Below are 141,315 nucleotides of genomic sequence, written 5' to 3'. Positions count from 1 at the left end.
GCAAAACAGCCAAAATCGAAAGGAACTTACAACATAAACATCCTGTGAGACAGGAACTTACGCAGGCTGTTATACAAACATCCTGCTCCCTTTAAGGTGGAACGGAAATATCCTAACAGTTTCATGTGGTTCGGTAACCGGAGTCTGAAAGCCACTGGGTTGACCTGTTGGATGACCTCAAATGGTCCCAATCTTTTGGGTCTCAATTTCTTGCAACCCCCCTTGAACGGCAACCCTTGGGTTGATAGCCAGACCTGACTCCCCACCCTAATGGTTTCACCTTCCCTTCTGCTCTTGTCTGCCTGCCTCTTATATTCTTCTTTGGCCCTTTCTAAGTTGAGTTGGAGTTGACGATGGATCGCTTCCATTTCTTCTACAAAATGTTCAGCGGCCGGGACACTCCATCTCTCCCCTCCTCACCCTGGAAACGCCCTGGGGTGGCACCCATAATTAGCCAAAAAGGGGCTCATCCCGGTGGACACATTCTCCGCATTATTGTAAGCAAATTCCGCTAGCGCCAACTTTTCGACCCAATCGTTCTCTCTGTCATTGACATAACACCTCAGGTATTGTTGAAGGATACCGTTTGCCCTCTCCGCCTGCCCATTGGTCTCAGGGTGCCTGGCAGTCGAAAAGTTGACCTCTACGTGCAACAAGCTCATAAGTTTCCTCCAGAATCTGGACGTGAACTGTTTCCCTCTGTCGGAGACCACCCTCAAGGGGGCGCCATGCAGCCTAAAAATATGTTCTACAAACCATTTCGCTGTCTCTTCCGCCGTGACTGCATGTGAGCAAGCTACAAAGTGACCCATCTTAGTTAACAGGTCTACTACGACTAGTATGGCGGTTTTCCCCTGGGATTTAGGCAGATCAGTCATAAAATCTATCGATACCGCCTCCCACGGTCGTTCTGGTGTGGGTAACGGTTCTAATAACCCCGCTGGCGCCCGCCTTTCTCCTTTGGCTCTCTGGCATTGGTCACACCCTCTCACATACTCCCGTACATCCTCCCTCACCTTGGGCCACCAAAACTCCCTGGTCACCAACCACATGGTCTTGTGTTGCCCAAAATGCCCCGCTGTGGGGTTGTCGTGCAGCTGTTTGAGTACTCTCCCCCTCAATTCCCCTTCGGGTATATATAGTGCCCCTTTGTAATACAATGCCCCGTTTCTTTCTTCAAAACCTCCGGGGTCTTCTCCCTTTCTCCTTAAACCTCTGAGCTTATTCTGGGCGTATTCATCATTTACCGTTCCCTCTACCAGTTCCCTTTGCCCCACCCAGGCCGCCCCACACACCCAGCGGTCCTCTGGGATAATATGTCTCTCTTCAGGCGCTCCCTCCCCCTCCAAATATTCAGGTTTGCGGGAGAGAGCGTCCGCTCTGATGTTTTCTGGACCTGGCACATAGCAAATTTCAAAATGGAATTTGGAGAACTCCTGGGCCCACCTCACTTGTCGTTGGTTGAGCACTCGTGCCGTTCTCCAATACTCCAAATTCTTGTGGTCCGTACACACTTGCACCTTATGCTGTGCGCCAATTAGTAAATGTCTCCATCTCCGGAACGCTTCGTGAATGGCGAGTAGTTCTCGGTCATATACGGTGTAGTTCCTCTCGGATTTGTTCAGCTTACGCGAAAAGAAGGCACACGGTCTCCATTCCGACTTATTGCTCCCCGGCTGAAGCAGCACCGCCCCCACCGCCCGGTCTGAGGCATCAGTTTCCACTCTCATGGGTTTTTGTAAATCCACATGCAGGAGCTGTTCTTCCGAAGCGAATGCCCTTTTCAATTCCTCAAATGCTTGCTCCGCCTCTGCCGTCCAAACGAATTTCTTCTTGCTGCTTAGACAGTCCGTGATGGGAGCCGTTAAGTGGGCAAAGTTCTTGATGAATTTACGGTAAAAGTTCCCAAACCCTAAGAACCTTTGCACATCCTTTTTCGTTTTCGGTGTCTTCCATTCCAGCACCGCCTGGACCTCGCCTGGATCCATGGCTAATCCCTTGTCTGATAAGCGGTACCCCAGGAATTCCACCTCCTTGGTGTGAAACTGACACTTCTCCAATTTCACCCACAGCTGGTTTGCTTGCAGTTGGCTCAGCACTTCCCTGACATCCTTTACATGCTGCTCCTCATTCTCTGAATATATCAGCACGTCATCGAGGAAGGCCACGCAATTCTTGTAGAGCAGAGGTCCCAGGACATGGTTCATGAACGATTGAAAACATGCGGAGCCTGATTGTAATCCGAATGGCATAACTAAATATTCAAAAGCCCCCAAAGGGGTGAACATGGTGGTTTTCCATTCATCCCCTTTCCTTATTCGTATCAGGTTGTATGCCCCTCTCAGGTCCAGTTTCGTGAATATCTTTCCCTTCCTCACCCTGGTCAAAATGTCATCAATTCTGGGCATGGGGAAAGCCACTGGTTCTGACACTGCATTTAAGGCTCTAAAGTCCACTACAAGCCTGGGTTTATCCGTGTTTTTTTTGTCCACAAAAAACACTGGGCTCCCCCCCCACCGCTCTGGACTCTCTGATGAAGCCCCTCTTCAGGTTTTTATCAATAAACTCCCTTAACTCCTGCATTTCCCTGTCTGACATGGCGTACAGCTTGCCCACGGGGAGCTGGGCCCCAGGGACCAGGTTAATTTGGCAGTCAAAGGCTCTATGCGGTGGTAGTTTATCTGCTTCCCTTTCGCTGAAGACCTTGCTCAGGTCAGCGTATTGTTTGGGCACCTTCCCTTTGTCCGCCACTTCCGTCCCTGCTAGAAAGGCTTTTGCCCCTTCTGGCACCTTTCCCTCTCTGCAGTGTTCCAGGCAATGTGCTGACCCAAAGGAAACCACTCTCTGATGCCAGCCCACTAGCGGATCATGCAACGCTAGCCAGCTCATTCCCAAAATAATGGGAGCCCCTCCCAGGGTGGCCACATTGAACGCTATCCTTTCGGTGTGCCTGGCCACCCTCATAACCATTGGGACGGTCTGTAGGCTAACTTCTCCTCCCAACAGCTCCCTCCCATCGATCGTGGTCACCTGCAGGGGGTTGCTTAAAGGGAGTATCTGTATCTGGTGTTCAGCTGCAAACTCCTTACTCATAAAATTACAGGAGCTGCCTGAGTCCAACAGCGCCTTTGTCTTTAGTGGGTATCCGTTTGCCAGCTCTAGCAACACCTCTATTACCAGGGCTGGTCTTGGAGGTTCCGGAGTGGGCACTTTTACTGCTCCTTGGCCTGGCTGCAGTGCCCTGACGGTGGCAGCCAGGCATTGGCTTTTACTGGCTCCTGGACTCCCTCCTCCTTCCCCCCAACAGCTCCCGCCATCCCTTGCCATTCCTTTCTTTGCGGGCAGACTCTGGCAAAGTGACCTGGCTGCTGGCAGAGATAACATTTCTTGATGCTCTTTCCCTCCTTCTTCCTCCCTTCACTGGGATTTGAAACTGCGCGCGCGCGCGCTGTTCCAACTTCCATCGGCTCTCCTGGCGGGAAATTTGGCTCCGGAATCTCTGGAATGCGGAAATCCCTCCAACGCTCTCCTTTCCCCTCCCGCTTCTCCAAGGCTCTTGCCTCCTGGCGTGCTCCAATGGTCAGCGCTGATTTGGTCAGCTGGTCCATAGACTCCGCCCTGGGCGCCCGGGAAAGTTCGTCTTTCACCGCCGAAGAAAGCCCCTCTTCAAAAAGCATTTGAATGGGTTCCGCCGATAGGTCCCACCCCAATTTATGTATCAACATTGTAAACTCAGTCCAGTACTCACGAACCGATCGGCTACCCTGTTTACAAGCCATCAATTGTCTGCGCACCAGTCCCTGTTCAATCTCGCTGGAAAACATCAAATCCATGGCGCGAAAAAACTTCCTTGTGTCCTTCAGCATTTCACTATTCCCTGCCATCAGGGGTCTAACCCAGTCTCTCGCCCCCCCTTCGAGATGGCCAATCACAAACGCCACTCGCGATGCCTCGTCGGGAAAGTCGTCAAACTGCAGCTCGAGAGCATACTGCATCTCTGTCCTAAAGGCTTGATAGTTCCTGGGGTCCCCCCCAAACTTCTGCACCAATCCTGGCATCTTTCTTGCTAGTGTAGCGCCTTTTGCCTTTTCTGCATCCTGCGCCCTCCTTTCCTCTAGCCTCGCCGTTTGCAGCGCTAGCTGGACTTCCAACACCCTGTACCTTTCTTCCAGGCTTGGACCCTCTCCAGCTCCTCCTGCTCCCCCGGCTCCGGCTGGGTTGCTCATGATGCCTCTCTGCACAAGCTGCTTTCAGGGACTGTCCGATTGCTGTGATGGGATGGTGAGCTGCTTGTGCGTAAAATCCTAGTCCCTCAGAGTTTGGCTAAGTCCACAAACCTCTGTCTGTGACGGAGCTCCTTAAGCATGGCTCCATCAGTCGCTCGTAGAATCGGACAGTGGGCGTTTACGGAACTTCTTCCAGCATAAAAGCTCCTTAACGGAAACGCGTCTTCTGGACTCTCGGCGTGACAGTTTCCGGCGAGGAGTAGGTGTCCCTATGGGAGGTCCTGAAACCTCTCCACTGTTCTCGCTTGAAGTGTCTCTGAGCCCTCCCTCCGACTCACTTTCCCTTGGAACTCCACTTCTCCCCCTGCTGGTTCCCTCCTCAGCTGAATGGTCTCTCTCACCCTCTGTGAGCCCTTTCACCTCCTGCTCCTCAGATGGCAGTTCCCTGACACAGACCTTTGTTGGCAAGGTGATGTCTCTGCTATTTAAGATGCTGTCTAGGTTTGTCATTGCTTTTCTCCCAAGAAGCAGGCATCTTTTAATTTCGTGACTGCTGTCACCATCTGCAGTGATCATGGAGCCCAAAAAAGTAAAATCTCTCACTGCCTCCATTTCTTCCCCTTCTATTTGCCAGAAGGTGTTGGCCCAGTGGCCATGATCTTCGTTTTTTTGATGTTGAGCTTCAGACCATATTTTGTGCTCTCCTCTTTCACCCTCATTAAAAGGTTCTTTAATTCCTCCTCACTTTCTGCCATCAAGGTTGTGTCATCTGCTTATCTGAGGTTGTTGATATTTCTTCTGGCAATCTTAATTCCGGTTTGGGATTCATCCAGCCCAGCCTTTCACATGATGAATTCTGCATATAAGTTAAATAAGCAGGGGGACAATATACAGCCTTGTCGTACTCCTTTCCCAGTTTAGAACCAATCAGTTGTTCCATATCCAGTTCTAACTGTAGCTTCTTGTCCCACATAGAGATTTCTCAGGAGACAGATGAGGTGATCAGGCACTCCCATTTCTTTAAGAACTTGCCATAGTTTGCTGTGGTCGACACAGTCAAAGGCTTTTGCATAGTCAATGAAGCAGAAGTAGATGTATTTCTGGAACTCTCTAGCTTTCTCCATAATCCAGCGCATGTTTGCAATTTGGTCTCTGGTTCCTCTGCCTCTTCTAAATCCAGCTTGCACTTCTGGGAGTTCTCGGTCCACATACTGCTTGAGCCTTCCTTGTAGAATTTTAAGCATAACCTTGCTACCGTGTGAAATGAGTGCAATTGTGCGGTAGTTGGAGCATTCTTTGGCACTTCCCTTCTTTGGGATTGGGATGTAGACTGATCTTCTCCAATCCTCTGGCCACTGCTGAGTTTTCCAAATTTGCTGGCATATTGAGTGTGGCACCTTAACAGCATCATCTTTTAAAATTTTAAATAGTTCAGATGGAATATCATCACTTCCACTAGCCTTGTTATTATCTTAGCATATGAAACCCCTATACCAAACATTTCACCCTCTCCCATCCCAGCTGGCTGTTTTCTCCTTGCTCGTTTTATCAGCCAGTAGGGGCAAGGGGCAAATATAAATGGAACACAAAACTCACTGTTAGAGGTAAATGTAACTGCTCTTGGAAAACGCAACTGTGTAAAGTGTAACTGGATAAAGCATGAAACTACTGAAAGGGCAACTGCAATAACTAGACTGGAAAATGTAAAAACAGTAATAACCAGAATGTATCCTTTCTGCAACAGGATTGCAATCTGTCAGCTTTGACAAATTTGGCAGATACGCAGTGCCACCTACTGGGTCTACAGCAAAAGCCACCAATTCAACTGCTTCATTGAATGGTTCATTCAGAAAACAGTGCAGTCCATTCATAAAAATCGGCAGTTCATTCATAAATATGTCTGCTGTATTATGGCAGCTACAGGAACTAGCAGGGAATGCCTGGCTCCTTGGTTTTTCTTACTTGTCTGAAAGAAGCGCCACATGCACATCCATCAGGTCTGTCCCTGCAACCACAGCACAACACAACACATCACAAAACCCACCATTCCTCTGGGAGCCAGCTTTCTGTTCTTCATGGAGCTGGGAAGGTTCATAAGAACCCAGGTTAGGAACCCTTGCTTAGGAGCCACATTGAGAAGAGCTGGAGAGAACTTCTAACACCTTGCCAACCTTTCGTCCCCCAGTAGAGCCTTTCCCTTGGCTGCTTCCATCACCAGGGACATCTTACTGTCTGCAAGCCCAAGAATGTTTGACCACGCAAAAATGGAACTGCTCCAAGAATGCTCACATGGAACCCAAACCTCACACTGCTGGGTAACCGTGAAAGCCCAAGAAAGATCTGGTATATTATGTCCCCTTGCCCCATAAACAGGTAATAATTAGAACTTAAACCTTCAGATTGTCTCTGTCACTCACTTTCTAAACTGCATGATCTCACTGGCTTTTCCATTCTCACCTGCCACAACCACGTCTCTTATGTTTCAAGTTGCACCACTGCATTTAGGCCTTCATTGTCACCTGCTGGGTCCCTCACGTCGCTCTCCTACTTTAAATGGCAGAATGAATTTCTCCATATGCATTTCTCTACATCTTTGCATACAACTAGTCAAATTAAGCTGTTGGTTCATGCAAGAAGGATTTCCTGAAGTGTCCAGAAAGACTGCTCACCTGGTATAGGCATGGAGTATTTTTGGTCGGCTCCGTGGCTTCTCCCAGAGGTTGTGGTTTCCAATTTATTTCCGGCTCATTTTCCTTTCTTCTCCCTTTTTACCATCTTAATTTAATTTGTTGCCTTGCCCTCTGGGAGATACGTGAAATTAATACCCAGAAGGTATCTGCTTCATAAGGTATGTTGGGAGTTTAATCAGGGTCAATGCCAGAGGTCGAATTGCTAATTCCCACATGAGTGTGAGAAGTCTTTGGGATCACACCTTGAATATCATGCAACAGGGGGGAGCCCTTTCAGGGGGCTGGGGGTTCAGTTAGCATAACTTGTGGAACCCCCAGATTATTCCCCAATCAGGCAGCAGCAGGCAACCGTAAGCAATAGCTGTAACTCCCTGGCTACCCCCCATTATAGTCCCTTCCCTGAAGCTCCTCCTGGATAAATAGTCAAATATGAAGGCAGCTAAGGACCTTTGGGAGGGCTTCACCCAGGGGTTTAGGATAGGTAAAGGTAAAGGTACCCCTGCCCGTACGGGCCAGTCTTGACAGACTCTAGGGTTGTGTGCCCATCTCACTTAAGAGGCCAGGGGCCAGCGCTGTCCGGAGACACTTCCAGGTCACGAGGCCAGTGTGACAAAGCTGCATCTGGCGAGCCAGCGCAGCACACGGAAACGCCGTTTACCTTCCCGCCAGTAAGCGGTCCCTATTTATCTACTTGCACCTGGGGGTGCTTTCGAACTGCTAGGTTGGCAGGTGCTGGGACCGAGCAACGGGAGCACACCCCGCTGCGGGGATTCGAACCGCCAACCTTTCAATCGGCAAGCCCTAGGCACTGAGGCTTTTACCCACAGCGCCACCTGCGTCCCCGGGTTTAGGATACCAGTCTCCTACTCCCCTAATTCCAAGGATCCCCCCAATCAGAAGTCAGTTAGGGAAATGCTGGAAGTGTCTAGGAAGAAAATTGCAAAAGAGATAGCGGCAGGGCATGTGGTGGGACCATTTTCTTCCCCGCCCACTCCCAACTTGTACATCTTCCTGATAGGCATCATTCCCAAAAAAGCTCCAGAGGAATTTCATTTGATACACAATTTGTCATACCCCAAAGGAGGATCAGTGAACGATGCCATCCCACCAGAATTGCGCTCCATTAAATACGCTTCCTTTGATCACGGCATTAAACCCATTAGGAGCTTTGGCCGTGGGGCTTTGCTGGCAAAATGTGACATCAAATCCGCTTTTTGCTACTTCTGGTGCACCTTCATGATTTCTGTTGGTTGGGATTCAAGTTTGAAGGGGGTTGGTATGTGGACAAGGCCATGCCTATGGGTTGCTCCATTGCATGTGCAGCCTTTGAATCTTTTAGTACATTCATTGACTGGGCTCTTCGTTTTCGAACTGGTTTAACATGGGTCATACATTACCTTGATGATTTTCTTTTGGCCAGGACAGGAAACGACCCTTCCTGCATTACTCTGTTAAAGGGCTTAGTTCCTCTGTCGGCAGAACTGGGGTTCCCTTGGCTGTGGATAAAACAGAGGGTCCCTTAACAGCTATCACTTATCTGGGCATCAAGCTGGACACGGTGGCCCAGTCTTCCCTTCCTTAGCTTCCCTTAAGGATATCATCAACCAGCTGCTTCCTCTGAAAAAAGTTATTCTTTGGCAGATCCAATCACTCCTAGGGCATCAGAACTTTGCTTGCCTTGTGGTTGCCCCCCAGTCGGGCCTTCTGTGCCCATTTAGCCAGACTCACAGCAAGACTGCAGTCTCCCCATCATTGGGTATGCCTTTCCAAATAAGTCAAAGCAGATCTGCCTGTCTGGCTCAGGTTCCTAGCCAATTATAATGGGGTCTTCCTTTGGCGTGATAATCTGAAGGTTTTAAATTATTTCCAGGTTCATTCTGACGTGGCAGGATCCCTGGGCTTCAGGGTCTACTTCAAAGGTCGTTGGTGCGCACAACGGTGGCAAATCAACTGGCGTGGAACTTCAATCACACGCAATTTAACTTTTCTGGAGTTTCCCCCCATAGTGGTTGCAGTTCACCTCTAGATTTATGCCTTCAAGAACTGGCAGGTTTGCTTCTGGACTGACAATCAAGCTGTGGTCAATGTCCTTACCAGGCAATCTTCACACTCTGATAGGTTGTTACGTCTGCTCCACTCCTTTGTCCTTTTGTGTCTAGAATCTAATATTGTTTTTTCAGCCAGATTTATCCCGGGGGTTAACAGCAACATTGCTGATGCATTATCCAAGTTCCAGATGGATCATTTTCGATGGTTGGCACTGGAGGCCCGGCAGTTACCGGAGCCATTCCCGGAGCATCTCTGGAAATTTGGAAGCTTGATGTGATGCACAGAGTATTAACCTCGATAGCACCATCCACACTTAAATCTTACACAAAGGCATGATCCGATTTCATTGTTTTTTCATGCAAAATCTCTTTCCATTGGCTAACCACCCTCCCATAGAGGATCAAGTGTTGCAACACCTTGTACACCTCTGGAGGTTGGGTCGCATGCCCAAAACCTTATCCATTCAAACAGCCTTTTTTTAGCAAATGCATTTATTCTGTTGATCCTTACACAGCATTCATGGTGTGTAGGGTGATTGAAGGTTGGTGTAGACTTCAAACACCTAACATGGACGGTAGGAAGCCAGTCACATTTGACCTCCTGTGTCGTATCCACAGAATATTAAGAACCATCTGCTGGTGAAAATATGAAGGCCACTTGTTCTCTGCTGCATTCTCCATTGCATTTTTGGGGACCCTTAGGGTGGGCGAATTCATCAATGAGAGTGAGCCTGGTGCCCTCTCCAGAGGGCTTCTACTTGAGAACATAAACCTTTGCCCTGATGAATTGGTTGTCTGTATTTGTCACTCAAAAACTGATCAGTCAAGTAAAGGAACCCTCATCAGGCTCCTGTCGTTGGAGGACAAGGACCCCTGTCCAGTGAAAGACACCAGGAGATATCTTTACCTCAGGCCTCCTGGCCTGGGCCCCTTCCTTACTCACCAAGACCATTCTTGCCTGGCCAGACATCAATCTACTCGCATTATGCACAGGGCCATACAGGCTTGGAGCCTACCAGCCATGGATTTTGTGGCCCATTCCTTCAGGTTGGCCGCCGATTGGGGTCTGCCTCCGGATAGGATTAAAAGGTGGGTCATTGGACTTCTAATGCATTTAGGAGATATAAGAACCCACAATAACAACACAGTGTCACTCCTTCATTTTCAAGCACTTCTGAGATTAACATCTGGATTGTTGGGCACATCATCCCCCACTGGGCCTGCATGCGCACCAACCCTACTGGCATGGGAAGCAGCTTGGGGCTTCCTCTGAATGGCAGAGTCTCCTGGTTGTATGGAGTGGTATGAGTCCATGCCCATTATGACATCTACTGCTGTGCAACATGGTCCCCTGGTGTGTTGTTCATTCAGCTGGGCGAAAATGACTTGGTTCTAAGGAAGGGCATTGACCTGAACTGGAACATCAAGGAGGACTTTGATAGCCTTTGGCCCAGTACCTGGATTTAACCATAATTCAGTCTCAGCCAATGGAGAGGCGTTGCTGGCATGATGGCCCTGACCCGGTGGCCATCAATAGAACCAGAAAGAAGGCTAACTATTGAATGGCTGTGTGATACGGCATTCCACCATCATTTTCAACCAGGAGGTCTTGTTCCGTAACAACTGTGTACATCTTTCTGACATGGGAAATGATATTTGGCTGAAAAGCATCACAGAGGACATTGGAGGTTGGTTGCACATGTGAGGGTGTTGGCGGTGAGCTCTTTGGGCTTGAGTGGCAGCTGGCCATTGGGCAAGCATTTGTTTAAGGGAGGGAAGGCTGTAGCCTCCGCATGCCCCTCCTCAATAAGGCTATCCTGTTAAAGGGATCTGGGGTGTGGATCCTGTCCCAGGCGTTGGCCAGGGCCATGCCACGACCCCAACAGGGACTCCTTGGGGTGCCCCTATTTGATGTAAGGCCTAGGGCTCCCCCTTGTGGTGGTTTACCCATAGTTCAACTCGCTGCAACAGGCAGGAGTCAATATATAGCTTGGTCCAACCCAATGCCTAAGCCAAACTACTCACATTTGGAACCAATAAAGTTGTGGCCTGTTTTATCACATACTCGGGTTGTGGTGTTTATTATTCATTGGGAACTGGGGCATGTGGGACCTTGGCATGCAACACAAATGTCAGACAAATATTAACCATTACTCTTTTTTGTGAGGAAATCTAACACCCTCTATTGCACTTGCAACTGGAGTCTGCACTATTTTAACTTTTTCTGCCTCCCCTTAACTGGTGTACAAGGATACACCAGTTGCTGCTGCTGCTCTTGTTGGTACACCCCTGAGGTCCAAAATCCTGAAAATCACGTCTCCATTGGTGACACACATATACTTGAGGGAAATGGTGCATGTTTCATTGAGGAAAAGATTTGGAAAAACTATTGAGCTCCCTTCAGATTACCAGTTTGCAGATGGGCTGCTTGCTTTCCTGTGACTCGCCATTCCCAGAGCACCACTCAACAATAACTATGTATGATTATTTTGCTCTTATTATTTTGTCTCACAGAACACAATGCTCAAAGGAGATAACTTTGGAACCTGTAATTATCTCAAACTGATGGGTTTCATCATCCATCTTGCCAAATCCCATGTCAGACCAAGAACATAGTCAGAGGGTAAAAGCTTATATTAAATAAACCCTGTGATATTCAGAGCCCCAATGAGAAATTCTGAACACACAGGCACTTTCCCTTAATCAAAGTAATCCAGGGCTATTAAATTAAAGTTCTCGTAATGCAATTTATAATGGATGAGAGAGAAATCTGCCTTTCTGCATAAGTGTTGGACAAGATGAGAGGAGCATTTCTGCTGCTGCTCCTTCTCTTCCTGTGGCTCCAGATGCCTCCAACTGAGTGCAAGGAAGACTCTGAGAGATGCACCATGACGGACCCTTTCCAGTTTCCATACCAGTATTATCAGAAAGGGGACCTAACCATTGGAGGAATTATTAATACTTTTGGCTATGCATCTGAAGAAAAGAATTTCCAGGACCATCCAAACACACAATTCACAGATGACCTTTTGTAAGGAAATAACTCATATCTGTTCTAGAGTACACTTCTATCTGCTACTATAAGCTACAACTACACCATTTACCCTTTCTTTACACCATACAAACCTTGGCATGCTCAGAAAACATTTGACTTTTTTCCATGTATGAAGGTTAAAAATACAGTTTATTTTCTCTATATTGTGATAATAGCATCTTCTCCTATGTTGCTTTATTCCTCATCTGGAGGTTTCTGTCTTCTGCCTCTTCTGCTTTCTCCTCACCTGATCTCATGCTTGATCCTCATCCTTCCTCTGTGTTTCCCTTCACACCAAGGATGGATGGTTTTACTTTGCAGCAAAACTTGGTCCCCACATTCACAATCAGTATCATTCCATCTGTCAGTCACAGATGCTGTGAGACAGGAATATCATAGATTCTGGATTATATTCCCAGCTGTACCGTTTAAACAATATTGAGTAAAGATAACTGAAGTATTGCAAACATATTTTTTTACAAGACAAAGTATCTAACTGAGGTATTTGCAAAGTAGACCAACTGAAATTAATACCTCTAAGTTTGTCTGATCTATTAATCATAAGAGATAAGCAAATAACTTTTATATGTGTGTGTTGCAGGATGTGAATGTTCTGCACAAAATTAAATGCTTTTTACTGTTCATACTTTTTTAATTGATTTTCTTCCACAATAAAAAATATAAATACAAAATCCAAATTAGAAACCAAAATAAACATAAAAATACAAAAATCCTTAAACTAAAAGTAAGTTATATTACTTATGTTTCTTCTTAATTCGCAGTACCTTAATTTTCTCCCTTAGACTTCCCTCCTCCTCATTGATGGTCTGTCTTTATTTTTCTTTTAGTACCACTGCTTCAAAACTCATTATCTTTATTATCTACAACCTGTATTCTTTTTTAGCTTATATTTTGCGAGGTTTAATCAAAGCAAGTCCAGGTTTTTACTTGCGGACAATGATTAATTAAATATTCCTTATAAATAGTCCTTATAAATTCTCCATTCTTTTTGTAGCTTTGCATTGATTGTCTCTGTCATTTTTGCTAGTTCTAAGTATTCAAACAATACTTCCATCTTCTGGCAGCTGCCATAGCATATAAGAATAATCTTTTTTCCTTAGAAATTTCTGGACCCAGTATTCCCAGGAGGAAGACTTCTGACTCTTTTGTAAAAGTTTGTTTGAACATTTTTTAAAATTTCATTGTAAATCATATCCCTTTTTCCCCCCTTACAACCCCACCACATGTGAATCATTGTCCCTTCAGCCTGTTTACACCTCCAGCATGTCTTGGAACCCATTCTATAGTCTTACTTTGTATTAGAATCTTAGCCAGTTTTTATTCTTCTATTGCGAATCATTTTTTCTTATCAACCTTAAACACCTCATTTCATTGATGGAATTGCAACCAATCCATTGCTCAATTTCTGATATCCTCAATTTTTTTTATTCTTAATTAATTATCTCCCTTTTTTAATAATTCTTTGTAAGTAGCCCAATTTGTCTTCATATTCTTTCTTTTTACTGATATAACCTCCAGGGGGAGATCCGCCATGGTGTTTTTGGCTGTAGTAGATCTTTGAATATGGGTTTCCTTAGGATATGATTTAAGAAGCCCCTATGGACTTTAACCTTTTCATATCCCAAGTAAGCTTCTTCTTCTTTGACGATCACTCATAGCCAAGTAAGATTGTCATCCATATACCCAGTTTTAAAAATGAGCCCATAAGTGACTGCGGGGGCCAGTTCTGGATCCACACATCCTTCCACAGTGGGGACATTGGTTTCTGGGCAGGAGTTGATCACAGTGTGGATTTGCTAAATGTGCCTTCCTCTTAGCACGTTTCTCCCTTGCATCGTGAGTTCGAGTGTCTTCAAAGCCCAGGACACCTTTGGTAAAGGCTGCACTCCAACTGGAGCACTTGCAGGCAAGTGTTCCCAATTATTGGTTTTTATACTACATTTTTAAACCTCTTTTGTTGCCCACCAGCATTACGCTTTCCATTTTGAAGTACGGAATAGAACAGTTGCTTTGGAAGACGATTATCAGGCATCCGCACAACATGACCAGTCCAACAAAGTTGATGTTAAGGAATCATTGCTTCAACACTGGTGATCTTTGCTTCTTCCAGTACACTGGTATTAGTTTGCTTGTCTTCCCAAGTCATGTGTAAAAAATTTCAGAGAAACCGTTGATGGAATCTTTCAAGGAGTTGGAGATGGCCTTTATAAGTGGCCCATGTTTCACAAGCATACAGTAAGGTTGGTAGTACAATAGCTTTGTAAACAAGCATTTTGGTTTCCCTGCCAATGTCCCGATCCTCAAACACTCTGCACTTCAATTGGGAGAAAGCCGCACTCGCAGAGCTCAGGCAATGCTGGATTTCCAGATCTTTTTAAATTTCCTTCCAAGTTTTAGAGCATTTGGCATTAAATAAATTGGTGTTTTTGTTTGTAATTCAAATTCCTAAATATTTAATCTTATTTACTATCGTTAATCCTGAAATTTGTTGAGGTTCTCTTTCTCTTGGATTCGCATGTTTTTTGCCAACAGCTTCGTTTTATTTATATTTAATTTAAATCCCACCACTTTCGCAAAGTCATATATTCTTTCCAGAGTTTGTTTTAGGCTCTCTGCCGGATTCTCTATTGTTTTAATAAGATCGCCTGCAAATGCCTTTATTTTAAAAGATTTACATCCCACTACTTTTCCTTTTATTTCTTGATCTTTCCTTATTGTGATTGCTAGTGTTTCTACTTCCATAATAAACAAGAGTGGTGACAGTGGGCAGCCTTGCCTTGTCCTTTTACTTCTTCTAAAGCCTTCAGTTATTTCATTATTTATACTGAATCTCGCACTCTGATTCTGGTATATTGTCTCTATACCCCAACTGAATAGCTTTCCAAATCCCATAATTTCTCTATATATTTTCATATAACTCCACGATATGTTGTCAAAGGCTTTTTCTGCATCCACACACATCAAAACTGCCCCCTTATCTGTTCTTGTGTCCGAATATTCTAAGATGTCAATTATATTTCTTACGTTGCTGCACATCTGTCTTCCTGTTAGGAAGCCTGTCTGATCTTTGTTTATTGTGTCATTGAGAACTCTTCTTGCCATGTTTCTAGAATTTTCCTTTATTCAATATCTCATCGATTGTTGTTTTCAATATGTTTGAAAGTACCTCTTCTAGTTTCTTGTAGTAAACCGCACTCAAACCCTCTGGACCCGGTGACTTTCCTAGTTTTGCTTTGGAAATTGATTGCTGTACTTCCATCATTGTTATAGGGAAGTTTAGTTCTTCAAAATTTTCCTTTGCGATCTTTGGGAGTCTGTTTTGCATAATATAATTTTAAATTTCCTTCTGGTTCCCAAATTCTTTCTTATATAAATTCTTGTAGTAGTTTGTAGATTTTTGACTTAATTCCTTTGGGTCATCTAAGACTTTTCCTCCCTCTATTAGTTTTTCTATCACCTTTTCCTTTTGTTTTTTCTTTAGTTGCCATGCTAGCATTCTTCCTGGCTTGTTAGCAAATTCAAAGCTCTTTTGTTTGAATGTCTTTATCTTTTATTCAATTTCATAATTTAAAATCATGGAAAGTTGGGTTTGAAGTATTCTTATATTTTGTTTTTGTATTTTTTTTATTTTTTGGCTAACTTTTTCATTCAGGCTTATCTCTTTCCTAATTAATTCCATTTTTCTTTCTTTCTCTCTTCTTTGAAATGCATTTTGTTGGATAAGGAAACCTTGCATGACCGCATTGCTAGCATCCCATACACTATAATCTAATTTTTCCTCCTCTAATTTATGGTAAAATTCATCTTTCACAGTTGGATTTCTGCTTTTTTATATTTCATAACAAACTAATTGATGCCCAAATCGCATCAATACCTCCCCCTGAATTTTTTTTTACTCCAAATAATGAGAAAATTATTTCCCATTCTGGTGTTTAGCTCTCCACATATCCTTTAGATTAAAATTTTCTTCCATTTGGAAGAAGGTATACAGTAATCTTCCTCCTTTATTTTCCCTTTCTCTTGCTGTTCTCCTCTAATTTATTGTAAAATTCAGCTTTCCTTTCATTCGGTCCGTAGATTCCTATGATTACAATTTTTTCTAGTGATGTTAATTGCTTACAGTAATCTTTCAAATACCATATATATTTCCTCCAGTCTTTTTGGAATACTTGATCTTGCTGCTTCCAGATTTTCCCTGTCAGCTTCATCAGTTCAGCAAAGTCCATCACTTTTGTCTGCCACTCTTCTTTCATCGGTACTTCTCGTTGTTTCCATTTGGGGGCTAAAGGAATTCTTGCTGCAGTTGTTGCATACATCAAAAGTCTCTTATCTTCCCTCAGTTTCTTTTACCTACTATACCTAATAAAAAGGCTTCTGGTTTTTTAACAAAAGTACTTTTAAACATTTTCTTTAACTCATTATATATCATTTCCCAGAAAGCCTTTACCACTATACAAGTCCACCACATGTGGTGAAAAGTACCTTCATTCTCTGTACATTTACAGCATCTATACATCATTTTCATAAAAACTGAATGCTTTTTAGATGCTATATTCCTAAAGCTGAATTAATACTGACCACGGATTTCCATTATCAAGTGTTAGGAAGCACAATGCATTTGAGTTTTTTTGCTTATTTGTGGAATAAGCCAGGAAATCACCAACAACTCTTTTAATAGTTCAACACTGAAGGACTACCAGAATACTCTCTCCCTGGTGTTTGCTGTGAAAGAAATCAATGAGAATCCTAACATCGTACCAAATATGAGCTTTGGGTTCAACCTCTTTGATAGCTTCGTAAATACAAGGATGACTTATCAGAACACCCTGAAACTTCTGTCCGCCACAGAAAGGATTGTCCCCAACTTCAAATGTGACAAGAAAAGAAATATGATGGCTGTTATTGGAGCACTTGACTCTGACATCTCCCTTCACATGACTACGATCTTAGGCATCTACAAGATTCCACAGGTATGATAATGATGATGATGATGATGATGATGATGATGATGATGATAAAAATAATAATATGCCATCCATCTGCCTGCATTGATCCAGCCACTCTGGGTAGCTTCAACCAAGTTATAAAAACCACAGTAAAGCATCAAACATTAGAAACTTCCCGATAAAGGGCTGCCTTCAGATGCCTTCTAAAAGTCAGATGGTTGTTTATTTGCTTGACAACTGATGGGAGGGCGTTTCACAGGGAGGGCGCCACCACTGAGAAGGCCCTCTGCCTGCTTTCCTGTAACATCACTTTTTGCAGGGAGGGAACTGCCAGAAGGCCCTTGGATCTGGACCTCAGTGTCTGGTCTGAATGATGGGGGAGGAGACATCCCTTCAGGTCTACTGGGCCGAGGCTGTTTAGGGCTTTAAAGGTCAGCAACAACACTTGGAATTGTGCTCAGAAATGTACTAGGAGCCAGTGAAGAGGTCTGGTTTTATATGATCTTGGCGGCCACTCCCTGTCACCAGTTTAGCTGCCGCATTCTGGATTAGTTGAAGTTTCCACACCACCTTCAAAGGTAGCCCCATGTAGAGTGTGTTGCAGTAGTGAGATACTGAGTGTGTGAGCTGTGAAGTTTTCCTGCCTCTGGTACAATAATTATCTTCTGGTTCTTCATACTACTTTTTACCTTGGTTCATTTTTCTGGGAAAGGAACTGGAAAAAAAATAATATAACATATACAAAAGTGTCTGGCTTTCGTCATTCCTTTGGGCGGGGGGAATCATACTTGGAAAATAAAGAGTTCCCTCACTGGTATTGATGGTCTCCATTTGGGGCAGGGAGATCTGAAGTCATGTTTGGAAGGGTTAGGGTTGCACAACACCAGTTGCGAGAGGGCAGAGAAAGGATGCTAGCCAACTACTGCTGGAGATACGCACTAGGTTATGGTGAGATTGACATACATCCATAAATGGATCCCCCCCCCTTTGCCTTTTTCTGTTCCACAAGGATGTTGAAGGAATGACCGTGATGGTCCCTCCACACCAGCCGGTTTGAGCTATACAGGCATTGATTAATCTATGTAATTAATCTGTGAATGTCTGTTTCCCTCAGTTCCTCCTGTTTCCAGTCTCAAGGGATGACCACAAAAATGTGTCCATTTCTCCCATTTTTGCCTAATCCACATATTTTCCAGCAATTTATTCAAGGTAGTATATTTTTGGATTCTATTTTCACTAAGAATTGCACTTTTATGACAAGTGTCGCGTAATAAAACCATTTATTTTTGGTTGGAGAAGGGAAATGCAAAATACAGAAAAGGACAAAGGTCAAGGGACAGTTGAATTTTGGTTCACAAATTCGTTTCTGGAATTCTGAGTTACGTAAATTTGCATTAAAATGTGAACCCAACTGAATTTCTCTCCTGCTGCTTGTTGTGTCTCATCAGAAAGGGATGTTGCTTGTCCATATATTGCCCACTAGCCCCAGCCTCTATAAGTCAATGGTCAGGGATGACCACTTGGGGTCCAGGAAGTTCAGGAGGGCCATAGCTTCCTCACTCAGGAAGTGAACCATGATGTCCAGGTACAAAGTGTTTCTGGACAGACAATCCAAACAAAGTTTCATTGAGCTGTACTTCCTTTCTTCCAAAGCAGTAGAACTTGTAGGAAAATGTCCAGAGCTTGCACAAGTTTAGTGGTGTATTTCACCACAAAGTGTAGGAAAATGTGAAGTCTTTATTTTGTTACCTTTCCAAGTGGTTGCAATCAAGCTAAACAAAATACTCTGTGGGGAGGGGGGGTGCAAAATAATCAACCAATGAAGAAGAAAAATAAGAAAATGAATATCTACTACCTTACTGCAAAACCGAAGTAGTTAATCAAAAGCGTAATTCAGGGAAGAAAATGACAATATTGTTGGCATTAGAGAACTAAAGATTTGAGCATTTCATCCTCATAGATCTAATATCACTTAAGAACTATTTCACTTTCTAGATACTTCATTATAAATGATAAACCTGACCAAGATGTTGTGATTGATGAGTAATGGATTCAGGGTTTTATGTCCTAACACTTGATGCTTAGAGGACATCTGAGGAAGATTTTAATGTTTGATGTTTTATCATGTTCTTAATATTCTGTTGGGAGACACCCAGAGTGGGTAGGGTATAAATAATCAATAATTAATATTATTATTACTAATATTAATTCCCCCAATATATAAAACTAAAGAATATATCTTTACATTCAATGAATTCTCATGGGTTCCACTTCAGGCAGTTGCGTGGGATGAATCCTAACCGTTTGCTATAACTCTCCCATTTTTGTGAGATTGATTTCTTCCTTAGATTGCTTATTGTGCATTAGTTCCAGTGAGGACCGAGTTGCAGCTCCAAACCTTCTTCCGGACGGTGCCCAATGAGAAATATCAATATGCAGGGATTGTCAAGCTACTTCTTCATTTCCAATGGACGTGGGTTGGACTTGTTGCATCAAATGATGAAAATGGAGATAAGTTTATACAAATCTTAGGGCCAATGCTTTCCCAGAATGGAGTCTGCACAGCCTTCATTAAAAAATTACGAGGCTTGTCTCAAGGGTTGGGTGAGTTCAGACCAATGGAATTCAGTCGGATTAAGGCCACTATAAAAATGGTCTCAGAAGTCAATATATTAGTTCTATATGCAGAACCTCAGACCATTTCAGGTGTGAAATGGTTGGTTTATTTTGCTTTATTTTATGAAGATACTGCAAAGATTTCTATAGGCAAAGTGTGGATTTTGACAGCCCAATGGGCCTTCTCAGCAGAAATATTGCAAAGGTATAGTGATATTCAAGTCTTTGATGGTGCCCTGTCTTTAGCAATTCACACAGAAGAAGTCCAGGGATTTAAAGAATTCCTTCAGATGCTAAACCCCAACTCTCCAAATGGAGATGGGTTCCTCCAGGCTTTTTGGGAAAAGGCATTCAACTGCTTATTTTCTGTTCCCAATAACCCCAATGAAAGCAGAGACACATGCACTGGCAAAGAGAGTCTGGAGAGCCTTCCTGGGCCCATTTTTGAAATGTCCATGACTGGTCAAAGTTACAGTACCTATAATGCGGTTTATGCCATTGCATATACTTTGCACAAGGTTCTCTCATCCAGGCCAAAACACAGAATGATGGCAGGCAGAGGTGGACTCCATCCTCCCAAACTGCAACCTTGGCAGGTAAGATTTCATATTAGGAATAAATCTTTGCTTGGGCTAATCTGATGGGTGATGACAGACAGTCCATAGACTGAATACACACAGAAGGAAAACACCTCCTACAACATTTACCTCTCCTGCACAAAACAAATGTTCTTTTCAGTGCTTCCCTGTCTTCCCTTGCCTTCAAGTTGGAGCCAGAATAAACATATTCCCTTTACTTCCCCTTCAAGTTGCAGAGGTGGAAGTATCTCCTCCTGCTCTTCCTCACACAGAAATGTCACCTCTTTGTAGAACTCAACAATGTTGTGGAAGGAGCTGCATGTTCTGCTGTCCTATGTGTTTGTGATGCTGATATGTCAGGAGTGGTGAAGAAGGAGGCATCTTAAACTTAGACTCATGATGTGTTAATATCTGAAAGATGGTGTGTTTTTATCCAGGAAGAACCTCTCCAGTACTTTCCTTGGGCAGCATTTAGGTTTGCTTCTACCACTGACTGCCAAACTGTTAAGTCCAACAACAACAACGATCTTCTAGAGCCAGCAGTTGTTTCTGCACCAATTAACTTATCTGCTACCTTCAAATGTCTGGTCAATTTCTTAACATGCTCCTAGAATGTTCCTTTTTTACAGGAGGCCCACAATTTACGCTCACTTTACATATGAGATTGCAACCTCATGATGGTAGGGAAAAGTAAATAAACAATGGACAGCAGGGAAAACTCACCATTACCTGCTCTCTATTTCTTTCCCCCCTCCCCCTGCCCTCCCAGAAGGTCTTCCTTTCTTACCAGGCTCTCAGCAGGTCCAGGGAGGGTCCTGGGTGTGCAGCCCTCCCCCTTGCTTGCTGGGCTCTGGGAAGGAGGCATGAGGGCGCTTCCCTCCCAAGGCCAGGTGAGCAAGGTGGTGCACTCCATACCAGCTTCGGGGAAGGAGACACAAGGCCACCGGGTGCATCTGACAGACCAGCAAAGAAGGTGCCCCCTTGCTTCCCAGGCTGTGGGGAGGTCCTGACAGGGCTCTGGGAGCATTCCAGGGTCCTCCTGCAACCTTCCCAGAGGCCAGGAAGCCCCCCTCTGCCTTGTGGAGGGAAGTTCCAGGGGTTCCTGACTTTGCACGATTCTACCATTGCTCATGGACCCCCAGAGCTGAAACCTCAAATACTTAAGTGTCAGACCAACTGTACTTCCTAGAAATCCATATGTGCTCCAATGTTAGACCACACCATTTTTTCAGTCCTTTCCAATATGTGACATATATGGATTGATACTTTTTCCTTTCTAAAAGCAATAAAGCTTTTCCCTTCTTTACTTTTTGAACTTTGCCTTGTTTTCTTCTGTCTAGCTTTCCTCTTTCCTGAGGAGCATCTCCTTCAACAACAGTGCTGGGGACTTTGTGTCTTTTGATGAGAATGGGGAATTGGCAGCTGGATTTGATGTTCTGAACTGGGTTACTTTCCCCAACCAAAGCTTCCTGCGAGTGAAAGTAGGAAAGACAGAACTTCAGGAATTGCACTATGTGGACTTCAGCATGGATGAAGAAGCCATCACATGGCACAAAGCATTCAATCAGGTGGGAGTGGACTCTTTTTTTTTTAAAGGGAGCATTTTTATTAATATTAAGACTAAAAATACAAGAATAAGGTCCAATATTCATAACATTCATAAGCCCAGTTAATGCATGAAGTTCTCCTGTCATGCTTAGCTAGGTCACATTAATGTTGGAGTAAAGGGAAAGGGAAGGTCAAGGACACCTGGGCGGTTAGGTCCAGCCAAAGGTGACTATGGGGTGCAGCGCTCATCTCGCTTTTCAGGCTGAGGGAGCCACATTTATTCACAGACAGCTTTCCAGGTCATGTGGCCAACAGGACTAAACTGCTACTGGCACAAAGGAACACCGTAACAGAAACTAGAGTGCACGAAACACCATTTACCATCCCGCCACAGCGGTACCTAATTATCGACTTGCACTGGGATGCTTCCGATCTGCTAAGTTGGCAGAATCTGGGAGCTCACCCCATTGAGCCAAATCAAACCGCCACCCCAATTTCTCAGAAGACAGGAGGAAGATCAGTTACCCATTGGTGCTGAAGGAAGAGTTTTTGTCTTGTAGTGTTTCTCTGAGCCTAATGTATATGTTTCCTATTCTGCCTGCTCTGCCAACTCCCGTTATTTCAAAATCGGTGGTTTTTCACTTTCCTCTTTCTATTCAATTTCCCTTCCCCTTGACTCCCAATATTTATAAGGCAATTTATTCACGCATACACCACCTTTCTGGAATAACATGAATCTGCCAAGTTATCTCATCTCTTTGGTTCAAACTGTGTTCTTTACAATGCAAAAGGGGGCTTCCTCTTCTCCTCTCTTTCTGGCTAGGTGCTGCCCCTTGGTTTGTGCAATGATCGGTGCCAGCCAGGCTACAGCCGGAAAAAGAAGGAGGGGCTGCCATTTTGTTGCTATAACTGTGCTTCATGTCCGGATGGGATGATTTCAAATCAAACGGGTAGGAGACATCATCTGCTCTTTTATAAAATGCTTACTAAACTATTTCAACAGATGCCCTTTAATAACAATTCAGTACTCCCAAACAGGACAGCAGTTGCACTCATATCTGGAAGAAGACAGACACAGAGAGTTGGGCAAACGAGAGCCACAACTTTAACCTTTCCAAAGTAGACCTGTTGAAATTGGCATGTTCTCTGCCTGCTCTCCACCTGCCACAGCTTGTGAAGTCAGGGAAGACTTTCCTAACCCCCCATCCCCATAGTTTTAGGGCTGAGAGCCAGAAACACAAAATCAAATTCTGCTGCTCTAAGATATCACAGCGGACTTCTCACTTTTCAGAAGAGACGACTCTTTGCTCTTACAATGGCACCATTTTAACAGTTTTCAATACTTTGCTTCCTAAATTCCTGGTGATTTGATTGATACCACCTATATGGTTTATGGTTTATTTGATTGATACCACCTATATGGTTTACAGTTTGTTCTTTCAATGGCACCATATTGACAGTCGTCAATATTTTGCATCTGAGATTCCTGGTGATTTGACTGATACCACCTATATGGTTTATGAAGAAAAAATACCCGTTGCATTTTACTGGTTTCCACCTATCTCTGATACTTGTTTCCAAATAATTAATGTCTCAGAATTGTGTTTTGGGGACAGAAGCAATATTTCTTTCAAAGGAAATTTGAACTGCCATTGGAGATGGAGGAATCCATTCCATTACAAAGAATGAAACAGGCCAGAAGAAAAAGGTTGCCTTGTTTGATGGAACTCATATATCATTCATTTGATTTTTTTAGATGCGGATTATTGTTTTAAATGCCAAGAAGGTCAATTTCCAAACCACAACAGAGATCATTGCATTCCCAAGAGCCAACATTTTCTTTCCTACGCAGAGCCTTTGGGATTCACATTAGCTGCCTTAGCTCTGCTCTTCGCTCTGGTCACAGCCTTGGTCCTTGGCGTCTTCTCTAAGAACGGGGACACTCCCATTGTCAAAGCCAACAACCGGGACCTCACCTACACTCTGCTCCTTGCCCTCTTGCTCTGCTTCCTCTGCTCCTTGCTCTTCATTGGCCAGCCTCACCCAGTGAGCTGCTCTTTACGACAAACGGCCTTTGGCATCATCTTCTCCATTGCGGTGTCTTGTGTCTTGGCCAAAACCATCACGGTGGTTCTGGCCTTCATGGCCACCAAACCAGGATCCAGGGTGAGGAAATGGGTGGGGAAATCTCTGGCCAACTCTGTTCTTCTGGGTTGCTGCTCACTTCAAGCCAGTATTTGTGCTGTTTGGCTCTGTACGGCTCCTCCCTTCCCAGATGTGGACATGAACTCTCTGGCGGAGGAAATCATCCTGGAATGCAATGAAGGCTCTGCCCCCATGTTTTATTGTGTCCTGGGGTACCTGGGATTCCTGGCCAGTGTCAGCTTCACCATGGCTTTCCTGGCCAGGAAGTTACCAGACAGTTTCAACGAAGCCAAGTTCATCACTTTCAGCATGTTGGTGTTCTGCAGCGTTTGGCTGTCCTTTGTTCCCTCTTATCTGAGCACCAAAGGAAAGCAGATGGTGGCTGTGGAGATCTTCTGCATCTTGGCCTCCAGTGCAGGCTTGCTCGCTTGCATCTTCTTCCCCAAATTGTACATAATCCTTCTGAGGCCCGACTTGAACAGCAAAGACCACTTGATTCTGAGGAGCAAATAGGAGTCAACTTGCGCTGATGCCTTTAATTGTTGCATTATTAGAACAAGCAGACATTTATTGGAATAAAACTAGCCAAGGAAATCCCTTGTGTGTCCCAATTCTTATCTTTTCCATACTCCATTTTTTCACCCCCCTCTCGTCATTGTCTATTTATATACAGCATTTTTCACAATCTCTGCTGAAAGTTGTTGACACAAGATCTATGACTAAACACAGTAATACATGAGAACATTGGGAGAACTTGCTAGATCCGGCATAACAAGATCAACTAGATGCAGCAATGGAAAACCCACAAGCCCTCTCCCCTCCTGTGTTTTCAGGCATTGCTGCCTCCAATTCTGGCAACACAGCAGAGACATCATTTTTTGAAATATTTATATTTTATTAAGGTGATTTCAGTTAAATGAAATAAAGAGATACAGAAAAAAAGAAGGAAAAGTGAGAGGAAGAGGGAGAGAAACAACAACAACAACGATACATATAAAAGCAAGAATTTGCAAAATAAAAATTAAAAATACGATGCTCCCATCCATTCTTCTATAAATCGGTATAGTGTTACTGTCCTAGTGCTTATGTAATTGTTAATTTACATAGCCTACTACATTTTATATAAACTCATTCCAAATGTTATCATATTCATCCATACAGAGTCTGCGCCTGTAAGCAGTCCGCTCATAAATTGCCACTGATGTCATGTCATCAGTCCTTGGATTGAAGGTATCATACCTTTATTTTTCCGATTCCTCAATGTCAATCTCTTGGCCACCTTTCGGGCACAGAAAATCCATTTCCGTTGTCCCGTCAATGGTTTCCATACTGCAAGTATATAGTTCAATGAAATATTCTCCACTGAAAGATTTAACTTTTCCTGCACAGTCATAGTTACACAGCCCAGGACTTTCTCCCAGAACTTCTTCAGTGCAGAAGACTGTACAGACATATGTTTCAGAGAAGCATTGTCCTCGCCACATCTCCAGCACTGAGCTGTCTTAGCTAGCTCTTCTTAATACAACCGTAAAGGACTCCAATAAACTCTCCATTTTCTTTTCTGTTGTATTAGTTTTAATTTTAAATCTAATGACACCTTGGGTATTGAAGCTGAAACATTTCCCCACTGTCTGGGCAATATTGAAAGTTCCCATTCTTTATTCCAATCATCTCTTACAGTCTGCATATTGAACTTGTGTATTGTTAATAGATATCTATAAAAAGTAATTGCTTAATTTTTGAATAAGTTGTCCAATTGTTCCAGTATCTCAGCTGTCTCAGAAGCTGAAAGGCCTGACGGCTCAAACACACTTGTTAGGAGATGTTGCAATTGAAGATATTGCCATTGGGCTGCATCTGATAGATGATATTTTTGTCTTAAAACAGCAAAAGTATGAAATTCATCTTCCTCATCTATCAGTTGGTCCATTGTCAATGCACCTACTTCCATCCAATTTTTCCATATCGCCATTTTGTTTGCAATTCTTAGTGTGGGGTTTCCCCACAAAATAAGTTTAGCATGTGAAAATTGATAAAATTTGGGTTTTTTTAGTCAATATATTCCATATTCTTCTAAGTGATTTGTTTCCAGAGTCACCTGAGATTTCAAATATTTCAAACCTTGTATTGTCCAATCAACCAAAGGTGCTATGTACATATATTCCAGGGTTGCCCACATCGGCCAACAGTGGGATTCCAATATTTAATACTTGACAGTAGCCAAGCATAATGATATAATTCCAAATTTGGGATTTTGAAACCGCCTTCTTTAATTTGTAGCTGCATTTTCTGCAATAATATTCTTGGTGTTGCAGAGCCCCAAAGGCATTTCCTAAACAATGAGTTTTATCTTTTGAAAATATGATCCAGATATAAAAACTGGAAGCCCTTTCGGGATATAATCTGGGAATAATATTCATTCTGAGAGCATTCACCCTTCTCCAAAGGATAAGGTTTAATGGCTCCCACCTATCGATATCTGAGGAAACCTCTTTTATTAATTTATTCATATTAACTGTAACTAACTGTGTTATATATCTTGGTATTAACATGCCTACATATTTAATAGATTCAGAACAAACTCCAAATTTATATTCCATGAATGAGTGTGTAAACCAATTTTGACCTATTGGCATCAATTATGGTTTGGACCAAATATCACAATAGCCTGATATTTTACCAAAAGTGTCTATCATTTGCATCAAGATGGGTATACTAGTCTGAGGTTCCAAAATAAACAAAAGTATTGTTAGGCGCGTCCTACACAGGAGTAGGACCTTGGTAAAGACACATGCCTGCCTAGCATGCTCTCTCCTTCCTGGTCGATCATTTAGGAGCTTCAAAAGCTTTCTCCAGCCCAAACATCACAGCGACTGATGCCAAGAAGCATCAGCACACTTACGGAACAGCAGAGTTTTAGCGGTTCGCATAACAGAACTCAGTAGCTCAGCATTTTGGCTAATCTACTTTATTTACATATAACACACTCGGAGCATTCTGCCTAGCTCCCTCCTCTTTCTCATCAGACAGCAAAGAGAAAGAACAAAGGACAATAGTCCCACTTCATGGAACACAGTAACACAAGACATCCTGTCTCCATCACTTCCCACACTGTGGAATGAAAACATACACTGTCATGTGATAGACAACAATCTCGTGACTGCAGACACGGAGCAGGAATCCGAACAAGTATATCGTCTGCAAATAAAACTAACTTATGTTCAACTGAATTATGAACTGCTCTGTGAATCTAGTCAGGTGCTCTTAAATATTTAAATAACAAAGGTGAAAGTAGACATCCATGTCTGGCAGCAGACATACCATTCACTTTGACTCTAGATGTGGGTGTCTCATACACTACTTTGATCCATTTCATAAACTCCAAGGGAAATCCAAATTTAATCCAAAGCTAACTCCATATAGTTTTTATAATTGTTATCAAAGGCCTTTTCGGCATCTAATGATATGATTACAAACTGATCTTTATTTTTATTTCAGGCAGCCAAATCTACCACTAATCTAATGTTATCTGCAGCCTGCCTTGTTTCTGGAAAGCCAGTCTGATCCCTCATGATTACTGCCGCAATTAGCTGTTAGATTCTGTTTCCTGGTGTCTTTGGGGTGGCTGAAACTGCAAGGGTCCCAAGGGAAGAGACCTACCCCTAGGATCAGGGTGGGGGTTGCGGGAGAGGAGGACCACCTCCCACCTCTGCATTGGGCCATTGAAGTGAGACAAGCTGGATCCCACGCTAGGCCATGGGGCCAGCGGAGAGGGCAGCTGCTGATGCAGAAGTCCTTTGGGTCTGGTCCAGACAGCTGCTTCCCCTAGTGGGAACAGTGCCATCATGGGGGGCGGGCAAGAACATCTGAGGCCAAGCTGTGCCAAGCCAGGACATGGGGGGGTCAACCATGTGGGAGGGGAGAGAGCAGAATGGGAAGGAACTACCCCAGCACTGTGGCGACCAGGCATCGAAGGTTTGGTCCAGCTGGTCTGCTTTAGCAAGATGTTTCCTGCAGGACTGAACTACCTACTCTCTGCAGCAAGCTCAGGAGAAGGAGGGAAGGAGTTGCTGTATTCCTCACACCTTCCCAGCAATAGGTAAAGGTAAAGGACCCCTGGATGGTTAAGTCCAGTCAAAGGCGACTCTGGGGTTGCAGCGCTCATCTCGCTTTCAGGCCGGCGTTTGTCCACAGACAGCTTACCGGGTCATGTGGGCAGCATGACTAACCCGCTACTGGCACACAGAGGACAGTGACGAGTGCCAGAGTGCATGTAAACACTGTTTACCTTCCCGCCACAGCCGTATCTATTTATCTACTTGCACTGGTGTGCTTTCGAACTGCTAGGTTGGCAGAAGCTAGGACAGAGCAATGGGAGCTCACCCCCAGATTCAAATCACCGACCTTCTGATTGGCAAGCCCAAGAGGCTCAGTGGTTTAGACCACAGCAATAAAAAAGTTTTAAAAACCTCGAGTTAAACATTGGCTCCACACCCCAAATAGATTTTGGAGAAGATCCGGATCCGGTGTTCCCCAGGTAGTAGGCAAACTAGAGCAGTTATTTTAAAAAATTGTACTTGGAAAGGAACAGTGGTGTTATAAGAAAAAACTGCTCCTTTTCCCCTTGTGGGGTATCCAAGAGCCCATATAGAGTCCTTATGCAGGTTCCCTATCGGTAGGAGAAAATAACAGAGGCCAACCAGAGAAGAAGGGTAAAGGACCCCTGACAGTTAAGTCCAGTCACGAACGACTCTGGGGTTGCGGCGCTCATCTCACTTTACTGGCCGAGGGAGCCGACGTTTGTCCGCAGACAGTTCTTTTGGTTCATGTGGCCAGCAGGACTAAGCCGCTTCTGGCAAACCAAAGCAGCGCACGGAAACACAGTTTACCTTCCCGCCGGAGTGGTACCTATTTATCTACTTGCACTTTGACGTGCTTTTGAACTGCTAGGTGGGCAGGAGCAGGGACCGAACAACCAAGAGCCTCAGTGGTTTAGACCACAGCGCCACCTGTGTCCTGCCAACCAGAGAATATTGAGAAGCAAAGCAGCTAGTAAGCCTGATCTTTATTAAACTGTTGCAACAGGGTCCTCACTCACCCCACACAGGAGGGAGGGGAGGAACCCAGAACATTGGTGTGCAAGCTCCTATATAGACTTTTGAAATTGCCCCCCCCCCCCGTAGCCCAAGACCACCCCCCAAAACATCATACATACATCACAGAAGGGGGCATCTGCAGCAGAAATCCTGTTGGCCAGGATCTGATAACGGCCACTTTTAGGAGACATCTGAAGGCAGCCCTGTTTACGGAAGTTTAAAATGTTTGATAGTTTATTGTGCTCATGTAAAAACATGTAAAAACATGCTGATTCCCAGACTGCTGGATTTAGAAGGCAATTGGGCCGTATCCGGCCCCCGAGCCTTAGGTTGCCTACCCATGCATATGTATTTCTGATGTAGCACAGGAGAGCAATCCTGAAGCCCTTTTGACTCTTTCAGTCTTTCAGTGACCTCAAATATTTCTGTGCAGTAAGGGAGGCAAATGGGGAAATCCTCCCCATTGTCTCTTTGCACACAACTCCGAGTAGAGAAGCTTTTAATGTTTAATAGATTACTGTATTTTAAGATTCTGTTGGAAGCCGCCCAGAGTGGCCGGGGAAACCCAGTTAGATGGGCGGGGTATAAATAAATTATTATTATTATTATTATTATTATTATTATTATTATTATTATTATTACTATTTCGTGACAGCGGCCACGAAATTAAAAGACGCCTGCTTCTTGGGAGAAAAGCAATGGCAAACCTAGACAGCATCTTAAAAAGCAGAGACATCACCTTGCCAACAAAGGTCCGTATAGTAAAAGCTATGGTTTTCCCAGTAGTGATGTATGGAAGTGAGAGCTGGTCCATAAGGAAGGCTGATCGCCAAAGAATTGATGCTTTTGAATTATGGTGCTGGAGGAGACTCTTGAGAGTCCCATGGACTGCGAGAAGATCAAACCTGTCCATTCTGAAGGAAATCAGCCCTGAGTGCTCACTGGAAGGACAGATCCTGAAGCTGAGGCTCCAATCCTCTGGCCACCTCATGAGAAGACTCCCTGGAAAAGACCCTGATGTTGGGAAAGACTGAGGGCACAAGGAGAAGGGGACGACAGAGGACGAGATGGTTGGACAGTGTTCTCGAAGCTACCAGCATGAGTTTGACCAAACTGTGGGAGGCAGTGGAAGACAGAAGTGCCTGGCGTGCTCTGGTCCAGGGGGTCATGAAGAGTCGGACATGACTAAACGACTAAACAACAACAACAACATTACTATAACACTTCCATCGGGAGGAGCGCCACATAAGAACCTCAGGCGAGCCCAGTAGGATCAGGCCACAGGGGGGCCCCTACTGAACACAGCCTCCTCTTCTCATGGGGGTGGGGGCCACCAGGGGCCTCTTCTGGGAAGGCCCCTAGCAGGACTGGAACCCAGAGCACCTCTCTCCACCTGCGATTGGAAGCCACTGGGATTGTGAAGCGAGGCTGCCTCTGGATGGGGGGAAAGAGCCTGACCAGGGCGGCCATGAGCCCCCCAGAGCCCTCTCCTCCTGCAGGCATTGGCCTCATCCTCTCCTTAGCACCATTGCTGCTTCCTGTGGGAGGGAGTTCCACAGGCTTAGCGCTTCTTCCAACAGTCTTTCTTTCCCTTATTGCCAGGGCTGGATTTAGGTTTGATGAGGCCCTAAGCTGCTGAAGGTAATGAGGCCCTTGATATGTCCAGCTGTCCTTTGTCCACAATTTGTCCAATTGTCGCTGTGTTTTGTGTTGAATATATGCTATATGGTCACTGATGGATCTGATAGGTATCTAAAGCCATTTGCACATAACAAAATGTGTATTTTATCAAAATAGTTGCTGAAGTGAAATACAGTTAAGAAGAAGTATGCTAATAACATTACGTACATCATAGGAGCCTACACAACACAAAACACTGTTGCTGTATGTAGGTTTTATTTTATTTGTTTTTTATCTATATATTCTTTGAAAAACTTGGGGGGGGCAAGAGAGAGGGGGCCTAAGCTATAGCGTGTCTAGCTTATACGTAAATCCAACACTGCGTTATTGCCTAGGTCAGGCTTTGGTTTTGGGTATACAGTATTTTATAGCAAAAGGGCTACAACCTCCGTTAACCAACATGACTTATTCATCAATCTGAAGCGGGTTCCTTTGCGTGTCCCTTTTCCCTCCCCATAAGCCAGGCCTAGGCAAACTCAGCCCTCCAGATGGTTTTTGGGACTACAACTCCCATGATCCCTAGCTAACAGGACCAGTGGTCAGGGATGATGGGAATTGTAGTCCGAAAACATCTGGAGGGCCGAGTTGGCAGCTGGAGCCGTGAGCTGCAGCTCGCCTGCAGATAAAAAGGGGTGGGAGACCCTCTGCGTTCTGATTTGGGGGTCCCCCGTGAGGAAACCGAGCAGCCCCCTGCAGCCCTGGGACTCCCCCTTCTCCCCTCTGGCACCCGGATCCCGGGACATAGCTGTCAACGTTTCCCTTTAAAAGGGAAATTCCCTTATTCCGAATAGGATTCCTCGCAGGAAAAGGGGAAAGTTGACAGCTGTGTCCCGGGAGGCGCCGCCCAGGCAGCACTTGCAGAGGAGAGAGAGCAAGGCCGCCCCGCCCTGGCAGAAAGGGGCGGGGAGGAGGGCGGGGCTTTGGCTCTGGAGGACCCGCCCCTCCCCGCCTTTCTTCCCCGTCCCCTCTAGGAGTCCAGCCCGGCTCATGTTAACCCTTGGCAAGCCAGGCGCGCCCAGTTCACCACCTCGGAGGCTCCCAAGCAGCCGGAGTCACGTGTCTCGCACCCCCCCCCGAGAAGGTTCATGGGGGGGGACCCTCCCTTGGAGTGGCAAAGGGAAGCCCCGTCCTGGAATCCCAGCAGATGAGAGAGGGAAGAGTTCCCCCGGGGCCATCTAGTCCAGCCCCCTCCTGGAAAGCATCCCAGGCAACCTTCCTCTGAGCACACGCAGAGCGCGCCTCGAGCCGCCGCCTCCTCCTCCTCCTTCTGGGCCGGAGGATGGCAGGCAGGGAGCCCCGCAGCCAGTCCCCCGCCCCAAGAGCGCGCCAGCGCGACTCCTCCGCTCGCCGAGATGCGCGTGTACGGCGGGGATCGGCGCGCTCCCGACTCCGCCGCGGGCACAGCAGGAGCGCCCCTCGCCGCAGGGGGGGGAGAGACGGTCACTCCCACGCACGCCCCCCCCCCGTGGGAAGGGCGCCCCTTCGCCCCCAGGACGTGCCCGAGAGCCGAATTAGAACTCAGCGCCGGATCAAAACTCCGAAGGCATCCCGGTGGCCCCTCGCCGGCTACAGCCTTCGCCTCGGCCAGGAATTGGTCTGCTGGGTCTGGCCAGCGGGGGCCCATCGAGTCCAGCATGCTGTTCCCACAGGGGTCTGCAGCACACACACCCGCCTCACTAGTGGGGGGGAGCTGAAAAGAAGGCCCCTCTGTTTCACATCTGGCAACCCATGTGCCCCTTTGGCTTCACAAATGTTCACGGTCCTCTATTGCAGACATGTCCAAAGTCAGTTTTGGGGGCCTAATGCAGCCCGCCGGTCGGTTTAATCTGGCCCCTGTGGCAGTTTCTTTCCTGGGGTAAAATCCTAAAAAAAAACTAAGCAACTTCAATCCTAAAAAAGGCTCAACAACTTTGGTCGGCCCCCATGGCCCTTCACTTCATCAAATATGGCCCTCTTTGGACACCACTGCTCTAGCGGCTCTGGTGGCTCATTGACCAGAAGGAATGTATTTAGCGATAACCCTGGAAGTGTGGACTCCATTCTGGCCACAGCCTCCTGGTGCATATTGTGCTCACAAGGGAGCCTGTTTCAGGCAGGAGTCAAAGAAAGTGCCTGGAGAAGCTGGGTCAGTGTGCACGGCTTGCGCTGGAGGCTCTACTGGGCGGGGGTGGCCTCTGGTTGTGGGAACAATCATAGAATGGTGGCGTTGGAAGGAACCCAAAGGCCATCTAGTCCGACCCCCTTGCAAGCCAAGCATCCATGGCCGTATCTATGAATAAGTATACACATAATATTCTGATGTTTATTGCGTGCTTATTTGAAAATTTAATTTAAAATATCCTTAAATAGTGCATAAGAAAACATTCAACAAAGGCCGTCCAGCATTCAGTCATTAATCCTTGGTCTAAAAGATTAGTTACTTGTAACGGGTGCGAAGAAGACAATAAACAGCAGATCCATCGCCCAACATCTTCAGAGGAGGGAGAGAATTTGGATGTTCTGAATTTGGCTGGGGGCGCCTGCGAGGGGCTCATTCTTCCTCCTCCTCCTCCTCCTCCTCTTGCTCTCCCACCTCCAGCTCCCTGGGGGGCACCTGAATGCCCAGGATGGCCTCCACCCGCCAGAGTCTGCTCCGCACTTTCTGCAGCTGCGCCCTCAGCTCCCGGAGGGACCTCAGGCACTCCTGGCATGTCCGAATGTCCCTTTTCCCTGCAGGGGGAAATTAAAAAAATTAAGGTCTTAGATATATAAGAAATGTTCATAAATGTACCAAGCAAACACGTACATAAATATATAAACCACATGTCTGAAGCAGCACAGGAAAACAGCCCTGAAACCATTTTGACTCCCAAACTGACCAAATGTTTTCTCTGCAAGGGGGGGGGGGCTTCCCATTGTCTCAGGAATTGGGAAATCACCATCTCAAAGGGTGACAGACTACCAGGAAAGGCAATCAGATAAGGCATTATCAGATAACCTGGCAGACAGGAAAAACAACGTTCAAATTTCTGTTGTAGACCACCTTTTCTGTGATATAGGTATGATGTATGGAGGGGTGGTCTTGAGCTCCAGGGCAGGGAATTTAAAATGTCTATATAAGGGCAGTCACACCTGGGTTCAGGGTCCTCCTCCTTTCCTGCGTGTGAGGGGAGCACCCTGTTGCAACAGATCAATAAAGATCAGGCTTACGAGCTGCTTTGCTTCTCAATATTCTCTGGTTGGCCTCTGTTCTTTTCTCCGACTGATGGAGAACCTACAAAGGGCTCTATAAGGGCTCTTGTGTCCCCCATAAGGGAATAAGGGCAGGTTTTTGTTTATTACAAGGGGAAGAGAGAAGGTGATGGGCTGGTGGATGAGGGCCCCTCCTTGTCCCGGGTGCTCCTGGCCCCTTCCCAGGTTGGGAGGCCAGTTGCTGTGGGTCACTGTGATTTCAATGGGTTTTAGGGAATCCGTGGGCGTTGAACTTTGAATAACGGAATGTCTGGGACGAGATGGGTTTCTGGCGGCTGCACCTCTGGCTGAAGGGTGTCTGCATGCTCGAGGGAGGAAATCAGGCAGTTTGGGGACTGGCTCTGGAAAAGACACGGAGGCTGGACTTGCTCTCTGTGCAAATCCAAAACGGATCATTTTGGTGATGCACCTGGAACCCTAAAGGGAGGAAGGGGAATCCGTTACAGCAAGGGTAGGCAAAGTAAGGCCCAGGGGCGAGATGCGGCCCAATCGCCTTCTCAATCCGGCCCGCAGACAGTCCGGGAATCAGCATGTTTTTACATGAGTTGAATGTGTCCTTTTATTTAAAATGCATCTCTGGGTTATTTGTGGGGCATAGGAATTGGTTCTTCTTTTTTTCCAAAATATAGTCCAGCCCCCCACAAGGTCTGAGGGACAGTGGAGTGGCCCCCTGCTGAAAAAGTTTCCTGACCCCTGTGGAGTGTTAATGCTGGGAGTCCCGCCCCCCCCCTTCTTCTCAGCCTGAATATACATGCAAAATAAGACAGAACACACTGCCAGTTTCCAGTAGAACTTCATCCCAAGCAGGGCTGGACTTAGGTTTGATGAGGCCCTAAGCTACTGAAGGTAATGGGGCCCTTTATATGTCCAGGTGTCCTTGGTCAACAACAAATTGTCACTGTTTTTTTGTGTTGAATATATGCTATATGGTAATTTATGGACCTAATAGGTATCTAAAACCATTTTCACATAACAAAATATGTACATCATAGGAGCCTACACAACACAAAACACTGTTGCTGTATGTAGGTTTTATTTTATTTCTTTTTTATCTTACATTTTGGAAATGTACAGTCAGGTGTTTTTTCCCTTTAAATGTTTTTAGGGCCCCCAAGAGAGTGGGGCCCTAAGCTATAGCTTGTTTATCTTATACATAAATCTGGCACTGATCCCAAGGAAGCCAAGCCCAAGAAACGCCCTGCTCAGAGACTGGGGTATTGGCAATGACAGGATAGTTAGAAAAACGAGCTATGACAAAGCTATTAATGATAAATTAACATGTGCCATTAAGGTAAGGCGGGGAATATGCAGGAGAAATGATTTTCAGGCAATATGGAGGGTGTTTGTAGAATTGGTGTTATGTACTGAAGTTCTCACCCTGGGCCAGCAGGGGGATACTGTAGATAGTTATGCAAATAAGGGATCGAAAGTGACGTTCAGTGATTGGATAGTTTTAGAAAGTTGTTACAGTAACGTACTGGAGCTCTATATAAGCAGGCTGACTGAACCCTTCAGTTCGGTTCTGTTCTGGCCTCTGAATAAACAAGAGCTGTTTGAAGAATCGCTGTGTCGTCTGATATGTTCACCCACAACTTAACAATTTGTACTGTTAAAATGGAAAGGCAGTGCGGTGCACATTTTTATTCTTATTTATGTATGATTATTACTTTGTCAAAGTAAAGAAAAATGTGCTATCGGGACTATGAGTCTAGTGAGAAAGCTTGCCAAGGAAGGTGTCAATGATCTGAAAGACCATCTCCATTGCTAGGACCTCCTCAGGAGCAAAGTTCTGCAGGCGTGAGGCCATCTTCCATGGTAGTTCCACTGACCCTCAGAAGTATGGGGGACTGTGGCCCGGAGGGCAAGAGAGAGTGGGGAGACAGGGCCTTCTCTGTGCAGCCCCCACATTGTGGAGCTCCCTCCCTATGGAGATGCACCTGGCACCTTCATTGTGGGAGGTTTAATCACTTTCGCCTTAGCCTTTGCCATTTCTGTGGGACTCTTTGGCTGAAATGTATACTGTTCTCCACTGGGAACAATTTTATCTGCATGGCAGGAGCTGGACTGGATGAGCCTCTGAGTTCCTTTCTGATTCTATACCTGTTTTTTTATAACTTTATATTATAGGATTGTCACCAACCCTGGGGCTTATTTATAAGGAATCTTGTAAACAGGACCAAAAGGAAGAGCCACGGGGGGAGGTTCTGTCTGGTACTTACGCTCCTGCAGCTGGTGGGCCTCAATTTCGAGCAAGGTCTCCAATGCTTCTTGCAGGACCCTGAGATCTGGCTGGAGGAGGGGCGGGGAGGGGGGAGGCGGGGAAAGCGGGTGGGGCGGGAGGGAGAAGCTGGAGGTGGTGGGGGTAATGGAGACCACCTCCCCAGAGCTGGAGGCCGAAGTCGACTCCAAAGTGGGCTTCGAAGAAGACAGGCTTGGACCTGGGGGGCTTTGGCAGACACCTGCAAGAAACAGGAGGGTGGGGTGGTGGAAAGCATAAATTTGGCAGACATGGAAGGCCAGCAGCCCCCAGCATCCACCCTCTAGACCCCCCTCCCCTGTTTACCATTTTAAGCTGATTTCACGCCACAAGAGGAACTTGGAGGCCAGCAAGACAGAAAAGGATGGGGGGCTTTGGTCAGAGCCTGACCAAGGATGTGTTAAGTATTATTTAATTGTACATTGAAATGGAAAATGGCTCTGTATGTGTATTGCTAAAGGTTTAACATTGGAAAATTCCATTGAGGTCAACTAGAGCTCTCAGAATGCATAACAGGTTAATGGTTAGCTGCTGATGTATCTCTGCTGCTCTGACATGAGGTGTTTAACAAAGATCACCTGAGAAAGGTATTCAGTTACAAATCTCCATTTCAGGTGTGTGAGTTAGTCTTTGTTCTTAGGCCACCGGAGAAAAAGTGTGTGCATCATCTCTCTCCAGGAACACAGCCTCCTGCTAAAGTAGTCCGTTTTGTTGGAAACACAGAGCATTGTTTTCAGTTCCAGGTGAAGTAATTTCCTATTTCTAAGATGTTGTTCCTATGCTTGGACAAGCACATTATATTATGCAACTATCTGATGTAACATTATTTGCTTTTTTGTCTGTTTTGAACAAGTTTTGTTAGTAAAGCTTTGGAACCATATTTTTGGACTGGACAGTTTTTATTTCAATAAGATTCTGTTTTTGTTCATCCTATTTATTTTAGGCGAGGGACGTGGGTGGCGCTGTGGGTTTGCCGATCAGAAAGTCGGCGGTTCGAATCCCCACGACGGGGTGAGCTCCCGTTGCTCGGTCCCTGCTCCTACCAACCTAGCAGCTCGAAAGCACATCAAAGTGCAAGTAGATAAATAGGCACCACTCCGGCGGGAAGGTAAATGGCATTTCTGTGCACTGCTCTGGTTTGCCAGAAGCTGCTTAGTCATGCTGGCCACATGACCCGGAAGCTGTACGCCAGCTCCCTCGGCCAATAAAGTGAGATGAGCACCGCAACCCCAGAGTCGGCCACAACTGGACCTAATGGTCAGGGGTACTTTTACCCTTTACCTTTATTTATTTGAGTGTTAAAACGTGTGCACCACTTGGTTTGAAATAAACCACCTAAGTGATTTGCAAAAAACAAAACACCAAAAAATCAAGCTGCAATGTTAACATTGTAAATCAAGAAGGTTAAAATCCATTTGGCAGAAAATTGAAACCCGCAGCAACTTCCGAAGAGGCGCACCAGGGCTGCTGGCTTGACGCTGCAGGCGGACCTCCGTGCGGATGAGCCTCCGCCGGGTGCGGCAGATCTGGAGACTGGCGGCCCGCAGGGAGCGCGGGAACTGATGGCAAGCGCTGCGGATCTTCACTTCTGAAATTGGGAAGCGGGAAGGAGAGGAAAGGGATCAGGCCCCTGGCAAGAGGGTTCCCCGGCTGGGGGCTGGGGGCCAGGAGGTGCCCCTCTCCAAGACTTACCTGTCTGAAGGTACTGGCTCTGCATCTCCTTGAGGACTTGCAGATGCTTCTGCAGAAGCAACAGGGAGCCCCTGGTGGGGTCCAGGAGGGTCTCCGCAGGGGGGCTGGCCAGGAGTGGCTTGACCTCCTGCTGTTGGGGCTCTGGATCTGGGGCAGGAGGAGTCGCAGGAGCAGCAGGGAGGGTTTCTGCAGGAGGCAAGAAAGGTGCCTAGCAAGAATGAGCAGGTGACAGCTGGCCCAGTTGGCTCAGGCCCTGACCTGCCTCCTCTGCAGCAGGGGTCAGGCTGGTGAGGGACAGGGGGCAACCCCCCGTGGGGCAAACATGGGCTCAGGTGGGGTCCCCAAGCAGAGTCCAGCATGTTGTTGGTGGGGTGGGGTATGAATTTGGGTAGTGATCTGGATTGCTGGACTAGACACCCCCAGATCCCCACTCACCCCCTTCCTGTGGCTCCTCTTTCGTCTTAGGCAGCCTGGAAAGAGAGAGAAGCAAGGAATGCTCTTTGCAGCAGGAGGGCCCCAGGAATGCCCCCCAGGATGCCAAGGGGAACAAGGCACCCCCTTCCCAATTTCTTCTGGCTGTGGGACATGCACAGCACCCTCCCCAAATGACCCCAGCGGCCCTGGCTAGCTGTGGGTGCCTGCCAGTCTGCCCTTGACCTTCCAAGCGTGGGCAAGATGAGAAGGTTCTCCCTGCTGAAGAAACATCCACCACTTCCGTCCGTGGTCAAACCGTCCTAAACTGGAAGCTGATACTTTCTTATCAAAGGTACATTCAAGGGCACGAAAGAGCCACTCACTTTGTATTGTTTTCAGATCTGCTCCTGTGGAAGGAGAAAGAGGAGGAAAACATGGAGGCGAATTTCTTGGAAGTAACCGTAGGAAATTTAATGTAGACAGGCTAGCCAAAATAGCCAAACTAACAGCAAAAATTCGACATCAGGGTGACGAAACATATCAAAAGGAATGGGGAAAATTTATGTTATATATAGAGAAGACGATGTGAAATAGGGAAACCAGTAGAACTGAAATAAACCTCATAACGGGAAAACACAAGAAATTGATTGGATAATAATATCAAAATGAATTAAAAATGTATATTAGGACTATTATTGAACAATATCTGTAAATGAATATAGACAGACAATAAGAATTGTATACATAGAAAGATGTGTTTACAGACATTTTATGGAAAAAATTGAAGAACAATTATATATAAAATGGAAAAAGACCATGCAAAAAGTTAAAGACAACATAAAAAACCTGGAAGAAGGAAGGAGGGAAGTCAGCTCGGGAGAGCAAGAACAAATGTGAAATATAATGTATGTGTATGTATAGTATGTAACTAAAAATTCAATAAAGATCATCTAAAAAAAAAACAACAACGGAAATTTAATGCAGACAAATGCAACTGTGCATTGGAGTCAGGGCTGGATTTAGGTTTGATGAGGCCCTCAGGTACCAAAGGTAAAGGGGCACTTTATATGTCCAGCTGTCCTTTGTCAGCAACAAATTGTCACTATTTTTTGTGTTGAATATATGCTTAATAATAATAATAATTTATTATTTATACCCTGCCGATCTGGCTGGGTTTTCCCAGCCACTCTGGGTGGCTTCCAACAAAAGATTAAAAATACATCAAATCATCGATCATTAAAAACTTCCCTAAACAGGGCTGCCTTCAGATGCCTTCTAAATGTCAGATAGTTCATTTCTTTGACATCTGGTGGGAGGCTGTTCCACAGGGCGGGCGCCACTACCGAGAAGGCCCTCTGCCTGGTAATTGATGGACCTAATAGGTACCTAAAGCCATTTGCACATCTTGCCATGCAACCAGTCCACGCAGAGTGTAGGCACCCTATATATAGAAACGAGCAAACCAGTGATATTTTAGGGAGCAGGATAGTAGGCGGGGCCCATGACTTACATCATGGGTAGGCAAACTAAGGCCCGGGTGCCGAATCTGGCCCAATCACCTTCTAAATCTGGCCTGCAGACAGTCTGGGAATCAGCGTGTTTTTACATGAGTAGAATGTGTCCTTTTATTTAAAATGCATCTCTAGGTTATTTGTGGGGCCTGCCTGGTGTTTTTACATGAGTAGAATGTGTCCTTTTATTTAAAATGCATCTCTGGTTTATTTGTGGGGCATAGGAATTCGTTCATTATTTTTTTCAAAATATAGTCCGGCCCCCCACAAGGTCTAAGGGACAGTGGACTGGCCCACGGCTGAAAAGGTTTGCTGCCCTTACCAACGATGGAAGAATGGAGGATGAAATTAATGGACTATGCAGAATTGGACAAACTAACAGGAAGGATCCGAAACCGGCGAGACCAGAAGTTTACCGAAGACTGGAGTAAATTTATGGACTATTTGAAAAGTATTTGTGATGATCAGACGACATTTGTAGGTTTGCAAGCAGTTCTGTGAAGAGAAATATTAGAAATATTGTAAAAATGGAAAAAGACAGATGATATGTTAAAAGATTTAATGGCAATATTAAGTTAAGAAAGGCATAAGAAGTGATTAAGGCAGAGGATTATCAGAGGTGCTGATGGAAGTCCAAATAAGAATGTATCTGTGATAAACTGTGAGCTATGTTTTATAATTTTGTAAGCTAAAAACCAATAAATATATATATATATATATATGTATAAAGGAAAAAGTTTGCTGCCCCCTGACTTACATCAAAGGAGCCTACACAACACAAAACACTGTTGCTGTAAGTAGGTTTTATTTTGTTTGTTTTTTATCTTGCATTTTGGAAATGCACATCCATTTATTGTTTTTCCTTTAATTTTGGGGGGCGCCCCAAGAGAGCGGGGCCCGAAGCTATAGCTAGTTTAGCTTATAGGTAAATCCAGCACGGGAGAACAACCGGAGTCTTTAAATCCTCGAGAAAGCTGCCGGGATCCGTGTGGTCGTGATCCCGCATCTCTCCAGCAGGAGAAGGAAAGGGCCTTTTGCAAGCAGTGTCATTTCTCTCTCGCTGAGCTCTGGAACCGAAGGGATGTCTGGCGGCTGCAGACGCACGCAAAGGACCTTCCTGCTAACACCTGTATTTGTTGCTCCAAGTCGATCTCCTGTGCCTCTGCCTAGATCCATACTGCACCGAAGGGCGCAAGTTCCCTGTAAGTAAACCTTTCCATTCTTACTTAAAAGGCTGGTCTGATTGTTGGGGAGCAAATCCCAAGCGCCCGGAGAAGATTCCCAAAAGAGGCTTCGCCGCCTGGTCGCTGCTGGATCGCTGGCAAACGAGGAAACTCCGCGGCGAGAGGCTTTCAGGCGAGAGCCAAGTCTCGTGGATTTGAACGCAGGTCCCGGGGTTGTTGCAAATGCACGTGGGGGGCAGCCGAGGTAGATTTAGGGGAGTGTGAGGGGCTCGGTCCCGCGGGGCGCGGAGCCGGGGAGGGGGCGCTGCTGGGCGCGCCCCAACTATGCCTTAGAGAAGAAGGCAGCGCGAGAGGTGAAGGTGCAGAAATTGGAGACCCTGAGACCCGCCGCTGGTAGCAGGGATCACTAGGAAAGCTCTGTAACGTCGGTCCATTAGCCACGTTGAGGAAGGTCTGCCACGCAGTGGGGCGAGCGTCTGCTTTGCGTGCAGAAGGTCCCAGGATCAGGCCCCCTAGGAAAGATGCCTCCTGGCCTGAACCCCTGGACAGCGCCTGCCAGTCTGGCAGAAAGGGCTGAGCCAGGGTCAAGTTTATCCTCGATCTTTCAACATTTTTATTAAATGCAGTGGACACTCGGGTTGCGAACGTGATCCGTGCAGGACATGCAGGTTGCGATTTGGCGCTTCTGCGCATGCGCAAAGCGTGATTTAGTGTTTCTGCACATGCATGAGCGCCGAAACCCAAAAGTAACCCGTTCCGGTACTTCTGGGTTTCTGCACGTCCGTAACCCCAAAGCACGCAACCTGAAGTGTCTGTAACCCGAGGTATGACTGTACATTGTGATATTTATTTATATCTTAGAATACGTAGTTGAGGATCAATTTATTCTTGTTCTTTGTAAATTTTGAAAGAGAAAGAAAGAAAGAAAGAAAGAAAGAAAGAAAGAAAGAGGGGGGGGGCTGAGCTAGAGGAGCCTGACTGCACCAGGAGGCCCTGTCCTGTTTCCATCAGCCTGTACTCAGAACCATGGAGGGGGGGGGAAGGAGGGAGGCCCCAACCAAAGAAGAATGGCAACTGAAGTTGACAGAATATGCACAGTTTGCAGGCTTAACATAGAATAAGAAAACAAGAAGAAGATACGTTTAGAGAAGGCTGGAAAACGCTTCTGGAATATATGGGGAATAATTGTGTACAGCTGGAAGCACTGGCAGCATTAAGGTAAATTCAACGGCGTAAATAAGCTTTGATGGATGCAATAATGGAATACGGAATGGTATAGTTTTTGTAAAATAAGCTGGGACTTATGAAAATGAACCATGGAAAGAGAAGCAGGGAGGGGAGGGCCTTCTCAGTAGTGGCGCCCACCCTGTGGAACGCCCTCCCATCAGATGTCAAAGAAATAAATAACTATCAGAAATTTAGAAGACATCTGAAGGCAGCCCTGTATCGGGAAGTTTTTAATGACTGATGTTTTGATGTATTTATAAGCTTTTGTTGGAAGCCGCCCAGAGTGGCTGGGGAAACCCAGCCAGATGGGCAGGGTAGAAATAAAAAATTATTGGTATTGGTATTGGTATCTTAAGGATGTATAAATGAGCATTTCAAATTGTAAAACAGAAAATTTAATTTCAGAAGTTATATATAGAACCATGGAGGGGGAGGGGGGAGCAGAAAATAATTCTAATGCATTTCATGTCTGGCAACCAATGCGCCCCTTTGGTTTCGGACAGTACATGGGTAGACAAGGTGAAAAATCCCAGGGTACAGATTTTCTGGGGGCTCATTTACCCAAAGTATTTAGCATGAACTCTGGCAGTGTCTACTCGACTCTGACAATATGCACCAGGATGCTTAGCTTGGCCAGAATCAAGTAGACACTTCCAGGGTTTGTGCCAAATCCGTTCCTTCTGGCCAGGGGTGTGGTGCTATTTGCCAGCGCCTGGGAAGGCTGCATGCCCACACGTACCAGGCAGGGGCAGAGCGTACTTGCCCAGCCCTCGCCACCCACTTCTACAGGTGGGTGTTTACGCACCAGTGGCAGCAAGGACTGGGGAGGGCGGAGGGTGATCTTCACCCCCCCCGGCCCCCGCCCAGTGCCTGAGCGCCCGCTTGGCGGCAGTGAGGGCTGGCCGAGTGCAGAGGGTGAAGATAATGTCTGCACTCACCCAGCCCTCACTACTGGAGCCTGGCAGGGTGGACACAACAGCAATCTCTGAAGGGGGTGCCTGGTTCGCGCCCCGATTGTGCGCCCAGGGACCCCCACGCTAGGCCACTGCTTCTGGCAAATAAGCCACCCTACCCACGAGAGAGCTGTGAAAATTTGTGCCCCAGGCTTTTGAGACTCGTCTACGGTAGACGAGTGACAGATTTACCTATAAGCTAAACAAGCTGTAGCTTAGGGCCCCACTTTCTTGGGGGCCCCCAAAAAAATTAAAGGGGGAAAACTGGGTGTACATTTCCAAAATATAAGATAAAAAACAAATAAAATAAAACTGACCTACAGCAACAGTGTTTTGTGTTGTGTAGGCTACGATGTACTTGTTCGCCTGCTCCCTAAAATATCCCTGGTTTGCTCCTTTCTATATATAGGGTGCCTACATTCTGCATGGACTGGTTGAAGGGCAACATGGGCAAATGGCTTGAGATACCTATTAGGTCCATAAATTACCGTATAGCATATATTCTCTTCCCATCTTGGATCAAATCTATGCTTCCAGGTGTCATAAGAAAGCTGCAGAGATAGTGCAGTATAGTAAACCCCCCCTCCCCGGAAATGATCTCTTTCAGCTTCTGCCTTCTGGAAGAAGGTACAGGGTTATAAAGACTAGGACTAGCCGCCTGAGAAACAGCTTTTATCCAAATGCGATTTTGGTTTTAAACGCAGTGTGAGGAGTCTCTGTACAAAATCTCTGTACAATTAATAATTAATAATTAAATCTCTGTACAAAATCTTGTACAGTATTTAATTATGGGGTATCAGAGTTTTTAGGGGGTTAACCAGGCTTGTTGGTTTTTGAATGTCTGATGTAGATTTTTTCAATTTCGTTGTTCTGTATGGGACAATGACAATAAAGATTATCGTATCGTATCATATATTCAACACAAAAACCAGCGACAATTTGTTGTTGACAAAGGACAGCTGGACATATATAGGGCCCCATTACCTTCAGTAGCTGAGGGCCTCATCAAACCTAAATGTGGCCCTGCGTCTACCCATGTGCTATCTGAAACCAAAGGGGGGCATTGGTTCACGGATGTGAATTCCCCCCCCCCCACCTCTCCACCCCACTACTGAGGTCAGGAATCTTTCTTTTTAGGGAAGGACCATGGCTGGGTTCAGAATGCCCCAGGCTGCACCCAAGGCATTGCCAGGTCGACTTGAGAAGGTCCTTCGCCTGACACTCCTGCCAGTCAGAATAATTGACAATACTGAGCTTGACGGATCTGAAAGGCTTGACTCCCCACCAGGCAACTTCCAGGGAACCAGTCTGGAGGGGGTGAGCCAGAGAGCAGGCGGATGTCAAGAGCCAAAACCGAAACCGCCTGAGCCCCTGAGCCCAGAAAGAGGGGGCGTGGGCGGGGCTGCCCCAGGTGCCATCTTGGAGGGAGGTGACAAATTATCAAGGAACAATTACTGCCCTACCAGGGCAGTTCATAAAAAACTTTTTTTAAAAAATGCCTGCTCCAAAGGTCTTATCTTACCACACTAGGGATTATATAGCTACATATGAAATTTCACGCATATCAGTTAATATGACCCTCCTCCACGAAAATAGCTGTTTACTTGGCCGTTTTCCTATGTCGCGAAGGCTGAAATTTCAACAAAGCACGTGCCTTTGCTAGACTCTTTTCAGGCACCTGCTAGAAGCATTCTTCTTCAGGCAAGCATACCTAGATGCTTAGGAAATTGAAGTAATTTTAATCTTAATATTTTAGCTTTTGTATGTTTTAAAGTAGGATTGTTAATTTTTCTTGATTTTACTGCTGTGGTGTTTTTTGTTTTGTTTTTTTGTTGTTGTTTTGGTAAATCACTTTGCAGGTTTTTAAAATAAATTTTATTAAATAAATAAGCAGTCAATATAAATAAAATAACATAAGCCAAAACACAATCCATCCTGTAGATTTAAGTATCTGTCCATAGTCGCCTACTTGTTATCAGAGGCTCAGAATCCATGTTCCTTTGTAAGAAAACCATTACGTAAAACCATTTTTGCAGGCAAAAAAAATAATCAATGTGGGGGGGGGGGTGACAAGAAATTTTCTGCACCAGGTACTACCTGACCTTCCTACGCCTCTCCCAGGGGGTGGCAGGTTCAAGCCATCAATTTGGCGTATTATTATTATTATTATTATTATTACCAAAGATTGTCTTTAATATCTGGCCATGGGGGGTGGGGGACAAGGCTTCAGGATGTCTCCCCTCTCCCCCCTGACTTTACCTTCTGTGGCAGCAGGTGAAACAGCCAGCCATGGTGCCACCACAGGGGAGGCAGAAACCCGTTCCCTCGGCTTTCAATGGATCCAAAGAAGGCAGTTCTCCAAAGGAGACAGGTGTCTGCGATGTCAGCTGATCTAAGGCTCCTTTCAAGCAACCCTCCTGGTCTCCTGGGAAACAGGGTTCCGCAGCCTATTGTAAGGTCAGAGCCTGGCCAGGGATTGGCCCCAAGGGACACTGGGCTCCCGGCCCGGGTCACCACTTGGTACCTTCAGGCCGGTGGACCTGGGCTCCCCTTTTAGCCACCCCCCAAACGCCCCCAGCCTTGCGTCCCTCTGGGGCATCAAAGGAAATAAAGCAGACCTCAGCTGTTATCCACTTCCCAGCACCTCCTTCAAACTCACCTGTTCACCCAGGAGTTGCCCAACTCATCATTCTACCCAGACACTGAGGTCCAGATCCGAGGGCCTTCTGGTGGTTCCCTCCCTGCGAGAAGTGAGGTTGCAGGGAGCCAGGCAGAGGGCCTTCTCAGTAGTGGCGCCATCCCTGTGGAACGCCCTCCCTTCAGATGTGAAGGAAATAAACAACTATCTGACTTTTAGAAGACATCTGAAGGCAGTCCTGTTTAGGGAAGTTTTTAATGTTTGATGCATTACTGTATATTAATATTTTGTTGGAAGCCGCCCAGAGTGGCTGGGGAAACCCAGCCAGATGGGCAGGGTATGAATAATATATTATTATTATTATTATTATTATTATTATTATTATTATTATTATTATGTCAAAAACATGCCTCCCTTCATTGAGGGCATCGCACAAAAGGAGCTGCTGCTGAAAATCCTTCCCGTTTCAGTGGCAGAGTGGACTGACTTGTCTTACGGAGCCATCTTCTCTCTCCACCTGCAGTCACCACCTCGACGGGAAAGCTTGTTTTTGCTGGACAGGTTGAGTCCCCAGGTGTTTTCTTTTTCTTTTTTCCCTGCCAGCAAATGGTTAATGTACGGCAGCCTCTGATTGGCCGAGGTTCCAGGAGGGGGACTTGAAAAGGAGAGGATTTTGAGAGACAGAGTTAGTTGAAGCAGTAGGGGGGGATTGAGGTTGGGAGGATAGGGTAGGCCAGGGGTCAGCAAACCTTTTCAGCAGGTGGCTGGTCCACTGTCCCTCCAACCTTGTGGGGGGCCGGACTGTATTTTGGAAACAAAAATAAATGAACAAATTCCTATGCCCCACAAATAACCCAGAGATGCATTTCCAATAAAAGCACACATTCGACTCATGTAAAAACATGCTGATTCCCGGACCGTCCGCGGGCCGGATTGAGAAGGCAATTGGGTCGGATCCGGCCCCCGGGCCTTAGTTTGCCTCCCCATGGTTTAGGAGATAGATTGGGAGATAGGGAGTGAGTGGAGAGAGAGTTGGCTCTAGGTAGAAACATCCACTCTGAGGAAAATATCACAAGCTAGAGCAGGGGCCAGCAAACTCTTGAGAGTCCCATGGACTTCAAGAAGATCAAACCTCTCCATTCTGAAGGAAATCAGCCCTGAGTGCTCACTGGAAGGACAGATCCTGAAGCTGAGGCTCCAAGACTTTGGCCACCTCATGAGAAGAGAAGACTCCCTGGAAAAGACTCTGATGTTGGGAAAGACGGAGGGTACAAGGAGGAGGGGACGACAGACGACCAGATGGTTGGACAGTGTTCTGGAAGCTACCAGCATGAGTTTGACCAAATTGCAGGAGGCAGTAGAAGACAGGAGTGCCTGGCGTGCTCTGGTCCAGGGGGTCACAAAGAGCTGGACACGACTAAATGACTAAACAACAACAACAAATGTTGCACTAAGGCTCAAAGGAAAAGGAGTGTGTGTGTGTTTTAAACTGAAATTTGTTATTACATGTTATAAACCGCATGATGGTAAGAAAGCTTCTAAACAGTTTACAAAAATATACAACAGAGCATTAAAATGATTGATAAAACACAGTTAAAAGCAGATATCTAAGGTGATTAAAGTCAGCAGTGGTTAAAAGGAAGCAAATCGCATGCAGCTTCTACCTTTTCAAATGGGCTGCCCTAATGAAAATGTTTTGAGCAGATGCCGGAAAGTGTACAATGAGAGCACCTGCCTGGGAGCTCCAAAGTGGGGGTGTTAGAAGGCCGGGGGGTGGAAAAATTGGGGGGAACAGGATTTTCCCCCCTGTTTTTTTCTAAAGCCATTTTTATCAGAAAAAAATGGGAGGGGGGAGTGTGTGGAATATTCAAACTATATCAAACTATTTTTTTTCAATTTTTCTGGGGAAAAACGACTGTGGGGGAAAAACCTGGTTCCCCCCCCCCAATTTTTCCGGGTTTTCTCCAGGCCTTCCCATCTCTATTTGGGGGGTAAACTCCCATCCCTTGCGGGGGCTCAATTAGTGCCAGCACCTTCTGTCAAGAGTCTGGGTGTAACCCTTGACGCCTCTCTCTCTATGGAGGCGCAGGTTACAGCTACAGCAAAGGTGGCATTTATCCATCTCCACCGTGTTAAGCAGTTGGTTCCTTATCTTTCTTGCCCTGATTTCGCCACTGTGATCCATGCAATGGTCACCTCCAGGCTCAATTTTTGTAATTTGCTCTACGCGGGGCTGCCCTTGAAGCTGACCCAGAAACTCCAGTGGGTGCAGAACGCCACGGCGAGACTCCTTATGGGGTCATCGCTGCGGGATCACATTCATCCAGGGCTATATGAGCTGCACTGGCTCCTGGTGGAGTACAGGGTCAGGTTTAAGGTGCTGGTTCTAACCTTTAAAGCCCTATACCAAGGGTAGGCAAACTAAGGCCCAAGGGCTGGATCCGACCCAATCGCCTTCTCAATTCGGCCCGCGGACAGTCCAGGAATCAGCGTGTTTTTACATGAGCAGAATGTGTGCTTTTATTGGAAATGAATCTCTGGGTTATTTGTGGGGCATAGGAATTCATTCACTTCCCTCCTAAAATATAGTCTGGCCCCCCACAAGGTTTGAAGGACAGTGGACCGGCCCCCTGCTGAAAAAGTTTGCTGACCCCTGCCCTATACGACCTGGGACCCTCGTACGTATGGGACCACCTCTCCTGGTCTGCCCTGTGGAGGACCTTATGGTCCGCAAACAATAACATATTGGAGGTCTGGGGCCTGAAGGAGGTTAGACTGGCCTTGACCAGTGCCAGGGCCTTTTCGGCAGTGGCCCCAGCCTGGTGGAACGCTCTGTCAAAAGAGACTGGACTTGGCATCTTTCTGCAGGGCCTGCAAGACGGAGCTATTCCACCAGGTCTTTGGCCAAGGCAGAGTCTGACACCTCTCCTTTTACAAGACCCTGCATATAAGGGGCCTCTCTAACTCTTCTCACCAGCTCATACAAATAGCTGAGCCTGGTGAGTACTTAAGGTTCCCAACAGGGGTCTGTAACCTAAGGCCCATGGGCCAGAAGCAGCCCACTGAGGTTGTTTGACCGGCCCCCAAGCCGCCCCCAAACTGAGTCACCCGCTCGCTCGCTCACTCGCTGCGCTAAACCGGCACAGCGCAGCGTGGTGGCTCGCTTCCGCGGCGCCGAAAATCACGGGCGTGTGTGTGTGTGTGCCCATTGAGGTGTTATGTACTGAAGTTCTCACCCTGGGCCAGCAGGGGGATACTGTAGATAGTTATGCAAATGAAGGATTGAAAAGTGACGTTCAGTGATTGGATAGTTTTAGAAAATGGCAACAGTTACATTGTTCTGGAGCTCTATATAAGCAGGCTGACTGAGCCCCTCAGTTTAGTTCTGTTCTGGGATCTGAATAAAGTAGAGCTGTTTGAAGAATCGCTGTGTCGTCTGATATGTTTGCCCACAACTTAACAGGAGGGATCTCCGTGGGACCAATCCGGCCCAGGCAACATAAACCTTGCTGACCCCTGCCCTATAGTTATAGTTATAATTTGCAGGTAGCCATCTGATCTTGTTTTGATTTAATCTGATTTTAAGCTGTATTTCAGTTGATTGCAGAATTTTATATTTTGATGTTAGCCGCCCTGAGCCTGGTTCTGGCTGGGGGGGGCAGGATATAAATAAATTATTATTATTATTATTATTATTATTATTATTATTATTATTATCATCATCATTATTAAACCTCAAGGGTTTGGGGATCTTGGGGAGAGGCTATTCTCTCAGTCCTGCCACCCTTAAAGGCACACTTGGTGGGGAGGCAGGAGAAGGCCTTCTCGGTGGTGGCTCCTCCCAGACAACTTTGGAACTCCCTGCCTAGGGAAGCCAAACTGGCTCCCTCCTTGCTGTCCTTGCAATGGCAGACAAAGACCTTCTTGTTCCAACAGGCTTTGGGGGACTGACTGCTTTTAATGATCTCTTGGTCTCTTGATCCCTGGTCTCTTGAGACAGAGCGTTCCACCAGCCTGGGGCCACAGCCAAAAAGGCCCTGGCTTTGGTCGAGGCCAGCCTAACCTTTTAATGCTGCTTTTATTGTAATGATTGGTATGGGTTTAATAGATTTTAGATGTTTATATAGTTTTAATTCTATCAACCTTTAATTGCTTTATGTCAGTGCTGGCAGGGCTGCCACACACCCGGTACTTATCTCCACATGTGGTGGGAATGTACAAAAATCCAGCCTTTCTAGAATTCGATATTCCAATAAATTAATAAAATGAGAAAACTACCATTGGAAGCCAAACCAAATTTAGCTTTATAAAGTATATTTCAAGACAACAATCTGGATTTATATAATAAAGCATTAATAAGCTATTCATTGCAAGCGGTGAGAAATAACATAACTAGATTGGAAAGACGTTTCAGGGACAATGATAGACAATTGGTACAAAACAGCTTGGGAAACAGCCCTTCTTGAGAGATTAGCAAATAGCCTATGATTGACACACGGACAGATAAAGAAATATGGCTTTATTTTATTATTAAATTTCACAACATGCCAATATTCCAGAAAATGAACAATCGCCCTTCAGCATTTGGTCAATCTAGTGAATCTAAATTTAAATGTCAACATAAATTATTATCTTTTTTTTATAAAAAATTTTATTGGTTTTTCAACATATATTATATTATATAAAATATAATAAACATAAATTATTATCTTCCCTTTGAACCCTGCTCCCACATTCATCAATATGCCTTCATATTGATTCATTGGTAGCTTAAGAGGAAAAATGACTATTACTCACACTTAATCTAAGCACAACCGCAAGGGTTCCTGACTAGGCATTTAGCTATGAAATGCTGCATGTTATCTGTTACTTCTGTTCTATCCTGTTTCCCCTTTGGTTTTGTTTAAACCAATTCACAAACCAAGAACTCACACATTGACCACTAAGAATGAGCCCTGTGTTGCAGACGTTGCTGCAAATTTATCGCGCTGTTTTTGTGATACACAAACGACACAAGTAGACTTGGTCTATTAATTTGTGTCCTTTCTTATTCCTATGATCCTTGTTTATAAAACCCGACAAAAAGTTATTCAAAAAGGGGGGGAAACAAGAGGTCTTCAGGGCGACCCTTTTCCGTGTGGAATTCTCCATGTACCAGTTTGATTTTTTAATTCCCTGCTTCTCTTGAGGATGATGAGATTTGCTCCTTGGTTGTTCATTTTGCTGGAAATATTGCTCTGCAGAGCTCGGAGGGGGCTGGGGACAGAAAGAGATTGCTGAATCCCCCCCCCCAAATGCTGCGATGAAGTGCGGCTCTTTCCAATGCCCTTTTTGGAGAGGGGTTTGCAAAGAGAATGTTCGGCTATTGGAATGTAGTCTATTTCTTATTTACCGTATTTTTCACTCCATAAGACACACTTTTTCTCCTCCTAAAAAGTAAAGGGAAATGTCTGTGCATCTTATGGAGCGAATGCATGGTCCCTGGAGCCGAATTGCCCAGGGGCAAAAAACAGATCATGCTTTTCTTTGTTTGTTTCTTTTTAGAAAGAGGGAAGGGGATGTTGAAAAAAAGCCGCTGAGCAGCTGATCGGCAAGCGATCGGGAGGGAGATAAGGGACACTAGCGATAAAGGAGGCTGCCTGGGAGGGGGGAGGTAAAGGCAGCGAACTTGCAAGGAGAGGAGACAGGAATACTAAAGCAAGCAACGAGGAGAGAAACTCACCGTCAAATCACATATCATGTCTGTGGCAACAGCATGAACCACAAAAATCATACATCCACTGTTTTATTCAGAATATTTTTTTTCTTGTTTTTCTCCTCTAAAAACTAGGTGCGTCTTATGGTCAGGTGCGTCTTATGGGGCAGAAAATGCAGGATATTCTTTTGTGTTGAAATAATAAGCAGAAGAGCCTGCCGGACAGTGGAGCAGCTTGCAGGACAGCCGGGGTACTGTGACCAAGAGTGGGGTAGAACAGAGCAGTCTTGGAGTGTGAGGTTCGGAGGTCAAGATCAAGGACCCCTGGACAGTTAAGTCCAGTCAAAGGTGACTATTTATCTACTTGCACTGGCGTGCTTTCGAACTGCTAGGTCGGCAGGTGCTGGGACAGCAACAGGAGCTCACCCCGTCGCAGGGATTCAAACAGACCTTTGGATTGGCTGTTATTGGAGGGGGGGCTGAGGGGTTTGGGCTCTACAAATGCACAAACTTTATCCCACCCTTCACCAATGGTCGGGTGAAAATAGCTGGAAGACATACAAAAGACAGTCCATAGCTGAACTAAGTGCCTAAACTATGACAGTCACACAGTCCCATAAGAGCCATCAATTTGGATGGTTCTGGAAAAAGATTTGTCACAATTGTGGAGGATGAGGAAGCTGTCAGGGTTACCAGCCAGAGCCACGTTCTGCTTGGAGGCAGCAATGATTCTGAGTCCCAGTTGTCAGAAACCGAAGGAGGGGAAAATTTGGGTCTCAGGTAGGAACAAAATTGACCAGGGGCTTCTGCAGAACAGCAAGAGCTTCAAACTGCAAATTCAGGTCACTGGCCTGATTGCTTCTCCTGAAAGTCCTTGAGCCATTTGCACACAGGGCCGTCTTTAGCATATGCATTACCAGGGTGCAAAGATCCGCCCAGAGCCCCCAGAGCTTTTTGGGGGGGAGGAAAATTGCTCACCTATAACAACGATGCAGCGGAAAAAACCTGCTTTTGTTTCCTGACTTGTCGGGAATATTTGACGCTACAGAGTAACAGAGTGACATAGGAGTGGGGACTTCTGCTCCATTGCTTTTCACTGCCGCCGATCGAGAGGGTATACAGTAGGTATACATTTTATGCCCCCCAGAATTCAGCGCCTGGGTGCCCTGCACCCCTTGAACCCCTGGGTAAAGACGGCCCTGTTTGCACAAGGTTCAAGCCCACTGCTTCCCTTAAAAAAACAAACACCTGCATTTTCTTCCGCCTAGAGCTCACCCCCTTGTCTGCTGACCTTCGGCAGCCCACGGCATCAAAGCGCATCCAAGTGGTCCCTGCCTGCCCCCTTGCCCAACAAAGTCACGGGGGGGGGAGGGTGCCTTGCTGGCTACTTTCTGCTTCCCCTGGGAATCTGCTCAGCCACCAGGAGCTCAAGAGGTCTGGCCACATGGCAGACTCCCCTGTTGTTCTTAACCTCCATGCCTCTGGCCGCCCCACAGCTTCCACCCAATAACCACAACCATCATCTCTCTTTCCTCCTTCGAGGCCCCAGCCTTTGCCTGTTGCCTGGGTGGGCCTTGCGATGGATGGACTGACTCTCTCAAGGCAAATCTGAAAAAAATGTAGCATAAACACCAACAACTGGGAAACACTGGCCTGCGAGCGCTCCAGCTGGAGAACAGCCTTGACCAAAGGTGCCATGGGCTTTGAAGATGCTCAAATTCAGGACGAAAGGGAGAAACAGTGCTAAGAGGAAGGGTGTTTGCAAACCCTCACCAGGATCAACTCCCGCCCGGAAACCAACGTTCCCACTGTGGAAGGACGTGTGGATCCAGAATTGGCCTCCAGTCACTTACGGTCTCACTGTTAAAACCGTGTTCACGGAAGACCATCTCACTCAGCTACGAGGGATCGCCAAAGAGAATTGATAATGGGGTGGAGGCAATGGGGGCCCTTTATATGTCCAGCTGTCCTTTGCCAACAACAAATTGTCGCTGTTTTTTGTGTTGAATATATGCTATCCAGTAATTTATGGACCTAATAGGTATCTCAAGCCATTTGCCCATGTTGCCCTGCAACCAGTCCATGCAGAATGTAGGCACCCTATATATATAGAAATGAGCTAAACCAGGGATATTTGAGGGAGCAGGCTAGCAGGCAGGGCCCATGACTTACATCAAAGGAGCCTACACAACACAACACACTCCTGCCGTATGTAGGTTTTATTTTACATTGGTACCTTGGTTTACAACCATAATCTGTTCCAGAGGTCCAGTTGTAAACCAAAACAGGTTGTAACCGAAGGAGCGGTTTCACCAGTGGGGTCTCCCACCCCCCAAATGGGTTGTAATCCAAAAAAAGGGACACACACTTTCGGGTTTGACATGGTTGTAATCCAAAGCGGTATTTGTTTTTTATTTTATATTTTGCAAATGTACATCCAGGTTTTTTTACCCCTTTAATGTTTTTTGGGGTCCCCCAAGAGCTAGAGCTTGTTTAGCTTATACGTAAATCCAGCCCTGGCTGCCCCTCCAGTGGCAGAGAGTTCTGCCAGACTGCGCCGCTGTCTCTTGTTGGCCAAGGAGCCTCGCCAACCATAGCTGTCAACTTTCCCCTTTTTTTAAGGGAAATTCCCTTATTCCGAATAGGATTCCTCGCAAGAAAAGGGAAAAGTTGACAGCTATGTCGCCGGCGGTGTGGCGATGGGGCCGGGCTCGATGTGCCAGGAGCGGGACCCGGCCAGCCGGACAAGCAGCAGCGGCTGCTCCCTCCCGGGCCCTTCTTCTTCTTCTTGCCCGGCTCCCCGGCGGCGGCGTCTCCCTCCCGCCGCTGCTGCTGCTGCTGCTGCGCCTCCGCTCGCTACTTTACGGCGGTCGGCGGGGCTGGGGGCGTGTCCTGGCGCGCTGACGCCACCGCGCACGCCCCGCCCCACCGTCTCTGGAAAAGAGAAGAGAAAAAACTTTTCTCTTTTTTTTTTTAATTGAGGAATCAACAGCCGCCATCTTGTCGCGGAGCCGGAGCGCGTCGCGGGCGGGAGCCGGGCCGCGAGCGAGCCAGCCGGGCGGGCCGACGGGCGCGGGCACGTCGACGCGGGAGACGCCGCCGCCGCCGGACCCCGAGGCCGGCTCTCGCCGAGACCCCGCCGGGCCGGACGCCGCGCCGGGAAGGCGGGCAGAGACGCCGCTGAGGAGACGCCGCCCGCTCGCCCGCCTGTCAGGGGCCTGGTGGGCCGCGCCGCCCGCCCGCCCGGCTGCCTCCGCCTGTGGGCCCGAGCCGAGGCCGCGCCGCTGGGAGGGGCGAGCGAGCGGGGGGGTCCGGCGTGCCGGGCGGAGGGAGCGCCCCGAGAGAGCGGGCGGCGGGTAGGGCGGGCGCCATCCGGGCACCTCCTGGGCCAGGGGGAGGGGCGCCGGGCCTGCCTGCCTGCCTGCTGCCTGCCTCCTCCCCTCCGCCCGCCCGCCCGCCCGCCGGCCATGGGGGGGCAGCCGCGGTGGCGGCGGCGGGAGGCCCCTCCGCCCCCCGCGCCCGTCCAGCGCTGACCGCCGCCGCCAAGAAGAGAAGGAGGAGGACGACGACCAGGAGCCGCTGCCTCCGGGCAGCAGCAGCGCCAGCGCTACGGGGACGCCGAGGAGGAGCCGCCGCTGCTGCAGGCCATGGCGGAGAACTTGCTGGACGGGCCGCCCAACGCCAAGCGGGCCAAGCTCAACTCGCCCGGCTTCTCCGCCGCCGACACCGCAGGTGAGCCCGGCCCCGGCCCCTCACTCTCGGCTCCGCCGCTGCCGGTTTGCCCCTTCTTCTCCCGCCAGCTGCAGGCTTTCCTCGGCTTGGTCCTCCCTCCCTCCCTCCGGAACGCGGGGCCGCCGCTGAGAAGCCTCCGCCGCCCGAGGGAAGCGGGCGGAAAGCCGGGTCCGGGTCCGGGTTGGGCCAGGAAGACCCGCTAGAGGCGAAGGGGTTGCGGGGGGGGAGAGACACACGCTGCGCCTCCCTGGCCCCCCACGGCCCGACCCCCCAAGAGCAGGTCCCGCGCAGCAGCAGCAGCTCCGGGGAATCGGAGACGGATGCTGCCCGGCCTCTCCCCTCGGGGATCCTGCGCAGGTGCGCCTGGCAGCCGCGCACATGGACTCCTCGGGTTCAGGGATGAAAGGGAGGCGGAGTTTCAACGGGGGTCAGGAATGGATCGCCCTCGCTCTCCGCACATCCCCCGGGAAGGGCGGACCGACAGCTCATTTTGTGGGGTTGCAGGTTCAAAGTGCCCTAGGGCCAATCCATAGTGGGGCTTTGGGATACTGGGGCACTTGGCCTCTTTTCCAGCATGTTGAGTCTTCCGCTACCCATTGATGGGAAGTAACATTGTGGCCATGGGAAGATGCTGAACAACACTGTATCCTTTTGCCACAGCCTGATCCCTCTTCCCTTGGAAGTTTTCTGTCCGCACAATGTTGCGCTAATGTCAATTCTGCTGTACAACTTCAAGGGTTGAGCGTTAAGCATTAGGTCTTACGGCATGGGACAAAAGGTGGCTTGGTGTTGGAATACATTTTATGCTTTCAGGCATTTGGATGGAATGCTGGATTGCCTCAGTCTCTCCAAATGTGTCATCAGGGTTATGGTAGAAGGAGCTTCAGTAGTTGGTTTCTCTGATGATATGCAAGGTGCTACAGGTAGCCAGCTCATGAGATGCCTGTTCTTGCAGTATTTAGCTTTCAAATTATTCAATGTTTCCACAATTTGGACTATATTCCAATAGTTATTTAACTCAGTGGAACTCCTCCATCAAAAATGAACTTTGTCTCAATGAAGGAGAGAGCTTCCTTGGCAATGTGGCACCCCAGCTATGGAATGCCCTCCCTAGAGAGCTACACCTGACGCCAACTTGGTTGTCTTTTAAGTGCTGGGCAAAATATTTTCTATTTATCCAGATGTTTAAAAGCATTTTCACTATTTTAAACTGTCTCGTCAGGTGGTGGCTTTGTATCTTTATTTTTTGTTTGCTTGTTTATTGCTTTTAAACTGTTTGAAATATCGGATAAAATGTTCCATGTTAATATTTTAAACGGATAATTTGGGCTTGAAATTATGTAAAAATAAATATTTACCCAGTTAACGCCATATTGAAATAATGTGACGAAACTATATGCATGCATTGTACACCCCAAACTCAGTTAAGGAGTTGGTTCATATATAGTGCTGCACCATGGTTTGGTCCTGTACTCATGTGTCCCACTGTCTGTTTTTCAGCAAACTAGTTTGCATGTAACAGTAAGCTAAACTATGGCTTATTGGGACTATGCAAAGGTGTTTGCTCCCTGAGTGGAGCTTGGACCCTTTTATAGTCCCGTGCAGCATTGGCAGTAAAGCCAAGGTATGCCTTAGCACATTGTTTGATAACAGGATCATAATTAAGCTTTCTCTTCCTTAAACAACTTCTGCAGCAAAGAAAAAACCTCAGCTATAAATCGTGGTTAGGGAAGAGAGAGCTTAACTACGGTGCTGGGTCCAGACAACATGCTAAACCCTACCTTGGCTTAGTTGCCACTGCCATGCTGGGCTGAGCTAAAAGGACCAGGAAGGAGCAAAGTGACTGGGATCTCCTCTTTGGGGGCCTTGTGTTTGTGCTAAGCCATGGTCTGCCTTAGTGTTACATGTGAACGTGGCCATTATTTTCAAACTGAGTTTGTGCAAGCCTTGGAAACCAGGCTTTGAGGTGGATCTTCAAACCAAAAGTGGTGCTGAGTATGGCTTGGTGAGATACTACTAATAGGCTTCTACATGGAAAGGGTGTTGCAGTATCTGTTTCTAACATACTTTCCCATTGGCGATGTACAGTATTGACATAAACATCAGATTAGTTTTTAAATTTGTGTGTGCTGCTTCATTCTTGATTGCTCTTTGTTTTGTTATGATGTGAAAGGTACATTAGTTCATTCCACGTTTAACTCACCCTTTCTTCTAGACACTAAGGTAGGCATCCCCAAAACTTGGCCCTCCAGATGTTTTGGGACTACAATTCCCATCATCCCTGACCACTGTTCCTGTGAGCTAGGGATGGTGAGAATTGGAGTTCCAAAACATCTAGAGGGCTGAGTTTGGGGATGCCTGCACTAAGGTGTTGACAGGTCCCCACTCTCCCTCTCTTTCAAGGCTAACATAAAATATTTGATTTAGATCTGAATACTATCTTGAAGCAGTTCTACTTTGGAAAAAAGTTCATAAACCTCATGCATATGGAAACTAGATTTAAAAAGAGAGGAAAAGGTTTGACAGATTGTTCTATGCTTAAAGACTTTGCTTCCCAGTCATACTTGAGTAGAGATAGTTGAGAGGGCAACATTACATTTCCCCCCTTGCATGCACCTAATTTACTGGTATTTTGCTTCTTGCGTACAAGGTACTTTTGCGTTATGCTAAAGTTAAGCCATATGGTGCCTTATACAACAATTTAAAACATGTTGGGCTGCTCAGCAAAGTATCAGAATACAGAAGGGCTTCGCTTTTCTTTAGCAACTGCCTCTCAGTTATTTGAACGGGGAAGCTGTAACATGTAGGCATAGTTGCACACAGCAGAACTTGTCTTGAGCAGGGTTGCTGAGCAGCTGCATCAAGAAGCAAATCAACTGGGTGTGAATGTTCTGTCTCTTACATCACCCTCTTCTGTTCACCTTGCAGATTTTGAGCCCCTGTTTGACTTGGAAAATGATCTTCCGGATGAGCTGATCCCTAACGGAGAGTTGAGTCTCTTAAGCAGCAGTGGGAACCTTATTCAAGATGCAGCTTCCAAACACAAGCAACTTTCTGAACTTCTGAGGGGAGGCAGCGGCTCTTCTCTTAACCCGGGAATTGGGGCCGTGAACTCCAGCAGTGCCGCCACGCCAGGAGTGAATAACCAAGTCCAGGGGCAGCCAAGCGGCGTCACCATTAGCAGCCTGGGCGTCCTGGGCAAGAACCCCTTAAGCCAGGCGGACGCTGCTGCATCGAGTCTGGCCAAGCAGGCCGCCAGCACTTCTGGGCCTAGCACCCCAGCTGCTCCAGCCTTGAACTCCCAAGCCCAGAAACAAGTGGGGATGGTGGCGAGCAGCCCAGCAGCCTCCCAGGCAGGAGCTGCGATGTGCATGAACACTGGCTTCAACCAGGCTCACCCGGGTCTTCACAATAGTAACTCTGGCGGCCACACGTTAATGAACCAGGCCCAGCAAGGGCAAGGGCAGGTAATGAATGGATCCCTTGGAGCAGCTGGAAGAGGACGAGGTGCCGGGATGCAGTATTCTACCCCCGCCATGCAGGGAAATGCAAGCAGCGTGCTGGCAGAGACCTTGACACAGGTGTCTCCTCAAATGACGGGTCATACGGGCCTGAACACAGCCCAGGCAGGAGCCATGGCAAAAGTACGTGGCACTCACTTCAGTTGTTTTTGTTATAGTGTCTCTTGAACTGATCTTACGGATGCTAAAGTTGAAGGTGTTTGCTTCTGGCTTGGGTCTAACTGCTCTCCGTGTGCAGCTATCAGAATTCTTGTAGGAATAAATATGACAGAATTGTCATAAGCAGTCAAGGAATTAGCTGGGCCAGTTAAAATTTTGATGCTTTGTGTTTAGTGAGGAGGATAATGTTAAATTTTGCAAGTATGCCTCTATAACCTTACTTTTAAATATGTGCCCTTGTGTTACTGTTTCTCAAACACTGTTTTTCAAAAGCAACAATTGTTGACAACTGCCAGATAAGTCAGGTGCCACTTTTGTGGTACAGTCAAACATTGGTTGTCAAACATAATCTGTTCCAAGAGCCTGTTTGGCTTCTGAAATGTTCAACAAGCAAAGCACGGCTTCAATTGGCTGCAGGAGCATCCTGCACTCAAGTAGAAGCTACGTCGGACGTTCGACTTCCAAAAAACGTTCCAATACCGGAACACTTCCGGGTTTTCGGCGTTCGGGAGCCAAAACATGGAGGTGTTTGGGAGCCGAGGATTGGCTGTACCTGCTAAACTTCATTTTTCTTGGAACTGCACACTTAGGGTTGTATCCAGCTAAGCTCTACTCAGCATAGACCTTTAAAAATTCATGGATCTAAGTTAATCATGTCCATTGTTTTAATGGGTCCTTCTTCTCTGAGTAGGACTAGACTTGGATACAGCTCTTAATACTTTCAGGTATTACAGTGTTGTAAATATTCAGTGTTAAGGAGCCCTTTATTCTATTGCTGTTCAGGAAAGGATTTTTTTGGGACTTCAGCATCTCTACTAAATGCTGCCACCAGTTGCAGGGAAGAAGACTGTTGAACAGAAAGCAAACTTGTATTCCTGGGTGGAATAAAGGGGATTTTGTCAGGTACTCTAGACAAGCAAGAGCACACCACTCCCAGAAATGTTCTGAGGGTCGTATCATTACCTCAGCTTACTTTAAATTAACATTCAATGTTAAGGTCTCCTAATGTGGGATTGGGAAGAGTCTGTGCGTATTTGTTGTCGTCATCATCTGGCTGTAGAGCAGGGATGGGGGAATCTTGTTCAACCTAAGGGCTGCAGTCCCCTGTAGAAGATCTGCTGTGGGGGTACATGCCAGTGGTAGATGAGGCCAGAGGCAAAAAAGTTGGCAGAGCAATGGCTATGCAATCTTTTCACAGTAGAGTATATTTCACCCTCGCAAAGAGGGCTTTATACACACACACAGTAAAAGCACTTGAGGTAGATGTGGCCCAGCGCAGGAGAGGGATGGCCTGGGGAGATCCCAAGGACCAGGCAGAGAAGCCTGAAGGTCCCTGCTTCTGCTATGGATCACAGATATTTTACTGTGTTGGATACCTTGTCTTCAGAGGAACTGAAAGATAGTTACATGTACATTTGTAACACTGATTTGTACTTAAAACCCAGAAGCCAAAATGAATCTCTTCTCCGCCTCAAAACTTCTGAGGGTCAAGTACTGAAAATGTAATAGGTATGAGTTTCTGTATTCTAATTCCAGGTGATGACAGCTCCTCCTCAGAGCGATTAGAATTGGAGGGTCTGCAGTGAATCACTGAAGTCTCACCTACCTTGAGGAGTTGCATTCTCTTCCATCTGTCCATGGCAAAGCAGACTTCGCTGCCTTTTGCTTTTCATGCAAAATGTGAAGTTTTGACTCCAGGAGATAAAATTAGTGTGGCAAAAGAGTGTGTGTGTGTGTGTGTGTGTGTGTGTGTGTGTAGATGAGACCTTTTCTCCCTTTGGACCTGGAAGCTTGTAATAGCTATTGCCCAGTTGTGAAAACCTTGTTTTTGGATAAGGAGCTGTAGAAGGTGGCGGAGATTCACTCCAAGTGCCGTTGGACGTAGTGGATTATCTGGGTCCATTTTCATCCAGGTTCAGTGCTAGGTTTGATCCTGAGACAGTCTTGCCATGATGAATGACCATTGTTGGGGGAGAAATGGGAGAAGTGTGACCCTGTTTATTCTCTCAGTGGCTTTGACCATGTTATCCTGCTGTATCATCCCTGAGATGGGAGTCGGTGACATTTCTTTTCCACTGGTTCGCTGCTTTTAACAAATACCGTGTTTTTCGTTCCATAGGACGCTCCGTCCCATAGGACGCACCTAGTTTTTTGGGGGGGAAATAAAGGAAAATTTCCCCCCTATATTTCCCCCCCAAAAGCAGGTCGGGGAAACCGAACCAGGTCGAGGAACAGCGGGGTGGCGGCACTGCGCCTCCCTGCTGTCCCCCGAGCTTGTGGGGCTGGCCGATGTCTGCCCGGCGCGAGGGGCGCTCTGCTTCAGGGTGCCCCGCGCGCCGGACAGCAGGCTGCTATCCGCAGCATGGGGAGCCCTGTGGGGAACTCCTACAGGGCTCCCCACGCTGCGGATGTCTGCCCAGCGGGAGGGGCGCTCTGCTTCAGGGCACCTATCGCGCCGGGCGGCAGGCTGCTATCCGCAGCGTGGGGAGCCCTGCGGGGAACTCCCGCAGGGCTGCCTAGGCTGTGGATGTGTTCCCGAAGCGCCGTGCGCTCTGCTTTCAGCGCGCCCCGCGCTCCGGGAAGCAGGCTACTATTCGCAGCCTAGACAGCCCTGCGGGACCTCCCGCAGGCTGTCTAGGCTGCGGGTGTCTTCCTGAAGCCTGGAGAGCGAGAGGGGTCGGTGCGCACCGACTCCTCTCACTCTCCAAGCTTCAACGAAAGCCTGCATTCGCCCCATAGGATGCACCCAGATTTCCCCTTCATTTTTGGAGGGGGAAAAGTGCGTCCTATAGTGCGAAAAATACGGTATGTATTCTGGGGGTGCTTCTGCATCCAACATTGTTACTTACAGATTCAGGTGGCCTTTTTCCATTTTGAGGTGGTTCATTGGCCAGGACTGTCCTAGGCAAGGATAGTCTGGGGTCACAGTGATCTATGCTCTAGTATCCTCCTGACTGCATTGCTGTGATGTACTGCAGGGGTCAGCAAACTATGGGCCTCAGGCCAGATCAGGGCCCACCTGGGTCCAGCCCGTACCGCAAAGCTGGAACCCGGCGCAAAGCCGAGGCTCTCAGCGATGGTGACAGGAGGAAGAGGCCGAGTGGCGGTGGCTCTGCCAAACAAACTCTGCGCCTGGTTTACCTCAGTGGCGCTTGATTGGCAGAGATGTCCCTGCTGAGGTAAACCAGACACGGCATTTGATTGGTAGAGCTGCTGCTGCTTGGCCTCTTCCTCCCGCCGCCGCCGATGCCCTGGTGCTCCTGTGGGCCAGAGAGCGGAGCAGACGAACTTGCTGTGCCTACCCACGAGAAGGTAAGCGCAGGGTGTGAGGAGGAGGACTACTTGCCCCCCTCGCCTCTTCTTCAAGCTCGCTCACACACACCCCGTTCTGCTTCTCCGGCCCGCCACAAGGTCTGAGGGACAATGGACCAGCCCACTGCTAAGAAAAATTTGCCCACCCCTGATGTATTGTATGTGGGGCTGCCCTTGAAGATTGTCAGAAAACATGAATTACCTGTCAGAATTTTAACTGGTAGACTCAACCCAATTCTAAAAGAATTATGTTGACTGCCTATTTGCTTTCAAGCCCAATTAGAAACACTGTTGCTTACCTTTAAGAATCCTACATGTCTTGGGATCCAAATACTTTAAGAATTGCCTCTTCCATATACCAGTCTGCCAGGTTCTTGGGATCATCAAAAGAGGCTCCTCTCTGTATTCCACTGTTTGCAGAAGCTTGCTATGTGGTGATTTGGGATAAACCCTTCTCCTTGTTGGTGCCTTGTCTGGAATGACTGGACCAAACTTTGTTATAACTTAAGGGGCATGTTAAGACTGACACATTTTCCCAAGCATTTTAAGTTGGTGAACTTAAAATGTTTTTAAGTTACAATTATTTGTTTTAATGGTTGCATTTTGTGTGTGTGTGTGTGTGTGTGTGTTGTATGTTACATTATTTGCTTTTTTATGTTCTGGTGTCTGTGCAGATGAAGAGTTGGTTATACAGCAAATAGTTTAAATTTAAAGAAGTAGCATTGGTCAGCAGCTAGTTTTGCTGGCAGGCCACTGAAATTGCATGTGATAAAGGACACATCCAATCCATAGGTATTGGAAAGAACTCCCGTGGACTCCAGACTGTGTACTTGAGTCTCACGGACATTATCTTTGTGGCAGAAAGCCAAGATATCAGTTGTCCTTTTTACTTGGGTTAAGGTTTTGCAGCTGTTGCCCCACCCAGAAAGGATTTTAGGTAATTTAGCTTGGTGTTCTTGTGAATGGAAGTCATATTGGCTCTAAATCCCTACCCGCAGTTAATGCAGGCTTCCTCAACCTTGGCCCTCCAGATGTTCTGAGACTACAATTCTCACCATCCCTGACCACTGGTCCTGCTAGCTAAGGATCATAGGAGTTGTAGGCCAAAAAACATCTGGGGGGCAAGGTTAAGGAAACCTGAGTTAATGTCTCCGTGAAATCTTTCAATCACTAGTTTGGGGAGCTTGCCCCTTGGTTGCTGTATGTTTCCCTTGTTGCTGAAGAGGTATATCTAGCTTCTTCAGGGCCATAGAATTTTAAGTTGGAAGGGATCCTGATGGTTCTCTAGTCCACCTCCTGCAATGCAGGAATCTCAGCTAGGTCATAAATGACAAATGGCCACCCATCCTCTTCTCAAAAACCTCCAAGAAAGGAGAGTCCACAACCTTCCAAGGGAGACTGTTCCACTGTCGAACAGCTCTTACCATCAGAAAGGTCTTCCTGATGTTGATTTGGAATCTCCTTTCTTGCCACTTGAAGCCATTTTATGACATTTTATTATGTTTTATATTTTGTTGGAAGCTGCCCAGAGTAGCTGGGGAAACCCAGCCACATGGGCGGGGTATAAGCAATAAAATTATCATTATCATTATTGGTTCAAGTCCTACCCTCCAGCGCAAGAGGAAACAAGCTTGCTCCATCTTCCAAGTGACAGCATTTAGATATTTGAAGAAGAACCTCATATCTCCTCTCAGCCTCCTCTTTTCCAGGCTAAACATACCCAGCTCCTTCAACCTTTCCAGACGCTTTATCATCTTGGTCTCTCTCTCCTCCGCACACATTTCAGCTTGTCAATATCCTCCTTAAATTGTGGTGCACAGAACTGGACACAGTACTCCAGGTGTGGTTTGACCAAGGCACAATGGAGTGGTACTGTTGCTTTCCTTGATCGGGACACTAGACTTCTGTCGATGCACCCTAGAATAGCATGAGCTTTTTTGCTGCTGCATCACACTGTTGACTCATGTTCAGCTTGTGGTCTGCCTAGATCTTTTTCACATGTGCTACTGGCAAGCCAGATGTCCCCCATCTTCTATTTGTGCAGCTGGTTATTCCTGTCTGTGTAGAATCTTACATTTGTCTCTGCTGAAATTAATTTTCTTAGGTTGGGCCCTGTTCTCCAATCTGTTACGGTCATATTGAATCCCAATTCTCTTTTCTGCTCCATGAGCTACCTTTCCGAGTTTGGTGTCATTTGCAAATTGGATGAGCATCCCCTCAGTATCTTCACCCAGGTTTATAAAGACATTGAACAACAACAGGCCCAGGCCAGAGCCCTGCAGCCATGCAGTCCCCCACTTGTCCCTTTTCTCTGGGATGACAAGGAAGTGTTAGTGAACCCAACTCTTTGGGTTGGGTCAGTCAACCAATTATAAATCCACCTAACAGTTATCACATCCAGGCCACATTTTACCGTCTTGTCCGTAAGTATATCATGGGGAAATTTATCATAGGCCTTATTGAAATCAAGATACACTGCATCCACAGCATTCCCCTGATCCACCAAGCTTGTAACTCTATAAAAAATGAATTGAGCCTTAGTAACCACAGCTGCAAGGTCAACTGCACTGGTTTTCCAACCTATGTTGTGGTCTTTATAGTCCTGCCCTGTTTCCACCTCTTTCTTTGATTCACCTAGAATCCCAGTTATCTTACAACTTTGTTTTGGTCAAACTCATTTAGAAGCTCTTCCTTCACTTTAGGCTGACTTAAGTTTCCGCAAGCAGGTTTAACGTCGATACCTGTTTTCTATCATCCACATTCTGTATTTTGCAACAGTTTTGTTGTCAGTGTTCTAGTTACAGCCATCTTGCACCTTTAACTTTCCAAAACTTCAGCCTTCCCCCTTTTCGTTTCTGACCCTACTTTGCAGTCTGTCTTTTTCTATTATTTTCACTTTCTGTGTTTCAATGCCAGTAATATGCAATAGCCATGGTTTTCTTAACATGGATGGCGCTTCTTGGAAGCATAATACAGATTTCTTTTATTAACTGACAAACTTTCTTACAAAAAAACTGGACTCTCCTTCTACAAACATGGAATGGAATGGAAAATTCCAGGTCGTCGTCCCCCCCCCCACTTTTCATTACATTCAGTGGGAATTATATTAAAGGATGTAATTTTAGACCTTTCCCAGTGTTGCTCCCAAACCGTTACCCATGTAGTTTCAGCACAAGGCCTTGTTAGAGGCTGATCTGGTGTTTAATGGCACCACCACTAAACTAGAGGACTCAGCAGATAAGCTACCAGGGACTTCCAGAGAAGTGTGGGTTGAAACTGGGGATGGGGACCAAACATCTGGGCCTCTGCCTGAGATGGTAGTCAACCGCTCTGCTCAGACTGTACCTTCCGCTGTCCACCACCACTGAAATTGGGGTCATATCATTGTAAGCCCCTATGACACACACATCTGGGCAAATCATAACACCAGCACCGCTAAGCGCAGCACAGAGACGAGGGCCACAGATGATAAGCTAGCAACTAGCAGTAAGCACACCTTACATTGCCATTTGGAAGACTGAAATGCCTTCTCCACACTTCTCCCCTTACCTCCTGCTCCTCAGGAGGAACCCATCAAACGAACTCCTAACTGTCCTGTCAATCCCCCAAATGGCAATATCCTTTGGTGCCAGCCCCTTTGGGGATGACCTGATCACAGTCCAGCCCACTGCTGGTAAGAGAGTTCTTACTACTCTTGCTTTGTTCACTCAGCCAGCAGTCAAATCTGCAGCACTTTGCAGTCAGCCAGAAGACCCCTCTAACCTGCAGGCAAATACTAAGTGGGACAAGGCAGCCAAGCAACTGATGCCGACAAATACACTCACTCTCTCCCCGCCCTCCTCTTTCTCTGGCCGGGAGAGCAGGCAGGGGCCAGGATAGTGCCAACCAGCCCCTTCTCCTTCATCTTCCTGTGGGTCTGCTTCCAAGGAGGAGGGATGGCAAAGTCTCTTCTTATAGCCAAGGCCAGGTTCTGGACCATGCCCACACTCCAGCTAGGTTCGTTCAGCCAGTGATTGAACAGTGCCACAGATAGCATCCTTGCAATTATAAAAACAAGGAAAGCCATTCTAAATGGAGCAGAATGGTACAAATTCAGCAAAGCAACTCTTGAGGGCCAGGGCAAAGAGGTGCGTCTTCAGCATGCTATGGAAGCTGTACAGTGAAGGTGTTAGGAGCACCTCTGGGGGGAGGGAGTTCCACAGTTTAGAGGCTGCCACAAGGAAAGACCTCCCCCCGGAGTGCCATTCCCCACACTTTAGAGGGTGGTGGAACTACCAAGAGACACAAACTGACCCACTCACACAGAAATAGATCTAAACACCCATGAAGGTCAGTAGGGATGGAGGTGGTCAGATACTTGGGGCACAAGTCATGTATTTTGTGTTTTTATCTTTTATCTTTATGTTATGAACCGCCCTGAGATTTTCAGATAAAGCATGCTATACAAATTGAATAAATAAACAATTGAATAAATAAAATTTAGGGCTTTAAGCACTAATGTGAGCACCTTGAATTAGACAGTATCGGGTGTAGGGGACCACTGGCTCTCCAGATGTTGCTGAACTACAACTCCCATCACTGGCATTGGCTCATGTGTCCTAGGGCTGATGGGAGTTGTAGTTTGAAATTGTGGCTTTCCTCAGGGTGTTGAGGGTGGGGTTAGATGGAGGTACCTCTCTGCTCATAATGCATAATTGACTTTGAGAACTCTTTGCAACAAGTAGCTTAGATGGACTATAAGAAAACGATTGGTCAAATTTGTGAGTGCTTCAGATGCAGCGCTCCTCTGGTCAGTGCCAGGAACAAACAGCAGGCCTGGGAGTTAGCCTTGTGCCCTCCTTGTGAGCTGCTCAGAGGTGTCTGGTCAGCCCCAGAATGGGAAACAAGGCTGGTGTTAATGGCCTTTGATTAGATGAGATGCTGAGGTGGCTTTTGATGTGGCCCGATCCTCAACACTTACAGGAGGGTGCAGTAAGTCTGATGATGTAAGGGCATTGCAAATAAAATGACAAAAAGGAAGAGAGAACCTCAGAAAGGTATTTCCCTTCCCACACCATATGGGGGTGCGCATTCCATGTTGCAGGCACGTGCTGCAACACACACACACCCCTTTCAGCAGATTGTAGCAGACAGTGCAATGAGGGCAAGGGCAGAGGCCAGCTTGGCTTTGTGGAACTTTGACCAGCATTTAAAGGCTTGTCTTAACCTACACTGAAGCAACCAGAAGCATGTTTTTAATAATTGCTATTTAATTCATGGCAAAAGTGCTGGGCTTTACATTGGCCGAGTTAGAGGTTTGTCTAAGCTTTGCCCTTTGAATGTTGTCTTAAGGCAACTTTGTTTGAGAATTACACAGGGAAGAACTGCCACTCACTGGCAGAACATGCTCTTTGCATACAGAAGGTGTCACAGGCTCAGTTCCTGGCAGCATTTCCAGTTTAAAAAGCAGGTGATGGGAAAGACCCTGGAGGGCTGCCGCTTGCCAGAGTAGACAGCATTGGTATTAGGTATAAGGCAGCTTCTCATGTAAATCATTCAGCAACATAAGAATATTGGAGCAGCCTTGCTTGTCCAGACTAGTCACTTGAAGCTCTGCGTGAAGACCAAGAGTCCCGTTCCACTCCTGTCTCCAGCAGCTGCTTTCCAGAAGCATGCAGCCCCCTAATCCTGAAGGTGTGAGGTGTTGGGAGTGGAAAGTGAATATATAAACTCTAATGCAAGCACACCAGCAGGGCCTGAATACTGAAAAGGTGTAGAAAACTGACCACCTACATTTTCAGATGCACTGACAATTTGTTTCAGGGAACAGGGCTAAAAAAAATTGAGGCTCCAGAGTTGTTCTTTGGCACTGTCACTTTCCACAGTAGGACGCCTGGTAATGCCTAACACTTTGTAGTTCTGCATAGCATTGTGCTCCCTCAGGACACAACTGAATCATGGCTTTCCTTTGCTACCGTTTGCTCCACTGGTGTCACAAATGGCAGAGAGCCTCAACTGGAGGAAAAATATGCTGGTGTTAAAAATGTACATCCCATCTGATAATGGAAAAAATTGGTAGCTTGATTAGAGAGAGCCATAAATCAGGAAATACAAGTTTAAAATACTCCTAAATAGCATCACCTTTAGAGGAGAGAGGCAGCCACTGCAGCCTCCTGGACCCTGGTTGGCTGGTCGACTCAAGGGAGAGCAAAACAGCTGCCACTCTGCCCCTTTGTGCATCATGCTGGCAGCCCTGCACTTACCTCTCCCAGCACTGAGGTTTCAGCAGTAGTTCCCCCCCTCCTTTATAAATTTTGCATAATTACACTTGCAGATGAGTAATTAATTGATGAGTGATTGAGGAACAATGTAACTTTCAAGGTTGTTAGTAGAGCATAAAGATGAAATAAGTCACTATGGTAGAAAAAGTTCATATCACTTAAAATGATGAAACTTACAAAGAGCAGTGGTCACTTGAAGCTCTGCTTGCGCGCAAAGTGCTTAGAAACTATGGAGGCCACAAAAGTGAGGCTTGAGGGGCAGGAGCTGGCCTGCCTAGTCGCAGGAGCTGGGGCTTGCCAGTTCAAGCATCAGAACCGCAAACTCTTAAGCATTGCCTGTCAGAGTAGACAGAGAAGCTGCCATTTGCTCTTCTGCTTCCCACTTCCAGTATGGGATTGCAGCCCAAACTACCGTATTTTTCGCTCTATAAGACGCACAAGACCACAAGACGCACCTAGTTTTTGGAGGAGAAAAACAAGACAAAAAATATTCTGAATCTCAGAAGCCAGAACAGCAAGAGGGATCACTGCGCAGTGAAAGCAGCAATCCCTCTTGCTGTTCTGGCTTCTGGGATAGCTGTGCAGCCTGCTTTCGCTCCATAAGATGCACACACATTTCCCCTTACTTTTTAGGAGGGAAAAAGTGAGTCTTATAGAGCAAAAAATACGGTATTTGGGCAGAGCTTTTAGCTATCCTTGGGCCGTCACAAAGGATGCAGCCCTTACAATTAAGTGTTCTAAGCAGGAATAAAAAAGTAATGGGCAAACAACTTCCTCTTTGTGGGTTGTGTGCTTAACACCATGTTGAGTAGTAAATCTCATTTCTTCAAAAGAAATATTTGCAGTTTGTGGCTGGGGTAAAGCAAAACCATACCTGTGGTTAGATCACTAACTCATAAGATAGGGGCAGGTTATTCATTCAGCCAGCTGTACTTTTGTACCTGAGACTCAGAAAAATAGATGGCTTTCCTTACTGTCTGTACCCGCATTTGGTTGACTTCAAGGCACTAATGGTAATCATGTTGCTTTCATTCCAGATGGGAATGGCCAGTAACCCAAATCCCTTCGGGCAGCCATTTAGTCAAGCTGGAGGGCAGCAGATGGGAGGAGCAGCAGGAGTCAACTCTCCATTACCAAATAAGCCAGGCATGGCAAATAGCTTGTCTCCTTTTCCTTCAGACATCAAGAGTGTTTCAGTTACCAGTGTGCCAAATATGGTGAGTTTTCTGCAGCTCACAATTTTTCTCCATAGTTCTTGTATGCCTTCCATTGACACAGACTTTCTAAGCCTGTAAAAATTGCCCTGAAAAAGACAACTTCTTATATTCAGTAGAAATTGTGTTGGATCTGTCATATGACATGGGGAAATAGAGGCACCCTGAATAGCTTGGAGTCACAGCAGTCAGTGTGATATTTTGGACCGTTTTACCAGACTACCTGCTAAGATGCACGTGCACAGATACTGTTACTTAGCTGGATATTTGGCATCCTTGTGCAGCATTCATTTCAGCAGTTTTCAGGAACAGCTCTGATGGGTCGTGCTGCTGGAATTTCATCTGTTAGCAACTTTTGTGAAAGTAAGGAAGCTAATGAGAAACATTAATTGTTATGCAACTTTTCTGCTTCAAAAAAACGTACAGTGGGAAACGTATCTATAAATGAAAGGGCTGTTTTTCAAACATATAGTGCATGTAATCTCTTCAGTCTCTATATCAAGGAAGGAATATACTTCTGTAAATGAGTTAGATTGTTTTATTTGCTCATGTTTGGCAACTCAAAACACTTTTTGCTTCTGAAAAAATTGAGGTAGGTGGCAGTGCAAGACCATTCAGGATTTGGAAACCTCAGGTTTTTAACCATAAATATGAGTTGGAGTAAACTCTTGAAACAGTTTGCTATGATCTCTTCCTCTTCTAGCTGTTTCTTCTAATCTTTACTCCTGTCTGCCTTGCTTGATGAATTGACTATCCTGCTGTCCTCCTCTAAACTCTCCAGATGTGCCCACCTCATCCTGTCCTGTTTTCTGGGTTGCCATCTGTCCTTCCATTATTCTCCTTCACACAATCAGACCCTTTGCTCCTTTTCCCAGCCCGCCCCCCCAGTCCCATTTTGAATGTGTCAGTACCTCCTCAAGAAACCATCTCTTGGTCCACCTTCCTCGTTTGGAGCATGCCCCATCTGCCATGACTTTTCCTCCTCCAGCTTCACTCTTAACCTCTAAATCTGGTGTCTGCCCCCACCCTCAACATTCCCCTGCCTTCACAAAGACCACTGGCCCTCCACGCTGCAAAATCTAAAACCTCCTTGATACTTCAAACACCTTTGATACTTGTTCACTCTTCCCTACTTGATTCCTTTTACGTGTTAGGTTTCCACAATTCTCCTCTTACTTAAGCATTCTTTCAGTTTTTTGATAAGCATAAGCTCTTCCACTGCTTTTCTCCTCTTTCTCTTGGGATCTCTGCACACACTGTCCCTGGGTGACCTTAGTAAAACCCCATGGCCTTTACAAAAAATTAATAATTAAAAAATTGTCCAGTAGCACCTTAGAGACCAACTAAGTTTGTTCTTGGTATTCGTTTTCATGTGCGTACACACTTCTTCAGGTGTATTTGGGCGCAGTTAGAGACCACAAAACAAACACTGATAATGCAGCCCTATAAAATTATTAATTAATTAATTAAATTTGTATACCATCTTATACCTGCCGGTCTCAGGGCTGTTCACAACATTAGTGAGGAAATGGCTGAGTGGGCTGGGTGGGTCCCTGCATTAGTTTTATTGAAAAATAATTGGATTTAATGACTGCAGGGCTAAATTACATGCTGCCATTAAGAATTTAAGCAACATGGAAAATGAAGAATCAGCTGTGTTCATTTTTAGATTGATATCTGAATATTTCATCCAGGGATCAATTTTCACATGTATGTATGTGTGTGTTATTGAATGTGAGTGAGTGGGTAAAAGACTTACTGATAGTTTTTTAAAATTTCAATAAATTTATATTTTTGTCAGAAGAAAAACGTGGTGGGGAAGGGACCTTATATTTTTCATTGGTCTTCCATTATCTAACCTTGGTCTCTTTGTGTCTGTTCAGCACTCTGCTGCCAAAATTATTCCTCACCTCTCTGATCACCTGACACCCGTCCTAAAATCCCATTCCCAGATGCTGCTCCTCACGCTCCTTGTCTTGCCTTCAGAACCTTGCATGGCCTTTCTCCAGCTCTGATCTTTGCTCACCCTTCTCCCTTGCGGCCGCCATTGCTTGGATTTCCTCACGTGTTGCCACCTCTCGTCATTTAAACGCTTCTTCAAGACACTTTTTCACCCCTTAGTTCCCATGCGCTGTGTGTAATCTTAAGCATGTACAGCTGGAAGAACCACACATTGCTTCCCTCTTTTCTTGTGCCTCTCCTTCCCCTTCCTCTGCCTCTTTTTCTCAAATTTTAGAGGGTTTGCTCCTGAACACGGAATGGCCTGTCCTCTTGTACTCTCTGAAGCAGAGGTTCTCAACCTTTTTGAGTCAGTGTATCCCTTGACCAACTACATTCTTTTTGCAGCACCCTGTGGGGCTTACGATAGGGTTGCCATATTTCAAAAAGTGGAAATCTGGACACAAAAGTTGTTGAGCCCTTTTTTGGCAAAGTTGTTGAGCTTTTTTCTCCTTTTTTAGTTTTTGAGCTGCTATTTTAAAGGAATTTTGCCAAAATCTACACTTTCAACATGGGTTACCATACGTCCAGATTTTCCCCGGACATTTCAGCGATTTCCACCCTGACACTGTTTCTGACGGCTGTTTCCCGGCTATGTCTGGGAAATTCCAGGTGAATGGCAACCCTAGCTTGGGAGCCCAGTTATGTCACCCCAGAGCTGGCAGCCTCTTCTCCTCTCCCCTCTCCTTTGGAGTCCTCCAGTCATCTGCTGCTGCTGCCCCTGGTCTCTGAGCTGCCCCCCCCAAAGAGGGGGCCTGGGAAGAGGATGCTCCCAGCCTTACTGGTCCAGAGGAGAACATGAGGCCCTCACCTTATCTGGGGAGGCAGCAGTGGGCGTTGCCAGGCCTACATGGCAGAAAGGCTCCCCTTCAGCATTGGGCACTCAGCTCCCAGGCAGGCAGGCCTTGCACACAGCAAACACAAGAAAGGCCAGCGCACTGCCTGCTTGCCTGCCTGACCTCCCACTAGTCTGTCCATTCCCAGCCCCAGGGGCTGGTGGACTGACTAGCTGGGCTCCCTGGCCTGCTTGCTTGCTTGCTTGCTCGCTCTGAGGCCACCTCAGCTCCTGGCAACCAGCACCCCCTAGCCAACCCCAGAAGCAGCACTCGCCTGCGGAACTTGTCGCTGGGGCTGCTGCAATAAACAACTGTGCAAGCCTCTGGGAAGCAGAGACACAAGAGGGCATCAGATGAAGGAGGGAAGGAAAGAGGGACAGATGCCAGGGTTGCCCGTGGCACCCTTGACCATCATTCAAGGCACCCCAGGGTGCCACGACACGCTAATTGAAAACCTCTGCTCTAAAGCATTAGGCACACTGATGGTGTTATATATGAACATAAATGATATTTGATGTTAAATCCAGGGCTGCCATCTATGTCACAGGACAGCTTTTGATTCAGCAGAATGGCCTACTGTCATAAGAGGAGGCAGTGTTCTTCATTTCCCCCTTCCTGATCCAGCCCCGTACGATTTCTCCTGCTGTTCTGCAGTGGCTCCCCATTTGTGGAATACTCCCCCCAGGGAGGTTCTCCTGGCGCCTTCATCGTACACCTTCAGGCGCCAGGTAAAAAGGTTCCTCTTTAAGCAGGCCTTGGGCTGATTGGTGCCCAATGCCCTTCTAAAATGTGTTGGGAAGGGCACAGGTTATTGGGTTGTGTTTGTTTTTATTATGTATCTTGTGCTTTTATATTGTGTTTTTACATTGTAATCGCGCTGAGACCTGCAGGCAAAGGGCGCTATACAAATTTAATAAATAATTTAGCAAGTAATATTAATAAAACAAAGGACAAGGCCTGAGGTTTTCTGAGGCCTTATAAATGGTCCAAATTCTGGTTGCTTGCAGGAGCCACCAATCCTTAAAGCTTTTGAAGTTACTGGTGAGGATTTTCCAAACCAAGGAGGAACCAGGTGCTGCTTTTGTAGAGTGAAGGAGAAATGTTGGGGTTCCCTGCCTTGCTGTTCTTCCACTTGCTGAGAAGGCAGGAGCTGGAGGCCTCTAGCAGAGAAGAGCAAGCTGTCTCTCTGCACACTAGAGCCCCAGCATTGGTGGGGCTGCTGGGCTTGGCAGCTTCCCCACTGGGTCATCCCCACATTGGTCACGGGTTTTGGATGTGTCTTCAGAAGTGAAGCGGATGGGCTCCCTTCAGAAACTGCCTTGTGCAAAAGAAGGCGACGTTGGGCCAGTCAGTACCTGCCGACCTGAGAGTGTACTGTTCTCTTTACCTGCAGAACATACTTAGCAAAGTCTGAGGAACAGTGCCTGCTTCTGTTAGGACACTTCTATGCCAGCTATTGTTGGCCCAGGAAAAGCACTGCTGTTTTTGTTTTATATCTCTAATTCTTTGGGATGGCAGCAACTTTTTCTTTGCTGAATAAGCATGAATGGTTTCCTGTTTTAAACTGACAAATGTGATCTGGAGAAGTGTGAATTGACCTCCAAGAATGAGGTGGTCCACATTGAACTGCTTGGAGTGCTAGTTATGATTTGGTGATAATTTAGCAAGAGAACATACTGCCTGCTGAAATATTATTAAAAAGGAAAGCAACAAATGTGGAAGTAGACAACAACAGGTGCTTTCAGATGGAGGTAAAGTAGCTTAAACTGTCAGTCATTCTCATCTAATCTCATGTGGATGGCAACTGCATTGAAAGGAGCAAGACTTGCATGCAACATGTTTAGAATCATGCATACATCTGGTTCACAGCACACCTCAGGAGTTCCCATTGAATTTACTGGCACTTCTGAGTATTTATGTCCAGGGTAGAGTGCATAGCTATAAGTTCTCCCACAAAGTAAATGCTAAAAATTGCATGGTGGAATCTTAGTGGCTGTTAGTTGTGGCAAATTAGTTTGAGATGGTGATCAAATGGATGTCTTTAATAAGATTGCATTGCAAGTTGTTCTGTCCTAAGTGAAGCTTCGTAAGGTGATACGAAAATGTTTTGTCTTTCTTTTTAGTCTCAAATGCAAACCCAGGTACAGCAGGTGGGAATTGTACCAACGCAGGCAATGGCAGCCGGGCCAACAGCTGACCCTGAGAAACGCAAACTTATTCAGCAACAGTTGGTTCTGCTACTTCATGCTCACAAGTGTCAGAGACGAGAGCAAGCCAACGGAGAGGTGCGGCCATGTGCCCTTCCCCACTGCCGAACCATGAAAAATGTCCTCAATCATATGACACATTGTCAAGCTGGAAAGGCCTGTCAAGGTAAGAGCAAGGGTTTAAAACCTTGTCAGGAGGTCTGTGGTATATGGTTCTCCAGTTGTCTGTCTTCTGCACGATTGTGTCCCTCTCTCTGGTCAGTGAAACTGGGACACCTTAAGTTTGAGCGTCATGGCCAAGTTGACTTTATTGCAACAGGAGGCACTTCTCCAATTCCAGACCAGCCCATATACGGAGTAGGTAGCTCTCCAGGGCTTCTGGCATTGGGGGTTAATTCCCTCCCTTGTGGTTTAGTCCTATATTGTTTTTGAAACTCTCACCATGCCTCGGTTCACTTGGAAGCAGATGGGAGAATAAGTATTGATTTGCAGATTGCCTCTAGAAGCACACCTGTTGGCCTCATCAGAAGGTTCCAGGCTACTGTTGCTTTTCTCTGCAGTCCTCAAGGTCTTGCAACAAACCTGCAGCAGGAGACAGGCAGGACACTCGGATCCTTTCAGAAGTACTTTGGCAGGCTGAGCAAGTTGGGGTCACAAGTCCCACCCTGACCATGTAGGCATCTAACTTGACCCCCTGCTAACGTTGGAGATCCAGAACTAGAGTACTCCCCTCCCTACACACGACAAAGAGATGACTGCCCACCCTCTGCTGGAGCCCCCTTCCCAGACAACTGCTTCCATTGCCAAGCTGTTCTTACTCTTCTAAAGTTAAGCTGAAATCTACCCCATTGATCTTAATGCTGTTAAACCTGTGTGTTCCCTCTTTGCTCTCTTCTCTGGGACAACTCTTCATGGGTTGGAAGAGGGCTGCTATGCCTCCCCTCAGTCTTCAACCTTTCCTCATAAGACTTGTTTCTCATACTACCAACCAACTTCATTCCCCTTTTGAACCTATCCCAGTTTGCCTGTGTTCTTGGAAGTGTGGCACCCAGAGCTAGACTCAGGACTCCAGATGCAGTCTTACTAATGCAGAATAAAGTGGGCCTGTTAATTCTCACCACTTAGAAACACTGGTTGGCATCTGTTTGTCTCAGGAGACAGTGGAAGAGTGTGCCTACAGGGGTGAAGTCAAACCATTGGAGAGTTACAGTGCCTGCTGTGGTTGTAGAGAACGATATGGGGGGAATACGTTTTGTTGCAGCTGGGGCAAATGAAGGCGTCTGGTTGTGCTGGTACATGTGTACCATGATGTTTCTTCTTAGAAACAGTGGTTCTGCTGAAGCAGCTTAAACTTGTATTAGCCTATTTTTGTAGCTGCAGCAAACTACTCATACTGGGAGTAGATTGCAGTCTCTTGGAAGTTGGACATACCTGATCTGAGTCATTGATAAAAATGTAACAAGGCTGCTCCCAGGACAGCCTCCAGCACCTCCTTGGAACTCCCCCTCCCCCCCCCGACTTGATGCAGAGCGTTGATGGGCATGCATCCCTCTGGAGCACTCTTTTTTTACCAGCTGTGAACCCACCTGATGGTTTTTTTCATCTACCCTGCCTTTAGCCAGTTAATTAACCCAAATGTCATGGAGATTTTTGTCTAATGCTTTGCTGAAACCAAGGTGAATTTCACTGAGAGCGTTCTCACAATCCTTCAAAGGATACGAGAGCAAAAGGGAGAGAAGGCTGCTTTTCTGTTCCAGGAATGTGACTCTTGACTTCAAAAAGTTTGCCTACCAATAAAATGGTAGCCCAGTGTGAGGCCAGGGTCCCCGTTCGTGTGGTGGGCAGGGCAGGCATTTCCCCTTCAGCTGACTAGTAACGAAAGGTTTGTAAGGCCTACAGTGGGATGCTGCCCCAGCAGACCAGACCTACCACTGTGCTCCCTCATAGCTTCATGGCAGCCAGAATTAGACCTCCCTCTCAATTCTGCTTTTGCACAGGTACCTGTTTGGTTGCCCATTAAGGTTATCCATTGTTAGTTAAGCCTAGTGACTTCGGTGTAATGAGTATAAATAAAAGAGCTCTGCAGGATCAGGCCAAAGACCCATGGAGTCCACCACCCTGCTGTAATAGTTGCCAACCAGATGCCTGTGGGAAGCCTGCAAGCAGGACATGAGTGCAAGAGCAATTCTGCCCCCTCCTGTGGTTTCCAGCGACTGGTATTCAGAGGCACATTGCCTCTCCCAGTGGAGGTCAAACAAAGTCATTGTGGCTGGTAGCTCTTGACAGCCCTCTCCTCCATGAATCTGCCTAATCCTCTTTTGAAGGCCTCCACTAGAGTTCCTCACTGCCTCTTGTGGGAACAAATTCCATAGTCTTCCTTGTGCTGTGTACAGAAGTCATTTCCTTTGTGTATCCTGAATCTTCCAACATACAGCTTCATTAGTTGTCACTGAGCTCTAGTATTATGGGAGAGGAAGAAAAACGTCTCTATTCATTTTCTCCACACCGCAAAGTCCCCTCTCGCTGGCCTTTGCTCTTAACGAAAAGGTCCGTTCCTCGCAGGGGAGCTGCTCCATTTCCTTCTTTGAACTGTTTCCAGTTCTACTGTCTCCTCCTTGAGATGAGGCAACCAAAACAGCGCACAGTTCCAAGTTCCAATGAGAGCAGTAGGATACTGATAGTTTTATCCTCGTTTCCTTTCTTAATAGTGATCCCTTGTATGAAATTCGCCTTTTTCACAGCTGCTGCTGTGGGTCTTCATTGAATGATCCACTTCTGGCCACAAAATCTCATTCCTGGTCAGTTGCTGCCAGCTGAGATCCTATAAACATATATGCAGAGCTTGTGCATTACTTTGCATTTGCTTCCATCGAATCAACATTGAAATGGCAACTGCAATCCACACAGTTGGGAGAGATCCTTTTGGTGCTACTCACTGTCTCTTTGTTTTAACCACACTAAACAATTTTGTTATCATCAGCAAACTTGGCTACCTCACTGCTCACCCCTAACTCTAGATCATCCATGACAGGTTAAAAAGCACATCCCAGTACCAATCACTGGGGAACCCCATTTCTTACATCCCTCCATTGGGAGAGCTGTCTATTTATTCATATTCCATGCTTTCCGTTCCTTAACTAGTTACTGATCAATAACAACAACTTTCCCTCTTATTCCTTGACTGCTGAGCTTATTCAGGAGTCTTTGGTGAGGTACTATATCAAAACGGTTTTGATTATGACAGTTGATAGGGCAATTGCAGGCTCCGCTCCATTTTGCAAGATAAGAAAGATGTGTTCTCTATGTGCAGTGTGCATGTTGGAGCTGCACCCATTTTCTACACTCCCCCCAGAAGGAGAAGTCTGTCTGAAGAATTCCTCAGGTTCTTCTCAAAATGGAGAACGGTCTCCCCAGAAAAGCTGATGCTCCAGCTTCTATACAGAAAGCCATTGTGGCACGCTTCATTTTTTCTGGAACCGGAGGAAGCTAAGCACCAGGCAGAAGGTGATAAGAAACGAGTACTAAGCAAGATGTCATTAGCAGCAGCATATCTTGCAAATGTCAATCTGTCATGGACTGGCTGGACACAGAGGAATGGTGAGAAGCAGCAACTGGGGAAACCCCAAGGGAGGAAGGCTCAGAGTCCGGGGATTGGTGGTGGGACGGCAGTGAGTGGTCAGAAGGAGAAGAGGGAGCAGAGACAGGCACATCAGCGTAGTCTCTGGTGGCTTGAGAAGGATCTGGGGGTGGGGAAAGCCCTATGGAGTGGATTTAAGCTCAGTTGGCATTCTCTTGCTAAGAATTCTGAGGTTTACTGTTTGTATTTCTGGTGGCGAAGCATCAGTGCTGAGTCTATATCTTTGGGATATCAGCTGTGCAGTGTGTACGAATTGCATTTCTTGTCCTTTCCCTCCATTATAATTGAGTGGCATGTTGAGGGTTATGTTATTAAGGTCATGGAAGGTGGATTTAATGTTTAATAATCTTATTTTTTATACGCGGGTGGCGCTGTGGGTTAAACCTCAGCGCCTAGGGCTTGCCGATCGCATGGTCGGCGGTTCGAATCCCCGCGGCGGGGTGCGCTCCCGTTGTTCGGTCCCAGTGCTTGCCAACCTAGCAGTTCGAAAGCACCCCCGGGTGCAAGTAGATAAATAGGGACCGCTTACCAGCGGGAAGGCAAACGGCGTTCCGTGTGCTGCGCTGGCTCGCCAGATGCAGCTTGTCACGCTGGCCACGTGACCTGGAAGTGTCTGCGGACAGCGCTGGTTCCCGGCCTATAGAGTGAGATGAGCACACAACCCTAGAGTCTGTCAAGACTGGCCCGTACGGGCAGGGGTACCTTAATCTTATTTAAGTTTGCCATTTATGCACATTTAGATATATCCTTTTACCTGCCAAAAACCTCTAAATAGCTTTAAATAGATGAAGCATCTTTCAAATATTTCATTTTTATAAGTTACTGTTACTTACCTTTGGTAGGAGACCATTTAGTCATGACAGCCTTTTTAAAACGATAAAATAGAATAAGGAAATTATTTGTGTCCCCTTATCTTCATTAGTCCAGTAGGTGACACTGTCAGTGTTCCGTTTCTACACCAATGTAGAATGTTCTCCTGCCGCACTGTCTGCTGTGCTTTTTCCAGTAATGCTCCTTGTTCATAGATGTGAACTTTCAAATGCTCCTGCAGCATTTACCGGAGAAAACAGGTGACCTCAGAGTGGAACTGAGGTCCTTCAAACCTATAAAGATGTTGCATATGGTTTCTCTTCTTGTCCTAGTTGCCCACTGTGCATCGTCACGTCAGATCATATCCCACTGGAAGAATTGCACACGGCACGATTGTCCTGTGTGTCTCCCGTTGAAAAATGCCAGTGACAAGAGAAACCAGCAACGTACGTATTCACCAGTGTTCAGAAAAGTCTGGTTTGGAATACATACTTAGGAGATTCTGCCCTGAAGAAGTCCAGTGTAAATGTAATGCCAGCCTAATTCCCCTTCTGATTATTTTTGTGATTTGCTAGTTCGCAAACTTGCGCTAGCAAGTTGAGATAATCATCCATAAAACTGTAAGGGTGCCTCTCATGCCATCTCTACATGAGAAGGTGTGATGGGATCTCTCCCCCTGCCTTCAACACCCCCAGCACCCCTTTACAATCTGCTGTGGAGGGTTGAGGGACCCCACCCCCCAGAGATGGTTTTGGCATGCTTGTAAGACTGCAGAAGGGAGGAGAAAGGTGGGATCTCATTGCACAAGTCCACTTCCACAATGTTGGATTCCATTCACAGCATCTAGAAGAATCCCTAGAAAGATCTCTCTTTGTTGCCAGGTGTCTTGGATGACAATTATAGCAATCGAAACACAAACTGAGCAAGGGTCAGTTAATGCGCCTGCTCCTCAGTCGTGTGTGGCAGTGGGGTGTGGTTCTTATCATTGGCCCAGGTCTCTCCAGTCTGTAAAAGGGCAGAGTTATTTCAAGACCTTTGCCATCTCATCCTCACCTACACCCCAAGGTTGTTGTGAGGATAAGGGGGGTGGAGAACCATGTACACTGCTGCAAGCTTCTTACAGGAAAGGCAGGGCATGAAGGCCATTCAGTCAAGGTTTTAAAAATCCAACAACATCTTGGCCAGGTTCCTCTGCTCTGTCCAACAGCATTTCATGCTTCTTTTGTCCTCCTCTTTTGCAGCACTCCTGGGATCCCCAGTTGGTGGCATCCAGAATTCTATTGCCTCTGGCACGGGACAGGCAACGACTCCTTCTTTGAGCAACCCAAACCCCATTGACCCCAGTTCCATGCAGCGAGCCTACGCAGCTCTTGGCCTGCCCTATGGCAACCAGTCCCAGCAGGCGCCCCTGCCGCCCCAAGTGCAAGGCCAGCCAGCCGCCCAGCCCCAGGCTCACCCGCAAATGAGAACCATGAATGCACTGGGTAGGTGGGGGCACATGCAGGAGGGGGGTGGGGTGAGTTTCAAACGAATGTTAACTGCTTTGGGGGGGCATGGAGGGGAAGGGGGTACAAATCTTACCAGAAATACAACAGCATATGCAACTGCAGCCTCATTCACAAACTGCAAAAAAGTGGAGCCTCCCCTTTTTTGTGTTTGATCTCTCTCTCGTCCTCCTTGACACCCACGCTTGTGCCACAGATTCGTCCTTCCTAGTGTAGAACTGGGGGGGGGGGAGAATAGTGAATCTGTTAACCGCAGTTAACAACAACAAGGTAAATGTATGAGATGAAATGGGGTGGAAGAAAAGGATCTGCAGCAGAATACTGTTTGAGTAGAATGCCAAGGAGAGATGGACTGGGAAGTCCTGAGAGAGGTGACTTGTAAGGGGAAAGGTGTAATGTATATACTATAACTTTGGAAATAACCAAACTGCAGGAGGCAGTGGAAGACAGGAGTGCCTGGCGTGCTCTGGTCCATGTGGTCATGAAGAGTCAGAAACGACTAAACAACAACAAAAATATATTTAAAATAGAGGATGTGGTAGGACCGCTATTTATACAGTTAAAGATCTTGCTTGATTTATCCTACAGTACATATAAAAATGTTAGTGATTTAATGGTGTGAATTGACTGGTATTTCCTCTGAACTAAACGAGGGATAATCTTATTCCAAAGGAACTAATCAAATGAATCTGACGGCTGGAGGAATAACAGACCAGCAACCCAGCATGATCCCAGAAACTGCGCTTCCGACTTCACTTGGGGCAGCAAAGTAAGAAATGTTTTTAAAGGGTTGTTGAGTGTTTACACATGATGCCTATTTTCAGTTGTAGAAATAACTAGTCCTTAGTCAGACTTTTTCTCACGGTTGTTTCATAGTCCCCTTTTCCAAGTAACTCCTCAGTTCTTTGTTTTCTATTTCCCTTCAAAAGCAAAATTGCACTTGAATTTCATTGCCTGCTCTGTTGTAGTCAGTTACTGGATAATTTCTTAGCCTTAAAAACAAGATTTTTCTGGAATGCAACAGAGAGCTTCAAGAGTTTCCCTCACTGCCTTTTCTTTTAGCTCCTTAATGAATGATGGCACAAATTCGATGCCCACAGCTGCACCACCTTCAAGCACCGGGGTGAGGAAAGCCTGGCACGAGCATGTCACCCAGGACCTGCGCAATCACTTAGTGCACAAACTGTAAGTGTGTCTTGTGGGTGGACCCGACTTGCTGCGGGACAGGGCAGGAGTCTTGCCAGAGCTGCAGCCGTGCTCCTTGGCGTTTGGGGGTTTCATGGGTCTGAAGGCTTCGGGGGGGGGGTTGGAGGGGGGGTTGGAGGGTTACAGTCAAAACTGGTTTAAGAAGATTCTCCATTCTTTCCACTTACGTTTTTATTTTCAACAGCCCAACCCTAGACCCACATTTTCTCTCAGGGTGTAACTATCATCAATTTCAATTATGCCATCCTAGGGGAAGACTGAATCTCTCCCAATTACCTGAAAACTGGGCTTTTGAAATCAATTTGCATGGTGTAGGCAGATAGGGGAAAGTAAGGTTTACCCAGGTCTTCCAGCAGCATTCGTGATGGAATTTATGTCTCTTCTTTCTGCAGCGTGCAAGCCATCTTCCCAACTCCTGACCCAGCAGCACTGAAAGATCGCCGGATGGAGAATCTGGTGGCTTACGCTAGGAAAGTAGAGGGGGATATGTATGAATCAGCTAACAGTAGGGTAGGTTCTGTACCAGACAAGAGCTTGGTCTTGTAAAGTCCTGTGTGGCTGAAAGTGGCTCCTTTTGACTGTGTTCCTCCACTGAAACAGCCTGGGATTATTATATAATTCCTGAAATCTTGAGTGCTGCGCCTCCTTTGTTCAGCAAACCAATGAGTGCCTAGAAGTCTTCCTGTCCATAGGCAGGAAGATCAACTGGTTAAAGAAAATACTGTAATCTTACTAGGGATAGCCTTCATAAATTGACAGAAGCTGGACTGGCTCTGGCCTTGTTATTGCCAACTTAGCCATTGTTCCTTTTGTCAAAGAGTCTACTTTTTGGTCAAGTTCCAGGAAGTGTCTTGGTCTTCACAGCATAGCGCTTAGATTCCTAAAACTCAAGTTATGAAGGAGAACTCTTCAGATCACTTTTCATGCAAAATAAAATTTAAGCCAGTGTTAATCAGTCATCCTTGCTGCTTTTTTCAAATATATTCTAAAACCTAATCCTAACATTTTCCCCCTTCTAGGATGAATATTACCATTTATTGGCAGAGAAAATATATAAAATACAAAAGGAGCTAGAAGAGAAGCGGAGGTCTCGTTTACATAAGCAAGGGATCTTGGGTAATCCGCCAGCCTTACAGGCTCCCGGGACTCAGCCTCCTGGCATTCCACAGGTGGCGGCAGCTGTGGGACAAGCCCAGCCTGTGAGACCTCCCAGTAAGTACTCCCAAAAGGAATGGACAAGTGGAGCAAGGAAGTCTGGGTCAGCTTCTAGATCTGTGGCGCACCATTTAGCCTTCCACGAGGCACAGAAAGTGGGTTACAATAAGAACACTCAAAGAAAAAGCAGTATTGAATAAAATCACCCCAGGAAGGAAAATACTATGTTAATAAAGCCACGTTGAGCAGCATCGTGCTTGCATCCCCTAGAACCCAAAGGCCCTCTCAGGCAAAAGTACTTTCCTACCTTCTAACAGTCTGAAAAGAAGGCGCCACAAATGAAAAGGCCCTGCTCCTTGCAGATGTCCAGGTAGCTTCTGTGAAGGATGATATCTGGAGAAGGTGCTCTTTGAGAGGGCCTGAATTTAGGGTGGTTTGTTGTCAAGATCAAAAGCAGCATGTTGAATTGACCAAGATGCAAACTGTTAGCTGGTGAACTTCTTGCAGGACTGGCATTGTCTTCCATACTTGTAGATTCTTGCAATAGGTTTATTTTTTTGCCATTCTGAGCTGCCATAAGGTACGCTGCCCCCCCTCCCCCTGTGCATTACAGCAGTTCAGCTGAGACGCTGTGGAAGGTGCGGCAGTGACAGGTTCCCATCCGCCAAGGAGAGAATGCCGTTGGTGCACCAGCCAAAACCGTGAGAATTCTGTCTAGGTCTGCAGGGGGGCAGCAGCCCCAGAGAGAGCATGGCCAAAATGAAGACGTCTCCCTTCAGAGGGCAGTGTGAGCAGAAGCAGCTCACTAGCTCAAACCCTGACCATCCCCTCTTACATGGATGGACCTGGTTTAGCATAAACCCCATTACTGTCTTCAGACATCATTCGGGAAACCCATCACTGAGGAAAAGGAGAATTAAATAGGTGCCATCAACATCCAGAGACTTCCCCCAGCAGTTTCATGTAGATGTTCAGCAGTGCAGGAGACAGGACTGAACTCTGCAGCACCCCAGAGGTTACTTTCCTTGGAGGGGAGCAACTGTCTTCTCTCACATCCTTCCAGAACCACACACACACACACACACACACCCCAGCTAGTAAGACCAGGGCTGCTGTAAAACAGCGGCCCCGCTCCACACCAGGCAGGTAAGGAGGACACCCTGGTTGGTGGCCTCGGAAGACAGTTACAACCCCAAAGCTCACTTGGAGTCCTGTTGTAGGGCTGTTTGTTGATTAAAGACCCCTGAGGATTGCTCAGTGAGATTCAATCATTTCAATTGGCATATGCGTCTGTTGCACCATCTTGGAAGAGGCATTAGAATGAAAGGGGAAGGCCTGTTCTCAGATGGGGCCTGTCAGCTGTCGTTTTGATAGGCTTTGATATTAAAAATAGTGTTTGATTTTTAAAACAAGCAAACTTGATGCCTAATTAACTAGGGTGGCTTTCTATTTAATTGAGGTTTTAATCTACACATTATTTGAAGTTTGCAGCCCTATCAGTTTGATTTCTAGCATTTTGATTTGTCTGCTAAGTGAAGATTGTGCTGAATGAAGCCGCGAAGGAAGAACTGACCGTGTTGCTTTTGTCCTCTTGCAGATGGGCCTCTGTCCATGCCGAATGTGCCTCTGAGCCGCATGCAGGGGTCTCAAGGTATTCAACTTGCACTAACCTGATCCTTTCCTTAGCCTCACTCTTGCGAGTCTCCTGTTGGGGGGTGGGGGGTGCCTCCTCTATGCCACACTTTCACCTGAGCCTTTGTTCCAAGGGAGTAGACTGAGAGCATGCCACGGGCGGGGGGGGGGGCACAGCCGTTGAGGCGGATACAAAAAGCTTGGCTTTCTTGAGCTCTACTTCACCCAACCCAGAGCGAACCAGGGGGTCCCTGAGTGCAACTTGGTAGCAGTCCTGGGGAGAATGCACCTCTTCCTGGATGCCCCTCACTAATCTGTTGTGTGCATTACCCTCGCCACTCAAAGCCCATAGTAAAGCCAGCCAGCTTTCCTGACATAACTGCAGGGTGCTCCAGACGCCACGTAGAGAGGGGGTAAGGTACCTTTTCAGTGACACTGGCTCCCTCTCAGCTCCACTTCCTTTTATCCAAAGGGAATGGTGCGTGTACCATATTTTTCGCTCCATAAGACGCACTTTTTCCCTCCTAAAAAGTAAGGGGAAATGTGTGTGCGTCTTATGGAGTGAATGCAGGTGGGAGGCTCTGCTCAGCGCTCCCTTTAAAGAGCCGCGTGGAGCGTGTGTGCGTTTCTAGGGGGCTTTTACGCGAGGTGGGGGAAGGGACTGACAGGCTGCCCTCTGTCCCTTCCCATACCTCCCGGAAAAGCCAGCAAGAGCCGCTGCCAGGCTCTGCTCAGCGCTCCCTTGTAAGGGCTCCCTTTCGTCCCTCATCCAGCTTTGCTGGGAAGCCAGCAGAAGAGGCGCTGTGCAGCTATCGCTCTTGCTCTGCTGGCTTCTCAGCGAAGCGGGAGGAGGGACGGAAGGGTTTAAAGCAAGAAAGCCGCTTGCATGCTTTGTGCAGAATATTTTTTTTCTTGCTTTCCCCCTCTAAAACCTAGGTGTGTCTTACGGAGCGAAAGATACAGTATTTTTCACAACCCTTAGCTTTCCATTTTCCTTTCCCCAAACTTCAACATGGTTCCATTCAGTTGCATTTTTTAAACACAGATCCTGTCTCCGCATGGCACTTCTGGATAACCCAGCTGCTGGGAGTGGTAGAGGGGATGGAGGAACAGGAAGCCCCTGGTGCCAGCTGTTGGGGGGGAGGGATGGCATGTGCTCTGAGTGCTGGGAATGTCTGTGGCTAGACTTGCGCAGGACAGATCCCATGTGGGGAAGACCACTAAGACTTGCGTGGAGAACAGTGTCTGCTGACAGTAGCAGCTCCTTCCCTCAGTGCCCAGGCATTGCTCAATAACAAGACAATGGGACGACAAATGTCCCTGTGCTGCCCTTTAAACAGAATCAGAAAAGGTGTGCTGGAGAATTAGGGGGCTGTTGGAAAGAGAGCTCTCCACATTTAGAGCTCTCTGTCTTTAGTCCCTCTGCTAAGTGTCTTCTGGCTGCGTCTTGACTTCTGTGGGTTTCCTTCACAGTCACTGCCAAGAGGGGTTAGGTCTCCTCTGCCCAGCTGCCCTGCAGGCCAGGCTTGAGTGTTCCTCAGGCTGGAATGGTGGCAGGAGCGTGGTGGGCTGAGCTGTGTGTCGATCCGCACTTGGGGGACTCGCTCCTAATGGGCTCTTCTGGGGGTGCATTTTGCAGGAGTGAATCAGTTTAACCCCATGTCCATAGGGAATGTCCAAATGTCCCAGGCATCGATAGGACCCCGCACTACCCCTCCAATGAACCATCCTGTCCAGATGAACAACATGGGATCCATTTCCACGGTTTGTAGCTCTCTCTTTCTTTTCTTCTTGACTATTTAAAGCTTGGGATACGTTAAGAGAAATAAACTCATATGCTGGTTACCTCAGGTCCTTTCCAGTATTGCATCATTCAGTTTTGGATTAATTCAGTCACTTAATTTTATTTCATAAAATGTATGTACAGTAGGCCTGCAGCTTACATGGGGGTTGTGTTCCGGGGGTCTGCATGCAAAGTCAGGAAGGCCCCCCGGAACCAGCTCTCCATGTGACCCCTCCTTTGCTGAGCTTTGTGAGGCCTTTGGAAGGCTGTGGGTGGATCCTGCAATAGCTTTCGGGGCCCTTCCAACTCCCTCCCCCCCCCCACTCTCCATTTACATACTTACTTTCCCACCACCTCTGCAAATCTGTAAGTTGTGGGTCTACTGTACCACTTGATTGTTTTTTAAAAAAACAGCAACCCTCAAAGCAATTCACAAAAAGAATAAAACAATGGTGTGGTGTTTTTTACTTAAAAACAACTATTTAGAACATTTAAAAAACAATTGAAATCAATGATAAGCTGAAAAGTAGGTTAAAATACACGTCAGCTTTCTAAATTAGACATTAGGGCAATTTTCTGTTTCAGTTAGAAATAGAGATCAAATAAATACATTGGATGATTCAGTGTAGTGAAGATGTTAGAGGGCAGCCTGGCGGGAGGGAAGAAGAGACTGCAACTGGCAAGCACATTCAGCTCAGAGAGACGATGGGGGGAGCCGCCTGGTGCCTGTTTCCCCTCTCTTCTGAAATGGATTCAGTGAGCACCTAACTCTCTTGTGGTCCAGACCCTTAATGCACAGGGCCTGCTTTGTTTGCAGATGGCACTGTCTCCTTCCCGGATGCCTCAGTCCCAGAACCTGATAGCAGCTCATTCCAACAGTCTGATGGGTCAGGCCTCCACCCCAAGCCCCTTCCTGCCACAGAACCAGTTTTCTGCTTCCAGTGGAGCTTTGAATGTCAACAGCGTTGCTTTGGGCCCAGCGGCAGCACAGGCAGGAGTGGCACAGGTACGGCTCATGGCTTGCTTCATTTTACTTGCCTTGGCATAATGTGGAATTCCAGGTTTTCATCAAAACGGTGAGGACCATTCTCTCGCTTCAGATATTTGTGTCTGCACCTTGGTATTTCTGTGGCTTCCACCATTTCCCTGGATGTCAGAGTCAAGGCACTGTGTCGCTGTGGGCCTGCTGTGAACATTTGTATGCAAGAGAACCTCAGCAATGCCATCTTGTGACAATGGTGTAGGAGCTCAGCTCTCAAGCCCAGCCATGACTCTGACATGGATCACAAGCCACTTGCTTCCCAGACCTCATGATTAAATTCTAACCTAGATCATCTCAGGAGTTGTCTACTGAGCTTACCTAATGCACACCTCATCCCTCAGCCTGTTCTCCTGGCAGATAGTGAGCCAGCCCCTGTGCGCCATGTCATTTTTATTTTTTTTTTATATCATATTTTTTCAAAGTTTAAAATTACAACAAAAAAAGCAATACAAAATACAAAGAAAAAGAATACAACAATAACAGAAAAAGAAAAAAAAAGAAAAAGGCATAAAAATACATTCACTTAAAATAGAAAAAGCACAGATTAAACCTTTACAAACTTTCTTCCTTTACTTGTTTCCTTGACCTCCTCATACCTCCCAATTTTGTATTCTAGTTCCAATCGTTTTTTCAGCAAATCCTTCCAACCTTATTTTCATTTAAGTAATTTAATTTAATATATTATAATTTAACGTCCTCTCTTTCGTCAATTTCATCAACTCATTTTTACTTAATCCTTTATATCATATCTACCAAAACTACCTAATTTTCTTTTTCCAACATCTTTCTAACAGTCCTTAATTTTACAATGTTTTTGAAGATATACTTTAAATTTTTTCCAATCTTCTTCCACTGACTCTTCCCCTTGGTCCCGGATTCTGCCAGTCATCTCAGCCAATTCCATATAGTCCATCACTTTCGTCTGCCATTCTTCTCGGGTGGGTAATTCTTGTGTCTTCCAGTACTTTCCGATGAGTATTCTTGCTGCTGTTGTGGCGTACATAAAAAAAAGTTCTATCCTCCCTTCGCACCAATTGGCCGACCATGCCCAGGAGGAAGGCCTCTGGTTTCTTCTGGAAGGTATATTTAAATACCTTTTTCATTTCATTATAAATCATCTCCCAGAAAGCCTTGATCCTTGGGCATGTCCACCAAAGGTGAAAGAATGTGCCCTCAGTCTCTTTACATTTCCAACATTTGTTATCGGGCAGATGATAAATTTTAGCCAGCTTGACTGGGGTTAAGTACCACCTGTAAATCATTTTCATTATATTCTCTCTTAAGGCATTACAAGCTGTAAACTTAATACCTGTGGTCCATAACTTTTCCCAGTCAGCCATCATAATGTTGTGTCCAAAATCTTGTGCCCATTTAATCATAACAGATTTAACCGTTTCATCTTGTGTATTCCATTTCAACAGCAAGTTATACATTCTTGATAAATTCTTGATTTTAGGATCTAACAATTCTGTTTCCAATTTTGATTTTTCCACCTGAAAACCAATTTTCTTATCTAAATTATAAACCTCCCTTATTTGATAGTAGTGAAGCCAGTCTCTTACTTTAGTTTTTAAACTGTCAAAGCTCTGCAGCTTTAATCTATCTCCATCTTGTTCCAAAATTTCCCAATATTTTGGCCAGTTTGTCTCCATATTAATTTTTTTCAGAGCCTTGGCCTCCATTGGTGACAGCCACCTTGGTGTTTTACTTTCCAGCAAATCCTTCTATCTCATCCAGACATTAAACAATGCTTTCCTGACAATATGGTTTTTAAAGGCTTTGTGTGCTTTGACCTTGTCATACCACAAGTATGCATGCCATCCAAAAACATTATTAAAACCTTCTAAAGCCAAAATGTCCGTGTTTTCAAGAAGCAGCCAATCTTTCAGCCAACAAAATGCGGCTGATTCATAATAAAGTTTAAGGTCTGGCAGGGCAAATCCACCTCTTTCTTTAGCGTCAGTTAAAATCTTAAATTTTATTCAAGGCCAGACAAATCTTGAGATATCTCTCTGCCATTTCTTGAAACAGTCCATCTTGTCCAAAATTTGCAATGTTTGAAACAAAAACAGCATCCTAGGCAATACATTCATCTTTATCGCAGCAATTCGGCCCAGCAATGATAACTTCAATTTTGACCATATTTCTAAATCTTTTTTCACTTCCATCCAACATTTTTCATAATTGTCTTTAAATAAATTCACATTTTTGGCAGTCATATGAACCCCTAGATATTTCACTTTCTTGACCAATATTAATCCTGTCTCCTTCTGAAACCTCTCTTTCTCAATCTCTGTTAAATTTTTCTCTAACACCTTAGTTTTCAACTTAAATCCCGCAACTTGACCAAATTCTTGAATTAATTGCAATACTCTTTTTGTACTGGATTCTGGCTCCTGTAATGTCAAAACCAAATCATCAGCAAAAGCTTTCAATTTATACTGTTTAGCTCCGAGTTGTATACCTTTAACCAATTGGTCTTTTCTGATCATATTGAGCAAAACCTCCAGGACCTGAAATAAAAAACAATGGGGAGATTGGGCAGCCCTGTCGTGTTCCTTTCTCAATCTTAAACTCTTCTGTGACTACGTTATTCACAATTAGCTTAGCTTTTTGTTCGGAATAAATTCCACCTATACCGTTTTCAAAGCCTTGGCCTACCCCCATTCCCTGTAAATTTTTCTTCATAAAACTCCAAGAAATATTATCAAAGGCTTTCTCCGCGTCCACAAATATCAAAACTGCTTTAGTGTTAATATTCACTTGTAATTTTTCTAAAATGTTAATTATGTTCCTTGTGTTATCTGACAAATGTCTCCCCGGGAGAAAGCCCGCTTGATCTTTATGAATTTCTTCTACCAGTACCTTTTTTAATCTTTTAGCCATAATTTCAGCAAAAAATTTGTAATCCACATTGAGTAAAGATATGGGACGGTAGTTCTTAAGCTGTGTCTTTTCCGATTCTGTTTTCGGTATAAGTGTAATGTAAGCTTCTTTCCACGACTCGGGTGCCTTTCCCCCCCTAGTATTTCATTGCAAACTTCCTTCAAAGGCTGTATTAACCATTCTTTCAAAGATTTATAATATTTTGCAGTCAGGCCATCCGGCCCTGGAGATTTGCCCAATTTCATATTCTGAATGGCTCCTTCCACCTCTTGGTCAGTTATTTTGTAGTTCAGCATTAATTTATTCTCTTGAGAGACTTTTTGTAATCCATTTGTTCTCAAAAACCGGTCAGTGTCTATTTCTTTCTGAGTCTCCTGTGTATATAGCTGTTTAAAGTACTTCTGAAAACACTTCCTGATCTCCGCAGGATTCTGTATGTTCTTTCCCTCCACCACCAGATTCGTAATAGTGTTAAGTTTTTGTCTTTTTTTCATTTGCCATGCCAGCAGTTTCCCACACTTATTCGCTGATTCAAATGTCTTTTGTCGCATCTGTTTGATCTTCCATTCTAGTTCCTGATTCATCAATTTCATATATTGTGCTTGATATAACTTTATCTCTTTCAGGATCTCCTGTGATTTCGGTTTCGCCCTCAGTCTCTTTTCTCCGTCCTTTATTTTCTCCAAAAATTTTCCCCTTTTTTCATTTTGAGCTCTTTTCTTGATTGCATTTTGTTGTATCAAAAACCCTCTCATAACTGCTTTGCTTGCGTCCCAAATCACTCTTTTTTCGGTCGTGGTATTCATATTTATCTCAAAATAGTCTCTCAAGTTTTTCTGGGCCTTTTTAGTAATTTCCTCATTCCTAAACAAGGAGTCATTCATCCTCCATCTAAAGGAACCAATTGGTGTTAATGTCATTTCCATCTTCACTGCATTGTGGTCGGAGCAAGTTTTAGGGCAAATTTCCACTTTTTTTATCTTCGGGGCTAGTCCCCTAGTTACCCAGATTTGGTCTACCTGGACCTCCACTTCTGCCTTCACCTGCCACTATTAATGGGACCTTCTTGCCTTGGCAGAGGCAGCACTGGGCAGGAGCGTCTTAGCAGGTGTGTTATCTCCACAGGAGCAGCCTCTTGTCACACCTCCACAGCACAAAGAGGCTTGGGGAGGTGCCACAGTGGCTGGCTCACTCTCTTACCACAAAGGGGCATTCTCTGGCAGGCAAGGGACCTGGCCACCACCCAGCCCTGCATAGCAGCTGCTCACCACAAGTCTAGCCAGGCCTCAGGATCCGTCCTTCTGCCACAGCTCTCTGTGTCCATCCACTGTGTCCATCCATCTGTCAGCTCAGGAACTGGTCTGACCAAGCTTAGTCACAGGTGGAAACTTGAAGGAGAGGCAGGAGGAGGAATTCGGTGCAAAACATATGATGTAACTCACAGTGGCTGGCTCACCTGCCTACCCAAAAAGCGTACTTTGTGCCCCATGTGATATTGGGGAAACGGTGTGAGAGAGGGACGCAGCCAGACTGGCACTTGCTCTGCTTGTGTTGCCCACTTTTACACAGGGGGTTTTGAATGCAGCACTAACAGTGTCTCCCTCTGGCAGGGGCAAGTTCCTGGAGCTGCTCTTCCCAACTCTGTGGATATGCTGGGACCACAAAGCAGCCAGCAGCTCTCATATCCTCCCGTGACCCAGCCACCCCTTCACCAGCCTGCGGCTCCTCTCTTGTCCAGCGTGGCAGCTGGCATGCCACCGGTCCAGCACCAGACCCCGCCAGGGATGACGCCTCCACAGCCTGCAGTGCCTGCCCAGCCGTCCACACCAGTCTCCGCGGCGGGACAGGCGCCCACTCCAGCAGCCGGCTCCGTCCCCAATGCTACGCAGGTGCAGAGCACGCCTTCGGGGCAAGCCACAGCCCAGTCACAGATCCCACCACAGCCTCAGACCCCAGTGCAGCCCCCACCCGTGCCAACCCCGCAGCTTCAGCAGCAGCAGCAGCAGCCAATGTCTGCCCAGGCCCCTGGCACTCCGGTGAGTATTTGGCCTTTTTGCATTACTGGGCCCAGCATTTGCACCAGGGAGCAAGCACTCTGTCATGAATGGCAGCGGTGCTCTCACAGCCACTGTGCAGCACCCCAGAGTACAGGGCACAACGTTTCCTCACCTTCGTTGCATGTCGTCCAGCAGGAGCAGCATAGGAGGCTGCCTTACCCCGAGACAGGCACCTGGTCCACCTCACTCAGTACCCCAACAAGCAGAATCACTCAGTCAGGGGCGGAACCGGGAGTCTTTTGTCTCTCCCACTGAACTAGGATTTCTCTAGAAGCTCTGCCTTCTCTAGAAGCATTGTGCGTAGTTTCAGAAGCAAAACAACCCGAAGGAGATCAGGGCTCCTGTTCCCAAGTTGCTTGCAATCCAGATTCCATCTAAGAGGATCAAGAGAAGAGCAAAAAGAAGAGAAGACCTAGGATGGGCTGGAGAACCTGTGGCCCTTCAGATGTGCAGGCCAAATGGTCAGGGAGGACAGGGGTTGTAGCCTAACAACATCTGGAGAGATGCAGGTTCTCACCGGGTGCTGGTTCGCAGCCCAGATGTTTCAATAGCACATGGTCTGGCAGCCAGCCAGCCAAGCTGCTCCTAATGCTTAGAGTGACGGTTGAAGAGCAGAAGTGTCTCTCCCACCTGGGAAGGTAAGCCTGCCTGCCTGCTCAGGAGACTGCTCAAGTCTTTTAAGCCTTCCGACGTTGAAGATGGGCGGAAGAGCATGTCTTGTTCACATGTTCCGCTCAGGCTGCTCTTCCTTTGACGCTGGCAGAGTGCAGCTCTTACTGTGACACAACCATTTCCCAGCCTTTCACCAGTTGGTGTGCTCTCAGCAAAGGGCAGCCCCGTATTTTTGTACCTTCAGGAGATGTTGATGTTGGTGTTGATGTAATAATTGTGTTTGTATAAGGGGAAAGGCCACAGCACCTCAGCAGGCTGCACTGGGTGAAGAGGTAAAGCAAGCTCTGAGGAGGAGGCCAAGACTAGTTGTGTTCATGTAGGTCAGCAGTGAGGAACCTCAGGCCTGAGGGCCTCAGGAGGCCCCACAAGGCCATTGTGGCCAAGAAGACATGAGCCCACCCGCCTACAAGGGGGGACAGGTAAAGCTGTGGCTGACTAGAGAGCGGGGTGGGGGGGCACTGTAGGCAAAGTATCAGCTGAGCAGGGGCAGCTGCAGAGCCCCGTATTGAGCGCTTTGCAAGTTCCATCTCGCCTGATGGGCTTCCCCAGCCAGCCTTAATCTTGGGCCAAAATGGGTCACCCACCGTCATTGTGACATCAGGAGGCCCTTAGGAAACTGAGCCAGCCTGACTAGGGGGAGGCCGGAAGGGACTTCAGAATGAGCCCAAAGATAGCGGAGACAACTCCTGGGAGGCAAAGACTCCGTTTAGGAGGAACAGAATGAGTGCGCTTAGAGAGCACAATGTTAGGGCTGGCTGGGGAAGCTGCATGCGCCAGTGGAGTCCGGCGGAGGGGAGCTGAGAATTGGGACACGGGGGGACCACTTTCGTTGGGCATTTTCAAGGAAGGGTTGCTTGGGTGGGCTTGAAGAAGGGATGGTGTTCTGTTAGGGCAGGAGCGTTGGCATGGAGGCAGCCGCAGAACATGCAGCGTTCCGCTCTTGCTTCCGTGCTTGTAACTCGGGGAAGCACTTGCCAGAAGGCAAAGATGGCTGAGATTTGCCTCTGACAAAGTGGGCTCCAGGCAGTGAAAGCTTTTGCCACAATAAATGTTAATATTTAAGAAGTTAATATTTAATACCAGTATCCTGTCCTCTGAAAACCTTTCCCATGGCAGCTCACAGACTGCTGGGTGTGTTGAGAAGTTGTTTGTTTGCTGTGCATTTGGATCCCTCTGAAGATATCGCAACCAAACTTTGAGGGGTGGTTGCTGAGGTCAAGGAGCAGGTTTTTGATTGTTTGGATGCAGTTGGGTGCCATTCCAAATTAAAACAGCAGACTCAGCCCTTTAAAATCACTGGCTTTGTTTGTTTCTTAAAATTCCTGAGCAAAGCTAGGCTTGAGATGGCTATTGGAATATAAAACGAAGTGGGGGGGGGGAGGAACAATCCAAAATACAACTAAAAATCACCACCGATTATAATATCAGATAGCAAGCAAAGAGCAAATGGAAAACCATACACTAGAGCAGCTTCCTCAAACTCAGCCCTCCAGATGTTTTTGGCCTACAACTCCCATGATCCCTAGCTAGCAGGACCAGTGGTCCGGGATGATGGGGATTGTAGTCTCAAAACATCTGGGGGGCCGAGTTTGAGGACGCCTGGACTAGAGCATGAAAAATAAAAGCCAGGCACCAGAATGATGTTAATGTCAGGGAAGCTATCTTTGTGAGAAGTATTTCATATTTAGAACACCACCTTTTAAAATATCATTTTCCTGCTTGCTACTGACTATCTCTGACGAATGGAGTCCCCAGAGAGTAGCCTCTCCACCTGACTTTTAAGTCGCAGGAACGCTCAGGTGGGAAAAGGCAACCAGCAGGCATCCTGATCCTAAGCTGTGCAGGGTTGATCCAGCAAAATCATTGTGCTCCCAAAATTATCTGCACAGCAGAAGTCCCCACCCCTGCACCCCACTGAATATGCTCCAGAGGGCTTGGGGTACCTCCAGAGCAGATATGGGGGTGGCAGGGGCAGAGAGAGAGGAAGTTCTGTTCCCTGAGCACAGCAAATGCACAAACCTTTTTGGGCTGAGCTTGGAAATGGATCAGGAGCCAGACATTTTGGCAAATATTCCCAGCTCTTGGTCTCTGTGTTCTCACAGCTTGTTCTATCCGCAGAATTATTTTCCAGGGCAGCCTCAGGTATAATGCATTGCAATACTCCAGCATGGAGGCTTCCAGAACATGCATAATTGATCCTAGAATATTTTTCAAGGCTTTCTCTGGTTAAGAACTTAATTCGTTCTGGAGGTCCGTTCTTAACCTGAAACTGTTCTTAACCTGAGGTACCACTTTAGCTAATGGGGCCTCCCGCTGCAGTCACACGATTTCTATTCACACCATGAAGCAAAGTTCTTAACCTGAGGTACTATTTCTGGGTTAGCAGAGTCTGTAACCTGAAGCGTCTGTAACCCGAGATACCACTGTATTTGCAAACATGCTGTGGGAGACGATTCTTGAGTATTCCCCATTTTAATAATAATAATAATAATAATAATAATAATAATAATAATAATAATAATAATAATAAATTTTATTTATATCCCGCCCTCCCCAGCCAAAGCCGGGCTCAGGGCGGCTAACAACAATAAAACAGTACAAAGGTACAACACAAACAACACTCTAAAATCATTCATTATAAAATTAATTAAATTCAAGCCACTGGCCACCATTGGGGCAGAGCTCCGCGAAGATTGCCGAGGGAGGGAGTCTAGGCTGTGCCTAGACTATTAACAGTTATTTACTGTTTAGATTTCTACACTACCCCTCAAATAAATTATCAGGGCAGCTTACAATAAGAAGCTTAGGAGGTGGATGATTCCCTGACGGTTGTGCTGTAACATCCCGTTAGGCCTCTTGTTATCAGATGTGAATTCTAGGCAGGGGTAAACTAAATGGATTACTCATAGAATTATAGACGGGACCCCTGGGGTCATCTAGTCCAACCCCCTGCGATGCAGGAATCTCAACTTCAGCCTCCATGACTGATGGTCATCCAACCTCTGCTTAAGAACCTCCAAGGAAGGTGATCCCACTGTCTGTTCTACTGTCGAATGGCTCTTCCTGTCAGAAAGGTCTTCCTGGTGTTTAGTCACAATCTCCTTCCTTGTAATTTGAATCAGTCTGTTCGGATCTTGCCCTCTGGAGCAGCAGAAAACAAGCTGGTTCCATCTTCCATGAAAGGATAGCCTTTCAGGTGACATGCTGGGTGCCGTTGGTGATGTCCCTGTCATCTGACCTGACCTCTTTTTTTGGAGTTCTGCACCGGGGCACAAGGCTGGTTTCCGTGGGTTCAGTGTCTTTTCCCCCTCCTCCCCACCCCAGCTATCCCAAGCAGCAGCAAGCATCGACAACAGGGTGCCCACGCCAGGCTCTGCCGCCAGTACCGACGTGAATGCTCAGCCGCTGGGGCCAGAGACCCAAACGCAAGAGATTAAGCAAGAAGGGAAGGTGGAAAAAGCAGAGTCCGAATGTGGTGAAGCTCAACTAGATCCAAAACTGGAGGTAAGCAATGGCCCAAGGGATAGTCATGGTCAGTCTGTGCTGTTCAGGGACACAGAGAGGAGGAGTTTGGTGCCCACCAGATATTGTTGGGCTTCTTAACTCCAGTTTATGAGAATTCTAGCCCAGAAACATCTGGTGGTTCCCCATTCCGGGATTAGACAGCAATTTCTAGCTTTCAGGAGGGAGCGGTAGGGAAATAAAGCCTGCCCTTTGTGGGGTAGAGCAGAGAACACCCACTGCCTGGTAAACTAGAAGGAGAATTCACAGGGAAGGGAAATCATCCAGAATATTGGACTTCCGGAGGCGGCGCGAAACAGCAATGGCGGTCCTCTTCAGTTGTTGAAGAGGGGCTCCGCGGAAAAGGGTCGTGCGCTGCGGCACAGCGACGACCCGTTTAGGAAAACCACGGGTAGAGTGAGCCCGTGGCCGTGGGATTCGGCGGGCACCAGGAGCGACCTCGGATACGCAGAAGGGACCCCGTAAGGGGCTCCGGAACGTGGAGGGGGTAGCGGTGCTGTGAATCCATCGCTCTTTCCGCGGAAGCGAAGCCGCGCGGCTGCTGCTGATGAGCGCTGACCTTTCTTCTTTGAACATTTGATTGGAAACAACAAACTCGTGAGTAAGAAATTTGAGGCTTTATTTGGACATCAAATTGGTGAATTTCGGCTGAAAGCGGGAGACGCTAAAAAGGAAGTCAGTCTTCCGTCCCTGTTTAAAGTACTGAGCAAAGTTTTTTTAAAGCGGAAGCGTTGAAAGGAGTTTAAAAGAAGTTGGAACTTACCCTGCAAGTTTGGATTTGATTGTGAGACTGTGCTATACCTCTCTATATTTTGTGGATTATAAAGTTATAAGCCCCAGCTCACGGGCTGCCTGGATACAAAGTAACATCAGACTGTGGCAACTGTGTATAGAGACATAAAGTTACATTGGGCTACTTTGCAGTTACAAAAAAGGAACTGTTGTTCACACCTTCGCAAAGAACCTTTATCATCTGCAGTTTAAAGTGAATTTAGAGGGTTTCCCCCCCTTATTTTGGATTTTACCATATTTGGGAATTAAATGGTGGAAACTTTTGGGGAGCTCCCCCTGCTGGATTGTGGAAATATAAACCTCTGAGAACTGCTGGTTGTTTTGGAAATCTTTTTGCCTGGATGATTGCTTTCCCCATGGGATTTACAATTTGACCTTGAAACCTAGACAGTTGTGGAATGAGTGTGGCAGGAAAAACAAGGGCTGCCAAGAAAGCAAAACAAACTGAACTATTGCAATCAACTTTGCCTGTGCAGCCACGTAGATCATCTGTTCCAATTGTGATAGGTCTGCAAGAAGGACAATTTAAACAGCCAGTTTTGGAGGATATGGCTGCAGGAGGATTAGACCCTATTTCTAAAGAAATATTGGATCAACTGGCAGCATTAAATAAGAAAGCTGATGAACAAGCGGCTAAATTTGACCAGGTTACAGCAACGATTAATAAGTTGACAGACCAAGTTGCTCAAAACACACAGGCGATAGGAAATTTTGAAAAGACTATATCAGAGAACCGAAAATTAGCTGAGGACGCAAACACGAAAGCAGACCAAAACAAAAAAAGGATTGAGGAATTAAGAGGGGAAGTAAGACCACTGAGTAGACAGGTCACTGAACAACAGGCCTATCTGTCTATGGCGGAGCTGAAAAACCGGGAAAGTAATCTTAGGATTAGAAATATTCCAGAACTAGAAAAGGAAGATTTGGCTGGCTTTTTGACTGCAGAAATATCCAAGTTCTGGGGTTTGGCAGAAGAGAAAGACTTCAAAATCGTCACCGCTTTTAGATTGGGAAGAGTGGCCAAGAAAGATAAACCAAGGGATTGCTTGATCATATTGAGATACAAGCAAGAAAAAGACAACATACTTGGCCTACATTTTAAAAACCCATTGGTGATACAGGGAAAGACAGCAGAAATCTTCAGAGACATACCAAAACAATTGTTGGACTTAAGAACTACATACAAGGATCTGGCAAGATTATTAAGAAACAACACAATCCCTTACAGGTGGGAATTCCCCCAAGGATTATCTTTTAATTTGAAAGGGAAGAAGGTGAGAATCAGAACAGCAGAAGAGCAAGAAAAATTCCTAAACGATCACGGGGAGGACCTTCGAAAAGGGACAGCAGGTACCTGGCCACCCCCCACGCCTGGTACAAAAGATCCACCTCCAGACATAGACGAGAAGGGAGACAACCCCATCGGCTAACAAGCTGATCCAGGATGTCTCTGCAGCTTTTTAGTTGGAATATCCATGGGGCAAATTCCCCTGAAAAAAGGAAAAGGATTTTTCACATTTTGAGGAAAGAACAACTAGACGTCATTTGTCTCCAGGAAACCCATGTGACTAGGCTCCACAGAAGAGTGCTAATAAACAAGCGACTAGGCCAAGAATTTATTTCATCAGCTAAAGAAAAGAAAAGGGGAGTCGTGATATATGCAAAGGAGAGCCTAGCACCAAAATTTGTGTTCAAAGATGAACAAGGAAGAATTTTGGCGATCGAAATACAATCACAAGGAGAAAAATTTTTGATAATTGGAATTTATGCACCAAATGAGGGGAAATCTGAATTTTATGGGAAGCTGCATGAGACAATGCTGGACCATATGGACTATAATAACATCATTCTGATGGGAGATATGAATGGGGTTGTCTCCACACACATGGATAAGTCACAAAATCAAAATGTGACTAAAGATGGCAGACTACCAAAGACTTTTTTTGAACTCACAGACAATATGGACTTGATTGATATCTGGAGGACAAAGAACCCCCTAGGTAGAGAGGGAACATTCTTTTCTGAGGCCCACCTATCCTGGACAAGAATCGACCAAATCTGGATATCTAGAGGACTGGCACCCAAGACCAAAAAAGTAGAGATCTGCCCTAAAACTTGCTCCGACCATAACCCCTTGAAAATGGACTTGAGACTTACACCAGCTGGATCCTTCAGATGGAGAATGAATGATGCATTGTTTAGAGACCAGGAGATAGTGAAGAAGGCCCAAAAGACGATGAAAGACTACTTTGAACTAAATTTGAACACTTCGGTGGAAAAAAAAACAATCTGGGACGCAAGCAAAGCTGTTATGAGAGGGTTTCTGATACAGCAGAATTCTATTAAGAAAAAACTCTGGAACGGTAAAAAGGACAAGATCTTGGAAAGGATAAAAGACGGAGAGAAAAAGTTGAGACTAAATCCAAAATCAAAAGAAGTTTTGAGAGAAATAAAATTCCATCAAGCACAATATGCAAAACTGATAAATCAAGAAGTTGAATGGAAAATCAAACAGATGAAACAAAGATCATTTGAATCGGCAAATAAATGTGGGAAGCTGCTATCATGGCAGCTGAAAAAGAGACAAAAACTGAACTTTGTTACCAATCTAGAGGTTGAAGGAGAATGTATTCAGAAACCAGAGGAAATTAGAAAGTGTTTCCAGAGATATTTTAAAAAATTGTTTTCCCAAGGACCCCAAGTGGAGACTGAAATAAATAAATTTTTAAAAAGCTATGGCCTACAAAAACTAACACAAGACAAACAAACTGACCTGAATTATAAAATAACCCAACAGGAAATCGAAAATGCCATTCAGAACATGCAACTAGGCAAATCCCCGGGCCCAGATGGACTTACCTCCAAATACTATAAGATATTGAAGGAATACCTGACTCAGCCATTGATGGAGGTATGTAATCAAATTATGGAAGGGAAGGGGGCACCAGAATCGTGGAAAGAGGCATTCATCACTTTGATACCAAAATTGGAATCTGAAAAGACTCAACTTAAGAACTACCGTCCCATCTCACTCCTAAACGTGGATTACAAGATTTTTGCTGACATTTTGGCAAATAGATTGAAAAAAGTCTTAAATGGAGTTATTCATAAAGACCAAGCAGGCTTTCTCCCTGGCAGGCATTTGTCAGATAATACTAGGAACATTGTTGACGTTCTGGAACTTCTACAGACAAATTTGAATACAAAAGCAGTTTTGATATTTATAGACGCGGAGAAGGCCTTTGACAATATATCTTGGAAATTTATGAAGAAGAATTTGGAAGGGATGGGAGTGGGAAGGGCGTTCCAAAATGGCATAGATGCAATATATTCAGAACAAAAGGCTAAATTGATAGTAAACAATGTGGTGACAGAAGAGTTTAAAATTGAAAAAGGAACACGACAGGGGTGCCCCCTATCACCCTTGCTATTTATTTCTGTCCTTGAGGTTTTGCTAAATTTGATCAGGAAGGATCAGCAGGTGGAAGGAATACAGGTCGGAGGAAAACAATATAAACTGAAGGCCTTTGCAGATGACTTGGTTTTGACATTACAGGAGCCGGTGTCCAGCACAAAAAGAGTATTGGAATTAATTTCTGAGTTTGGTCGGGTGGCGGGATTCAAGTTAAACAAACAAAAAACTAAGGTTTTGGCAAAAAACTTGACACCTTTAGAAATAGATGGGTTTCAGAAGGAAACAGAACTAAACGTTGTTAATAAAGTGAAATACCTGGGGGTCAACTTGACTGGGAAAAATTTGAATCTGTTTAAAGATAATTATGAAAAATGTTGGTCTGAAATTAAAAAGGATCTAGAAATCTGGTCAAGATTGAAACTTTCCTTGTTGGGAAGAATTGTAGCAGTAAAGATGAATGTATTGCCAAAAATGCTGTTTCTGTTCCAGACCCTACAGATCGTGGACAGAGTGGAATGTTTTGGAAAGTGGCAGAGGGACATTATGAAGTTTGTCTGGCAGGGCAAAAAGCCCCGAATAAAATTTAAAATATTAACAGATGCAAAGGAAAGAGGGGGTTTTGCCCTGCCGGACTTAAGGTTGTATTATGAAGCTGCATCCCTCTGCTGGCTGAAAGATTGGTTTTTGCTAGAAAACACTGATGTCCTAGATCTGGAAGGGTTCAACAATGCTTTTGGGTGGCATGCATATTTGTGGTACGACAAGGTAAAGTCTCATAAGTTGTTTAAAAACCATATTGTAAGGAAATCTCTGTTTTCTGTCTGGACTAAATACAAGGACTTATTTGAAAACAAGACTCCGAGGTGGTTATCACCGATGGAGGCTAAAGCCACAAAAATACTTAATATGGGGGGTGGCTGGGCAAAATACTGTGAAATAATAGAAAGAGTGGGTGACACTTGGAGGTTGCAGAGCTTTGAAAAATTGAAAGGGAAGGTGCGAGACTGGTTTCACTATGCCCAAATTTTAGAGATCTTTAAAAAAGATAAAAAAATTGGTTTCCAGGTGGAAAAATCAAAATTAGAACTAGAATTACTTGAACCTAAGACGAAAGTGCTTTCAAGAATGTACAACTTGCTGCTTAAATGGAATACTCAAGATGAGACAGTCAAATCAGCCATGATAAAATGGGCACAAGATATTGGATACAACATTATGTTTGAGGACTGGGAAAGGTTATGGACCACCGGTATAAAATTTACGGCATGTAGTGCCTTAAAGGAAAATATTATGAAAATGATGTACAGGTGGTACATGACCCCAGTCAAACTTGCAAAGATATACCATTTGTCTGATAATAAATGTTGGAAATGTAAGGAGGCTGAAGGAACTTTTTACCACCTCTGGTGGACATGCCCGAGGGTGAAGGCCTTCTGGGAAATGATTTATAACGAGTTGAAAAAGGTATTTAAGTATACCTTTCAGAAGAAACCAGAGGCCTTCCTCTTGGGCATTGTGGGCCAGAGGATACCTAAGAAAGACAGAACCTTCTTTCTATATGCAACGACTGCAGCAAGAATTCTCATAGCTAAATACTGGAAGGCACAGGAGCTACCCACACTGGAAGAATGGCACACACAACTGATGGACTATATGCAACTAGCCGAAATGACTGGCAGAATCCGAGACCTGGGAGAAGAGGCTGCGGAAGAGGATTGGAAAAAATTTAAGGACTATTTACAAAAACATTATAAGATATATGAATGTTAAAAATTTGCTAAGGTTTGAGGTAAATATGCTTCAGTATTGAAATTCGGAGTTGATAGAAACAAAGTTAATGATTGAGAAAAGTTTTAATTTCAGAGTGAATAATTAGATGAAAATACAAAAACACAGGAAACAAGGTATTAATTTGCTGTTTATATTTATTATAAAGAATGCAGGGATGGAGGAGATGGGGAAGTCCAGTGGATGATGAAAAAAAAAAAAAAAGACTTCGAAAAATGAATTTTTTCTTGTTTAATTTCTTTTTCTTTCTGTAAAACCGCTTTTGTTGTGTTATTGATGATGGATTTAGATTCTGGAAAAAAGCAATAAAAAAATTTATAAAAAAAAAATTTATAAAAAAAAAAAAACAGAATATTGGATGGATGGATGGATGGATATTAACATGTTAAATATTCCATTCTCTCTTGCTTTGCTGGGGAAGCTGACCTGCGTGGCCGTGGAGTTTGTGACTCCTCACTGTGCCATCTGCTTTTCAGGTGGAGGAGGACGTTCCAGGCCCCACGCAAACCAAAGAAGAAACAAATGGGGTGGAGATCAAGCAGGAGCCCATGGAGATAGAAGGGAAGAAGCCTGAGATAAAAGAGGAGGATGACGGGGGCAGTAGCGGTGCCGCCTCCCAGTCCACGTCACCATCTCAGCCAAGGAAAAAGAGTAAGTCTACATCTGTGTAGCCCTCAAGTACGTCTGTCTGCCACTAGCTTGTGCTCCATGTTAATGTTGTCCCCGTCTTCTAAAGTAGGAAGAGAAGAAGCATCTTGCTCAGTTGGGCTTCCCCAGGTTGTCTCCTGCAGTGGCCAGGCAGCTTCACAAGCAGGGGGTGACGGGTAGCGACAGCGACTTGCTGTCCCTCAGCCTCTCCTGAACAAAGGCATTCTGTCTCTGAACAGGGAGAGCCTTCTTTTTTACCTGTCACAGTTAAAGCTACTTCTTTTTTCCCTGTGAAGTGGCCCAAGTTTTCTAGTTGCTGTTGTTCTTTAAATTTGTATACCTCCCTTCCTCCATCAATCCCAGAGCGACGCCCTGCATAAAAACACAGTGTCCTGAGCAGCTGTTGCCACATCTTATAGACTGAATTCCACCAGCTATTTACGATTTGATGACGAAATACTGCTTATTTCATGAATGAGATGACTGTAGATAGAATTGACCTGTGGTTTTATTTACGTTAACTCATTTGGATATTTTCAACAGTCTTTAAGCCTGAAGAGCTGCGCCAGGCCCTCATGCCCACCCTGGAAGCTTTGTATCGCCAGGACCCAGAGTCCTTGCCCTTCCGGCAACCCGTGGACCCTCAACTCCTGGGGATTCCGGTAAGTGAGAAGGTGGGCCGGGTGTCCCTGGGCCTTCCCAGGAGCCAGCGCGTCAGTCTTGGCACCGTAGCTAAGAAACAATCTCAGGCAGATTGGATTGAAGCCAGTTGAGCAGCAGAGTGTTTTGCAAGCAAGTCACAGCTGTCTCTCGCAGGGTGTGGGCTTGTCAGGTAGGCAGTTGTGTGTAATTTTCACTGTTGGGCAGTCCTTTGACTGGTGGCAATTCTTTTGGATTTAGGTTCTAAAGTAGTCCCTGTGGCCTTGCTGCCCAGGAACTCCTGTAGCTCCCAGAGCCAAGCGCATAGTTTATTAGTCTGCCATACAGCCAAAGTCTTCTTCCAGGTCTGTCTCTGAGTAGACAAATATAGGAAATTTGAAGGCAAGACAAGATTTTCCACCGTTAAGCATTTCTTTCAAGTGAGGACTGTTTTCAAGGTTCACTGTACCTTTCTGTCTAGGTCATTATTTTGTGTAGCACTGCTCAGAGGTTGGGACAGTTGGCTTCAGTATGTGCGACGTCTTGAGCTGCTTAATGGCTGCTGTTGCTAACGGAGCTTTGGGCATCCGTTTATTCAGAGCTGTAGGGATCCAGAGGGTGGTGGTGTCATCCCACCCAGATGGCAGTTCAGCCCGATTCTCTCTAAACCCTGACAATGTGTGATTTTTGCAAGCAACATCCACCTGTGACAGCACCCTAATTTCAGGTGCATCAGACTGGTCAAGACGCAGGGTCCCTAAGAGCAAGATCTATCTGGGTGGGGATTTCAACCCAAGTCTCCCAGGCACTCTAACCATTACGCGACACAGTCTCCTGAGGTTGCTGTTATGATGGGCTGATCTCCCATCAATAAAAATTACTATTTTTTGGAAACTTTGGATTTGAATGCCCAGCTGACACTGTGTTCCTTCTTTTTTCTAATTTGCAGGACTATTTTGACATAGTGAAGAATCCCATGGATCTTTCCACCATTAAGCGCAAGTTGGACACAGGGCAGTATCAAGAGCCCTGGCAGTACGTGGATGATGTTTGGCTAATGTTCAATAATGCCTGGCTTTATAATCGCAAGACGTCACGAGTCTATAAATTTTGCACTAAGCTGGCCGAGGTCTTTGAACAAGAAATCGACCCTGTTATGCAGTCCTTGGGATACTGTTGTGGACGCAAGGTATTCATGGTTTCTTCACAGCTATGGTCTTTGAACATACAAAACCCGTGTGTTTCACATTCACAGTGTGAATGTGTGCATTTATCAGAACTTTCTCTTTGAGAAGCTGATTTTATGAGATTGACTTTAAATGTCATTTAAAAGAGGTTGTATCCATTTTCAGGCATAATTACCCCCTGAAATTAGTGGACCCAAGTTAATCATATTAATTTCAGTGGATCTGCTCTGAGTAGGACCAGCAGGTCTTTATTTTCAAAATATCTGTGTTGAATTTTGACAGATTCTTATACTTAAAAACGTTGACTCAGATACATGCGCAGGTGTGTGTTCCACTTGCTACAATTTGATGAGAACTAGATTGAATTCATATGCGCAGCACATCATGCTCTACAACTAGTAAAATTGTGCAAGTGAGGGCTTCTTTTGTGGCTCCTCGCAACAGGGGCTGCATGCTTCCCTCAGAATGGGGCTGAGCAGCAGCAGAAGGAAGGGCTTGTGATCACATGCTCTGCTTGCAGACTTCCCAGCTGTGCCTCGTTGGTCACTGTGAGAAATGGGGTGTAAGACCAGAGGGACCCACTTTGGTCTGATCTAGTGGTAGCCAGGCTTTTTAATTCTTCCTAAAAAGTGCTCTTGAATTTTTAAAAAGACGAGCCACTGTTATGTTTTTGGCACACATGGATCCTTCTCAGGGAGATCCGTGTGTGAACCTTCCTGCCCTGAGCATTTGGTTATTAAATTTGGGGTGCAAATCTTGAGAACAAATGTTTTAAGGCATTGTGCTCTGCAAATATGATGGAGAATGTTGCAATTGCCTGCTATCTGTAATAAAGTGAGCCAGCAGCTAACACTAAGTATTTTTAATTCATACATAAAGGTCAGAACACAGAACATTCTGCTTAAAATATCTATTACTTTTTAAAAGTGTCGATGGCTTGCATGCTGTTTTACAGTTTCTAAATTCTGCCTGCACAGCGTTGCAAAGAGCTGCTCTGCAGATGTTGGCTAACTGACTAAATAATCCCAAGATCATTGTGGTTCTTCCTACAAAGAAGAATAATGCTCCATTAGGGCTTGGTTTTTTTAATACTACAGATTTTAGTTAGACATTGCATTATGCTCAATCTCTTACTGTTTTCTGTGAATTTCTAACTTTCTGGATTTATCTCTTTTAATGAGTGCGAGCGCAGCCCAGTGTGGCTGTGTCTCCTTTCTGCTCTTCCCAGATGCAGTCCAGCCGTGCTCTTCAGCCGCCCGTCAGTTCTAGGGGCTCAAACAGGCACACACCCATTTTTATTTTCCAATTGGCACATAATATTCAGTGGTTGCTGGCTATGCTCCATACAGGACTGTTTTTTTGAGGGGAAGGGGCTTGTCCTCTTGGAAAGAACAACAGTGAACAGTGAATTAAAACAATAAACTGCTGAAGCTAAAAAAAATAAAAAGCGCTGCCTCTGCTGTAGAAGAAATTTGTGCCACACAAACGTGTGCCTGTAGTTGTTGCATATAGTCATCTTTTCTCTCTGGCTTTTCTTCTTTTTCAGTACGAATTTTCTCCCCAGACCTTGTGCTGTTATGGGAAGCAGCTGTGTACTATTCCCCGGGATGCCGCCTACTACAGTTACCAGAACAGGTAAGTCTGGGCCTTCTCAGGACTCAGAGGGGGGCAGTATTTTCTTAGAGCAGGACCTGAGCTTAGAGGTGGCTCCTCGCCCCACAAGAACACGGACAAGGAGTCCCTGGAGAGTTCCCAGCAAGACTGACTAGCCCTCGAGGGGCTACAAGTGCCATATTTTAATGTTTTCAGAAAAGCTCCCGACCCCACTTGGGGCTTGGACTATTGTGGTGATTTAGTGAAGGTATCCCCTGGCAAGCTCCTTGGCTGGTGGGCTGCATGTCGCTTGCAAGCTCATGAGTCAAAATAAAAGAGAGAGAGCAAAAATCAAGAGAAGGGGAAGGAAGGAGAGGTGGCAATTTCACGTTGGCTTATTTACAACACAGTGGTACCTTTGTTTAAGAACAGCTTAGTTTATGAACAACTTGGATTAAGAACGCTGCAAACCCAGAAGTAGGTGTTTTGGTTTGTGAACTTTGCCTTGGAAGGAGAACACGTTCTGCTCATAGCTGTCAACCTTCTCTTTTTTTGCGGGAAATTCCCTTATTCCAGCGCCGCTTCCCGCTGCTATCCCGGATTGTTACACATCCCATAGACTGTCCCCGGGACAGGGGAGGCTGCTGATCCCTTATTTTCAAAGCTGCTGATCCCTTATTTTCAAATCTGAAAGTTGACAGCTATGGTTCTGCTTCCTGTTCAGTGTGTTCCATTTGTAAATTCTGCTATGGGATAGCATTCCTTGGTTTAAGAACACTTTGGTTTAAGAACGGACTTCCGGAATGGATTAATGGATTAACCACTCTACCATATTGGGACTAGCAGGTTGTTCCAAAAACTTCCTGGAAAGGTGGGTTTTTAGGTTGCAATCCTATAAATGCTTAAAGGTAAAGGTACCCCTGCCCGTAAGGGCCAGTCTTGACAGACTCTGGGGTTGTGCGCTCATCTCACTCTATAGGCCGGGAGCCAGAGCCGCACACGGAACGCCGTTTACCTTCCCGCCAGTAAGCGGTCCCTATTTATCTACTTGCACCCGGGGGTGCTTTTGAACTGCTAGGTTGGCAGGCGCTGGGACCGAGCAACGGGAGCGCACCCCGCCGTGGGGATTCGAACCGCCAACCATGCGATTGGCAAGTCCTAGGCGCTGAGGTTTAACCCACAGCGCCACCCGCTTACCTGGGAGCAAATCAGCTGAACTCAACGTGTATTACTTCTGAGCAGAATGCACTCTTATATTGCCCAGGAATCCTGGAGTTTTAATTTTTTTGTAGTTATTCAGTGATTGCGCACATAGTCATAATTTAAAAATCGTGAACTAGTGAATGGAGGCCTTAGGCAAAGTCCTGGTTTTAATAATTCCTCCCTCTGGTTGCTGTCAGTTGTGCACCCTGCTGTCGAGGCCACCCACCCCTCCTCTCTTGCTCACGGGGTCCCTTATGGAGGAGCGGGTGCCCTTTCTGTTGCTGCTTTCTCCCTGGGGAGGCACTTCTGGTGCCTGAAAATCATCACCGGCCCCTGGTTTTCTGAGTAGCTCTTGGTTGCTAGCTTGTCTTCCGGGAACAGACTTGCTCCGTAGGTTTCGATGAGAGCCTCTCTCCCCTTGAACGAGATAGTCCCAGGAGACTCTCAGCCTGTGGACATGTGTGTGTGTGTGTGTGTGTGTGTGTGTGTGTGTGTGGACCTCCCAGGAAACTGCGTTCTCATCTCCCCTTGGTTGGTTCATTGTGGTGACCAGAGTGGAGAGCTGTGGTGTTCGGACGGCTGGCGCTGCCCTGGCTGCTCCCACCTGTTTCCTCTGTTTGTCTCAAGGCATCCCGGTGTGTCTCTGTCCCCGTCCCCCATGGATTGCCCTAGCCTGTGTTTCTTACCTTCCTTGGTGTTTCAGTTCATACCCTTTCCAAACATTTAGTCAAGATTGCCTTAGAAGGGGATAGTTTTGCTTCCAGTTTACCCAGAGCAAAACAAGAAATATGGACTTGGGCCTTATTCGAACGCAGGTTTGTGTCTGAAAGAGACCTTTGCTTTTAACCTTCTTGGATTACTTAAAAGCAGCAAGGGATGTGGAAGACTGACCACTTCAGTTTGGTTCACAAAATTTTTCACAACTTCCTGTTTCAGTTTGCAAAGCCTTGATCTATTTTTGTGTGTGTCTATATTGTATTTAATTACAATATAAACAATGTAGTTTATAAAGTTTACACACGTGACTGGAAACACTGAGCGATAGGAATGCATTTCTGTTAAATGTTTGTCTGGAGTATGAATTGGGTGTCGTTTGTGTTCTTCTACATTTTAATTGAGCAGCTGGTCACATTTAACGCAAGGTTTTCAATCTTGAATGCTTTAATGCATTTGGCAATGTTGAAATTGTTCCTGCTTCTGTGGCTTTAATAAAATAATGGCAGTCTCATGATTCTGGCTACTGTGAGACTGCTTGCTTCTTAAAACCCGACCTGAGAATTGGATCCAAATTCTGAAACGGATGCCCTTGGAAGTCTGCTCCAGAGCCTCTCCTGGTCACCGGCGGTGGCCTGTGGCAGCTGAAATGCGACCGAATGCTCCCCTGCGCTCTTGGCCGTGCCTTTCTGCTCTGCCGTGTCCTGGTGTCTGTCTCTTACTACTTCTGTCTGTGCTGTTTGTCCCTTTCCCTCCCCTCTGCTCCTCCTCATTGGCCACACTGACCCATCAATCGACCAACCAACGACGCTCCCCCTCCTCTCGCCTTGGTGATCTCTGCCCTGCTCTGATTGGTGGCTCCCTTGCTTGGGTTGCTCTGTGTTTTGATGGACCAGTTCACCCAAATATGGCCTTCTTGCTGACAGGTATCACTTCTGTGAGAGATGTTTCACTGAAATCCAGGGGGAAAACGTTACCCTTGGTGATGACCCTGCCCAGCCACAAACGTAAGTAATTTCTTTTCTTTTCTTTAAATGCCGGGTAAAAGTAACGAGAGGACAGGTTCCGTCATGCCTCAGGTGCAGCAGGAAGAGATGCGCTTCTCATTCAGGGTGCAGCCCCCCAGGTGCAACTTCTGCTTGGCTCACTCCCAAGAAAGCGACATCTCCCGGCCTTTGGCATAGCGAGCTGGCGTTGCATTGCACTTAGAAGTTCAACAGTGTTCCCACGGAAGGGCCCCAGTTCACACACTTGGCGGCTTTGGGTAAACCCTTGTGCCTCAGCCTTCAGCCCCGTGTTCTGCAATTTGTGGTTAATAATCTAGGCTGGTTGAAATGATTTCGAAAAGTGAATTAAGAGCAGATTTTCAATGCCCAGGCAAGATGCCCAAAACTTAACTCCTCTGAATGTTGTTCATTCTCCGTAGGTGTGGTGCTTGCTTAGGTGACCCTCTGACCTGTAAGCCCCTTCGCTGCCATGTCCCTTGGCAGCTTTCTGTATTGTCATTAACCTACATGATAGCCTAAGTGTTTTCTCAAATTGGCTTCAAGAATAGAGTTGACTTGGGATCTGTTCTTACTAGCTGATAGCCTGTCATAGCTGGTGTGGATAACTGGGCTGGCAATTATTTAGTTCGAAGGTTTGCTTGTTTAAAAGGTTTATGGCCCTCTCTTCCTTCAAATAATCCCAGAGCAAGGTACAATATAAAATATAGACTCTAAATTATACACAGCAATAAATTGCACAACTTGTGCAATTGACATATTGAATATGTCAATAGCACAAGTCCCGTGGATCCAATGGGAAGACATGCTGTCTCTACCCATAAAAAATTAGCCAAGTCCAAAAGCTTGAGCGAATAAATGCTACAAACCCTCCAGGGTCAGCCATCCCTGAGAGAGGAGAGCGCTCTATAATGGGGACACCAGCCCTGAGAATGCATCTCCCAGCTCTGCAAACACAGAGTCATAACAAATGAGCAGGTCCAATTGGGAGCAAGTGAATCGTCAAATATCTAGGTCCTGAGCCGTGGTGGGCTTTGTGTGTTGGAACAAGCACCTTGAACTTGGTTTGGGAGCCATCCAGCCGCCTGTGCAGCTCCTTCGGAATGGGTGTCCTGATTTCTTGGCGGGCTGCTGCTGGGGCTTCTGGACCTGGTTCAAGGGATGCCCCACATGGAGCACATTGCAGTATTCCAGACACGAGGCACCAGTGTGTGGATTGCCATAGCCAAGCTATCCCTGCCCAGGAATGTCAGCCAGAGCTGGTAACAGGCACTCCTTGCCTTGGAGCCCCCTTTTACCTTCCTCAGACACCTTGGATCCAGGGGCACCCTCTTCCTCCAGGGGGAGTGCGACCCCATCCCAAAGCGGCAAACTGCACCCTTCCCAGGCCTGGGAGCTGCCTTCTCCCCACATCCTCCTTATTAGGGTTAAAACTTGCTCTTGGGAGCGTCCTGAAGGAGTCCCTGCCTCTGCAGATGGTGCTCCCTGGCTAGGATGAAGCAGAGCAAAGTGCAAGACTTAACTTCCTCTGTGTCTCTTTCTGCAGAACAATATCAAAAGATCAGTTTGAGAAGAAGAAAAATGATACACTAGACCCAGAGCCGTAAGTATCAAGACATCTCAGCATGGAGCCCTTTTTCATACTTTTTAAAAGTCCTTGGCTAGAAGTAGCATGAGCCAGGCTTTGCCTTGTCGAGTCAAAGGAATTGCAGTGGCAGGCAGGCAGTTTATTGTACCACATTAGCCTTTATGTCGTAAAGACACATTAGTGCATGTGACTCCGTGGAGTGAACATATTTTGATTCCAGCAGCAGTTGCTGTTCAGCTGCAGATCCTTTGCTTGCGGCCGTTTCTGCTTAAACCAAAACGAACTAATTCAATATAACTTTGCCTTTTGTGTTGCTGTTTCCCTATTGCAATCCTCCCTGATTATTAGCCAAACACAACTCAGTATTTCCTCTTGTGGTCTGAGTTGTGTCTCAGGTGTGGATGCTCATTACCCAGCCCAAACAGAGCTTTCGGAGGCCTGATTCATTTGGGAAAGATTAGGACCTCATCATTGTTTGTGGAGATCCCCGCCTGCATCATGTGTGCTTTTTGCCTGGTTAGCAAGCGCACGGCACCTGCACACAGCCTCTCTTGCCATCTGGCCCTAAGTGGGAGCTGCTTCTGTTTCCGTCTGCCTCTCGGTGGTGCTTTGTCCTGACATAGCAGAGCTGCTCTGCGCTCTTTGTGCCAAATCTGTTGTCTTTGTACCATCTACTGATGGGTGCAAGTATTGCAGCTCCACTCCCCATGTTTCTGCAAGAGCCGGTTTCTACTTCAACTGCTCCAGCAGTTTCCCAGGGAGTCAGTAAGAAGTGAGGCTCTATGTCGCAAACAATGGACAGATTTAATGGGGTTTCCATGAAATGCCTGTTCCTGCCTGCCATCTTTGAACTTTTTCATCATGGCTTTATAAAGTGCAAAACATAAGCTGGACATGATAGGACTTCACACTCAGTGCTTTAAAAATGCTTTTTATTACTAATGCCAAACATGAGTGTCCCAGAGAGTATCTTGTATGTTTAACAAGATTGCCCACTGTCGTCGTATTTCATATTTATTGTCCACTGAGGCTCCTCAACCTTTTAAAAACCCAAATTCCAAGAAAACTATATTTTTTTTAAAAAAATACTGGCAATATAAAATATTACACATTGCTCAAATCACCCTTTCTTATTCATGGTTGTAAAGCCAAGTGAAAGGTTTCACAAACTTGAGGGGGGAAGTGAGTTAATAATCTCCTTATAACACTCAGATATGTAAAATATTATTTATGTTATTATTTAAAGTTTTGTGACTAGGGAAGTATTCTCTGGCTCCTCTTTGTGCTTCCACATTTTCGCTTTAAGAAAACCAAGGCTCGTTCTCTTGCCTGCTTTCCTCCCTCAGCTTTGTGGACTGCAAGGAATGTGGCCGGAAGATGCACCAGATCTGTGTGTTGCATTATGACATTATTTGGCCTTCAGGGTAAGTAGCTTCGAAAGGTGTCGGGGTTTGGGCTGGTGAAGCTTTAGCAAACTTCCTAGGTTCTGTTTCAGCTCAAATGATTTGAAACAATAATGCCGGCACTCTGGCAAAGATGCAAAGTTTTGATTGGAAGCTCAGCATTTGCCCAAGCGCCTTGGGGTCGAGTCCCCTTGGGGTCTTGAGCCAGAGGCCTCCCTCTCTGCTGATGCCCCTGAAAGACCCAGCAAGTGGCATCTTCTGCTTTCCCATGGGATGCCCAGTGCCAGCCCTCTCAGCAGTTTCTCCCTGTCATTCACTCTCTGCCTTGTTTTGGGGCACCTCGCTGCCAACAGGTTTCTCAAGGCCTAGGCTTTTGTACGCACTTTGTCCATTGCCAGAAGGTGATAGATGAATGGGTCAGAGGAAAACAGAAGGAAGGGGGCTCCAGTCCGTGTTGGTGATGCCACACAGGCCCCAGGGCATTCACACAACATCAGTTCAAGCACAAAGTCTTTTGACCTCTAAAGGAGTGTAGGGGAGAGAGGGTCTTTGGCCCACCTGGTTTCTCAGCACTCAGGTGCTGTGGCCTCTGGGGTAGCATCTCCCCTCCAGAAGAACTGCCCTGCCAGGTGTTGGATGTGCCCATTTTGGAGATCCTGCCAAAGCTGCTGCCAGGTTGGTTTGAGGTTTGGTGTTGCCCAGTGGTCAATAGACAACATGGCAATCTTGCCCATGGACTGCCGGGCAGCACCAAACCTAAGCCCAATCTGGTGGCAGCACAACCTGGCAAAACGCCACCCTGAAAGCCAGAAGGGCTGGAGATTGAGCCCCCCGAAAGTGGGCTGGCGTGGGATGGAGCCCCACCTTGATGATAGGCCCAGGCACAGGAAGAAGCGGCTGAAACACCGAGAGGTTTTTGGCTGCCACTGTGTTCACTGTCTCTGTGTCTATATTAACTTTCATAACTTACTAGCTCTCTGTTGTGGTTTTAGCTTTGTGTGTGACAACTGCTTGAAGAAAACTGGTCGAACACGCAAAGAAAACAAATTCAGTGCCAAAAGTAAGTCTGTGGCCTCCTTAGTTGTATATGAAGATGCTTTTAATACAGTGTCTTAATGCACCCCCTGTGCACCTTTCTAAGGTCTCTATTTTTGGAAAGTAACCTTGCGGGGGAAGGGGTGCTGTTGGGCTAGATCCTGCAGGGAAGCTTCAGTCGAAATGGAAAATCAAGGGTGCAGTTTTAAAACTAAAGTAAAAGCATGTAATCTGTTACAAATAAACAGAATATGCCCAGCACTGGTATGTGGATAACATCAAATAAGTCGTAAGTTGACTGTTGTGATGTACAATTAATCATGTTGACACTCTCCAAAGGCTACTGAGCAGATGCAGCAGTCCCAGAATCAGAGGGCAGGACTCCTCTTCTGGGCAGGGAGCTGGTTAAAGAACAGGAAGCAGGAAAGACAGAAGGGAACAGACTTTCTCACAAATAAGGGAAATAGGAAGTTGAGTCCCCGAGAATCTGTTCTGGGACTGGTGGTATTTCACATGTTCACAAATGATCTTGTCAGGGATGAGCAGTGAAGTGGCAGTTTGCTGATATCACCAAAGTATTTCGAATTGAGTTGGGATCTTTTAGGATTTACATTGGGTGTCTAAGTAAGCAAGTTAGTACCAGATTGTTGTGGGATAGTAACTTATTTTGGAGGCTGTGGTAAGGTTAAGGGAAATTGCTGAAATAAGAGGGAAAGTTGGCTAAAAAAGGAGAATGCATAGTTTGTGGAGAGGAGTATAAACATGTTTAGGGTTCAGAGGGTGGTAGACCTTGAAAAGGGAAATGTGAAAAGAATGGCCCTTGATGCTGCCAGGAGTCTCCACAACTGAGAGGGCAAGATTCACTATTTATGCATTGTGCCACTTCAGAAAGTAGGCAGGACTCAACATGCCTTTGCTAGCCAGATAAATGTTCTTGTTCCACGGAGCCTTCAGACACAAACACTTCCCTGCCTTCCCCTTGGCTTCCTGCTCAGTTCTTCTCAGCTCGCCTTTGAAAACAGACATCGTTTTTCAAAGCTGGCTTTGAGCCCGACCCAAACTATCTTTCCCCATTGGTTTCAAAGGGAGCCCAGCAAGGGGACCAAGCCTTACATTTTTCTAAGTCTGACCTGAACGTGGTGGGAATCTGGATGCTCTCTCTCTGCCTCCCAAGGGTGACTTCCTCCCACAGCTTTTTCCTTGCACTTTCCCTTGTAGGGTTGCAGACCACCCGCCTAGGAAACCATTTGGAAGAGAGAGTCAATAAATTTTTGCGACGGCAGAATCACCCGGAAGCTGGCGAAGTGTTTGTGAGAGTGGTGGCCAGCTCAGATAAAACAGTGGAAGTGAAACCGGGGATGAAATCCAGGTGAGTTCTGGCCTTCCTCAGCAGGCGCACATGGTTACCAAACTATTGAAACAGTTGTCATCTGCACCATTTCATTTATTCTGACTACAGAAATATTAATTCTTAATTATACTATTAGCATTTTCAAGGACACGGGTGGCACTGTGGGTCAAACCACAGAGCCTAGGGCTTGCTGATCAGAAGATCGGCGGTTCAAATCCCTGCGACGGGGTGAGCTCCCGTTGCTCGGTTCCTGCTCCTGCCAACCTAGCAGTTCGAAAGCACGTCAAAGTGCAAGTAGATAAATAGGTACCGCTCTGGTGGGAAGGTAAACAGTGTTTCCATGCACTGCTCTGGTTTGCCAGAAGCGGCTTAGTCATGCCGGCCACATGACCTGGAAGCTGTACGCCGGCTCCCTTGGCCAATAAAGTGAGATGAGCACCACAACCCCAGAGTCGTCCGCGACTGGACCTAATGGTCAGGGGTCCCTTTACCTTTTTATTAGCATTTTGTCTCCATAGAATCTTTTTTTTAATGTGCTTTATAGGCCGGTGAGGAGAAGACCTGGTTGAGTGCATAGCAGCAGCACATAGAGCTGGAATCAGCTTGGGGGAAATTCCCCAAATATGGTCATTTTCAGCTGTTTTCATGCAAGATCCTAGCCAGTGGGCTGTCTTGAGCCCAGTATCATAGAATGGTAGAGTTGGAAGGGACCTTGAGGGTCACCTGGGACAAGCCCCTGCAATGCAGGAATCTCATGTAAAACTTCCGTGAGAGATGGCCGTCCAACCTCTGCTTAAAAACCTCCCAGGATGGAGTCTGTTCCACAGTTGAACAGTTCTTACAGTCAGAAAGGTCTCCCTGATGTTGAGTCGCCATCTCCTTTCTTGTAACTGGAATCCTTTGGTTTGTGCCCTGCCCTGTGTAGCAGCAGAAAACACGCTCACTCCATCTTCCATGTGACAGCCCTTGAAGGTGGCTATCGTACAGTGAGGGGGGGGGAGTATTTGATCCCCTGCTAAATTTGCCCGTTTGCCCTCTGACAAAGAAATGACCCGTCCATAATTTTAATGGTAGGTTTGTTGTAGCTGTGAGAGACAGAATAACAACAGGAAAACCCCCAGAAACCCAGAAGAGATTGATGTGCATTATAATGAGTGAAATAAGTATTTGATCCCTTTGCAAAAGATGACTTAGTACTTGGTGGCAAAACCCTTGTTGGCAATTACAGAGGTCAGACGTTTCTTGTAGGTGGCCACCTTCTCATTTCCAGGCTAAACATTCCCAGTTCCCTCGGGACAAAGCCTAACTGGCCTGTTCCAAAGATAGCTGCCTGTTTCCAGTCTAGCTTTCACTCATAACCTAATCGTATAGGAAGGCTTCCTTGAGAATAGCAGGGGCTCTGTTGCCATTGATAATCAGCCCATCCTAGTAGTTCCTGGGGAGTATGTTTCCAATGAAGTGGCTGGTGACGGCATTCTCTTTCCATCAGATTTGTAGACTCTCGTGAGATGGCCGAGTCCTTCCCCTATCGCACAAAGGCTCTCTTTGCTTTTGAAGAGATAGATGGCGTGGACGTCTGTTTCTTTGGCATGCATGTGCAGGAATACGGTTGGGATTGCCCGCCCCCAAACACCAGGTACGTGGCATTGCTTCCGGTGGGGCTCCAGGAAAGGAAGGGCTGTGGTTCTACTTGCCTTGCCAATGAGACACATTTCCCTGAATTTTGCCTTGGTTCCATTTTTGTCTCTTTCTCCCCTTCTCGTCTGTCTTGTTCCCAGATGCCAAAAATTCTAAATTTCTTTTTATCCCAAGCCACACTTTTTCATAATTATCTTTGTAAATATTTATATTTTTTGCAGTTAACCATATCCCTAAATAGTTTCTTTTTTATGGACTTCTATCTCAATGCTTTGCTCCAACTCTTTTTTCTCTTCTTCCTTCAAATATTTTACTTATAACTTAGTTTTATTTCTATTTAATTTAAATCCTGCCACTTCCCCAAATTTTTGAATCTTTTCTATAACTGTAGGGAGAGAGTTTTTTGGATCTTCTACTGTAATCACTAAATCATCAGCATATGCTTTCAGTTTGAACTCACTTTTCCCAGTTTTTATCCCACTGATCTCTTTGTCTGCTCTTATATTTCTAGCAAGTACTTCCAGGACCAGGATGAACAAAAGCAGTGATAATGGACAACCTTGTCTAGTTCCTTTTTGTATCTTACAATCAGCCGTTATCACCTGATTTACAATTAATTTAGCTTTTTGTTCTGAATATATTGCTTGTATTTCTTTTAAAAAATTGGGTCCGCAATTAATTTCTTCAAGTAATTTTGTCATAAAATTCCAAGAGACATTGTCAAAAGCTTTTTCGGCATCTATAAACATCATTGCTACTTTCTTTTCATTTTTGACCTCCAGGTATTCTATCCTTTGTTCACTTTTCTTCAGCTGCCACGCTAGCAGTTTTCCTGATTTATTGGCATGCTCAAAATATTTTTGTTTCATTCTTTTTATTTTCCAGCTGATTTCCTCATCAACTATCATAGAATATTGTGTTTGTAATATTCTAATTGCCTATTTGACTGGTTCTTTATTTGCTTTCTTTGACAATTGTTTCTCCTTATTCACAATTTCATCTAAAATCTTTTCCCCTTTTTTCTTTCAATTTCTTTTAAAACAGTCCCCTCCTTACCGCCTTACTTGCATCCCAGATCGTCTGCAATTTTGTCTGTCCTTGAGTGTTTGTTTCAAAGTAATCACTGAAGGCCTTTTTAGCTTTTCCCATAAATTTTTGATCATCTAATAAATCTTCATTCAGTCTCCATCTGAATGAAATTTGGCTTTCTTTTTGTATTTCCATTGTCAAGGAATTATGATCTGAAAATGTCCTGGGATCGATCTCAATTTTTTTAACTCGAGGTTCCAACACTTTGGATATCCAGAAAGAGTCTATTCTTGAACTACTATCATGAACATGGCTATAATAAGTGAACTCTTTGTCAAACAGGTGTCTTGTTCTCCATATATCTATCAAATTCAAAGTTTGACCAAATCAAAAAAAGTCTTTGGTAATCTGCCTTCTTTTGTTTCTTTTTTCCTAGCTGATCTATCTTTTTCTAATCTCCCATTAAAATCATCTTTTGATCTGCAAATTCAAGTCATTCTCTTTCCAGTTTTTTTAAAAAGACTGCTTTTTTCTCATTGGGTGCATAAATTCCTACCAAGATCACCTTCTCTCCCTGAATTTTTATTTGTATTATTAAAATCCTACCTTTTTCATCCTTCTGAATCAATTTGGGTTCTAGTGCAGGATTAACGTAAAAAATCACTCCTCTTTTTTTTGCTTTGTCCGCCAAAATGAAGTCCAAGCCTCTATTTGCCTGGACCGTGTCGTCCCTTAAGTGGACGACACGGAGCTCACCGCCATTAACCTCCGCAGCGAACCGGAAGTCTCCTTCTCTTCTCTCTTATTCCCAGATGTCAAAAATGTTGTTGCTTAGGTCTGCATGCAATTTAGCTCTGTCCACACGTTAAAAACACACAGCCTGAAATTGTCGGTCATTTGAATTGTGATGACGATGGGGCCCAGTAGGCAACCCTCCTTCCAACTCTGTCATTTGGGGACAACCACGTAGCTGTCAAGCGCAACTCCACAAACTCTCTCTTCCCTTTTGTCACAGGCGTGTTTACATCTCCTACTTAGATAGCATTCATTTCTTCCGCCCAAGATGCCTGCGAACTGCAGTCTATCATGAAATCCTTATTGGCTATCTGGAATACGTCAAGAAACTGGGGTGAGTGTTGTGGCGTCTTTGCATCGGCGCATCGGGGGGGGGGGCTCTGCCTCATTATGTGCTGCTTGCTCCTGCGTTGTGAAGTGGGGTCGTCTTGTATCTACAGGACTGCCTCTCCTGGTCTGCCCCGCAGAGGACCTTAAGGTCCATGAATAACCCTAGTTTAGAGGTCCCGGGCCCTAAGGAAGTCAGACTATCCTCCACCAGGGCCAGGGCCTTCTCAGTGATGGCTCTGACCTGGAGGAACGCTCTGTCCCATGAGACCAGGGCATTGCAGGATTTAACTTCCTTCCGCAGGGCCTGTAAGACAGAACTATTCCACCTGGCTTTCAATTTAAACAGCCTGATCTTTTATTCCCCTTCCTTCCCTCCCCCTCCCCTTTTTATGAAGATTACCCGCTCTGGGATCCCATAGCTAATTCTCCCCTGGTCTCCTCGCTGGCCCAAATAGGACTAATTTAGCCAGCTAGCCCTGGTGATCATCTAATTGGGTGGATTTTCGCCACCCAATAAAATACGTTTTATACTGTATTTTATGCTGTTTTTTGTTGCATCAATTAAGTGTTTTAAATTTGTTGTTAGCTGCCCTGAGCCCGTTTTTTTGAACTGGGAAGGGCGGGGTATAAATAAAAATATATTATTGTTATTATGAAGGCTTTTCAGTGCAAAAAAGTGTGTTGTCTGGTGCTCTGGCCACAAGGTCCCATGCACTAGTTCTGGAAACATTGCTGGTCTGCTTCAACTCTGAGCCACAGCAGAAACAGCTGCAGAAGCGGCCAGATGTTGGAGCTCCCCCAGGTTGTGGTGGCTGGTGGTGGAGGCTGATGCAGGACACACTGGGAGAGGGAAGGTGGGGCAGATGCGCTTTCCAAGCCTCCCTCTGGTCCTTGGATGTTCCCGTTCGTGGGTGGTAAAATACCTTCAGGTGTGGGCCCAAGGCATCCCTGGGCAGTAAGTCTGAGAAAGCACAGCCTTGTGTCATTGGCCTGCAACTGAGCAGTTTCCCAGCAGAGGCCATCCTGAGATCCTTTGCGGGACAGTCCTTAACTGGGATGCTTCTGCTTTTGTGCGGCATCCAGGTACGTGACGGGCCACATCTGGGCCTGCCCCCCGAGTGAGGGGGATGATTACATCTTCCACTGCCACCCTCCTGACCAGAAAATCCCCAAGCCCAAGCGCCTGCAGGAATGGTACAAGAAGATGCTGGACAAGGCCTTTGCGGAGAGGATCATTCATGACTACAAGGTGAGGGGGAAGGGGGGCTGGTTGCTGGTGCAGCTGGGAGGCAGGCTGGCCAGGCCTCTCTGAGATTAAGGCTCAGCTCCTTCAGGCTAAGAGGGGGGTTGTTGTTTTTAAGCATCCATATTAGAAATTTTAAAAGCAGCTAATTTGGCATCTTAGTATTTTAGGGAATTCCCTGTTTAGGGAATTTTTAAATGTTTGATCATGTTTTTAAAATTTTGTTGGGAGCCGCCCAGAGTGGCTGAGGAAACCAGTGGCTGGGGTATAAATAAATTATCATTATCATCATCTACTTATTATTATTTAAATGAAAAGGAGTATTTATTTTATGACCTTCAGCACAGTGGCATGTAGTTTTTTCACAAATGCCTGGTGTGCGATAGGCTTTGGCTGCAATCCTAAACCCATCTGCTGGGGAATAAGGCCGTTTAGCAGAGCAGACACTCAAAAGATAGTGAACAAGCCGAAATGAGACATAGGAAAGAGCCTACAAGTACTAGGAACCAGATTGTGCTAAAGGAGCCTCACCCTGTAGGATCCTGGGCCTCTGCTGCATCTGCTGGGGGTGTCATCCTTTCCGCCATCGTAACTAAGCCTCTCGTGGTGTTTTTGCAGGACATCTTCAAGCAAGCAACGGAGGACCGGCTGACAAGTGCCAAGGAACTGCCTTACTTTGAGGGTGACTTTTGGCCCAACGTGCTGGAAGAGAGCATTAAGGAGCTGGAACAAGAGGAGGAGGAGAGGAAGAAGGAGGAAAGCACGGCAGCCTGCGAAACAACGGAGGTGACTGGAGTCCTGAGCGCTGTGGGAGGCTGGGAGGTTTCTGCTGGTCTGCTTTGAAATCAGGCCGCCTTGGCTCCTTGGGGCAGGCAGAAATTCCGTGAGTGAGAATAACAGGCACATGTCATTCTCCCAGCTCCAGAGCTGATCAGAGAATCCAGGGCAAGTTCTAGACTGGGGCAGCCCTTCCCTGGGAGGAGCCAATGGGGTGTGCGGGGGCGGGACATCCTGAAGCCTGAACAAATCAGAATGCCTCCCTGAAAAAAGGGTGATTAATAAATTCTTTCTACCTGGCTTTCCAGGGTGTGAGTTCCTCCTAAAATTTGATTAAATGGGAAATGGCATTCTTCAGGCAGTTACTCCTGCCCCCGCCCCTATTCATTCAGATCTCTGTCCCTCTTGATTGCACACCCTCCTGTTTCTCTGTGAGCGTGAGATGCGCTGTGTCGTTCCCCCTCCTCCCCACGCCATCAGGCGGAGGCTCCTTTGCCTGCCTTGGCGGGAGGAGCTGCTGAGCCCTTTCTGCGTCCGCCTTGCAGGGGAGTCAGGGGGACAGCAAGAACGCCAAGAAGAAGAACAACAAGAAGACCAACAAGAACAAGAGCAGCATCAGCAGAGCCAACAAGAAGAAGCCCACCCTGCCCAGCGTCTCCAATGACCTCTCCCAGAAGCTGTACGCCACCATGGAGAAGCATAAGGAGGTACCTGCAGACGCCCTTCCCTCTCTCTCCCTCCCTCCCTCCCTCTGCACTGGCTTGGGGCATCCATGGGAAGGCAGGTGGGGGGCTGCGAGGGGCAGGGAGCCCCTTCCCCAGGCCCCACCTCGGAGGTGTCTTGGGGCTCACCTGTCCCTTGGCCTGCGCACCTGCAGGTCTTTTTTGTCATCCACCTGCACGCCGGGCCCGTCGTCAACACCTTGCCCCCCATCGTGGATCCAGACCCGATGCTCAGCTGCGACCTGATGGACGGCCGGGACGCCTTCCTCACCTTGGCCAGAGACAAGCACTGGGAGTTCTCTTCGCTGCGCCGTTCCAAGTGGTCCACGCTCTGCATGCTGGTGGAGCTGCACACGCAGGGCCAGGACCGCTTCGTCTACACCTGCAACGAGTGCAAGCACCACGTGGAGACCAGGTGGCACTGCACAGTCTGTGAGGTGAGCCCCTGCCGGCTGCTGGGGGGGGGGCTCCTGGGGCTCCTGGCCTCCGTGGCACCTGCTGGCCAGAGGGCTCCGGGCTCCAGGGATGGCATCACATCCTTGCTTGGGGAACGCACACAGTTGAGGGCATGGACAGGAAGTGTGTTCTGCCTTGCTGTAGAAAGACTCTTCTGCAAGGCAAGGCAGCCTCTTTCTCCCAGTTGAGTAGGGAGGGGGCAGAGGCTTCCCAGAGAGCCTCTGGATGTTTTCATTCCTGTTTTCTCAATAGCATTGCTTAGTACGAAGCACTTTGATCCTTTCTTCTCTCCTGCGCCTTGGGGCATCTCCCTCAGGCCAGACAGCCTTCTGCATTGCGGAGAGGCTCATGGGCCTTCGTTTCCCCTTCCAGTGTCCTTGGCAATTAACTGGGTGGCTCCTATGACAAGGACAGACAACCCGCTTTCTCAAGTTGCGTGTGTGGAATGCTGTCTGTTTCAGGGGGACAGTTTTTGTTTTCATGTTTTAAAAACTGACCACAAGCAACTACACGTCACAGTTGTATTTGGCTCTGAAGTCCACAAAGTTGGCCCCCTTGGGAAGTTGTGGACTCTCCTTCCTGGGAGGTTTTTAAGCAGAGCTTGGATGGCCATCTGTCAGGGAAGATTTAGCTGAGATTCCTGCTTTGCAGGGGGTTCCCTGGCAATGGCCCTCAGGGTCCCCTCCAGCTCTACAACGCTATGATTCTATGAAACAACATAATTCCATGAAATAAATGTGCCTCCTTGTCTAAAGGATGTGCATCTTGGTTGCTTTCAGTTGCAGGGCTGACTTTGGAACTCTCTTGGGTGGTTGGGCCAAGCCGGGAGTGTGGCCCAGCCTGAGACACCACTTGTGTGAGGGACGGGGTTTGAGGACCCCCAGGTCCCCTCGGCGGTCTGGTCTCCCTCGTGTGTGTGCCCTGTTTGAGCTCTGACTTTTGCCTCCCTCCCCTCCGCTTCCAGGATTACGACCTCTGCATCAACTGCTACAACACCAAGAGCCACGAGCACAAGATGGTCAAGTGGGGCCTGGGCCTGGACGACGACAGCAACAGCCAGGGGGAGCAGCAGTCCAAGAGCCCCCAGGAGTCTCGCCGCCTCAGCATCCAGCGCTGCATCCAGTCCCTGGTGCACGCCTGCCAGTGCCGCAACGCCAACTGCTCGCTGCCGTCCTGCCAGAAGATGAAGCGGGTGGTGCAGCACACCAAGGGCTGCAAGCGCAAGACCAATGGCGGCTGCCCCGTCTGCAAGCAGCTGATCGCCCTGTGCTGCTACCACGCCAAGCACTGCCAAGAGAACAAGTGCCCCGTGCCCTTCTGCATCAACATCAAACACAAGCTCCGCCAGCAGCAAATCCAGCACCGGCTGCAGCAGGCGCAGCTCATCCGCCGCAGGATGGCCACCATGACCACCCGCAATGTGCCTCAGCAAAGTTTGCCTTCTCCTACCTCAGCCACGCCGGGGACCCCCACGCAGCAGCCAAGCACCCCGCAGACGCCCCAGCCCCCGCCCCAGCCCTCGCCCGTCAACATGTCGCCAGCCGGCTTCCCTCCCGGGGCAAGGACTCAGCCTCCGCCCCCCATCTCCGCCGGCAAGGCTGCTCCCCAGGCCCAGGCCCCCCCACCGCCCGCCCAGCCACCCCCCGGAGCCGTGGAAGCCGCACGGCAGATCGAGATTGAGGCGGCCCAGCAGCAGCAGCAGCAACAGCAGCTCTACCGGGTGAGCAGCAACGGCTTGCCTCCTGCCCGCGCAGGAATGGGGAGCCCGGCTGTGGGCGCCGTGAACCCCCTGCAGGCGGCTGGCATGAGCGTGCCCCGGCCCAGCTCTGTGAGCGGCCCCCTCATGCCCAGCATGCCAGCCGGGCAGTGGCAGGCGGCCCCCTTGGCCCCGCAGCAGCCCCTGCAGCCCGGCATGCCCCGGCCATCCCTGCCCCTCGCCACGCCGCAGGCAGGGCCCGGCCCCCGCATGCCGGGCGTCCAGCAGCCCCCTCGCAGCATCCCCCCCAACGCCGCTCTGCAGGAGCTGCTACGGACTCTGAAGTCTCCCAGCTCCCCACAGCAGCAGCAGCAGGTGCTCAACATCCTGAAGTCCAACCCGCAGCTCATGGCGGCTTTCATCAAGCAGAGAACAGCCAAGTACGTAGCAAACCAGCCTGGCATCCAGCCCCAGCCCCAGCCAGCACTGCAGCAGCAGCAGCAGCAGCCCCCACCGCCCCCGCCCCCGCCGGCAGGCCTGCACCCTCAGACCGGCTTGCAGAACCTGAGCGCCCTGCAGGCAGGCGTCCAGCGGCCAGGCGTCCCACTGCAGCAGCCGGGAATGGGGGGCTTGAGCCCCCAGGGCCAGCCCATCAGCATCATGAACCCGGCCCACGGCGCTGGCATGGCCAACATGAGCCCGCAGTACCGGGAGATGATCCGCAGGCAGTTGCTGCAGCAGCAGCAGCAACAACAGCAGCAGCAGCAGCAAGGAGGGGCTGGGCTGGCTGCGCACGGCCAGTTCCCACAGCCGCAGGGCCCGGGCGGAGGCTACTCGCAAGCCATGCAGCAGCAGCGGATGCAGCAGCAGCAGCAGCAGCACCTCTCCATCCAGGCGGGGGGCCTGGGCCAAATGGCCCCGTTGGGACAGCTGAACCAAATGGGGGGGCAGCCCGGCCTTGGGGGGGCTGAGGGCAGCGCCAACATCCAGCAGGCCCTGCAGCAGCGGATCCTCCAGCAGCAGCAGATGAAGCAGCAGATGGGCTCCCCGGGGCAGCCCAACCCCATGAGCCCCCAGCAGCAGCAGCAGCAGCAGCAGCACCTGCTCTCAGGACAGACGCAGCCGGCCCCCCACCTCCCTGGGCAGCAGCAGCAGCAGCTCAGCGCCTCCCTCAGCAGCCAGGTGCGGTCGCCCGCCCCGGTCCAGTCCCCGCGGCCCCAGTCGCAGCCGCCACATTCCAGCCCGTCCCCCCGGATCCAGCCCTCGCCGCACCACGCCTCCCCGCAGACTGGCTCCCCGCACCCGGGGCTGGGGGCCGTGGCGGCCCTGGCCGGCCCCCTGGACCAGCAGGGGCACCTGGGCACCCCCGAGCAGCAGAGCGCCATGCTGCCCCAGCTCAACCCGCCCAACAGGAACGTGCTGCCCAACGAGCTGTCCCTGGTGGGCGACACTACAGGGGGGGACACGCTGGAGAAGTTTGTGGAGGGCTTGTAGCGGCCGTCCTCCCAGGCCTGGACCTTCGGCTCCCCAAACACGGACCTCTCCGCGCTCGAGGGCAACCGGGATGGGGCTGGTCTGTCCTGGACCCACCGGAGGATGAATTGCTGTTAAAAAAACAAACAAAGAATATATAAATATATATATTTTTTGTTAAAGCCAGCCAGGTGTGGTTAAAATATCTGGTCTCTCTTTGTTGTTCTTGTTGTGGGGGGGGGGGCGGGTTGTTTGTTTTTTTAGTTGTTAACTGTTTGTTGACTTTGCTTTTTTAAAGGGGGAGAACAAGTCCATTATAGTCATATTTTTATTTGTACTTTCAAGACTAAGCATTTGTGTTTTAACAGAGAAGAACAATAATCTTCAGAAACGGATTCCTCAAATAATGCCACATTCTAATGTATCCTGCTCACTTTCTGGCATTTGGCAGAAAGGGTTTTTTAAAATTCTATATTGAACTCTGCAGGTATTTGAAGTATTATCGCCCCTGGAAAAGATGAGAACGGACTCTCGTGCTCGCGCACACACACACAGACATACCTGTGTTGCAATGTAGAAATCGTTGCTTTGTTTCTCGGATAAAAACTGGTTTTAGATTTACAAAGAAATGAAATAAAATAGGGATGATCACTTCTTAGGCCATGCTAATTTTAATACAGAAGAAGCATATTCTTTTCTTTAATTCATCGATGTGAAACTTGAAATGAGGAAAAGCAATTATAGTGTAAATCATGCAAGTTCTAGAATTACTATAAATATGAAAAATGCAAGAAGATTCAATCACTGTATAGAATGGGAGGGGGGAACAAAACTCATTTCTTACTTCTATAGCATATTGTTAAATAAACTGCAACAGACAAAAGGGTGGTCCTTCTTGAATTCATGTACATGGTATTAACTTAGTGTTTGGATTTTTTGTTATGAAAAATGCTGTTTTCAACATTGTATTTGGACTATGCATGTCTTTTTCCATTGTATATAAAGTATTGCTTAAAAGTGATATAAATTACTGAAGTTTTTAACATGTATTCTGTTCTTCAAAACCCATGTAAGAATGTTTAAGGTTTTTATTTATTTATATATATATTTTGGATCATGTTCTTTGTAAGACATGGCTAATTATTCACTCATCACATAGACCCAGCCAGCGGTACCTTGCAAACAGCATATCTGGTCTACAGAGCCCATCTGTGTGTGCCTACAAAAGGGACAGAGAAGGGCAGCCATAGGTTTCACAGTGGTTTAGTATTTGGAGATGTTCATTCGTAAGTGTTAAGTGGAATAAAAAAAATATCTTTGCTTTTTCTAAAAATCAAAAACATTAATTTTGACAAAAGACCACCAATTGGGAGTTAAACATTAATTTTAGGATCCAGGAAATTCACCCAATACAAATTCCTGATTTGAAAACCAAGGGCAAAATTCAGGGCTTTCTGTGCAGTAACTGATGCAAGCAGTCCTCTTCGATGATGTTGGACAAGCCAGTATCACTTGGGAGGCTGCTGCTGCTGCGAGCCTCTTGCCTCATCTGTAGAATCCAATTTTTTTGGCCAGGAAATGGTTATAAACAAGTTGCCTTTTTCATGTGTTGAACATCTGACTTGCTTGGTTTTGAACGTGAAATACGTGCTTCCTTCTATCTTTGTGTTGGAATAGGAACCCAAACACACAAGTCTTTCCCAATGCTAACTGCAGTCGTGTCGTCTCTGATTTTCTAAACTGGACATCTGCACACCAGACAGCTGGCGCTTTGGGTTCCTCTCCCTTGTAACAATCTTCTTCAGCAAGCAAGATGTCCAGTCTGAGCTGTGGTCGGTGGGTACAACCCAAGACATGTTTAAAAGGATGGAAAGCCCTAATGCTGTGTCATATTGTATACGTAAAAAGAAAAGCAAAAACCTATATTTGTGATCAAAAAGGAAGAAACTTGAAATGTGCTGGTGTTTCTAATAAAGCTGGTAAAAAATGCTTCAAGGTGGTTCCAAGTGGCTCAGGGCCCTATTGGGCCAAGTGGAAATTTGCAGGCAACTCCCTCTTCCGACAGCTATTTCTGCCCGGCTTCTGATGTTGAAGCGGAAAAGATAGAAAGCAGCAGCCACCTATTGCATGCAAGCTACCATTTTCCTCTAAGTAGCACATCTCCAGCCTTTGTAGGTGGAAGCAGCCAAAGGATGGACCATCACAAAGTTTTAGTCCTAGGGAGTTTTTAGTTACCTTTCGGGGTTGCGGCTACAGACACCCAAGCGCATTTGATGCGAGTCAGACCGTTTGCATGCATCAGGGCATGTTTCTGCCTAAAAAGGTTTGAAGTGCTAGTGTGAAAAAGAAAGGGTAGATTCCTCATCAACTACCGCCCCCGCCCCCGCCCCCCCCCCCCAAAAAAACCTCATAAACTTACTGGTTAAAAGGCTGCTTGTGTGTTCTATATAGAATCCCTGCTAGAGCTAGTTAAAAGTCCAAGAACAAGTGAGAATTTGCAGTGCTCTTGGCTAGAGAGACATCACAGCTTTACAACAAACAACTTGCACTGAATGCTAGTCCTGTGAAGGGCATCTTAGACAGCCCACCAAAGTTCTTAAGGACAAGTGATTCTCGGAAGAGGCAGCCAGTTTTATGCTAGAAAGAGTACAAGGCCAAAATGGCAATCCATTCGATCCTGAGCTTCCCGCACTCTTCCCTTTGGGAGATGCCTGTGCAGGCAAAAGGGCCTGTTGCAGAAGCACAGCCACCGGGAACAACGGCATGTGCATCATTTAAAAACAAATCCAGGCTCCAGTACAGACTAAATGGCAGGAACAATATAAAGCCTGTCTCCTGCTCAAGAGTAAGCTTAAGATTGCCAACCCGTTTTTGTGCACAGTACAAACACTTCCTCAACTCCATCCTTATAGAGTCAAACCTTGGTTCTCAAACGGCTCCGTTATCGAACGTTTCGGCTCCCGAACGCTGAAAACCCAGAAGTAAATGCTCCCATTTTCAAAGGTTTTTCAGAACCCAAACGTCTGACTCGGCTTCCGTTTTGAGTTTCCCTATTGAATTGAGGCTTCCACTTTCAGTTTTTGAATGTTTCAGAAGTCTTCTGGAACAGATTATGTTCGAAAACTGAGGTTCTACTGTATATGAGCAGCTAGAAATGCAAGCCCCAATTCTCCCCCCTTGGGACCAGCCCCTCGCACCAGACCACCCTCCAAAAGATGTGGGTTGCACAGCACTTGCTGGAGCTGACTGCAGTTGTCCAGACGACAGAGAAAGCTGCAAGTTGGGAGCAGCCTGAGGAAACCTCTCGCTGTTCAATCGCTTTTAGTGAAACATTTTTATTACACAGGCATGTTACACCCACATGTTTAATGGTTGGCACAGATCAACGGGTACAGAGGGATGCTCAAGGTGAGCCACACCTAACAACCCATAATCTTGGCCAGCAAACACAGGCCGAGACGCGGCGGCAGCTGCACCTGCAATGAGGAGGCCCTGAAGCAACTGCAGTGTGTTTCAGCGTCTCTCTTCGCTCCCCCTCAAGCCGCTCCAGGGACCTGCTCTGTACAGATTTGAACTGACGGCCACCAAAGAAGCTGTTTTCCCCCATGGAGGAGCACAGTTCAGTCCGAGTGCATGATCTAAGCGGAAGGCTTAGTCATGTCTTTGCCACAGCTCTTCCAGTCAAAGAAAAATCACACACGCACGGAAGTGATAAGAGGCAGCTGAGTGGGCAAAGCACCGGCAGTTCCACCATCAAGGCCCATAGAAACTCCTCAGAACCGCCGTCTCCGCTTTTTGGAGTGCCGTTGCTTCTCCCTCCGGGCTTCTGCAGTTGTGAAGGTAATGCAGTGCGCGTCGAGGAAGTCCATCAGCTTGCCCATCGCAATCTTGACGCCGCTTTCCTTCAGTTCTGCCTGCAGCCCAGCCAACTCAATGGGCTGGTACAGGAGGATTTGGCGGCAAAGAGCTGGCTTGGAGGTGAGGTGGCGCCGCAAGGCTTCTACTTTGTGTGCCTCGCGGGCTGCAGCCTGAGAAGCCGGGACGGGCTCCTCCTCTTCCTCCTCGACCAGCGAGCCGAACTCCATTGAAGAAGAGCTGAGAGAGAGAGAGAGAGGGGGGGGGGGTCAGAAGCTCTTCCCTTCACTGGCCCTTTGCGAGGAGTCAGGGACACACCACTGCTCTGGCCAGAGGACCAGGCGCCACACAAGGAGAAAACATAGGAGGCAGATTGTTGGCAATTTAGCAGACTGGGAAGCAGGTTTTGAGTTATTTACTCATTTCATAAAATGTATACATCACTAGACTGTAAACCACTTTGAGGTTTAAAGTTTTTTTTTAACAGAATAAAACAATAAAATGACCAGTAAACGGTAAACAAAACAATAACATTACCAGTAAAACATTCAATAAACTAAAACCAAATTTAAACACACACTCCTATTCTGCGTGTCCAGACAGGCTCATCTAAAGAGGAACGGTTTTAGCAGGTTCCAAAAAGAGGACCGTGAAGGCTCTTGCCTTGTGTCCAGTGGCAGGGAGTTCCAAAGTGTAGGTGGAGCCACGCTAAAGGATTGGAGTTCTTAAGAAGGCAGAACAAGATGCAAGGGACTGAATGTGGGGCCTTCTGCATGCAAAGAAGGTGTTCTGCCCTGCCCTTCCCAAACCCTGTTGCAGCAAAAGTAGCGGCCTGCCTGGGCACCATTGGAAAACCACTCCAGCCTGGCTCTGGGCACACAAATCCGCTTCCTAAGTCTCTCTGCCCTTGCTGTGTTTCTAAAGAAGCCCTGATTCCTCCTGGGACAGCGATGTTAGACAGTGGGCCAAGGCTGCTATGAAAACTCAAGAGAGGGCAGAAGAGCAGGGGGGGGGGGCTGGTTTCAGCTCCTGAGCAAATTCCCACTGAGCAGATTATGTGGAGACAGAGGGACAGGACACAGTTTCAAGGGGTGAGAAAGGCTGGGTTTGGGTTTTGGCAGCCCGGCCATTGTCTGGGCAGCTGCGTTCAGCGGCCTTTTCTGGCCAGAGGGAGCCAGCAGGAAGGAGCATGCCACCCCCAGCCAGCCTCCTACCTCTGGGATGCTACGGACACATCACTACCAGTCCCTGAAGACGCAGTCGATTCCTGGGAGGCCGTGGGCGCCGAGGCCTTGGTGCTTCCTCCAGGGGGAAATCCTGTTGGAAGTGAGGCTGTCCCCTGAAGCCGCTCTGAAGCGGGGGGCTCAAGCCCCGCACGGCCTCCGCCAGAAGGATCCCTAAATCTGCCGACAGCCTGGCTTCCCTGAGCGCCCTGGCAAGGCTCAGCAGATCCGGGCAGCCGCTTGCCAACGGGGCTGGAGGCGATGGCCAGCCTCGGCTTCCTCGGGACTGGCTGGGCTGGGCTGTGGGGCAAGGCCAGCTGGGAGGCCACAGCCGCCTGTTCCTGGGGGTTGGCTCTGGCCCCTTGGTGAGTGTACTGAAATATCTCCTTCAGCTTCAAGATCATCTTCCGCTTTGGGAGAGCACGGACTCCAAACCTGAGAAGAAACAAGAGACAGGCGGTCACAGGGGCAAATGCTGCAGCCTTTCTCTCCCTGCTGGAGGAGCCTGCCCCCCCCCCCGACAGCACCCACCTGTGCAGCTCCTTCTTCAGCTTTGGGGTCTCCATGATGGAGTAAGATGGCATTGGGGTGGGCGGAGCTGCCCTCGGCGTCTCGCTCCCGGCCTCAAAGGCAAGATCTGGAACAGAGCAAGGTGGGCGCAGCCCTCAGGAGGTTTAGCTGGGTTGCCCGGCGAGGGGAAGGTGTCCAGCAGGGCCAAAGGGGCTTTGCCAGGGGGTGGTGGTCTGGGCACCAAGCGGCCAGAGAGCCAATGCCACACAGCACAAGCCCAGAGCCCCATGCCAAGTGCTCCCCACCCTCGGCTCCCCCCGGGCCCAGAGCGGCCACTTACCAGGCGTTCTCTGGGTCAGAGGAAAGACCTCGCTGCTATCGGAGTCTTCTCCTGTCGAAGCACCCCTCTCTCCAAAGTGGGGGGCAGCTGCTCCCCCAGTAATGGGACTCCTAGCTGGCGGAGTCCCCAGTGGGGTTGGGGCACTTGCTGTCAGAAAAAGAAGGCTGTCCCCTTCCTCCGAGCGACACAGGGAGCCCTCCCCAGGCACAAGGGGGCTGCTCTGGGGCCAAGGGGCTGCTGAATCGAGCTCCTCTTTGCTGTCGCCCACGACCACCACGGGGCTTCTGGCAGGCTTCTTCCGGGCAGGCGGGGGTCCCAACAGAGGCAGCCTGGTAGCGGAGCTGCAGGTGGGTGGGCTCTCTCCAGCCCCTTTAGACCCCTGCTCCTCAGTCCCGGGGGCCAAGGTGGAGCTGCAGCCGCCCAGCAGAGGAGTGTCCGGCACTCTCCAACTGGAGGCCTCTTCCCAGCTCTCTTCTCCATTGCTGGCCAGCCTCAGAAGCAGAGGACTTCCTCCACCAGCGTCCCAAAGCTCCCCAGGACCCACCTCACGGGCGGGTGGCAGGGACGGCCTCTGCCCACTGGAAACATCTGCCCTCCCTTGGCTCGACTGAGACTGCAAGGCCCCTGTGCGTGGCCCAGAGAGGGCCGCTCCGGCAAGCTCTGCCTCTTCATCAGAATCCAAGAGCACAATGGGGCTGTCCTCCGAGGCCCCACAGCTGCCTGGGCTGCAGCCAGGACCTGGGCTCTTGTTCCGCGCAGGCCGCTCCAACTCGCTGTTCGGAGGGGGAGAGAACAGGCCCTGAGTGCTCAGAGAGAGGAGTGCCAAGGGGCTGGCGGGTGATGCCGGCCTCCGTTTGGGAGAGGAGGATCCCAGGGGCAAGAGGTCCCTCGGTGGCCCCTGGAGGAGGCCGGGAAATCCCTGAGACGCAGGGCCTGGGCTGGCTGCACTGCCCCTCTGCTCCTTGGCACAACGGCTCTGCTGAGAGAGCCCAGAGCAGTCACCCCAGGTGGCAGGAAACAGGACTGCCGAGTGCTCATGCTGCTCTGAATTCTCCATCTGGGGCACTCTTGTGGGGGCAGCTCTGGGGGGGTGCCCTGTGTCACTGGCAGCAGCAGATGGCAACTGGGACTGTTCCAGGCAGAGGCTTCCTTTCCACTCTGCCGTGGCTGCCCTGCCCTCTGCAGGCTCCCGTGGCACCTTCCTGGGGTCAGCGGCTCCCTTGCAGACGACGAGCCCATCGTGGGCAGCTCTGCGCTGGGTGGCAGCAAACTCGTAGATCTGCTCCAGCTCCTGCTCGCCCACTTCCTCGCTGTCGGCTTCCTCCGGCTGTCCGCCCTGCAGGAAGGCTTCTTCCTCTTCGTCCAACCACATGGATTTCAGGAGCCCCTCAAAGGTCTTGGCTCTGTCCTCTCCTGCCTCCTCTGCAGCTCCAGGAGCCCCCGGGCCAGGCTGGCAGCCACGGCAGACGCCAGCCAGTTCCGTCACTCCAAACCTGAAACAAAAGACGTGCGTGCAAATGCGCTTCCAAGAGAGGGGGGGAAATGTCTCCATCAGGCGTCAAAGCGGAAGTCAGCCTGGGGGAGCAGGGAGCAGGGCCCAATCCAGTTGCAGCAAGGAAAACACCAGGAAGAAGCAGCCCACCAACCTCCTGGCCAAAGCAGCCACTTCCGACAGCACATGGCGAGGGACGGAGACGTCGGCCGTGTAAAGGTAGCTCAGGAACACGCCCAGGGCCTCCTTCGACACATCGCTCAGCAGCACCCGGCGGGTCCCTGCGCCCCCTTCTTCAGCCACGAGGAAACCTTCGCAGCCAGCCTGGCAAGAGACGGAGGACTCTGGAGCAGCCAGCAGACTGGGGCACCTGCTTTGAGCATCATTCCCTCTTGCCAAAGTGCCCCTAAGCAGCCTGGCTGCAGGCCTGCAGGGAGAGCTTGCTCCTCTTCCTTGGACGAAAGGCAAGCTCCAATCCCTCCCCCCTTCCTCTCGCCCTTTTTGGCACCTGCCTCCCTTGGTCCTTCTTGCCTCCTCTCACCCCATACGCCCTCCTGCACAAGGAGCTCTTGCCTGCAACAGCGCATGGCTGCTGGGTTCTCTGCGGAGGAGACCCTCCTCTCCTGTGGCTCCTGCGTTGGAGCGGCAAGACCCAAAGGCTGCAGCAGATTCCATCACCCTCCCCCAGGCAGGCAACACGGCTGGGCTTCCTCCTCAAATCTCAGCCAACATGAAGAGTAAACGGCAAGGGCAAAGTCTCGTCCCTTGCCTGATACCCACAGACCCAGAACCCAGGCCAGGAACAAGAAGACCCCTCGGGGTGATGTGCCCAGCCGCTCATCCTTACCATTTCCATCAGCTGTGGGCACCGTGCATAAAGCACAAACAGGTGCGCGTAGAGGAGCTCCCCAGTGTCCACCTGAAACTGGACGTCACTCAGGTGAGGGTTGTTCACCATCCCTCTGAAGGCATCAGCCAAGGAGCCCAGCGGGAGCTGAGACAGAGAGAGAGAGAGAGAGAGAGAGAGAGAGAGAGAGAGAGAGAGAGAGAGAATGGCCACACTCCACCTCCTGCTCCAGCTCCTTCCTGGAAAACAGCAGGGGCCAAATGGACCTTGAAGAAGGACCGCAGTGGGGCTCAAACCCCCCTCACCCCCCACCCCTCTCATGCAGAGGCACCCAGATTTCCCTTGCGCATCCACAAGGGGCTGAGGGAGGCTTCCTTCCAGGGGGTTTCGGGATCCTCTGCTTCCCAGCTAACAGAGTGCCCCCCCTTCCAACCAAACATGGGGGTCTAACCTTACCATTTGAGGACAGCTCCTTTGGGGCAGTTGCTTCTCCAGTGGTTGGAGAAAACTGCTCTGCGGAACGTCGCCAGAAAGCCAACCTTGACCTGGAGCAAAGGGAGAAAAACACAGGTTCACAATAAGTAACCTGACGACCAGCTCTGGCTCCAGGCAGGTCTCTGCCCCCGTCCGCAGCCCAGACTCCTCTTTGCAGGCTCAGTTCTGCGCTGGCCAGCCCCTTTTCCCCAAGGAAGTCCTTGCTCACCCGGCCCCTCCTGCTGCCACTGGGTGAGGGTCAGCCCTTCTGCTGCCAGCTCCACCAGGTCCTGCAGCGCCTCTGCATCGCCCGGTCGGCCAGGCAGCCTCTCCCTCGAATCTCCAGAGGCGCTTCCTGGGAGAAGAACAGCACCAGCCGGCCCCTGCTCCCTCTCGGCCGGTCTGATAGTCCCCGAGGAGGGCAAAGCCACACCCAGCACGGCTCCCTGGAAAGGAAGGTTTGGGGTGCAGACATGAAGTTTAGCCTCAACACGCCAGAAGGCAGCCCAAATGGCAAAACCCACCATCTCTCAACCCTATATATACGAGAGACGCTTGGGTTGCAAATGTGTTCAATGCAGGATGCACATTCACAACCCGCAGTGGCACATCTGGGCATGCGCGGGTTGCGATTCAGGGTTTCTGCGCATGCACAAAGCACGATTTAGTGCTTCTGCGCATGTGTGACCACCAAAACCCAAAAGTAACGCATTCCAGTACTTCCAGGTTTCAGAGGTCCATAAACCGAAAAAAACGCAACCTGAAGCATCTGTAACCCGAGGTATGACTCTATGTGTATGTGTGTGTGATTTTTATTAAATTTCCTGTTTTACAATTTAAAGTATTCATGTTTACATTCTTAAGATATCAATGACTTCCCTTCTTCTCTTTCCATGGTTCATTTTACATATCACAAATCCCTGCATATTTTACAGAAACTATACCATTCAGTATTTCATTATCACAACCATAACGTATTTACCCTGTTGAATTTATCTAAATGCTGCCAGTGTTTTCAGCTGTACACAGGTCTTTCCCATACATTCAATAAATGTTTTCCAATCTCTTTAAACATATGTTCTTCTTGTTCTCTTATTCTATGTGTTGAGTCTGCAAGCTGCGCATATTCCACAAGTTTAAGTTGCCATTCTCCTTTAGCTGGGACCTCGCTCCTTTTCCATTTCTGGACGGCATCTCTCAACCCTTGTCCAGTCTCCTAGGTGTCTGATCTCAGGCCGAGGAGCGGCGTCTTCCTATCTGCCTGTGGGCAGCCAGCCCCAGAGCACCCAGGGGAAGAGCGAGGCTGGCCCTGAACCGAGGGGGCCATCTCATGTCCAAAACACCCCACCCACCTCCCCTCCCCATTCTGCCTGGAAACCAGAGCCAGCAGAGGACGGGGCTGGGGGCCACCTGCTTCTCCCCACCTCAGGGCAGAGCATCCTGGGCCTGCTGAGACCCCCTCCGTGGTCCAAGGCCCCCCCTCACGCCCCAGAGGCAGCAGCAGGAAGAGACTGGGAACCAGGAGAACAGTCAGATGGAAAGAGAAACAGAATGAAGCACTCCTGTTATACAGAAATCTCCTAATGGGTCCAAACTTCAATGTCTGAAACTCCTGCTAGAGGACAAGGATCTAGAGAGTACGCTAAGGGTGGCCAAATTTAAATATAACTTTAGGTTATATTTTAGTGACCAAGAGTTAATATATTTTTTTAACTGCCGCTATATCTGAATTGTCTCTGTTATATCCAATTGCAATTCAATGTATCTGTATTGTGCTTTATGATTTTCCTGATATTGTAAGTGACCCGGAACTGGTCTGTGACCGTAATAATAAAATTCTATTCTATTCTAGAATTAAGCAAATGTGGAGGCCCCAGAGAATGATAGACATAGATCTGGCCTCAACAGAGCATGTTGAAGCCACCAGTGGCACTTCTGCGAAGCTCCTTGGCTGGGCCAGGGTGCCAGAACCCAGGAGTCCTGGGCTCCGTTGCTCCCTGGCTAGACAGGGATCCTGTGACTCTCCCCTCCGCTCCTCCTCTTCTCTCAAAGAGCTGCTGTGCACAAACTGCACTGGGCTCAGTGGCGCTTTTCGGGGGGGGGGGCTGGAGAGGCCCTTGCTCTGGGCTCTGCAGGAAGGGCAGCCCCAGGATCAACCGCCCAGAAGGAGATCCCGTTTCAAAAGGGCTCTCCAGGCCTGGATCCCGAGCAGGCAGTTCCAGGAACGCCAATGTGCGGATGAGACCCCCTGCACCTTGCCAGCCTGATTACTGAGCACCTAATAAGCAGGCAGGAGTTGGAGCCCCCCCCAACACAGACACCCACCTCCTCGGGCGTCTGCAACAAAACAGAGCGGGTGAAGTCCGTGGCCTGAAAGCTGCCCGGGGGACACAGTCCTGCCAAGGAGCTGGCTTCCCACAAAGAGCCGTGGGTCCCCCCTGCTCCCCGGAACAGCTCAATGAGTTGGCTGGGGGGGAGCTGGGGGGTGCTGGGGAACTCCTCCTCCGCTTCGGAGAGCAGCTGCGCCACACGAGCCTCCATCCTCCGGCGGGCCTCCTGGGGGTCCTGGGCCAGCAGCAGAGGCAGAGGCAGGCCCAGCTTCGCTCGGTTCTTCTTCTCTAGGAAGCAACACACAGGGAACGTGGCTGAGAGCCACGGAGGAAGCCCCTGCCTGCCCCACAGCAAACGCCGCCCAGGCCTCCGAAGGGCAAGGAGGAGAAGCAGGGGGAGGAAGCAGCCCCAGTGCAGCAGGGCCACAGCCTTTCCCCACATCACCCTCTGGGAACAAGGGCATTTCGTCTGAGACACTTCTGTTGAAGGATCCTAGCAGGAGAGAGGCGGAAGGGACCCCAGGGTCATCCAGTCCAACCCCCGCAGTGAAGAAATCGCAACCACAGACATAAATGCAGGAAACGGACATGCTAAAGATCTGGCCTGGGATGAAAGGCACCCAAGAGCTGTAGAAGCCCACTCCCCCCCCCATCAGCTTCCTGGCACAGGAGGCCGAAAGCAGCCCATCTCAGCGCTGGGCTCTTCCTGGAGTCTCAACAGGATGAGAGGCACCAAGGAAAAAGGCAAAAGTTCTCAAGAGAGCTGCAGAATAAGCACATTTCCAGAGGACATAGAAGGAACCCGCGAGTTGCCTTGAGCCCAGATGCAGCCACCAGAGACCTCCCCCGGGGGCCGGTCACCTTCCGCCAGGCCCCGCCCGGAGCTCACCTGCTTTTCGGGGCTTCCTGCTTTGCAAAGCGGTGTCCTGCCTGCTCCCGGCCAGCCGTTTGGTCTTCCCCTCCTCCTCCTCCCCCAAGAGAGAGCGGGACATGGCCATGGCAACCAGCAGATCCTCCGTCGCTCCATCCACCTCGGCCACCGCCTTGCGCTTCTTCGGCAAGCGTTGCGCGGAAGAGGCACCTTTTCGCTTGGAGCTGCTGGACGGGGCAGGAGAGGTCGGTTAACCCAGCTCAGGAGCTGCAGTGGGCAACAGCTGCCCGCCTCCCCAATCTGAGTGGACCACCCTAAGTGTCCTGCAATACTCCTGGCTATGGACCAGGCTGCCTTTCAGAGGGGAGGTGCTCCTATCTCTGCAGACCAGGAAGCTCCCTCCCTGCAGGGCCGCTCCATCTCTAAGCCCAGATCTAGCACCTGAACCACCTCTTCTGATTCAAGCAGAGCTGGGCGGGTGACAACCACCTACTGGCAAGATCTCACTCCTGACGATGACAGCTCCCAGCTGCTTCAGGCAGACATGAAATAGGGCAAGGAACAAGAGGGCAGCAGGAGGCCTCAGGAACTGCCCCGTGGTACCAAGCAGTGCCCTCCCCAAGAAGCACTTTCAAAAAATGGTCTTGGATGCAGCAGCAAAACCGCTGGCCTATGATGTCCCCAGTGCCCCCCTCCCTGGGCCGCTCCAGAAGGACAGCAAGGTCCACAGCGCCAAAAGACAAAGGAAAAGGAGAAGAGGGACCCTTCCCATGACAAGTGTGATGTCAACAGCCAGGGTGACCAAGCCACTTCAGCACCACTGCAGACCAGTATGAAGTAAGCAGCACATAAGCGGTTTTAACGTGTGATATTTTACTGTATTTTTGGTTTCTATTGAAGCCGCCGAGAGTGGCTGGGGAGGCCCAGCCAGATGGGCGGGGTATAAATAATAAATTATTATTATTATTATTATTATTATTATTATTAGCGGCACACAAAACACTACCAAACCATTCTACGTTCTAAATCTTATATTAATACAGTGGTACCTCAGGTTACATACGCTTCAGGTTACATATGCTTCAGGTTACATACGCTTCAGGTTACACACTCCACTAACCCAGAAATAGTGCTTCAGGTTAAGAACTTTGCTTCAGGATGAGAACATAAATCGTGCTCTGGCGGCACGGCAGCAGCAGGAGGCCCCATTAACAAAAGTGGTACCTCAGGTTAAGAACAGTTTCAGGTTAAGTATGGACCTCCGGAATGAATTACTGGTAAGTATTTAACCTGAGGTACCACTGTAATCCAAAAATTGAGAGAAGAAGCTACAAGATCTACAACAAAAGCCACAAATAGAAAACTCATTCAAATTGTGTCCAAAAGGAAGATTCAGTCTTTAAAGTTCCTTTAGCCAGGCTCCTGTAGATATCAATGAAGATAAGTTTGATCAAACGGAGTGTCAGTGATGTTATGCTCAAGGGTTAGACAGGGTGCTGGCGTTTGTCACCTGTTTCGCCCATGAAGAGTCTCAGGCTTCTTCAGTTTTCTGTTTGTGCCTTTTGTAGTAGATCTTGTACCTTGTTCTCTCAATTTTTGGATTATTAATATAAGATTTAGCACATAGAATGGTTTGGTTTGTGTGCCGCTTATGTGCTGCTTGCTTCATACTGGTCTACAACGAGAATTGGCAGCCTAGGTTCATTTCTTCACTACTTCAGCACCACTGAGCAATCCTGAAGGCAGGTCAGCGGTTTTCTCCAAATATGCTACCCTCTCAAGTCCCAAGAGGAGGAGGGCTGCTCAGAACTTGGGGGCCTTCTCAAGAAGGGGAATGGGCGCAGCACCCCCTCCTCCTCTCAAGTGAAGCATGAATTGCACCCCAGGCCCACCCCGTGAACCCCCCCCCCCCGGCTCACTCAAGAGGAGGAAGAGCTTCACTGAGCCAGACTCCACATCCAAGGGAGCCTGGGCCCTGAAGGGCTCTTGCTGGAGGGGACTCTGGACTCACCTCTGGGCAGGTGGGGGGCCAAGGAGCAAGGTCTGCTGTTGCTGCTGCCGTACCGCCTGAAGGAGCAGCGTGGGGGGGACCTCCATCCTGGCAGCGCAGCGCTTCAGGTGGCTGCCCCGGCCCCGGAGGGAGCTGAAGCCCTTTCCGCAGATGGGGCACTCGGGAACAACCGGGCCCCTGGCAGGGGGGGCAGAAGGGGGGCCCTCCAGGTCATCCAGGCACCTGGAGGAAAAGCAGAATCTCTTCAGACAGGAAGCCCTCAGAGGAGAGGAGGACTCCTCCCCACCAGCAGCTCAGCTGCCAAAGCAGCCTTTATTCATATTTGATTGAACTCTTTACAGTAGATTAAATAGAAAAGGAGGGGGGAATGAAAATGTAGTCCATTACAAAACATGTAATATATATGTCAACAGGCTTCTTTTTTCCTTCACATATATATCAGTTCATGAGTCACTATGGTTTTGATAAATGCTTTTCAGCCTTTCCCGAAGAAATGAAAACAAGGCATGGAGCCACCACTGTTTAAGGTGAGGCCCAGGAGAAAATGCAACAGCTGAGCCAGGAGACACGGAGGCAGCCACTCAAGAGCAACAGGGATCGCCTGTCCAGCTGCCCCCATCCCAGCCGTCTGCCCAAACCAAGGAGCCCCCACCTGTTGACATGCTGCTCCCTCCGGACAGAGTTCATGGCAGAGAGGTCCTTCTGGCAGATCTGGCAGAACACCCAGCCGGCCTCCTCCAGGCTTCCCGGCTGCAGCTCCGGATGAGCAGCCCCATGGCATCCCCAGGACTGGACTAGGGGGCAAGAAGAGAGTCAGCCCCAGGCCCCCTGGCTCCCTCAGAGCAGCCTCACCCCCCATACACCCTGGGCGGGGGGCGGGGGCTGTGGTCTGGTGCCTCTGTGGCGCAGGAGGACCCTGGAAAGCATTTTCCAAGCCTCAGCTGTGACATTTGGACAGCGACCAGCTGTGGGACCCAGACCTTCAATCCAGCAAGCAGGCTTGGGCAAGATCCTGTTTTCCTTGGATGCAAACACTGTGAAGGCTCTGCCCATTGCCAACACACACCCCCAACACGTCAATACTGAGTCGGGGCAGGAAACGGGGCAGTCCTGACACTGACCGTCCTGGCAAGCGGGTGGCCTCCTGGCATGGTCCTCCTCCTCCTTCCTGGCTGAGGCGCCGGGCAGCACCAGGGGCTCCAGGGTCACCTGCCCGGATCCCTGCTCCTCCTGCGGCTGCCCCTGCCAGGGGCAGCTGCATCTTCCTCCTCCGCCGCGTCCTCCTTCCTCTGCTGCTGCGTCTCCCGCTCCTGGAGGGGCTCCTGCCGGGGGAAAAACCAGGCGGGCTCCATTTGCTGCTGCAAAGGGAGGAGCTGTCCCCTGTGTGTCCCCCCCTAGGCCCCCCACCCCCCCAGAACTCCCAGAAGCAGGCTGAGACCCCCTCCCCGCGCAGCGCTTATTGGTACGACCCGCCTGAACGAAGCCAAAGGAAGCGGGTCATACCAATAAGCGATGCGGGGGGGAGTCCGGACGCCCCTGAAGGGGCTCCTCCGCCCCCTTCTCCGCCATGCTGGGTCTTCCCGGGGGCCTCAGTCTCGTCTCCGCGGGCAGGACCAGGGGGTGGAGCGTGGCGGCGGCGACCCCCCTGCGGACCCCCCGCCAATTTGAGGCGCCCGCGGCGGGACGCCCGGAACTCGTCCCCCGAGTCGCCCATGGGCGGCGGAGTGCCTACCGCGCATGCGCCGCTCGCGGCCGGAGGACTCGCCATAGAGACGCAGAGGGGAGAGCGGCCGGGATGCGAAGCGGAAGCGCCTCCCCGCCCCCTGAAGGGGTTCCGGAGGCGCCGGGTGGGGCGGCGCGGAGCATGCTGGGAGCCGATGGGCGGATCTACCTCTGCGCCGGATGATGACGCCACCGAGCCGAGACGCTGTAGTTTTTGGACTACCACTCCCATCATCTTTCGCTAGTAAGACGAGTGGTCAGGGATGATGGGAATTGTAGTCTGAAAACTGCTGGAGCCCCAAGATTGGGCAACACGGGACTAGATGACCCTGGGACACCCCCCCTCCTAGGATTCTGCGGGTGCATCCCTCCCCATGGTCTGGGCCTCGTCTCCCCTTCCAAACCCCCGGCTGGTTCTTGCTCAGGTCCAAGGGCGGCCGAGGCTTCCCTCTGGGCAGAAGTCTGGCTGCTTGACTTGCCCCTCAACGAGGCAGCTGCCTGGGGTAGCCAAGGGCCAGGCGAGCTCTGCCAAGCCCCCTCTTCAC

General features: G+C 47.6%; 3 protein-coding genes across 6 annotated transcripts; 1 reads left to right on the top strand and 2 right to left on the bottom strand.

Moving 5' to 3' along the window:
* Nucleotides 1-33,040: 33,040 nt before the first annotated feature.
* Nucleotides 33,041-45,668, bottom strand: LOC128401879 (uncharacterized). Of its 2 annotated transcripts, XM_053365444.1 has the most exons (7): nt 45,357-45,660; nt 38,606-38,629; nt 38,244-38,278; nt 37,809-37,994; nt 37,576-37,704; nt 36,079-36,318; nt 33,041-33,337 (listed from the first exon to the last, which is right to left on the bottom strand). In XM_053365444.1, the coding sequence occupies exons 1-7, from the start codon at nt 45,386-45,388 to the stop codon at nt 33,159-33,161; spliced, it is 825 nt and encodes a 274-aa protein (XP_053221419.1). In that variant the 5' UTR covers nt 45,389-45,660; the 3' UTR covers nt 33,041-33,158. The 2 variants fall into 2 exon arrangements, with proteins under 2 accessions (XP_053221419.1, XP_053221420.1); XM_053365445.1 differs by lacking the exon at nt 38,606-38,629 and having other exon boundaries at nt 45,357-45,668.
* A 9,087-nt stretch (nt 45,669-54,755) lies between these two features.
* Nucleotides 54,756-125,222, top strand: CREBBP (CREB binding protein). Of its 2 annotated transcripts, XM_053365758.1 has the most exons (31): nt 54,756-55,162; nt 58,091-58,806; nt 69,452-69,631; nt 74,586-74,835; nt 79,449-79,562; nt 80,358-80,600; nt 81,294-81,390; nt 81,684-81,806; nt 82,220-82,337; nt 82,847-83,039; nt 84,580-84,633; nt 86,284-86,378; nt 87,215-87,403; nt 91,936-92,361; nt 96,379-96,558; nt 103,048-103,222; nt 103,763-103,881; nt 104,808-105,047; nt 106,592-106,680; nt 109,482-109,562; nt 111,106-111,162; nt 112,494-112,571; nt 113,543-113,610; nt 114,804-114,954; nt 116,426-116,572; nt 118,619-118,732; nt 119,812-119,977; nt 120,590-120,757; nt 121,294-121,455; nt 121,626-121,907; nt 122,891-125,222. In XM_053365758.1, exons 1-31 carry the CDS (start codon nt 55,078-55,080, stop codon nt 125,114-125,116), a joined length of 7,386 nt encoding a protein of 2,461 aa, XP_053221733.1. In that variant the 5' UTR covers nt 54,756-55,077; the 3' UTR covers nt 125,117-125,222. The 2 variants fall into 2 exon arrangements, with proteins under 2 accessions (XP_053221733.1, XP_053221734.1); XM_053365759.1 differs by lacking the exon at nt 69,452-69,631.
* A 3,224-nt stretch (nt 125,223-128,446) lies between these two features.
* Nucleotides 128,447-140,831, bottom strand: SLX4 (SLX4 structure-specific endonuclease subunit). Of its 2 annotated transcripts, XM_053365760.1 has the most exons (14): nt 140,552-140,831; nt 140,170-140,370; nt 139,701-139,842; nt 139,049-139,270; nt 137,056-137,264; nt 136,162-136,454; nt 134,066-134,282; nt 133,819-133,907; nt 133,363-133,509; nt 132,670-132,839; nt 131,024-132,516; nt 130,705-130,810; nt 130,165-130,608; nt 128,447-129,190 (listed from the first exon to the last, which is right to left on the bottom strand). In XM_053365760.1, the coding sequence occupies exons 1-14, from the start codon at nt 140,814-140,816 to the stop codon at nt 128,869-128,871; spliced, it is 4,320 nt and encodes a 1,439-aa protein (XP_053221735.1). In that variant the 5' UTR covers nt 140,817-140,831; the 3' UTR covers nt 128,447-128,868. The 2 variants fall into 2 exon arrangements, with proteins under 2 accessions (XP_053221735.1, XP_053221736.1); XM_053365761.1 differs by lacking the exons at nt 128,447-129,190; nt 130,705-130,810 and having other exon boundaries at nt 130,475-130,608.
* Nucleotides 140,832-141,315: the final 484 nt, after the last annotated feature.

This window comes from Podarcis raffonei, chromosome 14 (genome assembly GCF_027172205.1).
Source record: "Podarcis raffonei isolate rPodRaf1 chromosome 14, rPodRaf1.pri, whole genome shotgun sequence".
Taxonomy (NCBI): domain Eukaryota; kingdom Metazoa; phylum Chordata; class Lepidosauria; order Squamata; family Lacertidae; genus Podarcis; species Podarcis raffonei.
The sequence above is the reverse complement of the archived record's forward strand: the minus strand, read 5'-3'. Positions and strand labels throughout refer to the sequence as shown.

What these genes read in the sequence shown, in the direction of transcription:
- LOC128401879 (XM_053365444.1), bottom strand. Translation starts at nt 45,388, where the DNA reads ATGGCTGGCTGTTTCACCTGCTGCCACAGAAG. An exon ending in AGAGGAGCCACAGGAAGGGG is followed by an intron (nt 37,995 to 38,243) that starts GTGAGTGGGGAT and finishes TGCCTCCTGCAG; the next exon opens with AAACCCTCCCTGCTGCTCCT. An exon ending in GGCCCACCAGCTGCAGGAGC is followed by an intron (nt 33,338 to 36,078) that starts GTAAGTACCAGA and finishes TTCCCCCTGCAG; the next exon opens with GGAAAAGGGACATTCGGACA.
- CREBBP (XM_053365758.1), top strand. Translation starts at nt 55,078, where the DNA reads ATGGCGGAGAACTTGCTGGACGGGCCGCCCAACGCCAAGCGGGCCAAG. An exon ending in ATCTCAGCCAAGGAAAAAGA is followed by an intron (nt 103,223 to 103,762) that starts GTAAGTCTACAT and finishes TATTTTCAACAG; the next exon opens with TCTTTAAGCCTGAAGAGCTG. An exon ending in GATACACTAGACCCAGAGCC is followed by an intron (nt 111,163 to 112,493) that starts GTAAGTATCAAG and finishes TTCCTCCCTCAG; the next exon opens with CTTTGTGGACTGCAAGGAAT.
- SLX4 (XM_053365760.1), bottom strand. Translation starts at nt 140,816, where the DNA reads ATGGCGAGTCCTCCGGCCGCGAGCGGCGCATGCGCGGTAGGCACTCCG. An exon ending in CAGGAAGCCCCGAAAAGCAG is followed by an intron (nt 136,455 to 137,055) that starts GTGAGCTCCGGG and finishes GTTGCTTCCTAG; the next exon opens with AGAAGAAGAACCGAGCGAAG. An exon ending in GTGGCTGCTTTGGCCAGGAG is followed by an intron (nt 132,517 to 132,669) that starts GTTGGTGGGCTG and finishes CTTTTGTTTCAG; the next exon opens with GTTTGGAGTGACGGAACTGG.